Here is a 111,185-nt window from a genome sequence, read left to right on the forward strand (position 1 = left end):
GCCAGTGGCCAGGGTCCCCCAGCCTCTCCCCTTCCTCCTCCGTTCCTCTCTGTCTTGATCTGTGTTTCCAATAAATCAATGTAGCCAACCCTGGGCCTTGTGTTCACCTCTGTTATCCTCGAGGGTTGGGGTTTGGGAGGATCCCAAAAGTCCCATGGAGCAGAAAAGGCCTAGTCTGGGGTCTCCAGTACAATCTTCTGTCCCTGGGCTCACAGCAGTCTGAGATTTAGCCAAGGGTTGAGCTGGGCCCACGCACAGTGCAGTTTTATTCACACAACCTTATAGATTTCATCCACCCCACCTTTTATGATGCATCTTGCAGATGAAGCAGCCAGAGCTCAGAGACGCTCAGTAATTGGGCCCCCTGCTGAGGTCAATGGTACAGCTGGGGTTTGAACCCATGTGCATCTCTGGAGCTCATTTCACCAAACCACAGAAAACATCCCTGTGCACCCCTGTAAGCTGATTCTCCAGTCACTCAAAGCTTAAGGAAAATCACTGTTGTTGTGGTGGGGAAGACTCGGGGCTGAGTAATTTATTAGAATTTTTTAAGGATAAGTACATAATTGAAACTCTCAAAAAGCCTTTGATATGGCGACTTTTTTAAAAATGGAGTCCCTTGAGGTTTGGAGACCTGCCATTGCTGGTAAATTACCTCACAAACAGCACCTAACACGAAGATGATGTGGCAGAGAGGTGAGCACACAAACTCTTGGGCCAGACGGCCTGGGCTCTGTTCCTTCCTCACTGAGTGACCTTGGACAATTTACTTACCCTCCCTGTGCCTCAGTTTCCACATCTCTAGTGAGAGTGATAAAAAGAGCACCTACCTCAGTGCTGATGGGAGGATTGAGGAACTTCATATATAGCACTTAGTGCCTGGCACAAATTTATGACGATGTATGTTTATCTTTAGTATTATTTGCTTTGCCTCTATTTACACTTATATCTGTGATTAGAGATTGAAGTACAGTGAGAATTATTCATGTCTTCCAAAGTCATTGAGCTCCTTCTTCAGGGAAACGTCCCCCCTCTACGCCCCCGCTCTGACACTGATGAGGATCTTGCAAGAGGTGGTGGGAGTTGGGAGATGGCTCCTTGACTTCACTATGGGCCAAGGCGAGCCCTGAACATACATCTATACAGCAGAGCGGATCTAAATTTCCAGGCCCAGGCCCAGGCCCAGAAAACTATAGCAGAGATGCTAACCCCCACCCCTAGTGCTCAGGGCAACAGAAATAATTGTGAATATGTATTGATAGACCAGGAGCCAAAGGCTCTTTTAAGGTAATTCCGAGCAGGGCAGAGCCCTGGGAGAGTTCCAGAGCGTGTAATTGTTCTAACCAGCCCTCTGAGCTTTAACACCTGTCAGGAGTCCAGACCTAAGGCTCAAAGAGAGACACTAATACAGCTAAGCTGCACCCAACATATTTGAGTGCAATTAAGTGTGAGACAGGCATCAGCAGCCAACAGAGGGCTGACACCTTGAGGTCCCCAAAGCGATGACTGCGCTGGTGACAACCCTCCTCCCTTCAGAAGTCATCCCAACTCATAAAGCTCAAAAATGGGAAGATGAATGACTCCCCATAAATGTACCAGGTAGTTCTCCCCCACCCCAGCCTGGAATGTGGTCCACGGTCAGGGGAGCCACTCTGAGAATCAGTCCCCAAGCTGCAAACACTGCTGTGGCCCACGTGGCCCTGGCTCAGCAAGAGATTCCAGCCTTCCAAGCTCCTGGAATCTCTTGGACTGACGTCAGGCTTGGGATTTAGAAAGGAAAAATGCAGGCAGCAGCCAGTCCTCTGTGGTACAGGCTGCAGTAGGCTCATCAGAAATCCTGCCTGCAACTCCTGGGCAAAATGCCCAACCAAAAACTCTTGCAGAAGGGCAAGATCTGCTTTCAGGAGCTGATTCACACTGGGAGTGTCAGTAAGAACATTTTTATCATTGGTATTAGTCAGTATGGATCAAATGGGGCTGATGCAGGAGTCCGGTGGGGCCATGTCCCCTACCCTTCAAGAGCTGGTAGCCTGCCAGCCATGTTTCCATCCCATTCCTCTGGCATGAGATTCCTGTTTACCCAGGAAGGGAGCCTGTTAGATACCTTTGGGCAGGGACCCAGGAAAACACAGCAGACACCCTAGCACTAGTATTACCTTAAAAGGTAAAGCCAGAGCCTCAGGCCAATGACGCACCTTAGCCCTACTCAAGGACTTAGAAAGCAAAACCTTTGTTTCCCAGACGCACTGATGATGTAAACCTTTGTGCAATAGACAAGAATGTGAGCTCAATAGATAGGGACATCTCTCAGGCTGTGTGCCAAGGCAAGAGCTCAGAAATCCAGCCCTCCACTGGCCACCCAACCCTCCAAACTGGCCTGTCTTCTGCCCCCTAAAGTCCAGTTAGTTACCTTGTGAAAACTCAAACCACACTACACCACAGACCTGGAGTAGAAGCAGAGCTGGAACCTCAGTCTGATCCCAAAGGCTTTCCTCCACCGTCATACGTTGTTCCCAGCCCGCCCTCAGGTCACTTGTGAAACTAGAACTCAGGCCTGAGCCTCCCAGTTGTGCTCAGATCCCCAGCCCCAATCTGCGAGGGCATCTTCCCTGGGCCTGTCCTCAAGAGCCCCTGCCTGGGCCTCATCCCTAGCTCACTCCATTCTCTTTCTGGTCTGCTTTCATGTTTAGGGGCCCCCTCCCCACCAGAATGTCATCTCCAGGGAGCCAGGACTAGCCTGTCATCTTGCACACCAAGCACTATGCCTGACCCCCAGAGGCCACTCCGTGATTGTAGCCAATGAGTGGATGAATGGATGCAGTTCTCAGCTCCTCTGCCAGGAAGAGCTGACAATGGACCCCAAGCTAGGGTGGTTGCTTCTGGGTAGGGTCCAGACCCCAAATCTGGCCAGCTTTGTCTTTGTTCTGAGGAATCCACGTGCGAACAGCCTGTGGCTCAGTCCACTGCAGAACATTTTTATTGCAAAGGAAGAGTCCCAGGAAAAGAAGGGTGCAGGTGGTTCAAAGGGCAAGACTGAGACTTTATGGTCCAGGGTGAGGGACATGAGGGAGAAATGAGGCGAGGGCCAGATCCATGGGAGGGGCATCTGAGACAGAGGACCAAGTCTTTGGGGCAAAGGCTAGGGTTCTTGGAGCAGGAGAGGAGGTGTTCAAAGTCCTGAGAAGTCTCTGCAGCTGAATTCCTTGACACGGCCTGGGGAGCCGCAGAGTGAGCCGCTGCAGCCAGGAGTGCTCGTCTCCAGGGCGTCGGAGCCCGCTCCTGCTCCTGAAGGTAGCAGGCGGTCGGGGCCCCGGGCAAAGCCGGGCGGGCAGGTGAGATCACTGTCCAGGGCTGAGCAGAGAGTGGCTGTTGGAGGGAGGAAACCCCCTTCCCGCCCACCACCCCAGGAGACAGGCATACCAACAACTCCTCCAGGAAGCAATGCACAGACCCTCCTCCCTACTAGGAGTCAAACAGGCAAACTCCCCAAAGTAACAGATACACAGACCCCCAGTTCCTCGTGTTGTGACCCAACCATAAAATTATTTTCGTTGCTACTTCATAACTGTAATGTTGCTACTGTTATGAATCGTAATGTAAATATCTGATATGCAGGATGGTCTTAGGCGACCCCTGTGAAAGGGTCGTTCGACCGCCAAAGGGATCGCGACCCACAGGTTGAGAACCACTGCAATAGAACCTCCCTGCAAAGAACAGACCCCAGGACCCTCCCTCCACCCTACACACAAACACAAAGACTCACTCCCAAGAGAGAAACCACCCCTGGCAAAGGGAGACACACAGAGGATGCAGACCCCTTCTCCCTTCCCAAGAGGATGCACAACAAAGGAGGGCAGATAAGATTTGGCCCCTCCAACCGGTTATACCTATTATTTACTTACTGCAGCTCTCTGCTCCCCGTCTCAGGCCAAGCCTGCAGGGAGGAGGGGGACAGAGGTAAGCGGACCTAGCTCCTGGGTGTAACAGTCCCCATTCTCCTCTCTACAAAAGTCATTCATCCTGCAAGCTCCTTGGTTCTCTCAGATCCCCACGGCCTTTTGAGTGAAGGCTCCTTTGCACATTTAAATTCAATCCTTCCTGCCATAAATTTAAATAACTCACTTTTATTGATGACTTCTCGGGAGAGGGAGAAGGCAAAAGATCTATACTTTGGGGGGCCTAAACATCTTGAAAAGGGAGACTGTGGGTGGGGGTGCATTTTAAAGGAGACCACAGAGAAGACAGCTCAATTATCTGAAGAATATGGTTCAAGCCTCACTTAATCCCTTTCTACTTGTACATCCTTGAGGTGGTCCTTTTGCCCTCCCTGAGGCTCCATTTTCTCATCTGATAAAGCATCCCTCCCATGGGGTTGCGGGTTTAAAAGAGATAATAAATGTAGCATGGTTGCATAGTGGATTCCCTCTCCCTCCCCTTAGCCTGGTGTCCCCAGCTGGGTGGAGCTGGCAGTCTTTGAGTCCCTACTGCTGTCTAAGAGTAAAAGCCAGGCCCTCCTGGTTCCCACAAACCCTGCCTTACCCAGGTCCCAGGAAGATGGGCAGGACTGAGAAGAAGGCACTCCGGACTGGGACCTTACTCCCCTAGCTGGGCCTTGCAGCTGTCATGAGGGACAAACTAGCCCTGCTCTCTGGTCCTGGGGCTGAATGACTTTATGAGTTGCCCTAACCTAGGTGCCACGGTGCTCATTAGCTGGGGCTTTCCGTCTAAAGGGCTATTGAATAGTGGGAACAAACTGCCTCCAGGAAAACAAGTCTCTGGATACTCGGGTCACCTTTCCCCACCCCATTCCCAGCTGCTGAGGCCCCAGGTGGTGACCCCCACACCCCCTGTGCTATATCTGAAGCACTGCCCAGCCCTTACCTTCTCTCCTCGCCCTCCAGCAGCTTGCGGTAGGTGGCGATCTCAAAGTCGAGGCCCAGCTTGACGACCATGAGCTCCTGGTACTCCCGCAGCTGCCGGGCCATGTCCTGCCTGGACTGTTGCAGGGCAGCCTCCAGCCAGGCCAGCTTGCCCTTGTCACTGCCTGAGGCACCCTCCTGCAGAGCTCCCTCTAGGTCGCCGGGCTGGGGGTGAAGGGGAGACCACGAACAGAAGGACATCCTTGGTTCCCACCTCTATCTCCTCAAGGATCTATTCTAGACCTTTCTCAGAGGCTGGGGAGCCAATAAGGATTACAGATTGTTGTGTGGAGTGAGCATGCCTGTTCTGAAACCTGTGTGTGTGTGTGTGTGTGTGTGTGTGTGTGTGTGTACGCGCGCCCTATTACCAGGATGGAGATTTGGGGCCAGCCATTTGGGACGGCTGAGAGAAAGCCCTTGACATCAGTGTGGTGACACTTCTAATATGAGTTCAGATGGGAGAAGCAGCAAGTGATCCTTAGCACATAATGCTGAGATTGTTGTTTTACCAGGGAAACTAACAAGATGGCTATTCTGTCCTCACAGAAGACTAGAATGTGAAGTCTTCAGGGGGAAATAATAATAACTGCTTGCCTTGGTAAGGTGCTTGTTGCTTAGGAAACCGGCTGTGGGGAGGGGAGGCAGGATCAGAGCTGTGACTGGTGGGGGACTGAACCCCAACATGCCCACCCTCTCATTCTGCCCCCTCAGCGTCATCAGTTCCTGGAGAAGGGTGAACCTCCCTCAGAGCCTGAGACACTAGTCTCTGCAGAAAGCAAGAAAAGACCAAAGCAGAACCCCTTCCCCCCGGTGTGGAGCGTGATTGGAAGGCTTGACAAAGAGTGGGCTGGGAGAAAAGAGGAGGTTGCCAGGGAGAGAAGTAGGGGAAAGGGAGCGCTCATGTGGAACCTGTCCTTCCTAAGGCCTAAGCCTGAGTCGCAAACACAAATGCCAACAGAGGCCTGGCTGAGGCCAAACATTAACTATGTACAACGGGATCCAGTTCCACAGAGAAATGTGCATGCTCTCGATGTCCTGAAATTACCAGCACCTCTTTCATGTTTCCAGCCTTTCATGTCTCTACTTTTAAAAATATGTCTTTATTGGTTTTGGGGGTTTTGGTGTGTGTGTGTGTGTTTGTTTTGTTTTGTTTTGTTGTTTTTTGTTGTTTTTTTAGAGAGAGAGAGAGAGGAAGGGAGAAGGATAGAGAGATAAAACATCAATGATGAAAATCATCACTGATCAGCTGCCTCTTGCACGCCCCCTACTGGGGATCAAGCCTGTAACCCAGGCATGTGCCCCTACTGGGAATCGAACCACCCCCCTCTTGGTTCATGGGTCAATGCTCAACAACTGAGCCACTGGCAGGACAAAAATTATTTTTTTGTTAATCCTCACCGAAGGCTATTTTTCCATTGATTTTTAGAGAGAATGGAAGGGAGGGGGGACAGAAAGAGAAACATCAATGTGAGAGAGACACTTTTGTGTGAGAGAGACACATTGATTGGTTGCCTCCCGCACATGCACAAGCCAGGGCAGGGATTGAGCCTGCAACCAAGGCACGTGTCCTTGACCGGAAACTAACCTGCGACCCTTCAGTCGCAGGCCCACACTCTATCCACTGAGCTAAACCAGTTAGGACTCATTTCTCCACTTCAGATAGAGACACGGCCTCAGCACCTTTTTTCTCCACAGGGTTGATAACAGTGCCAGCCTAGGTGATGGTCAGTGGCAAAGAACCCTCTGCCTCGATGTCAAATGAGGCAATCTGGAGTGGTGGGGGCTGTGGCACACAAAGTAACATATTCCCAAGCCAAATGCTGCCATGTGGGACATCTACACTAATAAAAGACAAAGATGCTAATTGACCATACCTTCACTATGCCCTAAGCCATGCCCACCAGTCAATCAGAGTGACTATATGCAAATTAACCCAACCAAGATGGCGGCCGGCAGCCACGGAGCTGGAGCAAGCAGGAGGCTTGGTTGCCTGGGCGATAGAGGAAGCCAAGCTTCCCACCGGCCCTGAGCCGGCTGTGGCCTCCGCTCATGACAACAAAGTTTCAATTATAGAAGACAAATAAATCCCAGATACCTGCTTCCAGCCAGCCTCCACTGGGAGCTTGGGTGGCTGGGGGCCATGGCCAGCCTTCAAACAGCCATCAGCCCCTCACCCAGGCTGGCCAGGCACCCCAGGGGGGACCCCCACCCTGAAGGGACTGTGGCCAGCCTTCAAACAGCCATCAGCCCCTCACCCAGGCTGGCCAGGCACTCCTATATAATAAAAGGGTAATATGGAAATTGACCCTAACAGCAGAACGACTGGGAAAGACTGGTCACTATGACACACACTGACCACCAGGGGGCAGATGCTCAATGCAGGAGCTGCCCCCTGGTGGTCAGTGCACTCCCACAGGGGGAGCTCTGCTCAGCCACAAGCCAGGCTGATGGCTGCCAGTACAGCAGTGGTGGTGGGAGCCTCTCCCACCTCCTCAGCAGTGCTGAGGATGTCTGACTGCAGCTTAGGCCCAATACCCCAGGGAGCGGGCCTAAGCCAGCAGGTGGTCATCTCCTGAGGGGTCCCAGACTGCAAGAGGGCACAAGCCGGGCTGAGGGACCCCCCAAGTGCACAAATTTTTGTGCACCGGGCTTCTAGTAGTTTAATATTAACAGATCCACATATTTTTAAACAGAAACCAGAAAACTGGATTTCTAGGTAAAATCTTGCAAATTCTAAAGATGAACTCAAATTTAATGCTATAAAGGGCAAACAAAACACATAGACATAAAAATGTACATACAGATAAAAACGATATACAAACAAGCATATATATTACCTACACGTTGAATCACTTACCCATATGAACTACAGAGAATCATAGGCAAATGTAAGCATGATATACACATATAGCCACACTCCTATTTGTTCAGACAGTCACAAAGAGAAACTCAATCTATTTCAAAGGATGAGGGGAGGGGAATGTATTCTAGTTGTCATAAATAACAGACACACATCCCTACCATCACCACTCTGCCACTCCCACTCCTACCCCTCACCTGACTCTCAGCTCTGTCCACATCCACAGTCAGCCGCTGGATGGCCTGGTTAAGCCTGTTCAGCTCTTCCTTGCTGTACCCCAGGCTCTGCGAGTGTCTCTGCATGGTCATCTTTATCTCCTCACACTATGGGGTGGGGGCAGCAGCGTAAGAGGGAGGAGCAGGGGACGAGGAGAGTAAATAAGGGCACTTGACCGATATTACCATGATGAGCCAAACTGTGGTCTCCTCCAAGCCTCCCGTGAGCACTAAGCCAAGCTACAGCCCAAGGAACTCCCACAATCCTCACCTCTGAAGACAAGGCCTCTCCTACCTGGGGGCTTTATGACCTCACCTTGTGACAATTGCAGAGTTCTGACCTGGAGTAGAGGGGCAGTTCTGGGAGCTCAGATGGGAAAGTGGAGGTTCTTGGGCTGGAATGGGCCTTGCAGGAAGGTGCTCGAGCCGACCAGCCACATTGCTACCAGACAGGCGATTTAGGCAGGCCTATCTGTTAGCAGTGGGGAAGACAGACACGAGGGAGGGACACTGGGACTGGGGATTCCAGTTCCCAAGACCTGATAGGAAATCTGGGGTAATGACTCTAAACTGAAGAAGGAACCAGGGGACTAGAGAGTATGAGCCTCTGTTGGCATTTCCTTTTGTTTATAAATTTCTCATACATGCCAAAGGGTATATATAACATACATTTAATAAAACAGATCCTTATGTACCCACCAGGGCCTTCAAATCTCCCTGGGGGACCCTTCCTTATCATAGCTTCCTTCATCCCTAATCCCATCCAATCTCCAAAGTAATCACTTTCCTGGGTTTTTGTGTTAACTGTTTTCTTGCTTTTCTTTATTATTTTATCATGTGTGAATAAACCGCCAAGCAATCATTTAGTTTTGCCTGCTTTTATGCTTTATATAGAGAGAGATATATATAGATATATGACATATCTATATATAGAATTACCCTGTTTATATGCTTCTATAATTTTATTTTTCCTCCTCAACATCCTATTTTTGTGATTCATCCATTTACTTCTTTTTCAGTGCTGTATAGTATTCCAATGTATGAATAATTCTCCATTCTCCTATAGGTATGCATGTGTATATTTTTCTTTTTGTTATAACAAACAATGTTGCTATGAACTTTTTGGTACATATCTACTGGTATACTCAGAAAGAGGATCTTTAAGGTCCTGACTATCAAACTTTTTTTAACCACAACTCAAAGTAAGAAATATATTTTATGTCATGAATCAGTATCTACATACACATTAAAACACACACAAAATTATTTCCCAAAGTCATTATAGTAATTTATTCTTTGACCAGCAATATATAAAACATTTATATTCTCTCCAACACATCTCAATTTGCAACAATTCCAATGATGTATGCAATGATGTATATTTTGACCTATGGGAAATTGGAAACCTTAGAGATGAAGTCATTAATTCTTTTAACATTGCTCAGTGCCTGCTCTGAGCCAACTCTGTGCCAGACACTTCCTAGCACTTGAGAATTACCTCAAGGATCACTGAGACATCAGAGCACCCCTCCTCAATGTCCCCAGCCCTAAGCACACCAATGCATAAATAGCTGGCAAAACCCTAGCAGCCCCGCCACCTTGAATGCCCTCCTGGAAATGCCACCCAACCCTCCAGGCCTGAAATAATGGACAAGAGATTGACAAGCATGACAGGAATATGTGACTTTATTTTAAGCACAGACAGCAAGGAGGAAGTGGAGATTTGAGAAAGGAAGGGAAGAACAAGAGTGCAAGGGAAGGGGAAGGTTGGGAGATGGGGGCTGAGGGGCTGTCCTCTTCATGGGTCCAGGCAGCCCGGAATGCACAGAAGAAATCCACATGTCACTCCTCCCAGCAGCCTTTCTTGGCCTGGGGGAGGCAGAAGACAAGGAGTGGGGTTCTCACACAACAAGAAATGAGAAGTGGCCCCAGACAGTTTGGTTCAGTGGATAGAGCGTTAGCCCATTGGCCAAAGGGTCCTGGGTTCCATTCCAGTCAAGGATATGTACCTCGGTTGCAGGCGTGATCCCCAGCCCTGGTTGGGGTGCATGTGGGAGACCATCAATCACTGTGTCTCTCTCACATCAATGTTCCTCTCTCTGTCTCTCCCCCTCCCTTCCACACATTCTAAAAATTAATGCAAAAATATATTTGGGTGAGGATTAACAATAAATAAATAAATAATAAAATGGAAAACATGATACTTAAAAAAAAAAAAAAGAAAGAAATGAGAAGTGGGCAGCAGAGAAAATAGGTCAGGGTGAGATCAACCAGTATACCTGCCACTGGGTTGCACCTGGGTGGGTTGGGCATAAGGGCCAGCTGGGACCCTCTCGGTAGCGGGGAGAGGGCTGGAGGCTCAGTGTTTCTTCAAGCCCTGCCAACTTAACCCTTCTTACAGCTGCTGCTACAGGCTCCCATCCCACTGTATCTGGTGCCACAGGTACAGGCGGCAGAGAGGTCCCCAGAAACAACACTGTCCCAGGAGCTGTTCACACCTGCAAAGGGACAATAAGGATAACTCAGAACCTTTTTGGGGAGCTGGTCCCAAACAGCACCCAGACCTGGAGGAGGAGGCTGGCATGGGGGAGGGGCTGGGGTGGTCACCAGAGCAGGTATCCTCAATAGAGGAGAAATAACAACAACAACAATAATAATAGCAGTTAGAATTTATTGACCACCTACTATGTACCAGGCATTCTACGAATGTTTTACATACACACCTCACTTTATCCTCACCCCATCCCTGAGCAAGTTTTATATCTTCATTCTAGACACAAAACAAACTGAGGCTCAGAGAGGTTATGTAATTGTTCACCCAGATGGTAAGTGGCGGAGCTCAGGCTTGAACCTAGTTGTATTTGATTCCAGAAATACTCTTGATCACTACACCACAGAGAAGGGGGGGAAAAGTGTTTCTTAAATGGGCACATTGATATTTAAGATGTTTCATAATGATGCCTTGGGTTACCAAAACTAGACATACACACACACGTTCACACACACAAGTTCACACACATACACTCCATATAGTATCCCCCATCCCTTTGGCTCGCTCACCTCTGATCGTGGCGCTCTCCAGGTCAAGCACCTCCAGTGCTCAGCTTGACATTCTAAGCCCACCCCATCCAGCCACCATATCCACCATCTAGCCCCAGCCTGCTGCCTTTCCCCCTGCCCTCTCCAGCTCCTATTTTTCAGCTAACGTGGACTGCCAGCTATTCCTGTCACACCGATAGCCTCAGTTACTTTGTGTCGTTGCCTACATCTTTCCCCCTCTCTCACTCATCTCAGCACACTGAGTTCTTCACCATTCTTCAGGTCCAATCAAACTGTGTTCTTCTCCAAGGACCCTGCCTGACCTCTGGCCCCAAGCCCGAGAACAGAGGCTCACTCTTCCTCCAAGTCCCGCTGGCATGGTGTTCCTCCATTAGAGCCAGACACCCTGCAGCTGTGTATCAGGGCCCTCTGTGCCTGCCTGCCCTGCCAGGGGACTGCCATCTCCTCCTTCATGCCCTGAGCCAGTTCCTCCTGAGTGCTCAGCAGGTGTTTGCACCTGCATTGAATTGGCTCCTGGGGCCTCCTGGGAGGAGATGGGGGTTAAGAAGAAACCTGACAACCAAGACGAAGCATTTGCTTTTCATCAGTAGACTGATGGACTGGTGATAAAGGGGTTAGAAAATGATTTCTAGAAGAGCTGGCCAAGAATAGAACAGCCCTCCTCTTCCCCAAGGAAGCAGAACTACCAACCCTCTCTGTAGGGAAATCTCTTCTTGGTGTGTCTGAATGCTCATGCTAAAGCCCATCTCCTGTGCATGGGTTCCAGAATAATAAAGAGAGAGCAGGGCGCGTGTGTCCCTGAGGCTCGGTCAGAGACTGGTACTGACACTTTGGGGAACCACTGTGTTCCAGCTGTCAGACCTTCAATTCCCTCCCCTTCAGCTTGTGTTCTGAGTGGGCACACATCAACCCGCAGCCCTCTGGTCTCTCTGGATGTTAATGCACTTAATTATCTGTGTGGACAAAGGCTGATTACGAATCTCATCGATTGTGATAGCACAGAAAGTCCTACCCATCGACCCACCAAAACCCAGAAAGAGGTCCAAGCAAGAATAACATACGTACCTCCATAGGCCTAATTTAAGGCCTCCATGCTTCGGGGCAAGTCCATTTCCTCTCAGGACGGGACACCAAAGGAAGATGTCACCAATACCACCATTCCCTGGAGAAATTTGGAGTAGGAATACATTATCCTCAAGTCGTGAGTCACACAGCTGTTGACTCCAGCTGCAGCTGGAAGTAGGAGCACAAGACACAGGGGAGCTGGGCTCCACCTTCTACAGAGGACAGAACTAAGGTTGGGCTGAAACTCCCACTAAGCCAAGGCTGAACCAAAGGGCTTGGGGCTCTCAAGGGTGTTGGAAAGGGGACAATGGGGCACTCCCTGGAAATGGAATGCCAGGGAGCCAGAGGCAGGCACTGCAGCCATGGTGACCTCTGAATTCCAGGATTTAATTACCCTTTGCACAATAATAACTCATATTTAAAAACAAAGGAAGCTAAGAATAATTTACATGTTTCTTTTTAATATTGGCTGCTGAGTTCACACTTTGGTTTCCTCTGCCCATAACTGGACACATAATCAACTTCCATTATGATAGGTTTGGCCTTCTAGAGTTGGTGGCCATGACCAAGCACCAGCTGAAGGAAAGGCGTTAGATGAGGCCGATTTCTCTAAAAGCCCAAAGCCTAGCAGCCCTGGCCCCTGCCTCCTAGAGGACCACAACCCTCCTCAACACCCAAAGACTCAGACCCTGGGAGGGGCCGGTGTGGGGGAGCACCCAGTGTGGGGAAGCGCTGGGAGCCACCTTTCAAGCTGACCCTCCCTCTCTATGGAGCCTTCTATGCATGACCTTAAACAAGTCACCGGGCCACTCTGAGTTCACCTTCCTAATCAGGTAAACCTCAGGAGGATGAAATAATGCATTTTAAAGCCCGTACACACTGTAGGCACTCTATAAATGCAACTCCCTCCCCTCCACCCAGCAGAATGGAGAGGGGGACAGGAAACAGTTTCTGGGAGGGAAAGGGAAAGGGGTGGTGCTATACTCACAGGGAGAGGAGCCATAAGCTGAGTTCTGAGAAGAAGAAGGAGAAGAAGAAGAAGAAGAAGAAGAAGAAGAAGAAGAAGAAGAAGAAGAAGAAGAAGAAGAAGAAGAAAAGAAGGAGAAGGAGAAGGAGAAGGAGAAGGAGAAGGAGAAGGAGAAGGAGAAGGAGAAGGAGAAGGAGAAGGAGAAAAGGAGAAGGAGAAGGAGAAGGAGAAGGAGAAGGAGAAGGAGAAGGAGAAGGAGAAGGAGAAGGAGAAGGAGAAGGAGAAGGAGAAGGAGAAGGAGAAGGAGAAGGAGAAGGAGAAGGAGAAGAAGAAGAAGAAGAAGAAGAAGAAGAAGAAGAAGAAGAAGAAGAAGAGAAGGAGAAGGAGAAGGAGAGGGAGAAGGAGAAGGAGAAGGAGAAGGAGAAGGAGAAGGAGAAGGAGAAGGAGAAGGAGAAGGAGAAGGAGAAGGAGAAGGAGAAGGAGAAGGAGAAGGAGAAGGAGAAGGAGAAGGAGAAGGAGAAGGAGAAGGAGAAGGAGAAGGGGAAGGGGAAGGGGAAGAAGAAGAAGAAGAAGAAGAAGAAGAAGAAGAAGAAGAAGAAGAAGAAGAAGAAGAAGAAGAAGAAGAAGAAGAAGGAGAAGAAGAAGAAGAAGAAGAAGAAGAAGAAGAAGAAGAAGAAGAAGAAGAAGAAGAAGAAGAAGAAGAAGAAGAAGAAGAAGAAGTTTTTGCCCAAAGGGGGAGGGGGCAGGATGAATGGCAAAGCAATAATAGTAGAATAAACAGAACAAACAAACAAACATTTACGGGGCGTTCATTAAGCGCGAGGTAGAGCCCTAACTGCTTTCCTGTCCATTATCTCATTAGGTCCTCCCAACAACTCTCAGATGGGCACCATTACTATCCCTATTTTGCACATGAGGAAACTAGATTCAGAAAGGTTATTCACCTTCCAGGTCATGACAAGAAAATGTTCCTCAGAGACCCCTTCCCTTCAACACACACACACACACACACACACACACACACGCCCGCACACACCATATGGAAATGCACAAAAAACTAAGACCAAGGCTTCCCAGCCTGAAGGGTGGTTTCGCAGGGCTGGGACCCAGAGAGGGGCCAGGTGCGCCCAGCTGCCCAGCCTGGGGATGGAGCCAAAGATCCAGCGCTACCCAGGCCGAGTCTGGCAGAGGGGTGTTGGCCCGCCCTGAGCCCTGGGCACAGGGCGGGCGGAGCTGACCGGGCACTTCTGGGCCCCATAAAGCCGGGCGAGGGGGCGAACGCTGTTTTATGGAGGCAGCCAGGCGGCCGGCCCGCTTTGATTCCCAGCGGGACTGGGCACCAGGGCCGACCTCCAAGCTCATAAATGCGCTGGCTTGCGCGCTCCCTCCCCGGGCCAGCGGGCAGCGATATAAGACTCCACGCCGCCGACTTCGGGGTTCAGTGCCCTTCACTGCCGCCGCCGCCGCCGCACCATGTCCTGCTTCTCCACCCGCCTTGGCGGCCCCTGCGGGGTCCGCGCCTTCAGCTGCGCCTCCGCCTGCGGGCCACGGCCCGGCCGCTGCTGCATCACCGCCGCCCCCTACCGCGGGGTCTCCTGCTACCGCGGCCTCACAGGGGGCTTTGGCAGCCAGAGTGTCTGCGGTGCCTTCCGCTCTGGCTCCTGTGGACGCAGCTTCGGATACCGCTCAGGCGGCGTGTGCGGACCCAGCCCGCCCTGCATCACCACCGTGTCCGTCAATGAGAGCCTCCTCACGCCCCTCAACCTGGAGATCGACCCCAACGCGCAGTGCGTGAAGCATGAGGAGAAGGAGCAGATCAAGTGTCTCAACAGCAGGTTCGCTGCCTTCATCGACAAGGTGGGTGTCCCTGACCAACCCTTCCCTGAACCCTCCGTTGCTGGGCTGGGCGCTGGAGAGGAGTCAGGGGCAGGAGGGATGTGGTCCAGGTGAGCTCCCAGTCTGACGGAGGAGATGGACCACACCTGATGGAGATGGACCACATTGACAGAGAGCTGTGTATTGGGCAGGGGCTCCTGATTTGATAGCAATGTTATTGCAGACAACCTCTGTCCAGGCAGGCAGGGTGCCCACAGAGAAGGTTTGGGTGTTCCTGAGCACACCCTTCCTGAGCCTGGAACTCCTGGGAGGACCTGGGATTCCCAAGCTGCCTCTTTAGAAATGGGTGATATATCTATCCAATGAGAGAGAGAGAGAGAGAGAGAGAGAGAGAGAGAAGCAACATTGATCAGTTGCCTCCTATACATGCCCGGATGGGGATGGAACCTGAAACCTAGGTATGTGCCCTGATGGAATCAAACCCAGAACCTTTATGGTGTACTGGATGACGCTCCAACCAACTGAGCCACCCAACCAGGGCAGGAGTGCTGATATTTTATGTGATACTTTTAGTTAATACATTAAAGCATTAAATAGCACCTGATGAGAAAATTCATCTCCTTTCACGAGTTTTTCAGTCCTTTAGGTTAAATGGAGAAAATCTTCATTGGGTGCTAATACTAGTGTGTCTTTAGCATCCCTCCAATACTTGCTACTCTCCCACTTTGATAAAGAGAGCAAGCCTCGAGGTTCAGAACTTTCTGGGGCAACAGTTTCAGCTACAATTTATGTTTTATGGTTTCCTTTTATGAATGCATAGTGATAATGGTTTTACAACTATGGTGGTAATATAAAGTTACTCCTTTAATCTCATTTAAGTGTAAATGTTAAGAAAATTAATTTATAGATACATCATGAATGAAATCACACAAGGGGATGGCAACATTTCGAAGTCAGCCAGCGAAGGGCTCATATTTGAGAATTGCTGCCACTCCTAGTCCAGCCCTTTGAGTGCAAACAGAATACAAAGGAGACAGGGATATAGGGCAAGGGGCCTGCCCAAGGGCCCACCGAGAGTGGGTGGCAGAGCAGGACCCCAAGCCCAGCCTCTCTCCAGCTCCCAGGTGAGAGTCTGCCCTTCTGACCTCCCCAGCTAGGAAGGCCTCCCCACCTTGACCATCCATTCAAACAACTGCTCATCCAGCCCCAGGCTGCCACTAAGGACATAGCTAAAGGAGCCATAGGCCCTGCCCTGGAGGAGCTTGGAGTGAAAGGCTTTCGTCCTCGTGTATCCCTCCAACCCCTGCTCTACATCCTTTCCTCCAGGAAGCCTTCCCTACCTGTCACTACCCTCCACCCCTCCCTGTCCCCCCAGCCCAACTGTAATCCTGCACAGCACATATGCCCTCAGCTTCTCACTCATCCCATCCAGGGCCACCTAGACAGACCCTCGCTCAGGCCTGAACAAGCAATTGTGAAACGAGGACTCTGGTGCATCCTCACCCAGGAGAGCCCAGCAGGGTCCATGGCGGCCACCTCTTGCCTCTGCACAACGCGGGCGCTGCCAGTTCTGTCTGACTCAGCCTGCTTTCTGAGGAGGGCTGGGGATATCGGCTCCTCCCACTGACTTTCCTCCCACCCCAAATGGCAGGTGCGCTTCCTGGAGCAGCAGAACAAGCTGCTGGAGACCAAGTGGCAGTACTACCAGAACCGCAAGTGCTGCGAGAGCAACCTGGAGCCGCTGTTTGAGGGCTACATCGAGACACTGAGGCGCGAGGCCGAGTGTGTGGAGGCCGACAGCGGGAGGCTGGCCTCAGAGCTCAACCACGTGCAGGAGGTGATGGAGGGCTACAAAAAGAAGTGAGTGTTTCAGGGAGGAAGTTTTGGAGAAAGGAACTGGATTAAGTCAGAGCAGGGTAGATCTGGGTTAGACCACAAGAAGAACTTTCCACAAGGAAGAAGACAGTGACAGGAAGTTTGTGGGGCTTTTTTTTTTCTGGGATGGGAATTGAAACATTGGAGAGACTGAGCTGCTCCAGTTACCTCATTATTACATGCTTACTTCATTAATTCATCAAGCATTTGTTGAACATCTACTCTATGTTCCAGGTGTTGTGTTGGGCCCTGAGGTGAGGGAGGGGTAAGAAAGTAAGGAAGAGCAGTAAGGGGGATACCAGATGAGGACAGGGTTCCTGCCCCCTTTGGAGTTGCAATCCAGAAGCAGAGAGAAGGCCTAGGAAGATGTGCATGGCACCCACCCTGGTCCACATCATGAGTGAGAATTCCTGAATCAGTAAGAGCATTGGGTGACAGGGGTTGGTTTGAGTACCAAGAGGAAAGGGATGGACAAGGTCCTTTCTAGTCCAACACTTTGATTCTATGATCACCTCCAAATGACCCAGTTCCTGGAGTCTATTTGTGTAGGCCCTAATTCGATTTCTTTCCTCTTCAAATCCCAGCCTATTGACCTTTTAGACACTGAACCTATGCTCTTTGTCCCAGGTATGAAGAGGAGGTGGCACTGAGGGCCACTGCTGAGAATGAATTTGTAGTCCTAAAGAAGGTGAGTGACCCCAGAATGCTCTTCCCACAACTCAGAACCAAGGACAGAGGCAGGAGGGAGCTTTCTGTAATTCAGAGAGGCTGAGCGACACCCCCAGAATCACATAGCCCAACCTCTCCTCTATTCTTTTCCCCAAATGCCCTAATGCTCCCTGGGTGGCTCTGGACACCAGGGCACTCCGCCTGCTTCAGACAGGGCAATCTCCTCTATCTGTGGTAACTCCCACCTGGCCAATGGCTCCCCACCTCCTTCTGCCCTGTGCCTGGCAGAGAGCAGGCACTCAATAAACATTTGTGAATGAAAAAGCACACTAAGGCTAGAGTAAATCCCCAGACCAGCCACGGTTAGGGAAGGTGTAAACAGTGCTGCTGTGCCTCAGCTCTTAGACTTGACTCAGCACAAGTGCCATTGTGTAGACTCTCACCAGGTCCTTCCAACCACCTCCATATGAGGAAGGCAAGGGTCACTGTGAGGAAACTGAGGCACAGAAGTCCGGGGTCTTGCCCTGAGTCACACTGGCTTGAAAGAGGCAGAATTGATCCCTGAGACCTCTTCTTTGACCAGAGATCTATATTTCTTTCCATGAGATTCCAGAGCAGAGATGGGTAGGGCATCGATAGAATTGACCCATTTTACACTAGATCCTAAGTTTTAGTGATGGTACAAGATGTGGATCCTGGAGGCATCATTCCAGTGGGTACCAGAGGAAGTGCCTGGAAACCTCAGGGTCTCCCTCTCTTACCCAAACCTGCTCCTGACCCCTTTACCTGCATAAAGGGCATCACCAAGGCCATGATACCAGGCACTGGGCTGAGCAGCTGAGGAGGGTCTGCAGGGAGGGTGCCCTCCCTGGTGGGAAGAGCTCTGTGTGGTCTTCCCAGTGAGACTCCTGTGCCACTCGCTGCCCTTTAGGACGTGGACTGTGCCTACCTGCGCAAATCAGACCTGGAGGCCAACTCGGAGGCCCTGACCCAGGAGATTGACTTCCTGCGGCGACTGTATGAGGAGGTGAGAGGGAGCGCAGAACAGCAGAGCAGTAAGGCTCCTCTCAGCCACGGATTCTGGGTCTGAGGTGCATTTAGAGGCCCCAGGTTGAGGGGGCATCTTGGAGACTGGGCCTTCAGACAGTGAGTCTTGGAGGAAGCAGAGGAAGGGAACGGGGAAGGACCATGAGGGGGACACTGCGAGCGCAGGGCTCTGGTCAAAGAAGCTCTTCCCACTCCCCTGCCCCACAGGAGATCCGTGTCCTCCACGCCCACATCTCAGACACCTCGGTCGTCGTCAAGATGGACAACAGCCGGGACCTGAACATGGACTGCGTCATTGCCGAGATCAAGGCTCAGTATGACGACATCGCCAGCCGCAGCCGGGCCGAGGCCGAGTCCTGGTACCGCAGCAAGGTGAGTGCCCAGTGCCCCCTTCCCAGCACCCTAGCAGGAGGGATGCTAAAAGGGCAAGGGAAGGGCAGGCAGCTGGGGTGGCCGATGCGCAAGCTGTGGGGCTCAGTGGAATGACATATCCATGTCTCAGGAGCATCTCTGCTTCCCCCCAGTGCGAGGAGATGAAGGCCACAGTGATCCGTCACGGGGAGACCCTGCGCCGCACCAAGGAGGAGATCAATGAGCTGAACCGCATGGTCCAGAGGCTGACCGCCGAGGTCGAGAACGCCAAGTGCCAGGTACGGGAGCCTGGCCTACCCCTCGGTGTAGCAAGAGAAGGGGTTAAGCCTGCAGCAGGGGCACTCAGGGTTGACACCTTGCCAAAGTGTGGGAAAAGGAGCAAACAGCACACATTAGATGAGTCTCTTCCATGGAAAATGCTCTCCATTCCACTGAATGGAGATGAGAGGGGACAGTATAAGGGGAGCAGTTTGGAGGAGAATGGAATGACCAGGATTCTCTTGGTCTTAAGGACATAAAGGGGCAGAAGAAATAGCACTGGTCTGAGGGGCAGGTAACTGGGGCTCTCAAACCAGCCCTGCCTCTAATTACCACATGATTTGGGGTAAACCATTTCACCTCTGTGGCCCATTGTTCTAGGTCAGCGATCACACACTCAGATGTCCCAGAGGTTAGTAAATGCGTGGAGTAGGCTGTGCTGAAAGCACTAGAGTGTGGTAAACTAGAAAGCACTAAGGATAGAGCTAATCAGATCCAACTGAGGCAGGCCTCGTGGAAATGCAGGGCCAATGGGCCCAGAGCCTTAGATATTTTTCAAGAGAAGCCAGGAATTTGGATTTTTGTGTTAAATTTCCAAAATTAAAGACACTGGGCCAACCTTCCTGGCAGCATTAATTTGCAACCCCTAAGCTCCCAAATGGGTGAGGCCCCTTCTTCTTCTGACAGTCAATGGTCATTGGATGCCTGGCCTCTGACCCCAAATCCAGAACAGGAGCCTTAGTAAACCCCCCACCCCCAACCCACCCCGTGCCTCCCAGAACACCAAGCTGGAGGTCGCAGTGAAGCAGTCAGAGGAGCAGGGCGAGACAGCCGTCAGCGATGCCCGCTGCAAGCTGGCCGAGCTGGAGGCCGCCCTGCAGAAGGCCAAGCAGGACATGGCCTGCCTGCTCAAGGAGTACCAGGAGGTGATGAACTCCAAGCTGGGCCTGGACATCGAGATCGCCACCTACAGGCGCCTGCTGGAGGGCGAGGAGCAGAGGTGAGAATCACACCTGTGGGAAGGATGTCTCTTCAATCTCCCCAAACTGTGCTTAGAGCCAGGAACATGTTTGCTTGTTGTTTTCATCGAATTTGCATCAAGATTACTTGAGAAGGGAATTTGCAAGCTTTGCTCTCCCCAATTAGTTTTTGTCTCTTTGCTCTCCCCACAGGTTGTGTGAAGGGATTGGCGCTATAAATGTCTGTAAGTAATCTATACTGTGGGTTCCAATATAAGGACTTGGGGTTCCTGCAGGGCAGACTTTTTCTTAAAGGGCCACATAGTAAATATTTTAGACGGAGGGCCATGCAGTTTCTGTCTCAACTACTCAAACCTGTCATTATAATGTGAAAGTAACCACAGCCATAAGCAATACTTAATAAATAGGTCTGGCTGCGTTCCAATAAAACTTTGTTTACAAATATACAACCGCAATTTGAAGACCCTGGAAGGAAGGAGAGGAATGTGGCAGTGAATGATTGAGATCACTTTAGTAGCTATTTCTGCCGACAGAGGGGCCTGGGCTAACAGTTTATCAAGGATCCATCCTTGAGGTTAAACTGCAGGAGTGCCCAGGTGTGAGGCGGAAGCAGGGGGTGGGGGGGGCCTCTGAACAAGAGAAGTGGGCTCTGGTCAGCAAGCAGGACCGCTGGCCACTATCTGGCACAGGGACTAAGCCCTGTCCTCCACCCGCAGGTGTCAGCAGCTCCCGGGGTGGCGTTGTCTGCGGGGACCTCTGCGTGTCGGGCTCCAGGCCCATGACCGGCAGCGCCTGCAGCGCCCCCTGCAGCGGGAACCTAGCGGTGAACACTGGAATGTGCGCGCCCTGCGGGCAGAGCTGTGGCAGTGGCCGCCTGGTGCGGTTTGCCTAGTGCCTCAGTCTTTGTACACACACCGCTCTGCAAGCGAGCCGGCCCAACTCCAGCCGCCGGCCCCAGCCCGGTGCTCTGGAAGAGCCTGGACTTGAGCTGGAAGGGCTTCGGGAAGCGTCCCTGCCCTGCCCACACTGCTGCCTTAATTTCTCGCACCTCCTTCCCCCCACTGCTTGTCTCTTCATTTCTTCCATGGAGGTCAGCTCTCCGTGCTGGTGTGTCTTGGTAATTCTCCCCATCCCCAAAAGTCTGAATGACTGGTTTTCTCGAAACCCTGGGCAAAGGTCCAATCCCGACTGGCTGCCCTGGGAACTTGGACTCCTGTGGCTTCTAAGGGGTGGGTTGGCCCTGGGGCGGGTCTGGTGTGAAAGTGCTGCTGGTGCTGTGTCTCCCCTGCCCTCTAAACCTGTGCACAATGGCTGAGGTGCACCTCCCAGGGAACAGCTTTCTTCGGCTGCCTGGGCCCTCGCTCCCTTTCCCTCATGCTTGGTCTCCATGTTTCCAATAAAGCTCAGGGGTCATAAGTAATGGCTGGAGACTCCCTGCGCATCTGTGCTTCCACATGTGGGCTTCCCACCCGGTTTTCACCCCACAATGGAGGCAACAGGGGAGCTATTCTCAGCCAGAGAGGCAGGGTGGGCTGTCTCTGGGGCACCCTACCCAGGGTGCCACACTCCTACATCCTGAAGGGTGCAGGGGCATCGGCTGGCAGCCCCAAAACCCAGGCACACAGAGGAGCTGGAAGGGAAGTGAGAAGGGCAACAGGGAGGAGCTTCAGCAAGGATGGGGGTGCTGGCTCCCATGACACCTTGCGTGGGGACCCCATGCTGCTGAGACACCCGTAGTCTACTCCCCCACGACGCCCCCACCTCAACATGGTAAAGTTCCTGACCATGGGATCGGATATACAGACTTCCCCTTCCCTCATAAACCAATGCTCCCTGGGTAGACCCCGTCCCACACACATACCACCACCACCACTCCCAGAGGGTCTCAGAGAGACCTCCCACCTCCTCCCCACTACTCATCGATGTGCTGCTGTCCATCCTGGATGGATGTCCCAAGCACAGGCCACAAAGACACCCCACACTCACAGTCACACAGACCCCGAGTCAGAGACCTGACACACAGATGCCCCATCAAGCACAGACTTAACACAGATGCACCCTCGGGGGTTCAATACACAGACCATCCCTCACCCCACTGATTGGGCACAGAGCCACTACCAGGTCCCCAGACTCTGTTGGCCTCCTCACCTTACCCCCCCACCCCACCCACACACACACCCACACTAAGACTTCCCCCATTGCCAACCCCCCCCCCTCACCTGCCCCCCACAGAATCCTAGACCCAAACACACACAGTCCAGGGCCTGGCAGACAAAGCACCAGGAAGGGCTGAGGGCAGCCAGTCTGAGAGTTGGCTGTTCCAGCCAGAAACAGCCTGAGGAATGTCCTCTGGCCACAAGTGCCGGGGGGGAGGGGCACACAGCCCCGCCCTCAGCAGTGGAGGACTTGGCTGCCCCCTTCCTGGCAGAGCCAGAACTTCCCTGAGGTGTCTGGGCTTCTTCAAGAGAAGAGTTGGAACTGGCCCAGCCCTGGGAGAGGAACAAGGCCTCACACTCCATAAGAGCCAAGTTCCTTAGAACAGCGCCCCCATTCTCCTGCACGAGAGGCTTCCAGTTACCAGAGTAGACCCGCTCGAGGGCTCCTCCCTCCTCACCCCCTTCTCTGCCAGCCAAATGCAGCCAGGATACCAGGTGCTGGCCATGGGCTCACCCAGGCTCAGAAAGAGACTGTTTATTGGAAGCTGTTCTCACATCATTCTTTAGACGGCTTTGCAGTCTTGGGGCCAGGGATGGGACCAGGGTGGGAATCTCTTATGACTCTGGGGGGAAGGGATACGGGTGTCCCCACACCTGGGGCTCAGTTGAGGACACTCCTGCGAGTGCCAGATGTGGTCCTCATGGAATAGGCCTTTTGGGTTCCACTTGAGAATCTCAGGGCATTGCTGCCCATGGTGCCCCCAAAGGCCAGCCCGCTACCACCAATAGTTCCCCCAAAGGCCAGTCCGCTGCCACCACTGGTTCCCCTGTAGGTCAGCCCGCTGCCGCCACCACCGGTGGTATTCATCACAGCTGGGAGAAAAGAGGGAGGACTCAGTCAGCATGAGCCCACCACCCAGAGCCCATCTCTTCACTCCACCCACCCTCCTGCTGGGCTGCCCCTTCTCCCCCCCACCGTCACCTCCCTTTCCCACCCTACACACCATGGGCCAACCCAGAAGGAGCTTCGGACAGTGCGGGGTGGGGTGCCCCCTGCAAGGCTTCCCTGGGCTGCTGAGGCAGCTCTAGGGCACCTGCTTGAAGCTACTGAAGGGAAGGAGGCAGGCTCCAGATCCCCACAAGCCCCGGCCCTCAGACCCACATGCCATCCTATAGGCCCCACCCAGTCTGGAGAGCACAAGGGGTGGGCTGAAGCGAAGGACTTACAGATATTTAGGGCTCCCACTCCATCTCCGGTCAACCTGGGGGCAGAGGAGAGACCTGTGAGAGCAGCCCTTCCCTCAGCCCTGGAGGAGGCACTCCCAGGCCCCTCCGTCTAGTCCCCACACAGGACTGGTATTCTGTCCTCTGCCCCACATTTCCAGCCTTCCTTCAACCTTGCTGCAAAATGAGCAAGGAGGAGTGGGGGCCAGCGTTCACTTAGGCCCTCGTACCTACTGGCTACATGACCTTGGGAATGTCTTAGGGCCTCCATTTCCTCATCTACAAATAGGGCCTCACTCAGTACCAACCTCACAGGGTGGTTTGCCAGAGTTCCATGACACAATGTACCTAAAGCTCTGGGCACACAGGATTAGGTAAATGGTAGTCCCTCTTATTATTACATAGACAGCTGCCTCCCCTAACCAGACCATAAAATCCTCAAAGTGGGCTGTAGCTGACTGATTACTGTGTCTCCAGCCCCTGCATGAGGTCTGGCAGGTAGTCATTACTATGTGTTAAAATAATTAGCGTATTGTTGACTGAGTGAATGCAGCTCCAACAGGGACTGAGGAGGGAATGGGGAGGTAGGTGGGGTGACTTTAAGCAGCCAGTGGAGCTGAAGCACCGTCCTGCACTGGAAATTAAAAATCCGCCCAAGACAGCTGGGTGTGTTTGCTCTGTGACACACAAGCCCTTGGCCTTGGGAATGAGTGTACTCTGTGGGGAGGAGGGGACACCTCGCCTTTGCGGAGGGAGTGAGGGAGCCACCTGGCCTCAGCAGCCCCAAGTGCAGGGGGCAGAGCAAAGGCCAAGGGCAAGAGATAGGTATGCTAGGAAGCTTCCAGGCCCCTTGTTAAAATGGCCCCTGCAAGTGCTGGGCGTTACTGGCAGTTGGGGAGTGAGGGGGAAGCGTGGTTGAAATCAGGCAACAATTCCATATAAGAATTCAATTCCTAAAGAACTCAAAGGGGAACCTAAATATCTCGGGCTCTAGTGATCTGCGCGATTTTTCTTTTCCTCACCCTGTCACCCTTTTTGATCCTAAATAAATATTTGTTTTGTGCCTAATTTTATATTTGTAACTTTGTATTCTTAACTAAAGGCCTCCCCAAACTGAGGTGAGTGGATGAGTTTCTAACCCTAGACCTGCCCCTGGGAAGGGCTGAGGGATTAAGATGGGGTGGGGAACGGTGGCTCACGGGCCATATAAGGCCTGTGAAATCATTTGGTCTGGCCCTGTCAAGGCATTGGGGTGAGTTAATTAAATGTTTGACCGATTATAGCAGACTAATTTTTAAGTTCATAATTTTGCTGGCCCAGGAATGATGTTATAAACATCCAAATGGCCCTTGGCAGAAAAAAAGGTTCCCCACCCTGGATTAAGGGATAAAAATAAGGTGTCTATCTCCACGTCCCCAAGAGGTGGAGAGAGGACAGCCACCTCACCTCCTTCCTCTCCACTCCATTCATTCCCCATCTTCTCTCCCCAGCCCTCCGGAATAACGCTCAGAAAAGGAAAGGTCCTTTGTAAACAGCATTTTACAGGTCCAAGTTACTAGTCTCTGAGTGCTTCCTTTGCAGGAGTTTTGTCCCCTCTACCCCTCTGCAAGTTCCCCGGAGGCAGAAACACGTCTTACATATTACCTACCTCTGTAGGCCGAGCCACGATGAGTTCTACTTCCAGGGCTTTGCTTACACTGCTCCCTCTCACCCTCTTCAAATCCTGACCTTCCCCCAAGACATACTCTAAAGCCTATCTAGTGACTGAGTGAATCAACCAACCCATCAAGGTGAGAAGGAAGGCCCAACTTCATGGCCATATATTCCATGTCTTTCATGAAGAATTCCCTGTAAGACTAACCCATGCCAGCCCAGCTGGCATGGCTCAGTGGTTGAGAATCGACCTATGAACCAGGAGGTCACGGTTCCATTCCCAGTCAGGGCACATGCCTGGGTTGGGGGCTTGATTCCCAGTGTGGGGCATGCAGGAGGCAGCCAACCAATGATTCTCTCTCTTCCTCTCCCTTCCTCTCTGGAATCAATAAAAATAAAAATAAATAAATAAACAGACCAACCCCTCCCAGCCCCCTCTCAGGCTGCAGGTAAGTATGCAAATATCTCTGGGGACAGGGAGAAATTAACTCCTCCAGCACATTCAGTCAATACCACATGACTTAGCACTTTACATAGTGAGAAGCAGCCTGGGGTTATAGAAGATGCTTAAACCAGGAATCAGCAGAGCTTGACTGCACACCAACCCTGTCCCCTCAGTTAATAAAACTGAACCACAGCTTCTCTCTGTATTAACAACACCTGACCTGTTTACCTGAATGTGTTCTAAGGATCAAATAAGATGGCCCTGCTAATGGTCACTCACATGAAGTCATGACTTCAACTTTTCCAATGAGCTTTACACCACATGGTCTTTCCTTCTAGGTCATCTCAGGGGCAAAGAAGTGGGCCTCAGCTGTACCCCCTGCACTCCCACCTCCAGTGCCCTGCATAAGAGGGTGCATAGGACATGCTTGTCGATGGATAAATGTCAAGCCCCAGGCCCTACTGAGCCCCAGAAGGATCCCTTTCTCAGCTTCTGTGACCTCACCGGCCCTCCTCGCCCTCCAGCAGCTTGCGGTAGGTGGCAATCTCGATGTCCAAGGCCAGCTTGATGTTCATGAGCTCCTGGTACTCCCGGAGCTGCCGGGCCATGTCCTGCCTGGCTCGCTGCAGGGCAGCCTCCAGTTCCTCCTGCTTGGCACGTGCATCCTTGAGTGCCATCTCCCCACGGTCCTCAGCCTCAGCGATGGCAGCCTCCAACTTGGCACGCTGTGGGCAATAGAGGAGCTGTGAGGTGGGGACAGGTCTCACCAGTCACTGGCTTCCTGCCTCCCCATCCTGAGGTGAGCACCTGGGCAACTTGCTGACAGGGCTTCACTGGCACCAGCCTACTCCCCAAGCACCAGAGGATCCCAGGGGTTAAAAACATGGGTTCTGACACCCAATACCTAGGTTCTAATTCTGTCTCTGCCACTTACGAGCTTTGTGATCTTGGATGAACCAACCTTTCTAAGCCAAAGTCTCCTCATCTCTAAAATAGCAATAATCCTGGTGTCTACCTCATAAGGACATTGTGAGCATTAAATGAAGTAATATACAAATTGGGTGGTGTCCAGCAGAGAGCAAGCACTTAATAAATGCTATTAGGATTATTATTAATAAATCCTATTATGATTCGCAGCTCCCCGTGGCTGGAGGACCTCCAAAGCTATGGGATCCTACTTAAATTCCCAAATGTCAGGCGGCGGATAGAACCAAAACCACCTTCAAAACTGGAAGCAGTTTGGAATAGGCCCCGAGCAGGACTTGGAGCAGACACACTGCTTGGAGCCCCCAGGTTCGGGAGGGGTGATCAGATTCATGATGGACCTGAGCAATAACCGCCACTTCCTGCCCAGCTGTGGCGTTCCCTCTGCTTGTGGAGGAGTCTATCTAGTGCCGGGTGAGAGGGCCACCATCCCAGGCCCTAACCAGTGCTCCTTCTCTTTCCTTCTCACCCACCATTGTCTGTCCCCAAATCCCCTCTCCTTAGCTCATGCACTCTGCCCTCTGCCCAGCCCCCCAATCCTCCCAGGGGAGGCCCTCTGAGACTCTCTGCCCCTCACTCACCTGTCAGTGCCCTTCCCTGTCACACGGGTGCCCCCTTGGCGAGGCCCACCCCACTACCTCTGGGCCCCTTGATGGTGGCAGACACCCCAACTCTGGGGCCTGGTTCTGCCCTACAGTGTGAGAGGAGACCCGGATGCAGCGCAAGCTGCAGTGTTTGGGCAGCCGCCATTCGTTCTGCTGTGCCTCCTCACTGGCCTGGAGGCTGGCCCACTTCACCGGTGACTCACGGCCCTGCATCTGTGCCAGAGGCCTCCGCCCTCATGTCAACAGGCCTGCAGGGCTCCGAGGGAAAGACACTTCTGGGCAAACCACCCCCACATCCCATCCTCCCAGCTCCTCTGGAAGTTAGCTCCCTGAAGCTGCTGCACTGGTCACCTTCCCTCCCTCCCCACTGCAGACACCTGCTCAGGCTTAGCTGCCCCTCCCACCTCTGTGGCTGTGCCAGGTGCTGGGAAGGGAGGAGCAGTGAACCAGACAGATGGGGCCCCTGCTCTAAGGCAGCATTTTTTATATTCCAGTGGATGTGGGGGACAGTCAATATATAATTAATGAGACAGAACATTTCAGAGAGTGATAGGTGCTTCATTCGGACAGACTGCTCATAGGTAGTTGAAAAAGCCATCCCTGAGATCTCTTGTTCTAAACCCCAGGGGTAGGAAAGGGGCAGCCATGTATGGAGCTGGGAGAACCACATTCCAGGTAGAGGCAACACCAAGTGCAAAGGCCCTGAAGCATGAAGATGCCTGGCAAATAAATGCAAGGTACAGGAAGCAGGCTAGTGTGGCCGGAGCATAGCCAGCGAGGGAGTGGTGGAAAGTGAGGTCAGGATTGAGACGGAGCCTTGTGAGCCACAGTAAGGACTTCTCCTGGCCACTGTCCTCCATCCCCCACCCTCCACCACTGGGAGCTCCCAGGCACAGCATACTGCATCCAGAGCTGGGTGCAAGGAGAGTGCTCAGTACCAAGATGGTAACAAGTGGTGGTTCCTCTCTGGCCGGCCAGCCCAAGGCTTCTTCCACAGGCTCTATGCCCAGCTAGGCTCCTCTTCTCCCTTTGGCCCGAGCCTAAAGCTGGCCAAGAATATTCCGTCCTGGAGCTCTCACAAGTGGGTCTGAGCTGCACCAGCCTCAGCCAGGCCCAGGTTGGGCAGTGGGTGGGAGGCAGGGGCAGGCTGACACTGCCCCCCCCCCCCCCCCACTCGCTCCGCCAGCCTCCTGCTCCTCACTGTCAGCTGGTTGCCCTGCACACACCCTAAGAAATAGGGAGGAGCAAGGAGGAGGGTTTGTGCCCACCTGGTTCTTGATGTTGTCGATCTCAGCCTGCAGCCTCTGCATGGCCCGGTTCATCTCCGCAATCTCATTCCGGGTGTTCCGGAGGTCCGCCCCATGCTTTCCGGCCTGGGCCTGCAGGGTCTCTAACTGGAACAGCCACACAGAGAAGTATGACAAGGCGTGAGCGATGATTACAGGCAACTCGTCCCTCTCCCCACCCAAGGAAGGCCCAAGATTCTGAATGGCAAACCTTCTCAGCTTATCTTCCCAAGGAGGGAAAGTCTGACTCCCAGCAATCTTCACCCAATGCCAAGAGGCCAGACATAGGCAGTGGGTGGCTCAGAGGCTCAGTTTCCTCCCAGATGAGACAGAGAGGACCAGGATGGCTCCCAGGGCCCACCCCCACTGATACTGAGGCTCTGCCCATCCGCACCACATCATAGTGCTGGAGGAGCCCTGGAAGTCTGAGGTTCTCACCTATCAAGCACCCCCTCCTCAGCGCCATCCATTTCACAGATGAGGAGAGTGAATCCCAGAGAATGAAGGCACCGCTCAAGGATCACACAGCAAATCTGAGCCCAGGCCTACTTGTGGGCGTACCTGTATTTTCACCTGTGCACCACGGATGACCCCCTATCCCTGCAGAGACAGCCCTCTATGCTGCTTTAAACCCTGCCTCAGGCTCCCTCCCCTGGAACCCCAATCCATTTCCTCAGCACCTTCACAGTCAGCTGTACTGCCTCCATACAGCACCTGGTCTGCAGCCTAGGGCCCTGCTTTTCCATCTGTCAGCTGTGTGGAGTTAGGCAAATTACTGCACCTTTCTGTGCTTCAGTTTCTCATCTGTAAAATGGGGATAATACAGTGCCTACCTAATAGGGCTGTTCTGGGGTTTAAATGAGTCAATACAGGTTAAAACATCTGAAACACTGCCTAACACTATGAATACTTGCCACATTTTACCTATTAAAAGTATTAAACCATGTCCACTTCCTCTGCCCTGCTCCTGCATCAGGGCAGGGCCCTGTCCTTTCCAAGTCTCTTTTTCCCAGGACACTGGCGAGCACCACAGACTTACACGGAGTCCTGCCAGAAGAGTAGGACCAGGCCCTAAAGGCTTGAAACCGAGTGAGTAAGGAAAACTGCCACCAAGGACCCTGCAGGAGGAGGAAATGTGTCCCCAGTGGCTGCACACCTTGGTCTGGTACGCGGTCTCGGCCTCGGCCCGGCTGCGGTTGGCCATCTCCTCGTACTGGGTCTTGACCTCCGCGATGATGCTGTCCAGGTCCAGGGAGCGGCTGTTGTCCATGGACAGCACCACGGACGTGTCAGAGATCTGGGACCGCAGCTCTGACAGCTCCTGTAGGCACCAGACAGAACATCGGGACCTGGGGCATGACACACCCATGCCCATCCTGGGAGTCCCCACACACCAGGGAAAGAAAAAGGGAGAAGAGGCAGGGAGAGGGTACAGGCCAGCATCTGCCAAATAGTTCCACCGACCCTGGCTCCCTGAAGAGCTCCTTAGCAACTTCTCAACTAAGCGTCTGACAGGGTGTGGGGGGCTGTGACAGCTCCTGCCATGAGGCGCTGCCGGGCGTGAGCTCTACTTGGGAGGAGTACTAGGAGGTGAGTAAAATAAATCATGGTCTATAACAAAGCACTCTGCAGCTTCTGAATCTGATGACATGGCTGTGTTTACAAACAGGGAAATGTACCCGTGACATACTGTTATATGGAAAAAGTGTGGTTCTGTTTTTATTAAAATATATATTTCTATATCTCTATGTGTATATATGCACAAAAAATGTCTGGAAAGGTAGATACCAAGATGATAAGAGCAGGTATAGGTGACCTGTTTTCAATTTTATGCTTTACTTAATTTTCTGGATTTTTTGCAATGAGTACCTATTTCATAATGAGAAGAACATAATTATATATATATATATATATATATATATATACATCATGTGACAGATATATGAATACCTGCACTAAGATTAAAAATGCCTAAAGAAAGCCTCAAGGATCCAGCCCCTGAAATTAACACATGGAAATTCACCCTAAGGGGCTAATGGAGGCTAAATATTCAGACACAGACTAGACTGAAATGAGAAATGAGAACTGTATGTAGGTTAACATGAAATTATGTCCCAGACCAGTCCTGCCAGAAGACTGGCCACCCTAGCCTCTGCCTAAGGCCAGAGCCTCACACAGATGGCAGTGAAAAGGATTTTAGGTCCCATGAGGGAAAGAGCTGGAAGCCCAGCGCAGGGCAAGAGTAAGTAGGAAAGAATGAGGTGGGAGGGTGAACAGAGTGGCCAGTTGGTGGGCAGCCTCACCCAGTCCCTCTGGGTGGAAACTCTCAGGTATTCATCTCTCCTGATTTCAGCTCCCTGGCCTGCCCCACCCAGCCCACCACTGAACTCCATCACAGCCTGGGATCCCTTGACTTCCTCCTGGCTCCTTTAGTCCTCCCTATCCCACTTCCAGAAAAATGGTCATACCATGTATCTCTGAAAGGCCAATCCTGATGGACCCTACCAATCTGCTCTGATAAGGCCAGCTCCTCCCGAACTCCCCATCCATTGAGATTCCTAAGTCCAAAAAGGATAAAGGTACCCCCACACGGTCAACTCACACCCAGACTAGCCCAGAGGTTGGGGTGGACCAGATGGCCCCCTGGTTAGGACATGTAGGACATGACATGTCTCCCACTCCTGAGGTTCTCACCGTCTCATAGAAGGTCCTGAGGAAGTCGATGTCCTCATTCAGGGCATTCACCTTGGCTTCCAACTCCACTTTGCTCATGTAGGCAACATCCACATCCTGGGAGAAGTGGTGAGAAGTACACAGACCATTTAGCAGGGGTGGGAGTCAGCTAGCACTGTCCAACCTACAGGCCAACACCACTGCCCTACCAAGAAGCATACAGTTTCTCCAGCTACCTGACATGCCCACAGATGAAGTTTCCTCTACTCAATTCTCCCAGGCTGCATGATTGACATCTCCATGAAGCCCCAGGACCGGAGGTACTTTCTCTGTTCTGGCAGCCCAGAGCAGTCTAAAGCCCCAAACCCAACACTTATCCTGTTCCTGAAGGCTTTGGTGGTTTAGACACTCAGGGGAAATCCTTTCCACCTACTAACTATGAGCCTCAACTTCTGATCAGTCAAATAAGAGAGCATAAAACCATTCAGACTCCAGGGCACCACTCTCAGACACGGAACATCTCCAGCCTGAGTGTTTAACTAGCAGCATGGGTGGTCTGGCACAGGTGGGCCACAGATAGCACCGCAGGTCCAAATGATGTCTGATCCCTTCTAGCCACACTTTCCCATGGTTAAACTCCTATGGATAGTGCATCCCTGAATCTTCAAGGGCCCAGCACTGGGGTGGGGGGGCAGGGGGGCGGGGTAGCTGCATTTATGTGGATGGTCCTGGAAAACTCAGCTGCTCAGTGAATGTGCATTGAATCAGAACCTTAAATCAAACCCCTGTACGACATTTCTAAGACCTTCCAAGTTCGGCTTGCACATCTCCAGGGATGAGGAACTTACTCTGCCTCGAGGCAGCCCATTCCATTCATTCAGCAGGTATTTCCAGCTTGCCATGTGCCACCCTTGTCTGTACTGAAATGTTCTGACTGTGCTAGAACACTTCCTTATTTGGTGTTGGAATCTCCCCTTCTAACTTTCATCCTTTGCTATTAATTCTAACCCCTCCAGAAACAAGTCTAGTGACTAATCAGACACACACAAATAAATACACACACACACATATAAACACACATTCACACACACACACACACACACACACACACAAGTGTATGTGCGCACACAAACACAAGACAGGCTATGCTATAGCGGCCTGACTTCCAGATCTCTCCTTCTCCAAGCCCATCATTCCCTTTTTTAGTCCCTAGAGCAGACCTTGGTCACAGGTCTCTATTGGCTGCTCAGGTGAGAGGGCCATGTGGTCCCCCATCCCCTGTGTTCAGACAACATCCCCCATCCTTCCTATCTGCCCCCCTCACCTTTTTCAGCACCACAAACTCATTCTCAGCAGCCGTGCGCCGGTTAATTTCCTCTTCATACCTGCAGTAGAAGAGGAGGGCATGGTGTTGGTGCGGGTTTGTCTCCACCTCCCTCAGAGGCAGGTGTGAAAATCTACCCTGCGTCACCCCCACCCTCTCCTTAATGACCCCCTGAAAAAACAGGTGTCAGCCAATGCCCCCAACTTTTCCATATGGTGGTTCCTAAGGCTTTGAGTCTTGGCATGGGATAGGTGAGGGGGCGGGGGGGCGGCAGGACGGTGCAGGGAACATGTGAACTAAAGGACAGAGGCTGCATATGCTGGGAGAAAGCAAAGAATAAAAGCCATGCTTACAGACCGCTTCATATGGAGCCTACACTGTTATATGCTAGCTATGCATTAGCTCATTTAATCCTCACAACAAACTTTTTTAAATCTTCACCCAAGGAGATTTTATTAATGAGGGGGGGGGAGGGGAGGGGAGGGGAGGGGAGGGAAGGGAAGGGGAGGGGAGGGGAGGGGAGGGAAAACATCCATGGGCTGAAGATCAAACCCGCAACCTAGATTTGTGCCCTGACAGGGAACCAAGCCCCAACCTTGTTGGTGTACGGGACAATGCTCAACCTATTTACCACCCAGCTGGGCAATCCCCACACCAATCTTACAACAATGGTACGAGATTAGCAGGGCAGGGAACAGAGGCACAGACAGGCAGAGTGATCTGTCCAGTCACTAAGCTGTCAAGTGGCAAAGCCCAGATTTGAAACCTGGCAGTCTGACTCCAGGCCCATGCCTTAACCACTACCTGACCCTACCCCCTGTGGAGGGGCCTGAAAGGGAGGAACCTTGGGGAATCAGAAAGGGGCTGCATACATTCCTGGGATAACCAGGCCCCAACTAGGTAGCCTAGTCCCCCTCCGCCCTCCCATCCCTCTTTGTCCCAAAGAGCCAGCCCCACCCATAGGAGGACCTGAGCAAAGCAGGGCGCAGAGCAGGAGAGCAGGTGGGCTTACCCGAGTATTTATTGGGAAACGTAAATAAAAAGGGACAGAAACAGGAACAACTGTGGTGGGGAGCAGGATGTTTGGGCAGGCAGGCAGCCTCCAGGAACCCGACTCTCATGGTCCCGCTCCCTCAGGCCCTATGAGTAGTTACGGAAACATCCCTGAGGCTCTCTGCCCACCCCTGCCTGGGCAAAGCAAAGTGCTGCTGGGCCTGAGAGTGTGCAGATGGGAGCTTCTAGGCAGCTGCACCCAGGGCCCTCCTTGTGCCTCCTTCAGCCCCAGCCCGGAGCTCACCTGACTCCACAGGAAAGCTCTGTGGGCTTTGGGGTGAGGGCAAGTATGTGTGCCCACAAATTCAAATGCACATAACAAAGGGGTTCAGTAAAAATAAGACAAAAGGGGCTCGCTGGTTGCCCCCAGGCCTTCCCTGCCTTGCACCTGCCTGTTCCACCTGCTGTGGGGTTTATCCTGTTGACTGTTGCCTTAGGGAAATAGGGGGTGAGCACTCTCCTCAGAGGCCTTTGTTTGTTCTACTTCCAGTCAGTGCCAGTGTCCCTGCTCTGGCTTTGTCATGCACCTCCAGGCAGGCACAGAGCTCACTCACTACCCCAATGCAGGCATGCCAGGGTGGGGCAGCCCAAGCCTCAAGCTTTGGCTTCTATTCAATGGGAAAACTTAGTGGACACCTCAAAGGCCTGTCCCTAAATCCCCAGCCTTCCTGGACCCTGGACTCCCTGCCGCTTCTCACAGCCCCCTTTCTGGTTCCTGCCCTGATCACACCCACCCCTCAGCCTCTGCAACCTCTCTCCTGGCTCACAACGATGATTCTCTCTCCTTGCTTCTTTCCAGACCAAGTTGGTTCCATGTCTCCTCCAGGGAACCAGAGGCCCAAAATTCCAGTCCCAGCTCTCCAGTGATCTGCTATATGATCTTGATCGAGTCCCTGAAGTCTCTTGTCTCTAATTCCTCACCTGAACGAAATGATGGTTGTGCAAATTTGAAGCACGTCTGTCATACCTTCTGCCCTACCCTCTCTTGGGGTCTTGGTCAGGCACCGAGAAGGAAAGGGCAGGGCAGGACAGGGCTGGGCAGAGATATTTTCCTGGGAGTAATTCAGGATAAAAAGACCAGAAGGACTTGAAAACAGCCCTCAGGGACAAAGAAGGACGAGGCTAGGCAGGGAATGCGTTAGTCAAAACCATTCAGGGTTATTGTACTGTGCAGCTTCACCCTCTGACCCCTAACCCAGAGGGGACTTGCAGAGGGCCAGCTGATTGGGTGCACATCCGAACCCTCATACCCCACAGTTCACACTGGGAGCCAATACTTATTCTTGAAGTCTTCCACCACGTCCTGTGTGCTCCGAAGCTCCATCTCCAAGCGACTCCCATCCATCTGCAGGGCCTCAAGCTGCTTCCGCAGGCCAGCAATATAGGCTTCAAAGATGCCTGGGACGCAGCTGCTCTTGACCGACTTCTGCTCCTGCAGTAGAGCCCACTTGGTCTCCAACAGCTTGTTCTGCTGCTCCAGAAACCGCACCTAGAATGGAAATGGGGGAGGAAACTGATGAGGGGCAGACCGTGCTGCCCACAGTGGGACTGGGAGGGTCCCCAGCCACCCAGCAGAACCCATACTCCCACTGGCTGTTCCCCCAGCCTGGGCCCCCAGCCCTTGGCTCTCTCCTCTGGGAAAATAACCCTGAACAAGCCTCTTCTCCAGGACTCTCAATCTCGAGTGTCTTAGACTGTGACCCAGGGGTCAAGTGTACCTGGTTTACCAGGGTGTCTGGGTACTGTGCTAAAGTTAAGGTCTCCTCCCTCCTGTGCACCCCACTGAATTATGGGTACTCTCCACCTCCCTCTCTGAAGGGGTTCTCCTTCCTATCAGTGTCCTGGGCCTCATGGCCTCCTCCCTTCAGGTTGGGACCTGCCTGTCCTCCCTGAGTATCCTCTCTCCCCTTCCCCTTTCCTCCAACAAGGCCTCAGGACAGAGTGCTACAGCCATCACTGTAAAATGAGCACCTATTATGTGCTCAGCCCTGGGGCCCAAAAGGGCCGTAAGGAGCACCCAGTATGACTGGGAGTAGAAAACAAGCCTTCTCAGAACCAGCAACTTGGGGCAGCAGGACCTGGGGGTTGTGGACAGTGAGACAGAGCAGCTCAACAGCAGGGAAGGAACCTGGGCCTGAAGGACATGCACGGTCTGAATGGTGAAGGAGAAGAGGGCACTGGAGGCTGGGGAGGTGGAGAAGTAGGAGAGGGAAGGCCTGGTCTACACCTGAGGGAGGAGACCCTGGCCAGTGGGCCCAGCTGGCTTAGCCCTTAGTTCTTGGGTCCAGCCCCACTTTGCCCAGCATCTAGACCCACCAGTCAAGCCTGCCCCCCTCCCTTCCATCCCCCACTCTCACTTCCCACCCCAACCCCACCCCTCTGGAAAAACACCTCCCAAATGTTCCTTCCCCCTCCCTGTCCCCAAATGGGCTGTCTCCAAAGGCAGTTCCAGCCTCACTCACTTCCTACCACCGAAGGAAAGCTAGAGGACCAGGTAGGGCGTGGTGGGCGTGGTGGGTGTAGCGGGAGCCTCCCTACCTCCCTCCAGCCCTTTATTTTCAGCATCTGCCTTAGAGTAGTGGGGCTAAGGGGGGGCTCCCCAGCTGGGAATGGCATTTCACCCCTACCCCACTTCTGACTCCACACAGCCCCCTCGCAGAGAAAGGGGCCCAAAAAGAGAGCCACCCCTGTCCCCGGCCTGGGGCTCCCGATATTGGGGAAAAGAAAGGCTAGTTGTCCCAGCGCCAACCCACGCGCAGTCAGGGCTGAGTGGCCGCGGCGGCCTGGAGCGTGGCGTACTCGGCAGGTTGCAGCGGCTCACCTTGTCGATGAAGGACGCGAACTTGTTGTTGAGGATCTTGATCTGCTCACGCTCCTCCTGGCGCACCTGCTGGATGGAGGGGTCAATGTCCACCTGCATCGGGGCCAGCAGGCTCTGATTGATGGTGACCTGGTGGATGCCGGCGCCCACGGGCCCCCCGTAGGCGGAGTGCATGGCCGCGCGCGGCCGCGGGGCTCCCAGGCCGTAGAGGCTGCTGCTGCGGGAGCCGCCGGTGTGCGCCGAGCTCAGGCGCACCTGCGCCCCGCGCCCCGGGAAGGTGGCGGAGCGCGAGCTGAAGACCTGGGAGCTGAAGTGGGTGGACATGCTGGCGGCACCGGGCTGGACTTAGCAGTGGGCGAGAGGGAGCCGAACTCGCTGACCTTCGGGCAAACCTGGCCGCTTTTATCCGCTAGGCGCCGGCCCAGCCGCTTACACAGGTAGGGGCGGGGCTGGCCGCGGGCCACCTTTCTCTGCGCACCCGCGCCCCCCCCACCCCGCCCCCATCCCGGGCCGCGCTTCCGCCCTCGCCCTCCGCACCGCCCACCCGGCAGAGGCCAGGCTTTCAGTCCGAACCAGAACCGTCTGGAGTGAGGAGGGCGGTAGTCCCCGAGAGAGCCGTGGGAAACAGCGGTCCGAGCCGGACCCAGCCAGGGAAGGCTTCTTGAAGGGGCTAAGGGAGTGAGTGAAGAAGATCCGCTCCTGTGCCCCGAGCAGGGCCATCAAGCCGTAAAAGATTGGCGGAAGAGGTGGACAGAAAAGCTCTAGTCCAGGAGTCAGCCCCCACCCAGCGCACCCCCGACCCCCAATACGACTGAAAACCAGAAAAGCGCTCCCTAACAGCCCCCTCCAGGCGCTGCTCCTCCGTGACAGATCAGCTCCGTTCTTGAGGTATCTGAGCCCAGGGTGGGCCTGGCCTAGCTGGTTTCCCTGGCCACATGCCACCACACCTCATTTCCGTGGAGAAACTAGGCTAAGTGGGGCATGACCGTCCTTCTCCCCCCTCTCCTCCTCACTCCAGTAGGCATGTGAGGCCCAGAGGGGTGGGGGTGGGGGGTGGGGGGAATGGTTACCCTGGGCCTGAGTTCCCCCACCCCCACCCCTAAATCACAGTCCTGTCCACTTATTTGTCTCTGATGAGGAAGGGGACGCCTGTGTGTATTTGGGACACTTTGTGGATGTCTGTTCACTTCCATGGGGCTTCTCTGCATGCACACTCTAGAGTCTAGACATATGCTTTGTGCATGTCTGACATTCTTATACACGTGGGAGTCTAGGTCCAGGGGGAAGGAGTGTCTGGGGCAGCACTTTTGTATCTACGTCTGTGGGTGTGCTTGTATCTGCACTCAGACTCCTCCCCATCCCCCTACCCTGCCATCTTTCTGTTTAAAGCAGCGGTTCTCAACCTGTGGGTCGCGACCCCTTTGGGGGTCGAACAACCCTTTCACAGGGGACGCCTGAGACCATCGGAAAACACATATATAATTACGTACTGTTTCTGTGATTAATCACCATGCTTTAATTATGTTCAATTTGTAACAATGAAATTGGGGGTCACCACAACATGAGGAACTGTATTAAAGGGTCGCGGCGTTAGGAAGGTTGAGAACCACTAGTTTAAAGGTTCCCAGGAGTTTCAAACATTGGGTTAGAACAGGGAACAAAGGACACAGAGACAGCTAAGCACCCGCCTCCCTTCCCAGTAGCCTCCTGCCACACAGGCCACACCTCTCCACTGCCCTTTTCTCCAGACCCAGCTTGCTTTCTTTCTCTCTTTCTTCCTTTCTTTCTTTCTTTCTCTCCTTGGGTGAAGTTTTAAAAAAGCTGGTGGCTTCTAGGCCCATCACAGAGTCCAATTTTCTTTGGAAAAGACCACTGAGAGCCTGCTGTCACCTCTAGCCCCTCCCAATGAGCTGGCCAGGTTTTCACCCCAGACCAAGGCCTCTCCTGGCCCAGGCTCAGCCTCCCCTAGAGCAGCACTTCCCCATTCCAGGGCCTGCCCCGTGTCCGCCCTCCATCCCCTCCCTGAAGCATTCCTGGTGCTCCAGGCTTTGCCTTCCTCCTCCTGTCTGTATGCTCACGGGCTGGCCAGCATCGTGAGCCCACACAGTGCCAGGCTGCACATATAAACACCCTCTGGAGGGCTTCACAAGCAGCTATTAACTCAGAGACCGAGGACAGATTCCTGCTCCGCAAGAGTGCGCAGCCCAATGGTTCATCTAGACTCAAGCTCCCACCGGCCTCACAGAGACCAGCTTGGAGATTCCCGGCAGAATCCAGAGCCCAGTTAATCCCACAAAGCCTTTGGCCTTCCCCAAAGACTCACTCCCACCTCTGTAATGTTCTTTCACTCACACACACCAAGCACACACTCACTTCCTTCCCAGCTGGCTTTCCCAGAACCCCCTGGACCCAGCTATGAACAAACAAGCAACCCCCAGGTCCTCAGCCCTGCTTGGCTTCTCTAAACCTGCCTGGACCTGGGGTCCCACAGTCCTCACAGGTGGAACTGGCTGCTGTTCTCTGGAGAGGAGGGAAGACATTCTTTTTGGCTCCCTCCTGCATGTTCAGAACTATTGCTCATTGTCCATCCCCTAATATACAGCCTCTGGTTTCTAAAGAAAAAAAAAAGGCATGATTTGTTTTTATTATCTTGGAATTCAAATACTTGTAATCATAACAAAAACCTGAGGAGAAGAAGGAAGAAATAAAATGGAGTTGCTATGGTCAAGCTGCTAAATTATTAAAATTGAATAGGTTTAGGCATGAAGAAATTATTCTAATCTTGCTTTAACTAGCGTGAAACTTAAAACTTTTGACTTTTCAGTGGTGTGCCAGTGCCTGGATATACCTAAATTTTATAGATAAACCTCTGAAGAACCTCAAGAATGTCCATGTGCTGTAGATACATACATCTCTTATAGATAACCACGTGTCATGTTAAAGAAAGAATATTTCATTATCCAGACCACCTGGCACCCATTATGCAGACCACCAGACATCTGGAAGATGGCCATCATTAGTCAACCCATAGGCTTATGATGCAGGATTGACTTTTTTTTCAAATATGTGCTATTTATTATACAAACTCTCACATTTTTCTTTCTCCTTTGGAAAATTTTGGGAATTGCCTAATTGTGTTTACAATTTTCAAACCTTAAGACCTTGGAATAAATCTTTGTCATTTATTTCTAGCCAAAGTCTGTGACTCTTTTGAGCTTGTTTGACAAGAGTCATTCAACATTTCTTCATGGAATGTAATACTTTTTTTTAAAAAGTCAAATAATGAAAGACAAGGAAGCAACATATATGTCAGCCAACAAGCTACTTTCCTAAATAGATGAATCCATAAGAAAAAGACAATCCTATATAATAAAAGGCTAATATGCAAATGGTTGTCACGCCCTCATGTGTAATGACCAATTAGCAGGAGGCTGCGTGCGCAGCGAGGCATGTGCAGGTGGGCGGGGCTGTATGTGTGACCGATCACCAGGAAATGCACGGAGCGCCTCTCGGTCCCTCCCCCAACCCTGCGGCTCCTGCGGGTGGCAGTGGTGGCTCCCTCCGGCCTCCAATGGAAGCGGCACTCCCACCAGCTCCCTCAGGCGCGCTGCGACTCCCGCCGGCTCCTGCAGAAGCGGCAGACAGCCTATTCACGTGATTTCGTGCCCTGGGCCATCTCCTCCTCCCAACAGGCCCAGACCCGATCCGCCTATTGGGGCCAGGCTGGCTAGACCCCACCCATGCATGGATTTGTGCACTAGGTCTCTAGTATTGTAATAACTATGTATGGTGCCAACTGGGTACTGGAAATATTGGGGGAACACTTTGTAAAGTATATGATTGTCTAACCACTATGATACACACTTGAAACTAATATAAAATAATGTTGAATGTAAACTGTAGTTGAAAATAAGATTTAAATTTTTAAAAAAGAATATGAGCTACTGGTTACATAGTGCTTACTTTACATGTGTTTGGCAGTGTTTTAAGCACTTTGCATCTCTTCACCCATTTAATTCTCACACTAACTCTATGGCATAGAACCCATGGGATAGACACTATTTATTCCCCATTTTACAGAAAAAGAAACTGAGTCCCACAGAGGTTAGAATGTGGGTGACAGGGAGTTTTGTCCTTTGTCCATGGGGTCATCGACTGGCTCATCCTCTGTCAAAATTGAAGACATTTGTTCTTATCTAAACAAAATGGATACACTTGTGTGGTGTTTTGTTTTGTTTTGTTTTGTTTTGTTTTGTTTTGTTTAGAAAGAGGACAGGAGAGAAAGAGAAACATGCACCCTTGACTGGGGATCAAACCCACCACCTTTTAGTGTTCAGATGACACTCCAACCAACTGAGCCACACCAGCCAGGGCGAATACACTTGTCCTTAACCAAGTATTTCCTATGGGGATCCCTGTTCGTGGCGGTAGATATGGTGGGAATGGCGTTCTCTCTTCTTGTGACCAGCGCAGAGAAAGAGAACGCGGGAGTTGATTAAATCTTGAATAGAACTCGACAAGGTTTTAAGGAAAAAATGAATAAAACAAGACTGAGGCCCTAGGCAGTTTGGCTCATTGGATAGAGCGTCGGCTTGGGGACTGACGGGCCCCAGGTTCGATTCCTGACTAGGGCATGTACCTTGGTTGCAGGCACATACCCAGTGGGAGGTGTGCAGGAGGCAGCTGATCGATGTTTCTCTCTCATCGATGTTTCTAACTCTCTATCCCTCTCCCTTCCTCTCTGTAAAAAATCAATAAAATATAGATTTTTTAAAAAAAAAAAAGACTGAGACAGAAATAGAGGGAAGCTGGGACCTGGTGTGGCGTCTGCTCTCTGATAGATGAACAGGGCCCAGAGCCATCGCAGCAACTTTTATTTATAGCCAAATACCGGGAAGTCTTACTAAGGGTAAATAGAAGGGGGAATGTGTGCGTTCTTGTGGCTTCCTCATAAATAGTCACCTCCGGGTGGGTCCGAATCGCATTCCTTCCTGGTGCTTGACTAGAATTAGACAAGAACCCATTTCCCAGCACCTGGCTTTGAAGGTCAACTGAGGCATTCCCACCTCTTGGTTAGATATGCCCCCAAGATAAGGCTCTGTCTTCATCATGGGTTCAGTTGACATGAATTTAAAAGAAAGCTAGCGCCTTCCCTGGCAGGGGGCCTTCCACATTTCCACTGCCAGGGACTTATCCTATAGATGTTCTCATCAAAAGTGCACACATACATGTGGTCTCTGCTGCCATTATTTTATATCAGTGAGAAACAGAAACAACATAATTACCCTTCTATGGGAAGTGATTAAATCTATTGAGCTGCATACATTCAGAGGAATGCTATTCATTGAAAAGAATAAAATCCTTTACATAGTGATAGTGTTTTTACCTTTATATATTGATTGCATAAGTCACTGTAATTTTTTTAAAGTCCTACAAAGTTCATGCCATCCACTTATCCCACGTCTACCTCCTCTTCTGAAGCTGGTCCCTGCTGAGCTCACAGTCACTTCCTGACCTCCTGCCACTCTCTCACCCTCAGCAGGGATGCTGGCGCCTGGTTCCTGCTGCTCCTCCCCAACCGGTACCCTCATCCTCCATGTGGATGACCTCCCAGCATCTTAGCCTGATCGTTCCTTAGCTCTGCAATTCCACTGACTTTCACTTCCATCCTTTTCTCTTGTCTCTGCCCATTACCACACTCTAGACCAGGGGTCCTCAAACTACGGCCCACGGGCCACATGCAAATACAAATATTGTATTTGTTCCCGTTTTGTTTTTTTACTTCAAAATAAGATATGTGCAGTGTGCATAGGAATTTGTTCAGATTTTTAAAAAACTATAGTCCGGCCCTCCAACTGTCTGAGGGACAGTGAACTGGCCCCCTGTTTAAAAAGTTTGAGGACCCCTGCTCTAAACCAGCGGTTCTCAACCTGTGGGTCGAGACCCCTTTGGGGGTCGAACAACCCTTTCACAGGGGTCGCCTAAGACCATCGGAAAACACCTTTATATAATTACATATTGTTTTGTGATTAATCACTATGCTTTAATTATGTTCAATTTGTAACAATGAAATTGGGGGTCACCACAACATGAGGAACTGTACTAAAGGGTCACGGCATTAGGAAGGTTGAGAACCACTGCTCTAGACCCTACACTGCTTTACTCTGAAGTCTTTCACACACAGGGCTGTTCGTAGCTCTCAGTCTCAGCAAACGTGTTCCTCAGCCACACAGCAGCCTCAGTCCTTATCCCGACTGTGACATTTCTCCCCGCCTACCACCTTCCTTCAGACTTTCTTCCCAGCTTGGACCCTCCCTCTCTGACCCCGTAGCCTTCAGTCTCCTCCAGGAGGAAAAACCCCCAGGCCTATTCAGCCTAAACACTGAATTTCTCTGTGAGCTCTAACCGGCAGAGCATGGGCAAAGAAAACCGTCTCCTGTAGATCTGGTGCTACCACCAAATCAGATCCTCAGGCTCCGCTGCACCCTCTTTGCTACTGGGCACTTCCCTCTGCCTTTGCTCAGCAACCTCTCCCAGCTGTCCTGGTTGCTACTGTAAAGCTTCTCTACTCTCTATCCCACCCTATACCCTGCACCTGCACTCTCAAAAATTATCAGAGCAAAAAATAAATAAACTAAAAAAAATTAAAGTATCAGGGCATTCTTTCTCACTGAGAAAATCAAGGCCATCTGGCAAAAACTCCCTTACTTTCCTTCCCCCACCCAACCTTACCTCCCTCCCTCTCCTTCTCCCTCCCTCGGGGCTCTGAGGATTGGCTCTCTCCACCTGTGTCCTGGACACCAGCCTCTCTGGGCTCCTCAGGTGCAGCATTCCATTCCGTTCATTGGTCACCACTTTCTAGTCCTCTGTCACCCTGTCTTGCTCCCCTTCCTCTGGCCGCTTTCTCATTTGTCTGCATGCACTTTCATTGGAGCTGTGGGGGTAAAAGCCAGTCATCAGCAGGCTGAGGTTTGAATGGGGTGAGGACATGGAAACACGGAGTGCCAACTACAATTTCTCATGAAGTTTGACAGTAAAGGAAAATGAGATGAGAAGTTAACTTGAATGGAAAGCAAGCTAAAGGAAAAAGTTATTGTAGCATAAATAGATTTGAACATGCAGCTTGGCAGTGGAAAAGGGGCTAGACCATAGGGAGAGATGTTAAATATGAGCGGGGAGCTAATTTATGGGGCAGGGAGGGGGGTTGGAGGGTGAGTTTAAGAGTCCAGGTGAGGCCAGCTTGTTGCAGAGGAGAAACGCCTCTACGTTGATGGCAAGAAGGAACCAAGGATGGACATGGATATTCAAAGGTGGGCAAGAAGGCTAGTTAGCCAGAGAAGGTTCTACAGACTCCATTAGAATGGCTATTTCTCATAGATAAAGACATGTTGTGGGGTGGTTCTGACCTGTCCCTACACCCTGCATGCATGATAGTAACTCTCCCTAACAGACCAGCCATCCCCGAGACACCCTGCAGCACCTGGATGAAGGTGTGGACTCTGATTCTACTTAGATTGCCGCTTCCCCACTGCGCAATCTTGTAGCTAACCTCTGTGGGACTCAGTTTCTCCTTCTGTAAAACGGGGAATTAATAGTGTCGATCCCATGGGTTCCTTTAAGTATTGAAGAAGATAATGTTATAAAATATACTTAGAGGCTCAGTAAATGGGAGCTGTTTCTGGTGTTGACGTTATTGTTGTGGCAGATGACTGCTGGAACATGCTCACGGCGTCCTGTCTTCTCCTTGCTGGTAAGAGCCCAAGGAGACTGGAAGTCAAGCTCTCACTTCCCCCACCTCATCCCTCACCTGATGACTGCACTACAGAATCGTACATTACCACCCGCATCCCTCTCCTAGTCCCCCATCCCTGTGTTCTGGGCTCTATTTCCTGCACACTGGCAGGCCTCACCCACCTTCTCTTTCTGGCCATCCGCATCCTGGCATTCCCCTTGTACTTGCTGAACTTTCTGGGCTTGTGGAATGGGATATGCAAACAAATACTTTCCCTACTTCTTGGTGAGGTTCATCTCAATGTACCACAAGCAGATGGCGAGCCACAAGCGGGAGCTCTTCAGCAGCCTGCAGGAGCACGCGAGCCCCTCGGGGGAGCTCTCCCTGCTGGAGGTGGGCTGTGGCACCGGGGCCAACTTCAAGTTCTATCCGCCCGGATGCAGGGTGACCTGTGTAGACCCCAACCCCAACTTTGAGAAGTTCTTGATCAAGAGCATCGCTGAGAACAGACACGGGCAGTTTGAGCGCTTCGTGGTGGCCGCCGGGGAGAACACGCACCCGGTGGCCGATGGCTCCATGGACGTGGTGGTCTGCACCCTGGTCCTGTGCTCCATGGAGAACCAGGAGCGCATCCTCCAGGAGGTGCGCAGAGTGCTGAGGGGTGGGGGGAAGGGAGGTAGGAGGGACCCATCTTCACTGTGTGTTAAGCTAGATACTTGTAGGCTTCCACTAAGGGTCACCTCAGACAAGTTACTTCATTCATTTATTTATTCACTATCCATAAAATAAACATTTAGGGAATGTTGATTAAGTGCAGGATCACAGTATTTCTGTGGTGAGAAGTCAGCTTCAGAGAGGTTAGATGACTTGCACAAAAGCATGTAGCCCAGCGATTCTCAACCTGTGGGTCGCAACCCCTTTGGGGGTCGAACAACCCTTTCACAGGGGTCGCCTAAGACCATTGGAAAACACATATATAATTACATATTGTTTTTGTGATTAAGCACTATGCTTTCATTATATTCAATTTGTAACAATGAAAATACACCCTGCATATCAGATATTTACATTACGATTCATAACAGTAGCAAAATTACAGTTATGAAGTAGCAACGAAAATAATTTTATGGTTGGGGGGTCACCACAACATGAGGAACTGTATTAAGGATTGTGGCATTAGGAAGGTTGAGAACCACTGATGTAGCCCATACAAATGGCAGGGACAAAACTAAAATGAGGGTGCCTTAACTCCTAGGTTAAGAAGATCTACTAGGCCATGCCACTGTGCTGGTGGCTTCTAGTTGAGAACAGTGCATCCCCCATAGGGCATGTCAGAACACCTCTTCTCAATAAATGGGAACTTGTAAGTACACAGATAGACATCTTTATTTATGGCATAATTCTTTAGCTTTTACTTTGAACATAAAAGTCGTGTCAGAAGTTAGCCACATACTTTTCTCCAGTAATAATCATTACTCATTATTGGGGGGGCGGGGGGCGTGGAGGGTGTGTTCAGGGAAAGAAAGGAGTTTCTCCAAAGACATTGCAAATGGCATCACCTTTGCAACTTTGAATAGTGTTGACTTTTCAGTGTTTCTTACTTTATTGTCTATAATTATAAGGCAATGAATCAATGCATCCTAATTGTTTAAAAGAATTCAAAAATTAGAGAAGAACAAAGAAGGGGGAAAAATGAAAGTTCTCCCTTCACTTCTCTAAATCCCACCTTCCTTACCTGACCCCATAGGTCTCTACTATTATGGGTATCCTTCCAGTTTTTTTCTGTTTTAAATTAAATGTTTCCCTTCCTGGTATTTGGAAGTTTTTCTATCCATCTCAAGTTCACTAATATTTACTAAATTTAAAACTCATTAGAGGAAGTGAAAAGTAGAATAAATACTGCTGGATGATAGAGATATTGAAATTCATATTTCTGTTTATAATTAAATTCATATTCTATTTCTATTTGATAATTCGCTATCAACATACCAAAATTATATAGTTATATGACCCCCTTTAACTCAGCACAATCCTATAGCACTTTTTATTTCCTCATGCTCATCACCTCTTTCCTCTCAACCACATCAGCCTCTCCATCCCATATCCTAGTTTGATTGAAATAATCTGTAATTTTAATTTCAACCGATTACTAAGGATTTTCCCCCTTGCTTTCTATTTCAAAAATCCTTTCTAATGTATAACATAGTGTAAAAATTAGTTTATCATCATCCATTTATTTACTATAAATTTTACTAGATCTATTGCTCTCCACTGTTTCATATGCTCTTTGTCTTCCCCTATCTTGGGATGTGTGGTTTTTTTCAAATTTAATTTTTATTTATCTAAAACTAACTCTTGAATAGTTTACTGAAAAATGGTACATAGATCCTTAGAGATCTGAAAATTTCTGTCTTCTACTCTTACACTTAATAACATTTTGGCCAAGATTCTTGGATCTGAGTTCTTTCCCCTGGAAGCTGTTGGGATCATTTAATGATCATAGGTCTTTCCACATTGCAAATGAGACCTCCAGTGCCAGTCTGATTCTCTTTCCCTTTCAGGTAAACTGTTTTGTTGTTGATTGTTTTATGTCTGGAAGTTTTTAGGATTTTTACTTTTTTTTTTTTTTTTTTTTTTTTGAAGTTCTAAAATTTCACCAAGAGATGACTAGGTGTGTATCTTGTTTTTAATATTAATCTTGCTAGGTATTTGAAGAACCCTTTTTATGTTAATGCTCAAGTCTTTCTTTAGCTCAGAAAAGTTTTCTTCTATTGTTTCTTTCTTTATTGGTTCTCCTCTATTTGTTCTTTTCTCCTGCCTTCTGAAACAAATATCATTCAGATATAAGATCTCCTAGCTTTAGCATCCTCTTATCTTCTCACTCATAATTTCCACTTCTTTGTCATTTGTTCCATGTTGCAAGATAGTTCCTCCATCTGATCTCCTGAATGACTTTCTCTATCATCCAGTAGTATTTATTCTACTTTTCACTTCCTCTATTGAGTTTTAAATTCAGTACTTTTTAATTGCCAAAACCTCTTTTCTTATTCCAAGACTAAGGGCCCAGTGCACAAATTCGTGCACCTTGAAAGGAACTGTGGGCACCAAGGATGCGGTGGGCACTCGGCCCATCCTCCACACCCCCGCCGAGCCCCTCCTGCTGCGGGCCCTGGTCCCGTCTGCAACCAGCCCCACTCACAGACGGCACCAGCCCCTGCTTGCACCCACTAACAGTGCAGAGCAATTGGGGCCAGCACCAGCAGCGGCTCCAGTGCTGGCTGCGGGTGAGAGTGGGGCCATCGCCGGCAGTGGGTGTGAGAGGCGGCTGCCAGGCCCTGATCACCACTCAGGAGCAGGGGGAGGTGGAGAAGCCCTGAGGGGCGATTGGGGCTGGCAGCCACCGCTCGTACCCACTGACGGCACTGAGCGATCGGGCCAGTGCTGGGCCCGGGCAGCATATGCAAACGCCTGGGGGGATCGCAGCAAGCAGGAGCAAAGAATTTTCAGTAACCACCAGAGGCTCACCCCATGACAGCGACCGGTGCCCCCACTTGGTCTGGCGCCCCCACTCACCTGCTCCACCATTCCACTGCAGCCGATGCCTGCCATGTTCTGTGCTCTGTCTCCTGCTGCCGATGCCTGCCATGTTCTGCGTGCACGCCCTGGTGGTCAGCACACATCATAGCAACTGGTTGTTGGTTGTTCAGTTGTTCCATCATTCGGTCTACTTGCGTATTAGGGTTTTATATATATAGATCATTCCTTAGCAATAAATTGTTGAATCGCCATAGAAGTATTTTTGTTGTACATTATTTTTAATTTCTATCTCATTTGTTCCATTAAATTTTCCTCAGTAAGAGGCACTTGTTCTGATTGTTCAAATTGGTGTTCTCCCTTCAGGCTGGCAGCAAATGGGCTGGTATACAGGACTCTTGTCTGAAGAATGGGGAGAGCTTTGGGCTCTTTGGCTGCTCCAGGTATGAACCCACCTCAGGTAAACAGGCTGGGTTCCCTGTAGGGCAGCTACTGTCAGTAAGTTTAGGGAACTTCTCTCCAGACCTCACAGAGATCCAAGGCTGAGTCCTTTCCTTGTCCTGAGGGAGTGGCTCTACCCCCTCAGGTGTCTCAGGGAGCCTTGACTTTCCTAGACAAACAAGCTTTCCCCAGGCCTTTGATCCCAGGTTTCTAAGAACTCAAAGCTTCTGATATGCCTACTCTAGGCTCCAGCAAACACCAGACTTTCACATCTACCCTCATTAGCTGATTAGCTTTTTATCCTATTGGTTGAGTATATCAACAGAACAAAGGGGGAAAGAGTCAGCCTTCTCCACTTCAGCCACCATTTTCACAATGGTCCCCAAATATAGATGGATGGATGGATAGATAGATAGATAGATAGATAGATAGACAGATAGATTTTTATCAGTTATTCATACACATAGTTTAAAGAGACAAACCACAAGCTTATGATGAAAAATAGCAGCTCTCAGGCATACACAATTTCTACTCCAAAAAGGCTGTCATTCAAGTTTTAAACTTTTATTTTTTAAATGTATATACATATCTCTAAATAGTATATTTATACTACTCTTTCTTGTCTTTTCAGGTTTAGGTGTTAATATTAACTTCCCACTCTGGAAAGTGATAATTTACCTCTTTCACAACCACCCCACGGCCACCACATTTCTCATCTCCCTTCTTCCTGATAGAACTATGTCTTTAATTGGTATTCACAACTGAGCCATGCAGTATACTTCACTCATTCTTTGAACCATGCAATATACTTTCTTATTTTTTGTTTTTCCAGAGTTAATAATGATCATTATCACATATATGGATATGGATATAGATATGGATATGGATATGGATAGAGATAGAGATAGAGATAGAGATAGAGATAGAGATAGAGATAGATCCCTAAATCATCCCAGACCCTCCTTCACTTGCCTAAACCTCTCACTATGGTCAAACATGTCAAATATTTCTATCAATTTCATCACCTGGGGCCATTTTTCCCAGGCTCTCTCCCAGTTTCCCACCTGGACTGGGTGCTCTCTAGACCTGCTGCATTGCTTTCATCTTGGGATCTCCCTTTACCCTCTTCCAAGGAACCCCTTTCTTTTCTCTTTTGCACTGTACTCCCTGTTTCCTGCATTCTATCTCTTCCTCTTTCTTAGTTTACTAGTTTTGGTAGAGCATAGCCTGCAGCAGCCTTCTGAGAAAGGTGATACAAATATATTGAGAAAACGCATGTCTGAATAGTCTTTATTCTCAAAACAATCGGTAGTTTGCACAGCTGTAGAATTCTGAGTTGGAAAATGTTTCCCCTCTAAATTTTGAAGGTATGCACTGTCTTCTAGCTGCCAATATTACTGCTGAGAAGCCTGAGTCCATTCTGACTTTAGATCCTTTATATGAAACCTTTTTTCTCCTCTCTAGAAGTTCATGTAATCTTCTCTATTCCCAGTGGAATGAATTAATGGTATCTGTTGGGGATTTAGTGGGCCATTTCCAAGTACAAATTCATGTCCTTCAAGTCTGGAAATTTTTCTGGAATTATTTCTTTGAAATATCTTCTCTTTGAAAATATTAATAAAAGAGAGGTTTTTTTTCTTTTACTAGTTTAATCTCTCTAGTTAGTCTTTGCTTCCTCCAGATTCTTTTGTTGTTGTTATTGTCTGAGCTCCAGTTTTCATGTTGGAAGTTCTTGGCTAACTACTCACATTTCCAGAGGTAACACTAAAACTGGGTTGGGAGTTCAGAGCATAGATGAGGCATGTCAATGCTGGACTCACTGTAGCATGAGACAGCTGAACTGTTCGCCTAAAGAAATCCCACTGTCAGCCTTTTGGGTCTTTTCTTTGCAGCTGGGTCTATCTCTGGATCCTGCCATTCCATTGATCTATATGTTTATCCTTTACCAATATTACACACTCCTGATTACTGTAGCTTTATATTAAGTCTTGGGATTTGGTAGCATAGTCCTCCAATATTAAGCTCTGGTGAGGCGAGTCTAGAGTAGTCTTTACTCTGGACTAATTTAGCCCATTCACTAGGGCATTACCCTTCTGGGGTCTCTGCTGAATTCCCCAGGTGCTCACTGGGGACTCCCCTCTCTCACTGGTAGTAACTTGAATGAGCTCTGAAAATTGTTCAGCTTACAACTCCCAGTCGTTCTTTCCCCAGTGTCACTCTACACACCCGAGACTCATTATTCAACAATGTACTCAGGAGAACCTGTGCAGATTGCTGAAGCTCTCTCTGTGTGGCTCCCTTCTTTCTCATAGCTGGCTTAATAGTCAACTTTCTTAGGTCTAAGTTAGTGTGTTAAAAATCCACAGTTATCTTTCTGCATGTCTCCTTTACTACTCTACTCACACAGAATACTAAATTCTGACATTTCTGGTTTTTCTCCACCAAGCAATTCCGTGACACCAGCTAGGCATCCTATCCTACCTGGATATAACCTCAGATCCCACAGGTTAAGGGCTCAGTTCCTGTGCTTCTGAGCAGTTAGTCATAAATCTGAGGTCTCCACAACCCCCTCCTTGGGTTCTATTAATTGGCTAGAGCAACTCATAGAATTCAGGAAACACGTTTATCAGTTTATCAAAGGATATGATAAAGGATACAGATGAACAGCCAGATGGAGAGATACATAGGGTGAAGTTGGGAAGGTCCCCAGTGCAGGAGCTTCTGTCCCTGTGGAGCTGGAGTACATCACCCTCCCACTGTGGATGTGTTCACCAACCTGGAAGCTCTCTGAACCCCATACTATTGGGATTTTGTGAAGGCTTCGTCACAGCGGTATGATCAATTATTAAGTCCATTTCCAGCCCCTCTCCCCTCTCTAGAGGTTGGGGGGTGGGGCTAAAAATGTCAAGTTTCTAATCATGACTTGGTCTTTCTGGTAACCAGCCCCCATCCTTGAACACAGCCAGAGTCGCCTCAATAGAACAAAAGATGATTCTAGTGCTCCTATTGCTTAGGAATTTACAAGGGTTTTAGGGGTTCTCTGTCAGACACGGGGACAAAGACAAATATTAGGACAAGAAATGTTCCTAGCACTCTTACCACTTAGGAATTTACAAGGGTTTTAAGAGCCCTGTGCCAGGAGCGAAGGGCAGAGACCAATATATGTGTTTTCTATTATTTCACAGTTAGTTACAATTTGTCCTACTTTCTAGCTTCAGAAGCATTCTGCAGTCACCTCCCTTGCTGTTTTCTTTGTCTTAGGCTTAGTCAGTTCTTCTATAACATATGCATTCCTGAAAATCACCATACTATGCAACAAAACCACAAGGCTTATGGCGGGGGAGGGGATGGGGTTAGGGACACAACACTCAAAACTTCATCAGTGACACATTAAAAAAGATAGGAACCTAATAAAAACAGTAGCACAGTTTTACACATATTACATGGTTAAGAAATACGTAACAAAAATGTCTAAACACTGTTGTACTCCTGGAACTAATATAATATTGTATGTCAACTGTAATTGAGATTTTTTAAAAAATTTTTTAAATAAATTTTATTGATTTTTTTCAGAGAGGAAGGGAGAGGGATAGAGAGTTAGAAACATCGATGAGAGAGAAACATCAATCAGCTGCCTCCTGCACACCTCCTACTGGGTAGTGCCTGCAACCAAGGTACATGCCCTTGACCAGAATCAAACCTGGGACCTTTCCGTCCACAGCCCGACGCTCTATCCACCGAGCCAAACCGGTTAGGGCAATTTTTTTTTTTTAATTTTTAAAAAAGGAAAGAAATACATAATGACTGCAGTAAATAAGGCATTTTACTTGGGGGGGAAAAAGACGTAAAGTTTGCTTGTGGACATGGGCATTAGAAGGATTGCAACTTGTGAGTTACTGTGGCCTGGCGGAAAGGGAGGGTTACCTGAGAGTCCACAAAAAGTTGTAACACCGGATGTGGCTGGGTGTGGGTGATGAACTGAGGCCGCTGGGGAGGTTTGAGTTGCGCATTTTGCATATCCCTACGTGGCTCCGTCAGAAGGGGTGCAGTTTTCTGCGTTCACCCGTGTTCTGACCCTCATAGGTGCTCACTAACGCTTGTTGAATAGAGTTGAAATGAAAGTTGTTCTGTGGCCCTGTAATGCCTCAAATGGACAAAATATTTATGTGGATTTATGAAGACCAACTATTTTGAACAGATTCCCATCTCCAGGAGATCCCTTGACTTCCTGGAACATGCAGCTGCCAGGCATCTAGCTGGAATTTCTCCAGTCAACAAGCCCTCAGCCCAGCTAGACACTTCCTACTCAACACCTGGCAAGAGGGAGCCAGAACGCTCTGGGAAAGGCTGCGTTCTCTCAGCCAGCTCTGCAGCTCCCACGGGCCCACTGGCCAGGTTCCAATAAGGACACAATAGTCTCACCAGGTATTTGAACAGAGAGGATTCAATGTAAAGAATTGTGAACTAGGCATAGAGTTGTTAACTGGGACGTTGAAAGAGTAAAAAGAAAACCCTGGGATGTCATGGGACGGGCGGAAGCAGCTGCCATAACTAGGGCTGAGGGAACAAAGGGAAGAGGTTGGAACTGTTAACACTTGGACACTGAGAGGAGGAGATCTGACGCACAGACCTCTGAGGAGGGAGCCGGGGCTGGCTGGCACGCGGGAGGACCTCGGATTAGAAGGGCACAGTGAAGCTGATACTCAGAGTGTTGGGAAAACTGCCAAATGGATTCAGCTGCTGCTACAGGAAGGCTCTGTTGGCAGGGAGAAGACCCATTGCCAGGCAGAGCTCACCAGGACAGCGAGCAGAAAGGAAGCCCACTGGACAGCAAAGGCCTTGCAGGCTCCCTCTGGCACCCCCTATTGGCAGATCCTAACAGAACCAGTTGGCAAAGCCAACTCTACACCACAAAGCAGAATATGTAAGTGAGGGTTTGGCGCTAAGACACAACTTAACTGTCACACCCAACACCTGGGAACCCCATCTACCCCACATCACATCTTTCCTGAGCTGACTGAGCCAACCCATTGTCTTGGCATTTGCCCCCACATCACCCCCCGCGTTTCAATCAAGGCCTCACTGGCACAGCCCTTAAAACAGTCATCTTCGTGTTGGATTTCTGAAGACTTATACAATAAAAATAACTTTGTATCTTCCATTCCTGCCATCATTCCTGGTATACAGCAGGTAACCCTAAAGTGTTTCTTAAATAAGACAGAACTTCTATTCAAATATATGCTAATTAAATCAAAATACTTTTTGTATCAGTTATTTTTTAAATAATAGTATGCCAACGCTGTTTGAGTGTAGCACTCAAATTAAGTCAACCCTTGCCCTGGCTGGGTGGTTCAGTTGGTTGGAGTGTCATCTTGTACACCAAAAGGTTGTGGGTTCAATTCCTGGTCAGGGCACATACCTCATTTGCAGGTTCCATCCCCAGTCGGGCCCATATGAGAGGCAATGGATCAATGTTTCTCCTACATCAATGTCTCTCTTCCTCTCTCTCAAAATCAATAAAAACATACTCTTGGGTGAGGATTAAAAAATAAAACCAAATTAGGCCAACCCTTTGGAAAACAATTCATGGAAAAACATATCCATGAAGATGTTCATCATGCATTCTTTATAGAGCGAGAGGAAGCAGCCCACATAGCCGACAACAGGGGCATAGTTGAAATAGTGCCAGTAAGTTATGAAACATTCTGTTCTTGGCTTTAGAGTCAGAAAATCACTGACAGCATTTCAAAATCCCTGAGCATACCTTGATTTCTACATGCCATTCTCCACTACGAGAAACTAAGTTTCCTTAGAGAAATGGTTAATTCCAGGGCTGGGACAGAGAAATCACACGATGAGCCAGGAGCATCTTGTTCCAGAAAGTTAGGAAGTGCTTAAAGAGTGGAGAGAGTGTATCAAACTCAGAAGCTAGCTTGAAAGGACTTCCAGGGCCAATCCGCCTGCATTTAAAATCAGAGTTATGGAGACAGTGTTGTATTGTGGGAGACTTGGTTATACTTATCTTCAGGGAGGTCAGATAGTGAACCAGACTTGGGAGTCAGAGATACTTGGGTCCCCGCACTAGCTCTACCGCTTACTAGAAGTGCCATTTTGGATAGCTTCCTGAGCTTCCATTTCTTTAGCTCTAATGTCAGGAAAATACCTACTTTGCAATATTATGTTAAGGTTTAAATGAGAAAGAGAAAACAACCTATGCAGAGCTGGGCACATACGAGGTATTTCATAAGCAGTGAATGTGTTTATTGTTTCCTCAAGCAAATGGGCAGGTTGGAAAGGTGTAGCAACATTACGGCTCTAATTATATTTCAAAGGAAACAGATGCACTGGGGAGAGGGGACTAAAAGGAGATGCACTAAAACACTAAACAAAGGCTGTATTCAAATTATGGATAACTTTTCCCTTCCTGTGTTTTCAAATATAATTCACGTAGTCTGGTATTTCAATAATAGCAAAGCATATATCATTTTTTAAGGGCAAGTTTTGAGCAAAACCTTCCAAAGATCAGAAAATTATTTATTGGTCGTTAAAATGTCCAAAATGTTACCTGCCTACCTGCCTGCCTTCCTCCCTACATAATTCAGTCCCAAATATATTATAGGGCCAAGGAAAGTAGGCACCCAAGTCCGGGCACAGTGTGCAGTAGGGTGACTTGTCCATCACAGAAGAGGACATCTGAGCTGGGGCAGTGGCTACAGGGGAGATTGGTTTTACACACAGGAATGATGGAAGGGGAACTAGAATGAACTGTGTGGTATGGGTTTGGTATTGAAGGTAAGTGTGAACTCACGGTCTTCAAGATAGGCAGACAGAGAGATAAAATACACATGTTTAAATTATGTGTGTATAGATTACACATATACATATACACATATATGTATATCCCCTCTTTCCACATCCATATAGATTGGATGTCTTAGATTCTAGAAAATTTCATGTTTACTCAATAAAGATATTATATATTTCCACTAAAATCTCATTTTCTTCATGTTGTCCTCCACCTGAACAGGTTTTAGAATCACTGGTCTAGAATCTTAAAGCTTAAAGGCAACATTCTGTTCCTGGCTTACCAGTCAGAAAAATCACTGACATTTCGAAAGCTATGAACATACCTATTGCTGAGATCTTGGTTTCTAAATACCATTCTCCACTAAAAGGAACTAAGTTGCCTTGGAGAAATGACTAATTCCATGGCAGAGGCAGAGAAATCACAAGATGAGTGAGTCATGACCCTCTTGTTCAGAAAAGTCAGGAAGTCTTAAAGAATGGAGGGAATGTATCAAATACAGAAGCCAGCTTGAAGGGACTCCCACGGGCCAAAGTTGGGACAATCTGAGCATCAAAATAAATCCTATATAATAAAAGCCTAATATGCAAATTGTCTCTCTCTCTTCCTTCCCCTCTTCCTCCCTTCCTCCCTCTCCATCTTTCTCCCCCTTCCTTTCTCTGGTTCTTTTCTATGCCTTTGAAGAAATGCACAGTGATTTGCAGTTACTTGAGTGTGATGTTTAATAATAGAGGTGTGTCCCAAGGAGATATTTTTTAAGCAAGAAAAAAGATATTAAAAACTTATACAGGATTGTGAACTCTGGCTAATAATGCTGCTTGTGTCATTCCTATTTCCAAAAAATTGTCACATATAAAGAATTTTGTATATTTATTATTGTGTTCTGGAAAGAGAATCCTATGCATATTAGGACAATTTGCAGTCATTCGACCATGAGTTCAAACAGGAGACCAGGAGTTCAACTGCTCAATATGACATGCACTGACCACCAGGGGGCAGCACAGAACATGGCGGGCATCAGCAACTGCAGTGCTGGCAGCAGGCGGCAGTGGAGGTGCTGCCGGCCCCGATGGGTCCTGATGAGAGCGGGACTGCAGCAAGATGGTGGAGCAGGTAAGTGGGTGGTGCCAGGCCAAGGCGGGTGTGAGCGGGGGCCTAATCGCCCCGCCAACTGCCCCACAAATGGTAACCAGCAGCAGCGGTGGGGGCCTGGCCCGGATCAATCGCCCCACAGGCGTGATAGTGGAGTAGGTGAGGGGGTGGTGCCAGGCCAAGGCAGGGCTGCAGGGCTGGGAGGATGGGGGCACGAGCTGGAGCTGCGAGTCTTGGGGTGTGAGCTGGGGCCCAATCCATGCAGGCCACCCTGAGGAACCCAACCTGTGCACGAATTCATGCACCGGGCCTCTAGTAATAAATAAAATAGGAGGAATCTCTGAGTCTATATAATCTGATATAATAAAGAGCTAATATGCAAATGGTTGTCATGCCCTTGTGCCCTTGCACCCTCATGCCCTCGTGCCCTTGTGTCAGGGCCGGGGGACCTGAGACTGCACCCTGCCCCGCCCGGCAGGACTTGAGAGGGTACCTGAGGCTGCGTCCCCCAGCCAGCGCCGGGTTGGGGGACCTGAGGCTGCACCCCCTGCCCTGCAGGGCTTGACGGGGGTGGGCCTGGCTGGGTCTGAGTCTCGCACGATTTTGAGGTGCATGCAGGTGGGTGGAGACTTGACTCTGGGTCCCACGGAGCATCCCAGACTCTGACAGGAGGAAGATTTTCATATACATTTCATATACATTTTACTAATTTTATTTCATCTCTGACACTTCTATTATAAAGAAAGGGCAAATAGCAATATTAAAATATTTCCTCTAATTAATTCCCTTTTAATGTGCACAAATTTCATGCACCGGGCCACTAGTATAATATGAATAAATAAATCTATCTATATAAAAACCTAAGCAACTAACGACCAGTCGCTATTACACACACTGGCCACTAGGGGGCAAACATTCAATGCAAGAATTGCCCCCTGATGGTCAGTATGTTCCCACAGCCAATCTCCTGCAGCTGGCCAACCACCCCCAGTCCCTTCCCCCAACCAGCAGGCCCCAACTGGCCTTGATCCAGACTGGGTAAGATGGCCCAAATGGACCTCAATCACTGGCCAGGCCGAGGGACCCCACCCATGCACGATTTCATGTACCAGGCCTCTAGTGAATAAATAAACGTGAAGATGATAAAGGGGGGGGGTTCCCAAACAGAAGATACCAAGTAATAAATGTAGAGGTAATAATGTATTTGGCAACCATAGCAATAATTAAGCCAAGATACATCAGCGAAGATAGAACTAGTGGAAAAAATCTGATATTTCCATGGTCTTAAAGTATCTCTCCACAAAACGCATTTTCATTACAAAGAGGAAAAAAGTAACTCACAGGGGAGAAACCTGGCAGACATCATCTCAAGTCACCAAAGTTAACATCACCAGTGATGGAACAAATTGAAATTGTGCCCTGCCTGACAGGATACACTAGGAAAAGCACAGCACCACTTCCGTGGTCTTCCTGCCAGAAATGTATAACCTGAATGTAATCATGAGGAAACATCAGATAAGCTCAAAGTGAGGGACATACTGTAAGACAACTGGCTTATCGTCCTCAAGTGTCCAGGTCACAAAACTCAAGACTGAGGCACGGTTACAGACTAAAGGAGACTAAGAAGGCACGACCACCAAAGGCGATAGATAGCACAGGATTCTGAACTGATGCTTTGGCTGTGAAGGGCATTATTGAGACAACCGGCAAAACTTGAATGGGGTCTGAGGGTTAGATGGCAGTCACATGTCAATGTTAATCTCCTGATTTTGATGACTGTAATGTGGTTGAGAGAGAACGTGTCCTTGTTTGTAGGGAATACACATTAAAGTATGAGGGTGGGGGACATCAAATGGTTCCCCAAAAAGTTCTTTGTACTCTTTTTGCCACTTTTCCATAAGTTAAAAATGATTCAAGAGAAAATAAAGCCCAAGAGGTTTATTTCAGCTGTGGCCAAAGCTCTGCCTCTTTATCTCACTGAAAACAAAGGCTGCTGCCAGTTTGGTCAGCCAAACCTGTTCGTCCTGACAGTCAGGGACAGACTGCCAGGTGTGGGCTGGGCAAACAGCTCTGTCCAGGGGATCAGAGGCCGGGCCGGAGGGCTGGAGTGCAGGCTGAGGGCCACGGCTTCCACCTCAGCACTGAGCACTTAGGAGGAGTTGAAAGCTTGTGACCCCTGGGGCCTGGGACAGGAAGAAAAGCAACCCAGGACTCTTCCCACACCCCGGGAGCTCCAAGAGAACCAGGAGAGGGCTTCCCTGGAAGCCAGGGTCCCAGGGGCGGGTCCCTGAGGGCTTATGAGGTTTGGTTTCCTTCTCTCCCGGCCAAGCTGCTGCTTCATTTTCTGCATATTTTAACAGGTTTCATGTTTTCCCTGAGGGAGTTCTGCAAATTTCAAGCCTGGAAAGGAATCAATGTTTGTTGACACCTATGTCCTCTGCGCAGCTGTGAACTGCTACAAGGCAAGAGCCGTGCGGTGAACCTCGTGTCACAGTCTCACCCACTCCTCCCAGTGCCTAATAAGGGCTGGTCGCAGCAGGTGACTTCTGTGTGTGTCTGACTTTTCTGCATGTCTGGGCAGCAAAGATAAGCCCCCATCACCCCACCATTTCCCTCCACTTTCCTACCTGCAAAGGCCCACTGAGGCACCTCATCCTAAATCACGTCGCCCATATGAATATCCAGAATGGTGTGTTTAGTTATCTGTCCTAAGAAGCCAATAAGTTCCTGGCTTCCAAGAAGACAAGGCTCCTAGAAATAAGAAGTCAGGCTTTGGAGATACGTGTGCTGTGGCTAAAATTTTGACCATTGCAAGGCACAGAGACCCTCATCCCCACTTTGGCCTACCCCAGGCATGAGTGCTGTCCATTGTGCTGAATAGTCACAATTTACAGCAGTGGGAAAGGACAGACCCCTGCCCAGAGTCAGGGTGTGGGAGAGTTCAGAGCAGGCATTTCCATGTCTCAGATGTTCACCAGAGCCTGGAAAAGCTCATCTGAGTCCTCACTGGAGACTGCTGGGATCTAGATGAATGAGAGGTTCTCAGGAACCAGACAGGTACCTGGGCCTGGCAAGCTGGCTTCAGGAGCTCTAACGAAGATGAAGGAGTCCCCAAGTTGGGCCCAGGCCCAGGGCTAGAGGTCCTGCCCCAGCAGCAGCAGCAGCAGCAAGGCTTTCTAGGTCATCCCTGGGCCCTTTCAGGCTATTCTATCTGAAAAGCATCTAGATATCACAGAGCCTGTGTCAACAACGCTGCACCCCACAGGCCTGGGGGTGCTCAGTTCCGCACAGAGGCTCCCCTTCCCACCTCCTGAGATCCAGCTACTGGAACAGGGTAGCGTGATACAGTGACAACCAGGCATGTGTCTGCTCTTACCTGGGTCCAGCATCTGACCCCAGTGTGAACACCCCCGTCCTGACCTGGGTCTGACTCATGCTTCTAGAATGGACCCTGAGGATCCCTGGTGCCCTGCAGTAGCTGACTCACAGCTGGTCCAGGGGTAGCTGCAGAAAGGGCTCCAAGCATCCCTTAGGGAGGAGTTATCTGTGGTTCCAAGAACTCAGCACGTGTATCAGGCACGCCACCACATTTCATTGGTATCATGAGCCTGTGTGAGATTTCTGCTCTTTTCTAGAAAGAAGGAAGGGGAAGTTCAGATAGAATCATGCAGAGGTGAATTCAAAGGCCAATCTCCCAGCACTAAGCACAGTACCACTTACTCTCAGGGAACCCCCTGGGCCAGACAGCACCACTCCTGGGAACCGGCCTTTGTTCGCTTATTCCTCCAGGCAGCATTTATCGAGGGCTTCCTGCACTCTGCTTTGTGCCTGCTTAGTCCTGGAAGGCAGCCTGCAGGAGGCCCACTCAGCTCTCCTGAAGAAGCCAGGCTTAGCTGGGAAAGGGGGCACCCAGGCCCACCAAGGCAGAGACAGCTTCTCCATGCCTGCTGGCATGTTGCCTCGGTGGCTGGGGAGGGGTCTGTGGCTGGACGGGGGCATCCGTTGGGCAGTGTGCCCCTGCACCCAGCAGGTGCTTCAGGGCAAGAGGTGTGCATGCTCGCCACTGGCCTCGGACTAAGGTGGGTGGGCAGGTGAGGGAGGCAGCCTCCTCTCCTTGCTGTGGTTTCAGGTGTCTGGCTGATGTCAGACCTGAGGAATGCATGGGACTCACTGTGTCTGGGGCCCAACTGGGGGCTGAGGCATTTCTTTAAAAGCTTATAAATCACCAACTACTTCCACTTTCAGCCCCGCCCCACCCCTGGCCTAGAAGGACTCCGTCTCCACACGTACACAAAAACAGCTTCCCCCAGGCCCTCTGTGCTACTCACATGTGACCATGGCATTGCAGATCCAAATGGTCACCCTCCTGGGGGTCTCCTACCCCCCACACTACAGTGAAAGCATGTGTACACATGAGCCTGTCACGGCAGGGAGAGCGCCATGCACACACTCACAGCCCTTCACCCCTTCGCACACACAGCCAGCTGTCTTCATGCTATTCCCTGCTCACTGGTGTCCCCAGGTACAGATAAGCTCCTACTTAGCAGAGCCCTCAGGCTCCTCCAGGTACCCCAGGAAGCATGTGCCTTTCCACTATCACATGCGCTCTCATGTGTACACACTCACAGGTGCACAAAGGATTTACACACAGGCAAAAGCCTGCAGGGCCCACATGCTATTCGCACACTCGTGTGTGCACTCTACACCCACACAGACACAGACATGGATACCGGCAGGATGTACACACTCAAATCACACACCCACATGTGCGCATGCATGACATACTATGCCCTAGTGTCCACACACCATTCACACACTCATGCAACTAGGTGGGACCTGCAGGGTGCCTGGGCTGAGAATATGAGGAGGGAGGCAGGAACTGACAGGGAGCTGCAATCCCCAGCCTCACCTCCAGGGGCTGCTGCCAAGCCCACAGTCTCAACCTGGGCTCTGAAGGGCAGTCCTTGGGCACAGTCCTCCCACCACCTGAGGCAGTAGGTGGCACCATGAGGCCTCTGGCTGGGCCCCTGCCAGTCTTCAGGAAGAGACTCCCTTCAGTGGGTGGGATGACCTCCTGCTCCACGAGGGAAGAATGGGCAGCTCTGAGTGGGGGCCAGTGAGTGAAAGAGAACCGGAGGGAAGATGAGGAGGTACTGGGGGGAAAACAGAGGGGATGGGAAGGAATGGGGGGAAGGAGAAGAAAGAAATGGGGGGAGATGGAAAAGATAGTGCCAGAGATGGAAGGGAAACTTTAGAACGAAGAAGGATGGGAGGGAGGGAGTGAGAGAGAGGAGGCAGAAGAGCAAGGGAGAGAGGATGCACGGAGGCAGTATGAGCCCCAGTAAGCACCTTTTCCAGTCACAGGAACCCATAGGGGTTGGCAGGGGCGTGAGGGGGTAGCCCTTTCCCTCTCTCTCCTGGGCTGTCTGAACCACCCTCCACCCTGCCCCCACTGGCAGCAATCCCCTGAGGGATGTCCTCGACCTCAGCACCCTGGCCAGCCCCAACCTGACACCCACATGAGGACAACTTCCAACAGGACCCAGGTGGCAGGTGCCGGGAAGAGGAGGCCACTGGGACCTGAGCATCTCTCTTCCCGCTCACTCAGCTCCTGGGCCTATTGCTCCTGTCCAGGGCTCAGTGGAATTGGAAGATGAGCTGTGGAAGGCAAAGATGTAGAGACTCTCAGAGTATGGTGAGTCCAGGGTTCTCACCCCTTTGTGCCTAAGCCATCACCCACCTTCCCTTCCTTCCAGCCCTGGGGCCTGGTCCCATTCTCATAGCACTGGGACAGGATTGGATGGTAAGCCTGGTGAGCTGAAATGTTCTAAGAGCAGGTTACAGAGGAGATGAGGGGGCCTTGGGCCCAGGACCTTGTCCAGCGGCTCTTCACCCTGGACACACCCCCCAAACCCCGGCCCTCCAGCCCCTCCCAGAGCCATCCCAGAGCTCAGTCATCATGCCCGCAGCCCTCTCGGGCCATTCTGCGGCCAGTGGGGGCCTGTTGGGCCACAGGCTCTGCCTCTCCTGGTTTCCGTGTCCCAGACCTAGGCCCGGATGGGGAAACAGTGAGTGTCCCTTAATGGATCACTGAGGGCCTATCCTGTCTGGGGGCCTGTGGAGCTGACCAGACTTTGAGGCCTAAAGGGAGGAGTTGGCAGAGCCAAGGCCACAGTCAAGCCCCTGGCCTGCTCTTCCTTCAGCACCGCCCTGTGCCTCGCCTCCCCCTGCAGCTGAGCGCTGACTCAGGCCTGCCCTGTATCCCACCTACACACCCACCTGGGCTCCAAACCGCCTCCCAGCGGAGTCCCAGCCCTCTCACCCGGCAGGACCCCTCCGCCTTCAGCTCCAGAATCACACACCCACTCCTCAGGCATCCCACCCCCTCTCCATCCCCAGAGGCATGCCAGCCCCCTCATCACGCCCTCCTCCACGAAACCGGAGTCAGACACGTCCTTCTTCATCCCCACAGCACTGCAGCCCCTGCATCTGACCGCGTCTCTCCGCTGCTTAAAACCCTTCAATGGTCCCACCGCCCCTGGAGACAGTGCGCACTCCTCACTATGGCATTCAAGACCCCTGTGTACTTTTCTGGCCTCATCTTCTCCCAACACTCCCAAAGCCATCCATCCAGTGCCTGCTCTCCAGCACACAACTGCTTTCAGTTCCTTCAGGTCCCCACATGGGGTCGAGCACAGCCCTCAGAGCTCCCATCATTCCCTGTGCGCCCCCCTCAACCCCTGTGCGTCCCCCTCAACCCCTCCAAATGCCTGTCTGAACCCCCTCCATGGAGACAGGACCAGTCAATCTTTGCCAATTGATTACCCTCATCACCTGACAACTGCTGAGCTCCTAGTAGGTGTTTTATAAACATCATCTAATAATTATTAGATTCTAACTCCTTTTTTAACCCTCCCCAGAGGATATGTTTTATTTTCATTGATTTTTTAGAAAGGGGTGGGGGGAGAGAGAGAGAAACGTCGATTTGAGAGAAACATCCATCAGTTGCCTCCCATACACATCCCAACTGGGAACTGAACCCACAGCCTTTTGTTTATGGGATGATACTCCAACCAACTCAGGCACCTGACCAGAATTAGACTCTAACTCTTTCATTGATAGGGTGTCTGGCCCCCTCTCCACCAGTGCTGGCCAAGGAGACCCTCAGTGGGTGGCTGGAGCTCGGCTCCCCCTCAGCCCTCATTCTCTTGCTCCTTCCCTGCCCCTCTTCACGGGGTTCACAAGCAGCAGCAGGGTCACCGCAGCACCTGAGGCCCCAAGTCTCTCCCTGGGAGAGTTGGCTTGGCAGCCCAGCTAGAAGAGTGGGGGCACACTTTGTTGACACAGAGCTCCCTGCATGCCTAATCCCCTCGGACAACGTAAGGCCAATGGTCAGTCAAGAAGGCCTGGCCACCCTAACCAGTTTGGCTCAGTGGCTAGAGCGTTGGCCTGCGGACTGAAAGGTCCCAGGTTTGATTCCGGTCAAGGGCATGTACCTTGGTTGCAGGCAAATCACCAGTAGGGGGTGTGCAGGAGGCAGCTGATCTATGTTTCTCTCTCACGGATGTTTCTAACTCCCTATCCCTCTCTCTTCCTCTCTGTAAAAATCAATAAAATATATTTTTTTAAAAAAGAAGAAGAAGAAAGCCTGGACCACCACCCCCCCTCCCCCACTCCCACCGCCTACCTGCAGGTCTCTGGGAGCTTCTGAAGAGCCGCCCAGCTACCCAAAGCATGACATTACTCTCTTCTCAACAGCTTTCCCAACTCCTTCACTTCCTGGCACAGCTAGAGCAGGGGAATGAGGCATGTGGGCCCTGCCCTTGGAAAGTGAGGCATGAGCCTGTCACTCAGGGCCCAGACAAACCCAGGGACAGAGACAGGCAGGTGGATGTTCTTGGATGATAGGAGTGACCCGGTAATAAGGGCTACCCCTCATTAAGCACTTACTAAGTACAAGACTCCAAGCTAAGCTATTTATAGACGCTTTCTCAGTTCATCCTTCCCATAAGTCCATGGGGGTAGATATCATCTTTATTTTACAAATTGAAAAAGGAAGCTCAGAGAGCTGTAGCAAGCTGTGCGGCATCACACTGCTAACCAGTGATGGAGCTGAAATGCAAGTCCAGATCTGCCGGCTCCAGAACCCATACCCTTCCCACCCCATCTCCTGACCACTCCAAACTCTGGGTGAGGGCTTATTACTTGCATTCCAAAAATGCCTTGAGGGATCCCCATTGCCAATAGCACAACCTCTCCCATCTGAGGCCCCCCACCATCTGGCCCCTGCCTGCCTTTTAGCTGTCACCCCCATCCACACCACCACGCCTCAAATTTCAATCTCACCACTTTCCAAGTCGAGCCCTCTGAGCTCAGCTTCTGCTGTTCACTTAGTCTCAAATGACGGCCCCATTTTACAGATGAGAAACACAGAGGATTAAGAATGCTAAGTAGGTAGCCCAAGGTCATACAGCAATTGAGCCTGGTTAGAACCCAGGTCATTAGAGCATCAAGTAATAAAGCATTAATTTGTGTTACAGACAATTAGGGAATGGGAATTAGCAGAACATGCTGTTAATGGTGCAGAAGAAGGTAGAGGAGAGGAATCAGGTAGGTTCTGGTGTGGAGGAGGGCCCGGCTAGGCCCTGAGGAATAGCAAGGCCTGGATTGGTGAACTTGAGAGGGGGAAGCATGAGAAATGTACAGAAACAAGAAAAAAAAAGTGAGGGAGAGAGAGGCTTGTCAATATGTTACGATGGAAAGGGCTGTGGAACAGGGGTCAAGAGATTCACAGTGTCCCCAAAATATTGAGTGATCTTGGGAATGCCTCTCCTCTCAGTGGGGCGCCTTGTCTTTAAATGAAAGGTCTGAGCCTTGATGGTCTCGGGAGTTCCCTACAGCCCTGACATCCCAGGATTCCACATGTGTTGCCACCGCATCTTGAAACACGGGATCTGACCCCAGACCCACTGACATGGGCAGTGGCTTGCACGCCCAGATCGGACAGGAGCCAGCAGTCAGCGTGGCACCTGACAGGTCACACCCAAGGGCTGGCCCCGGTTACATGCCAGGAGTCACCACGCATCCCTCGTCTCCACGCATTCTTGCTATAAGCATGCGGCGACTTGCTGCAGTGGGTCCAGTCCTGCAGAAGCTGGGACACAGGGGTGAGTGAGTCAAGGGGGGAGTGTGGGCTCACAGACCAGGAATGGCATATGCCCACCATGAGCTAAAATCCTAGACCCAGTTCATCCTCAGAAACGGGGAAGGGAATGGGGGTCCTTGGATAAATGGCAGAGGAAATGTCCTGTGAGTGAAAGTGGGGATATCAGGACTAGATCAGTGGTCTGTCTGCCAAATTAGAGGACATTTGGGGAATAAGAAGGGTCCCCCCAATCAAGACAGCATTGCACCCACATAGAGAGTACCTTCCAGGCCATCAGTAAGGGAGCCCGTGGGTGCCTATGGTATAACAACACAGGTGCAGCTGAAGGGCTCAGAGCCAGCTGGGGGCAGAAAGTGCATCTCGAGAGCCTGGACACACATATGTGTGCACCTGCGCGCGCGCGCGCGCGCGCACACACACACACACACACACACACACCTGCACGAAGACCCCCAAATCAGGTGGTCCACCTCCCCACCTCCAGCCTGAGCCCTTCAACTGCTCTCCCTCTCAAGGAACATGCCCTTCCTGTGACCATGACACACAGCGGGAAGCCGCAGGTCTTGCTGCCGCGCCTTGCTGCTCGCGTTGCCGTTCTGATGTGCTTGCTTCCTTCCTGACTCAGGATGTATCAAACAGAAGCAAGCCCACCCACCCTGCGTGACGGACTCCCACCCCCGGAACAGGAACTCACCTCTTATCGTTTCTTCCTGTTTAACCCCCAACTCTTGCCCTCAAGCACCCGATCTTGTTCACCCCTGAACCCTAAATGAAGGTGTGAGGAAGCACCCCAGGGGCCCAACCTCCCTGGACTTGAAGATTGATGCCAAGCTGGAGGCTCAGTTGCAGGTACCAGCTTCCCTGCTTTCCGGCTGCCAAGGCTTCGCCTGAATTCCATGCTCTGCAAGGTCATGGTGAAGATTACAAGGAAGCTGCCTACAGAGCCCTTCGCACAGAACGGGACACAGAGGAAGCCCTCCGTGAGGGGAGCTGCAGTTATCACTGACATGTGTCCTTAATTTCAGCTCCCCTCCCCTTACCCCACCATCCCATCTCTTGAGTAGGAAATCCTTCTCGTCGTCTAATCTCAGCCTTCCTTCCATGACACTCGGCGGTGTCCCACCTTTGTTGAACTCTGGGGACTGAGGTGGCTGAGACCACACTGGCTGGTTGGAGAAGCTGCCTCGCTGGAAGCGGCCAGGAGGGAGATTACAGAGGCGCCAGGCCCGGGCTCTGCCATGCACCTGCCACGGCTCCAGTGGAGATGGGGGGCCGGCCAACTTACCCCGCCCCATGATCTCATGGCTGCGTTTGCCAGGTGCTGGCTCAGGGAGCAGGTGCTGACAGCGAGGCCTGGGCACGGAGCCCAAGAACGAGATGTGAGGGCCAACAACACAGTTGTCCCCACAGGGCTCTGACCTCCACGTATGGTCTCTGGCTAGGATCTAGGTTCCTGCACCCAGGCCCCTTCATGCTACCCAATAGCCCCCTCCCCACCACCCCCCGCTGTGTACCGCTTCCCCAAAGGACAATGAATGAGGGGAGGAGGGGCTCCCTCTTCTTCTCCAAGGATCAGTCTCTGCCTTCCCATCCCTTCCAGTGTCTCTCTCATCCAAACTGCTGGCCCTGAAGGATGCTGTTGTGGCGAGTTTGCCAGACGGGAGATGAATGGCCAAATGCTGTCATTCCTGAGGCTACTGCAGACACGCATCTAAGTGTCAGTTGTAAAATGACTCTGAGTCTCAAAGAGACACCTCTGTCCCAGTTTCGGGGCGTCCCTAGAGGTGAGGACAGGCCAGGAGTCAACCCCAGCCCCGAAGTTCTCCTGTGTGCTGGTCCTTAACCCCTCCCCACCTCACTCTCCCCATCACATAAACTCTGTCCTCCCCTCCTGACTCCCAGCCCCCAAGTCCCTGCCTGAAGGAAGCAGGGCGCTCTGAGCACCCAAGGTTTCTCTCCGCTGCTCAACCCCGGGCCCAGCCCTGTAGCAGCCAAGCACAGGACAGGCCGACTGTGGGCCCCCCCATCCTCCCTATAGGCATCCTGACCCCCTTCCAGGGAGGCACTCAGCCTTACTAGCATTCCACCCCCATTTCTCCCAATCTCCAACTGCCCCCAGCCGCCCCCCACACTCCTCCCTGATCTCTTTCCCCAGACAACCCACAGAGAAGACCCCTGGATGGACCACGTGCCAAACTGGGCCAAACTCCCTGGAGAGGAAAACCTGTCCCAAGGCTGCACCACATTTCCATGTCATCACCAAGGGGCACCAAGGGGTTAGGCAGATGTGCGGCGGGACAGCCCCCGCCCAGGAGGCAGGGCACATTCCCAGGGTGCCAGGTCACTGAGCCAGGGACCAGGAATGCTTCCGCCGGGATGTAGGTGCCTGCTGCTCCCCTCCTGCCCCCACCCCACTGAAACCTGTCCCTCCCCATCCTGCTCCACACCCCCTGCTCTGGGAAGCCTTCCCCAGCCAACCCCACCCAGTTCTTCCCACCGCTTGCCCCGCTTCCCCTCGGCGCTTGGATCCAGCGTTTCTCCCGTATTCCTGTGCCCTTGTTTATATGTTGTTTCGCACATGTTCTCATAAAGCCACATCTCCCATGGTCATCGCAGGTCGTGAGTCCCCAGTGTTAATGAGACCCATTTTGCTAGAGGATTAGTCCCTGCCCTTAAGGAGTGCCAAGAAGGCTCTGGAATCTAAGTCACATCTCTCTTCCTGCATTTTTTTTTTCCTCTTGATAATCAAGCAACTGAAGAAACTCCCAACAGTAAGCAAGCATCTCATGTTCTAGTTCCCGCCTGGCTGCCAAGGAGGCCCCAGATAAGGACGTATCAGGGCAGGAGTCTCTGGGGAGTGCCTGGACGAGGCAAGCTTCTCTTCGAGGGAAGCTTCTCCCTTTGGAGCACTGGAAACCCTTTTGAGACCAGGTGCCCTCTTCCCAGCCTCTGCAACCAGGGGCAATGCCGTGTCCCCACCAGCACGCTCGGCCTTTCCCTCAGACGCTGCAGCCGGATGCGGGGAGAGATGGGCCTGGGGTTGAACCTCAGCTCTCACACTTCCTAACTGTGCGGGCACAGTTAAGTGCTCTGGACCTTGATTCCCTATCTGTGAAATGGGCACAATAAGAAAACCACTTGAAGAGAGTGGGAAGGGCTGGAGTTGGTGTCTGTAAATCAGCCTGAAGCAGGCACTGCTGCATCCCCATTCTGCAGAACGGGACAGGGCAAGTCACTTCAAGGTCACACAGCTAGTTCCAAGGGCACATTCCTTAACCCAGAAAGCCTTCCGTGAGTCCCTGCTGAACCAGGTGGATACCAGGCTTATCTGCTTACCTAGATAAGCTTATGGGAGGAGGAGGCAGGCCTGTGAGTGGGAAACAACAGTAGGACAGAGTAGGTTCAAAGCTACGAGAGGCTGAACAAATTGCTTCGGACTCATAGGAAGGGGCCAGCAGCCCCTCCCCAGCTCCTCCCTTCCTAGTCGAGAAGACAAGACGGATTTAACTTCATTTCAATAATAAAAGACATGTTTGTGGTGTCCACGAAAGAGGCCTCAGTGGTGGGACTCCATACAAGGTGGCTTGTCCTGGACTCTGTGAAATCCTGGGCTGCCCAGATGCCCTCAGCTCCAGACCAGAGCAGCCCAGGCACAGCTGCCCAGCTGCAGGGAGACGGAAGCAGGGCCCAGACCCCGGGCTCCCGCCCAGGAAGGCCACCAGCCAGCTGAAATTCCCAGCCCACCCGGAGGGCTGTGGGGGAGGGTGGGATTTATGGGTCTCCTCACCCGCACCGGGAAATGTGTTGAGCTCAACAACATCTCTCTGGCCACAGGCCGCAGTGCTCCTGTGGCTCTAAATGATGGGGCAGAAGCCGGGTCATTAGTCAAGAGAGACTGTCATTAGTGGAGGTGATGCCACCGCTGACAGACAATGGCAAACAGTCATTAGCGGCTGTGTCACAGGGTGAGGCAATGCTGGCGGGCGCAGGGATCCGGCTCACCCCCCTCAGGCTGGCGGAGCACACGCTCGCACTCACATGCTTACATACACAGATGAGAAAGCACACGCTCTCCCACACTCACCTGTCTTCACACTCACACACAGAAGTGGAAGTAGACATACATTCACACACTCACACACACACACACACTCACACACACACTCACACACACAGAGGCTGAACGGACACACTGCCCAAAGACACCCATACAGCAGGGGAGCAGGGCCCCTGGGTCCTTCCACAACCAGGTACCCAGACACTCAGACATCCCCCCTGCCCTGAAAGAGACACGCAGACCCTCGAGGGCCTCAGAACAAAAAGACTCTCAGACGCCCCCTCCCATCCCACTCACTCTCTTTTCAAAGGTCCAGCACCAGGAGAAAGATACCACGCTAAGTGCAGGAGCAGGAAGGCTGTGCCTGCCCTGAAAGAGGGACAACGTTGGTTTTAACACTTTAGCCCCCTCCGCACCCCCAGCCCTAATGGCTGGCACATGCCCTGCCTCCCTTGACACCTTGCCCCCCAAGAAACGGGCTGCTGGAGGCATGTTTCTAAGGACTCTTGAGCCCCAGAAAGGAGGCTGAGCTCAGAGGAGGAGAGTACCTGAAATGTAGCCTCTGCTCCAGTTTTGAATCTTCCCTCCCACCCTCGACTTCCAGTTCAGAAAATGTGGGCAGGGCACAGGAAGAGAGGCAGCCTGGAGTGTTGAGCAGAGCATAGTCGTCAGGCAGGTAAGGACGAAGGGAACGGAATAAAGGCTGAGTGCTCAGCTCCAGTCCTACTTCTGCCATGAGCTGGGTGTATTAGTTCCCTGTTGCTGCTATAACAAATCACCATGAACTTAGTGGTTTAGAATAAGAGTTGCATTATCTTACAGCTTGGAGGTCAGAAGTCCAAAGGCATCTCAATGAGCTAAAATCAAGGTGCCTGCAGGGGTGTGCTCCTTCTGCAGGTACTAGCAGAAGATCATTTCCCCACCTTTTCCAGCTTCTAGAAGCCACCCACCTTCCTAGGACCCCTTCCACATTCAAGGCCAGTGATGGCCAGTGGAGACTTCGCACGTCGCATCACTCTTCTGCCTCCCTCTCCCAGATGTGAAGGACCCTTGTGATCACACTGGGCCCACCCAGATAATTCAGGATAATCTCTCCATCGCAAGATCTTTAACTCCATCACATCAGCAAAGTCCCTTTTGCCGTGTCGGGTAACAGTCACAGGTTCTGAGGATTAGGACATGGACATTTTGGGGGATCCATTGTTCTGCTTACCACACTAGGTGAACTTGGACAAGTCATTTAACCTCCCAGAGACTCAGCATCCTCAACTGTAACCTAAAAATAACACCCACCACATGAGTGGTCACATGGATTTAGGAAGCCCCCTGAACACGGAGCACCGTGCCTCACACTTGGAGGTGGAGTGGGTGTCCTGGATCAAGGGTACTGCCTTCCCCTTGAGGAAGGTGGGTGAGGGGCGGCAGAGGTGGTCTCTATGGGCTTGGGCAGGGCTGGCAGTTGAGGTCAGTAAGGACCGGGAGAGGGTGTGGGTGTCTGTAAGGATCCCTGGATCTGGGCAGCAGCGAGGCCCTGGCCTGCGGAGTGCCATCCGCTTGGCTGTGGGCACACACACCCGCAGTGACCTGAGATAAGGAAGCAGGTGGGGCCAGGGCATGCTGCTCCTGCTTCTCCCTGACTTCCTCTCCCTCATCTGCTGCCATCTGTTTGCAGGCCCCGGGGCCAGAAGGTGGGCAGAAGCCCCAGACCAGGCTGCTATTACCCTGCTAAGTGCAGACTGCGGAACGATGACCCGGGGAGATAAACCGCACATAGAGGAATCGCCCTCTGGAAAACACTCATTAGCCCCCAATCTCGCCCGGCACTGTTTGCCCCCTTGGGAGGCAACAGTGGCACCTCCGAGAGGAGCTGAGGTAGTCAGATTCCCACTGGCCGGTCTGCTCCATGCAGTGCCCAGGCCAGCGGCCCAGCCCTGAGCCCTGCTCCCCTGCTCCTTGCCCATCCGCTGTGGCTTCCTGTCCCTGGCCCATCCCCACTCCAACTCTTCTCTCATCTCCCAGCCCCGAGCTCCTCCCAGCTTCTCCCAAAACCTTGACTGTGGGCTGAGACTCTAATCCACATGAGGAAGCCTGGGCTGGAGGTAGAAGATCAGGTGCAAATCCCACACATCTTGAAAAATGGAGGTGCAGGGTACCCGGCCCATTGAGCAGCATTGGGGAGATGAAATCGGGTCCCTGTTTGAGAACTTTGTGTGAGCCTGGGTACTAATTTGGGTAATGGGGACACATGCAAGGACTTCCTTCTCCTTTTGTCCCTGACACAGCGAGCAGGCCTGGCCCGGGATCCGCCTTCCGTGGCCTCTTCGGAGACTGCCCACATCTCGCTGCATCAGGAGACCCCCAACAGGTGCTGGAGGAGAGAGCTAGAGAGATGGGGAGAGAGTGGATCCAGCTACTGCATATGTAGGTCCCGATAATGGTGCTGAGTGCATGAAGTTCCGCCCCTGAGCTCCTCCTGTATGCCAGGCACCAGGCTCCGTACTAGGGATACAAAGATGAATGAACCATAAGCCACCGTAGCTCATGTTTTAGTTCCGGAGATCTGTCCTGAGAGCCGCCTGCATGCCCTGTATGGGCACTGAGGACCCCTGGGGGATGGGACGTCCTTGCGTGCGGGGTGGTCTGCAGGCTGGTGGCTACCCACCTGGCTGAGGCTTCCCAGGGCTGGCTGCCCCATGTCAGCGGGCACAATGCCCAGCACCACCCTGGGCTGCTGCCATCCTGGCAGACTCGCAGAGGCCGGGCACTGATTATTCAACAGGGAGCAGAATATGGTTTCGGTCTATTATCAGGGCAGATAAAGGCAGTGGCTAAAGCTTGGGGAGCGGTTTGGGCTTATAAATAAGAATCTCCAAAAGCCCTACCACTCCCCTGCCCTGCCTTTGTCTGCCACCCTGCCTTCCAGTCCCTCCTTGTTCCTCTCTGCAAGCAGCCCCAGGGAGGGCTCAGCTCCTTAAGAGCCGTTTGCAGTGCCAGGATTGGAAGGCTGAGGACACTGGGACCAGGGGTGGCTGGCCTGGAGGCAGAGGCTGGATGGGAAGAGATCCCAGAGTTCAGAAAGCGCTGCACTGGGAGGCAGAGGGAGCCCGGAATGCGGGGAGAACACCAGTCACCTTGCCTCATTTATCCTTGTATTTGCCCCACAGCCCAGTCCCCAGGATCAGGCACCCAGGAGAGATGCAGAAAGCATTTCCTGAATGAAGGCACAAATGCCAGGGTAGGCAAGGTTGGCCCGTTTCTCCAGTGGCCAGGATTCCAGGCCTGGGGGCGCCAGGAGGAGGGGAAACAGGGTCCCCAGCCCTGTCTAGTGGGGAGGGTGGTAGAGGAAAGAGACCTTGACCAAGGGAGTCACAGAAACAAGTGCTAAATAATAGCGGGCACACGACGCCTGAATTCAACAACTATTTCCTGCCTACCTACTATGTGCCAGTGGCGATAGAGCAGTGAGCAAAACAAAGCCCCCCCTGTCATCCTGGGTGCTGCTTTTAAGAGCTCTCCTGCTCAAAGGACACGTGCGGGCTATTTGGGGAAACTTCCTGCAGGGAGGGGCAGGCGGAGCAGGCTGAGTGGCCCACGGGAAGGCTCAGAGGCAGACAGGAGGTGGTGCCTGTGGGCGGAAGGGGAGACCCCGAGTGTTTGTCTCCGGGCTGAGAAATGAGGGTTGTTGGAAGAAGCCTTCCTTATGGGTTGAGCAGCCAGGCACAGCGAGTGGGATGGGAAGTGGCAGGAGGCCACTGAGAGCCCTATGACTGGGACCTGGAATTTCCTATGGAGGAAGGAAGCAGATGGGAAGGTCCGGAGTGTCCCAGGAGCAAGGGGCTTGTGCTACCCCCTAGTCCCACCTAGGAGGCGGTGAGCCACCAGAGGAAGTGGGGCCCTGTTTTGAGTTTCCCTTTGTGCAATTCTTCTTCCTGCTCTCTCCACCCAGAAGCAGGCCTGGCAACCATGCCAAATGCCACTGACATGAGCCCAGCACCCACCTAGCCAGCCATGGGCTGGGGTTCCCCCAGTCGGCTGGGCCTACCCTACACCTGGATCAGGGAGACCAACCCCCATGTGCTTCATCCACAGGCGGGACATCTAAGGAGAGGGGCTGGGGGCTTATGGGTGGGTCCCTGCCCTGCCCTAAATCCATGCCTGGCCAAACCCTATGCCTAAGGGCCTTCAGCAGCGTAAGGAGCCTTCCTCTGCCTGTTTCTTTTTCAGGGAGGACCATCAGTCTTCTCGCCCACCTACGGCATTTGGCCAGGGAAGGAGGTTGTCAGAGCTCCCACCCAAAGCTGAGCGGGAACTGATGCCAGGCCTCTGGGAGTCGACCGGTGGGTGGTGGTGTGTGTGACACCCTGGGCAGAGGACCCAATGTCGGCCACAGGCCCATCCTCGTCAACCCAGCGCAGCCTGGCAGGGAAGCAGCCAGGTCCTGGGGGGCAGGCTCCAGAGCCCCCTCCAAAGGTGCCGGGGACACCCCATCCTGACCTTCCTCCAGCCCACCTGGGATCTGTCCACCGACACCATCCGAAGCTCTTTTAAAATATATGTATTTTAATTGATTTCAGAGAGGAAGGGAGAGAGAGAGATAGAAACATCAATGATGAGAGAGAATGATTGATCGGCTGCCTCCTGCACGCCCCACACTGGGCATGTGCCCTGACCGGGAATTGAACTGTGACCTCCTGGTTCATAAGTCGACACTCAACCACTGAGCCAAACCGGCCAGGCCATGCGAAGCTCTTGATGTCTCCTGTCACCGCACAGAGAACAAGTGGCCTGTGTGAAAGGGTGGCCTCTTCCTCGTTCCAGAAAGAAATGGTCAGAAGCACCTAACGTGCATCAGGAACTGTGCCGGGCGCTGGGACACGGGGGCAGCAAAGCACCACGTGGGCCTTGTGCCCACAGAGCTGCAAAGGGGAGGCAGGACAAGCACACAACCAACAACAAATGACTACAAATTGGGCTCCGTGCTCTGAAGGCAGGAAAGTGCAATTAGCCTCTGCTCACCTCCCTGCTCCCGCTCCTGCCCTCATCACAGAATGCCCACACCGGCCCAGCCTCCCTGCACGCTGCTGGCCCAGGAACCGGGTTCGCCTGGCATAGCAAGGGGGTTGGCAACAGTGTGAGAAACACTGATGAGCTGAACTGGAAAACAAAATTTAAATTAAAATAAAAACAACAACAATTATCCAGGTGGCTCTTACAATCTAATTTTACAAACCGCGGAGGCCCAGAGAGGCCAAGCATTTGGCCCCAGACCACACAGCTGGTGAGTGGCAGAGCCCAGACCTGAACCCAGGTCTCCTGTCCAGAGCTCTGCCATGACCCCGTGCTGCCCCACTAGTCCCTCCTGAGCACTTCCCAGCCTGCAGGAACCTGCCGCCTCCTGGCCCGTCTCCGATCCTGCCTCGTGGAGGGACCAGCACTGTCAACAGAACTGCCTGCGACGATGGCAGTGTTCCATGTCTGCGCTGTCCAACACGGGCACGTGGCGTCACTCAGCGGGTTCAGAGAGACCGGGTCAGTTTGGTGGGGGTGGAAACCGGCAGGGGATGTGGAAGGAAGGCGGATATCGAGGAGCTGAAACCCAGAGAGAAAGAAGGGCAACAGGTGCAAAGGATCTTGTTTGATGTTCCAAGAAATCTTCTAGAGTAGAGTCGGCAAACTGCAGCTCGCAAGCCACATGCGGCTCTTTGGCCCCTTTAGTGTGGCTCTTCCACAAAATACCACGTGCGGGCGCACACGTACAGTGTGATTGAAACTTCATGACCCATGCGCAGAAGTCGGTATTTTGTGGAAGAGCCACACTCAAGGGGCCAAAGAGCCGCATGTGGCTCGCGAGCCGAGGTTTGCCGAACCACAGTTTGCCGACCACTAATCTAGACTTTATCCCAAAGTCCTCAGGGAGCCGCTGAAGGACTTTGTGTGAAGTAATGAAATGCTTTGATTGTATCCTCCCTGGGCCCGGAGCAGTCCCAGCAACTCTGACACTCCAGTGACACGGGCTGTCGTAATCGTCACCATCCCACACAAACAGCTTCTCGCCCTCACAAGTATCTTCGCCCCCACAAGTATCTCCGCCTGAAACGCACTTCTGCCTCCTGGTCAGCTCTCCCTCTTCCTTCAAGCCTTTGCTCACTGGCCCCACTGGAAGGCATCACAGACACCCTCACGGGGTCGGTGCCTCTCTGTATCTCCATAGCCTTGTCTGGCATGTGGAGGAGGCTTAATAGACACTGTCTTAACTTCTCTATTCTCGCCGTGAGTTCCCCTTTCTTAGCCCTCTCCCATCCCAAATCTACTTTCAGCTCCCCTGCCCCCAGCTCTGAGGCCCTCAGAAGTGTTTTCCACGCAGCCATAGGTGGCTCAAGACCCTCAGCCCCGGGCCTAGGCCACCCCATCCCCAGAACTTATCCACTGGGCAGGGCCTCCCTCCTGCGGCCTCAGGACAGGCCTTCTCAAAGGGACAGTCCAGAGAAAGGAGGCCAAATTGTCCAGCCTCGTCACATCAGGGAGCAGGCCCTGACCCAGAGAGCCTAGACGTGGAGGTGCATTTAGAAGAGAGGAGGGGAGATGGACAGGAACCTGAGCAGGCTCATCTGGGAAGGCTTCCTGAAGGAGTGGCCTGGCCTTGCCATCATGCCCTGAGTCTAGGATTCCTCCCTGCCAGAGTCCCTGCCTGTCTCTCCCAGTGCCCTCTCCTGCGCCAGGGCCCCAGCCAGGCTGGGATGTGCTCACTGAGACATTCATCCAACAACTATGCATCCTGCCCTGCATTGTCCCAGGATCCAGGCCAAAGGGAGCAAGGCACCGAGGAGGTGCTGAAACTGTGACACGGGGATGCCGTGCCTAGAATGCCATCCACCCGGCAGCAGGGGCTGCCCAGACGCCTCCCGCCCCAGGGCTGAGACAGAGGCGCCCCAGGCCAGGGCTCTGAGTGGGCAGGACACTGAGAGGGACAGGTAGACAGGGAGGCAAGAGAGAAGAGGTGGGTGAGAATGAGAGGGAGAAGATCAGAGGTGTGGGAAGGAGAGAGGAAGCAGAGCAAATGGGAAAACCCCCTTCCTTCTTTGAGGACCAACTTCAGGAGGCTCCCAGCAGCCCAGCCCGAGCCTCGCCCACTCCTTACCTCTGGCCAGCACTGCCACTCCTGCCTTTTCTCTGCCTCCTGAGAGATCAGGATCGCATCCTGTCACCAGCTGAGGGGACCAGAGGCAAAGCGGGGAGTCTCGAGGAGGAAGAGGAGGAGGAGGAGGAGGAGGAGGAGGAGGAGGAGGAGGAGGGAGCGGACGCTGTGGTTTCTGTCCCTGGACTATGTAAGCACCAACCAGGACAGGCCTCCAGGGTCCCAGAGGGGCTCCCTCACTGATGCTGCTCTGCCCCTGGGGTCACCCAAGCTCATGCCCCACAGGCAGGCTCAGATTTGTGTGGGAGTACTCTCAGGGGGAGTTTGGAGACTGCCCGGGTATCTCAACATCCCCAAAGAGAATGAAAATGTTACCCACTCTCCATCTTCCCTCCCCCATCTTTGCCAGGGGTCCTGCTCCCTGAACCCCCTAGGTGTTCCAGGCTCCATATCAAGGCAGGAGAGGGTCCTGTCAGGTCTTCCATGGGGGTGGGAAGGCAGGGGCCTGGACACTTCACCTGGGACAATGACGGTGGGAGGGGGGGAGGCTGGGGGAGGAATGGGGAGGAAAGGGGAGGGCTAGGTGTTTCCACGGAGCTGTGTTTGTTTGGGGCCTTTTGACTGCTCTTCCTGTTTGGCAGCCACAGCTGTGACAGCCAAGACAGCTCTCTGACTGCTCCCAGGAGAGACGGCCTGGCCAGGGAGGAAGCAGCAGTGGGATCCACGTCCCAGCCTGTCCCAACCCATCCCAGCCCAGGGCCAGAGCCCCAGGGAGCATGCCTTCCATGCCTTCAAAAGGCCAGGCCACCCTCAAGAGGGCCGCCCAGTGCTCAGGCCCGAGGGACCGCCCTGCAATGCCAGCCTCGAAGCCAGGGACTCAGCAATTAACTGTGACCTATCTAAACTCAGGGGCTGACAGAGGCACTTTGAAGAATTGGGTCTCCAACTTAAAGAAAATTAGAAGGGCCCTGGCCAGGTGGCTCAGTTGGTTGGAGCATCATCCTATGCACCAAAAGGTTTTGGGCTCAATTCCCGGTCGGGGCAAATACATCTGTTGTGGGCTCAATCCCTAGTGGGGGTGCTTACAGGAGGCACCAATCAATGTTTCTCTCTTACATTGATGTTTCTCTCTCTGTCCTTTCCTCTCTCTCTAAAAATCAATTTTAAAAAATATCACCCAGCTGGTGTGGCTCAGTGGATGAGCATTCACCTATGAACTAGAAGGTCATAGTTCGATTCCTGGTCAGGACACATGCTCAGGTTTCGGGCTCGATCCCCAGTGTGGGGCATACAGGAGGTAGCTTATCATTGATACTCTCTCATCACTGATGTTTCTTTCTCTCTCTCCCTCTCCCTTCCTCTCTGAAATCAATAAAAATATATTTTTAAAAAAAAACAAACATATCTTCAGGTGAGGATCAAAGAATTTAAAAAGAAGATTAGAAAGTAGAGCTGAGTCCCACACAGTAAGAAGAGAGCTTCCCTTTTTATCCACTGCCCCTTCCAGAGGTCATTGGGCTCAGAGGCTGAGATGAGAGGAAGGGCCTGTAGCTCCAGCTGTCTGGGCTCAAATCCAGCACCAGGACCTTAGACGGTCACTTAACTCCTCTGAGACGCAGTCTCCGCCTCTGTGAACCCGGCTGGTGAGAAGGAAAGCATCTACCTCAAATGAGGATTAAGGCAGCTAATCCATGCAACGCATTTGGGACATATCTGACCTGCCAGCTGTCACCCAATGCCATTGCCTGCCCTCCCCTTCCCGACAGGATACAGGGACAGCTGGGTGGGGAGGGCAGGGTGCTGAGTCTGACCACATGCCATTCAGATACCAGGTCAGGGACACTGGGCTGGGCCCTGCAGGTGTGTGCCAAACGTGGCAGTGGTGTCAGAAGTGGAAACAGACACAGTGCAGTGACCCCGTCACTCACCCCCAGCATTAGAGCCTGGGATGCAGCCTCGGGATAGGCTCCTGCCCTTGGTAGGGATTCCTGCGCCTTAGTGAGCCAGAAATGCCCCCCGTGTGGGAAGGAGGTCTGGCCCAGGCGGCAGGAGGCCTGGAATGGGCAATGTGCCTCTCTTCCTCCAGTTCCAGAGGGGCTGAGAGCCCTTCTACCCCTGACTCTCTCTCAGACACACTCTCTCCGCGGTGACCCCTCCACCCAGGGTGGTGTGCCTGGTCCAAGGAGGGCACACGGAGCCAGCCAGCCAGGGAGAGAGCATCCAGGGACCTCAGGCCAGGGAGGAAGGAAGAGGCAGGCCCGGGAGGGGAAGAGTGGAGGGGGAAGAGTGGGCCTCTGGAACTTCAGGAAGGTGGGAGGGAGTGCGGGGGGGGGGGGGGGGGGTGGCGGAGGCTGAGCCTTCTCCTGCCCCATCAGAGGCTCTGTAGGAGAAAATTGCTGCCTTTCTATTTTTACTTCATATTTAAAATGAAACAGAGGAAGGAGATGCAGAAGTAAGAACGGAGGAATGGGAACGGGGGAGGGAGGCAGGGGCACATTCTCATGGCCCTTGAGGCAGGGCAACATTGGGCCATAACTGTCTCCCCCACCAGACTCAGCTCCCCGAAGGCAGGCACTGGTCTTAGCCACCGTTTCCTGGGGCTTTGCGCCAGCCTCCACTAAGTTCTCTGCATACACCACCTCCTGTGGGATTGGTAGTTCCATACCCATCTCAGACCCGAGGACAGAAATCAGGTAACCTGCCTGAGGTCACACCAGCGATGAGCAGCCAAGCTGAGTCTTAAACCCTCGTCTCATGTGTCTAAAGCCAAAGGCTCTTGGCCTGGCCCATCTATTTTTCTCTCCAGCCTCTGACACAGTGGGATGCACAGAGTAGGTGCTTAATAAATGGGAGATCAAAGGAAGGAAGGGGGCGGGGAGGGAGGAAGAATGGCAGAGGAGAAGATAAGCCAGGGAGACTCTCCGGCAGCTGGAAAATAAATAATAAAGGTGTTGTTTTCCAAGGCTAGGCTGGCACGGCGCCCAGCATGGCAGCCCTACACTCAGGGAGATGCCCTGTACTCGGGAGGGAGCCCAGGGCCTGCGCTTGCCTCATCCTTTCCAGAAGTATGTGGGCCTGGATACGTCAGCCTTCAGGTATGCAGTGAGGTCTGCGGTGAGAGGCAGGCGCACACTCTCTCTCTCCTCTCCTTCCTTGCTGAATCGCCCCTTCCTCTTGCCGCCTCCCGCCCCTACCCAGCCAGCTCAGACTTGCCCCCCTCCCTGGAGCCAGGCCCTGCTGGGTTGGGGGCTGTGACCTGCCCCCTCAGCAAGGCAGATCCGGGGCCTGGAGGAGTGGTGCGGGGGGAGGGGCCGGAGCACCACATCATGTAACCATCTAACAGGTTGGTCAGGCTGGGAGGTGCCCGCCCTCCTGCAGCTAATGAGCACTGTACGACAGGTGTTTGCTCCTCAGTCCCCAGCCTGCCGGGCCTGCGACGGGAGCCAGCTGCCAACGCCACCCCACAGAGGTTCCCTCGCTCATCCCTGCACCCGCCCCGCTCCAGGCCCGGGGGCCGCGATGGCCTGCCGCTCCTGCGTCGTTGGCTTCAGCAGCCTGAGCAGCTGTGAGGTGACTCCAGCGGGCGGCCCCCGGCCTGGGACCTCGGAATGGGGCGGCTGCGAAGCCCCCAGGCCGGGCTTCAGCTCTCGCAGCCTCACTGGCTGCTGGTCAGCTGGCACCATCCCCAAGGTGACGGTCAACCCCAGCCTGCTGGTGCCCCTGGACTTCAAGGTGGACCCAGCCATCCAGCAGCAGAAGAACCAAGAAAAGGAGGAGATGAAGGTTCTCAATGATAAATTTGCCTCCCTGATTGGCAAGGTAAGTGAACGTGGGAAGAGGGTCCAGAGAGGTAAGGACTGGCAGGTGGCTGAATTCTTTATTCCTCGAGCATCATGCCCCACCCCTGCCCCCAGCCAATGGGGAGCCGGCGTTGCTAGCTCCGCAAGCTCTGAGCAGAGATGTGGAGGGAAGTCCCCGAGGCATCCTGGAATGGAGGGAGAAAGAGACCCCAGGAGGGCCTCTGAGAGAGGTCTGGGGAATAATGTGCTGTGTGGCCTGGGGTCACCTTCCCCCCAGGCAGGGGCTAGGGAGGAGCTCTGAGCAGAGATGTGGAGGGAAGTCCCCGAGGCATCCTGGAATGGAGGGAGAAAGAGACCCCAGGAGGGCCTCTGAGAGAGGTCTGGGGAATAATGTGCTGTGTGGCCTGGGGTCACCTTCCCCCCAGGCAGGGGCTAGGGAGGAGCTCTGACTATGGCCAAGAAAATGCCCGCTCATGGGAATAGATGAAGGCATGGTCTGCGGTCCTACTCCAGAGCAGAGGGACAGTGGAGATGACCTCCCAAGGGTCCAGCCTCCTGCCCAGCCCTCGGGCTCTGCTCAGCTTCCTGGAGTCAGGAGCACCCTGGAGCCTAGGAGGCGTGTGGGGTTCCGGAAGGAAGGAGGCCGCTGAGTGGGGTGCAGCAGAGGAGTCAAGAGATAGGAATGCAGGGGATGGATGCTCGAGTCAGAGACTGGCAGCCAGCCAGGCACCCACCTGAGCAGACGGACTGAGTCCCCGGAACCCTGACTTCCTAGAGCCGATGCCATGGCAGCATGCTGGTCTGGGCGCTCCTGTCACCTCTGCCCCCAGGCAAGGGCTTCAGGAGCTCTGAGGAAGCCCTGTCCACTTCCCAAACCTGCTCCTCCCTCGCCTCCTTCCAGAAACCTCTCCTGACCAGCCCTCAGCTCTGCTCCCTCCGGCCCTGCCCAAGAGTAATAGTCACAACAGTAAGAGCTGCTGTTGCTTAATTGCTTATTACGTGCCAGGCACTGTGCTGCGCGCTTCCATGTTTATCTCTCTTTCCTTCAACAACCTTAGGGAAGAAGTCATTTTATGCCCATTTTACCGATGAGGAAAACTCCACCTTCTTGCCGCCCCCACCAGGAGACCAGAGCCACCCCTCTGCCCTGACTCATTCTTGCCTGCTCCTTGCTCTCCCTGCCTCTGGGCTCCTCTGCTGTTGCTCGTGTCCCCAGGAGGCGGGTGCTCCCAGAGAGGGGCCCAGGGAAGAGAGCAGCGCGTTTAGAGCATCGCTTGTGCCTGGCTCTCTGTGGGAACTTAGCAGATGCGTGTCGTTTAGCCCACACACAACACCCCAGGGCTAGTTCCCTCGCTGTGCACACGAGGAAACTGCCCGTCCTGAGCCTGCGTGCCTTGCCCAAGTCACACAAAAACAGCAAATCTACAGGCTGGATTTGAACTCGGGTCTGTGAGACACAAAGCCAGTAGCCTTTGAGATGGGAACCATTTCTTTCTCCCGTTCACGTGCCCAGACCAGCATTCCTGCATCAATACCTGGAGTGCCTGGGTCGGGGGTGAGGAGCCCTGGCTGGCTGCAGCGCCCTGCACTGAGGGCTGTTGGCCTAGGAGCAGACTAGCCTGCTGCCCTGGGGAGGCAGGTCCCTGCAGAGCCACCTCCTCTCCTAACCCAGATTAATCCCTTAAAAGGAATGCTTCATGAGCTATGTAATTTGGCTCAGATGGGCGGCTTGTTCCCTGAACTCCAGAGCTGATATTACTCTGTGCCTCTGTTGGGGGAGTGGGGGTGATGGGCGGGGGACAAGAGGGTGAGCAGGTACAGGGAGGGGCCCCAAGGGTCGGGGTCCTGTGCCCCGGAGCCAAGGCAATGCCCTCGAAGGTCTTTAGCAGGACTGGAGCCTCCCGACCCTCAAGCTTGGACCTTGAGACAGGTGCTCCTCAGGGTGGATGCAGGGAGCCCTGGGTGCCGGCCTCCGGGGGCCTGGTTGCTGGGGCTCTGCCTGAAGAGTCTCGGCTGACCCACCCGTTCTGAGGAGATCTGTTAGCCCAAGTCCCTCTCTATCTCCTTGTAAAGGCCACGAGGGCCTGACTGGACGCAGGTAGCAGTTAAGCGTGTGCAATCTGGAGCCAAATTACTGGGTTTGAATCCCGGCTCCACCTCTGACCAGGAAAATTCTTTAACCTCCCTGTGCCTCAGTACACATCAGTGTAATGGGCTTGTCATAATCAAATGGGATCATTTTTGAAAAAAATGCATAAAGCACTTACCATGCCCCAGGTGTGCTGTTTGTTCTATTAGAAACACCATCATGGGCCCCGCCCATTAGCCCCTTCCAGGCAGGAGCCTGAGAAGAGGGGGTGGGTAGGAGTGCAGCATGGGGCTTGAAAGGGATGTGTGGGCTGGGGGCGAGATGCCATAACCAGTGTAGGGGTGGGGGCTCTAGGCAAAGAGAAGGGACAGGCGAGGGCCCTCTGGCTTCACATCCCCTCTGACCCTCTGCGGCACGGAGAGAAATCAGGGAGCCTGTGAGGAGGTTCTGGCCTCTGAGGGATGTCTGGGAATAACGTGCTGTGTGGGCTGGGGTCACACACACACACACACACACACACACGCACACATACACACACATACACATATACACACACACACACACACACACCCCGCATGGGCTAGGGAGGCGCTCTGAGTATGGCCAAGAGGATGCCCCCTCATAGGAATGGCTGGTGAAGGCATGGCCTGCAGTCCTACTCCGAAGTAGAGTAGTGGGGATGATCTCCCAAGAGTTCCACCTTCCTGTCCAGCCCTCTGTCCAGCCCTCTGGCCCCGACTCACAATCCCATGGGAAAGATCTGTCAGCTCAAGTCCCTCTCTATCTCCTGTAAAGGCCACGAGGACCTTGCTCGTGGAGAAGGAGAAGAGGGGGGTGAAGGCGGGGTATTGGGGAAGACCACCAGGAGTTGGCAAGAGGCCCTGGAGCAGTGTTGGTTCCTCCACTCACAGGCTGTGCCTCCTGGGCAAGCCACTTGCCCCCTCTGTAGTTCACGTGCCCTCCTGCTCTGAGGGAGGCCCTGAGAGCACGCCAGTGGGAAGGCTGGTCCAGCGGCAGCCATGGGAGGAGAGCGTGAGCAGGAGCAGCAGCAGGAGAGGAGGCTGAGGGAGGCAGGGAGGGCCATGTCACCACCCCGCAGAGGCCGCTGGTGGGCCCGCTCACCTTCACATGCAGACCACAGAGGGGAGGGAGATGGGGCAGGAGAAAGGGGCCAGCAGTCAGCCTGAGTGGGGAACTAAGAGGGGTGGTGACATGCCTGGAGACAGGGGGTGGCACCATGTCTTCCCCTAGGCCTGTGTGACCTCTGCAAGTCCCCGGAGCCGTGCTCTGCCTGCACACAGGAAGGCACATACCAGCCCTTCCTGACCAAGAGGCCCACGGGCTCCCTGGGCAAAGCCAACCTCTGGCTGAAGGCAGGGGATCTGACAAACCCCTCACCTGAGGAATAGGACCTGCATGCCCAAGGACACCGCCCTGTCGGCTCACCTGCCTGGAGCCCATGGGCTGGGGACCTGGGCTGCTCAGTTTCCTCATCTGCACAATGGGAGGCAGGTTTGCTCTCTGAGGTCCCTCCTAGAACTGCCACCCTGTGATCTAAGAGCAGGGGGGTCAGCCAGATGGGGAGGAAGGGGAAGGAGAGGTGAGTGCTCAGCAGCCTGGGAGGATGGTGACAATTAACCTGGCACCTCCCTAGGCCTTTGTGCGGAGAGGGAGGAGCCTGTCTGTGGGAAGGTACTGGGAGGGGGTTCCGTTCCATCCCCAACCACTGAGACAACAGGCAGTTCTCCCAGGGGCAGCAGGGCTGGGGGCTGCTCCCGTCCCCCATTCCCCACAGCCAAAATGCCCTCTGGCTGCACTGGCTGGCCAAACGCATCCCCTCTCCAGAGGCTAGTGCTGCACATAGGGCGTTGGGGTCAGACTACGGGAAGGACTGCCTGGCGTGAAGGGTTTTCTGCTGCTCATGGGTGGAGGAAGGAGCTCACTTCTCTCCTCGCACCCCACCCTCAGTGTAAACACGGCTCCTGCTTGTCAAAACGGAGCAAAGGTGGGGCGAGCCGATACCTCCCCTCCGACAACCCTCTCACACACACACAAGTACGACAGAAACCCTCTTGACTTCCATCCCCACGGAACCTGTTTGGCTGTGACTACCACAGACGCAGACGGTAGGCTTAGGTCAGCTTCAAGTAGGATGTCCCAGTGCAGGTGGGACTGAGCGGGGATCATCCCACTATTCCTGCCGGCGCTGTCACTGGAATGCCAAGGGGGACTTCCCAAGGGCATCAGACTGTCTGGGATGTGAGCAGGGCAAAGAAAGAGAGAGGAGGCCCACCCGGCACCAAATTCAGGAGGAACAGGGAACCCCTGACGGTCCAGAGTAGGCAGCCACCATCAGACGGGCCTGTCTGGGAAGCTGGGCCACCAAGTTGCTGTGTGACACTGGACAAGTCACCTGACTGCCCTGGGCCCCTGTCTCCTCCTCTGTAAGTGAAGGGTATGGACCAAGGCTCCTGGCTGTGATTCTGGGAGCTGGTGCCAGCAGTGGGCAGCAAGGGGCCCAGCTACTCGCCTGCGGTCACAGGGAACACCATGGGGCTGTCATCACAACATCCTCATGACCACGGCAGCCCACACTGTCCAGAAGCCAGGCCCAGCCACCCCTCCTGCCTCCGTGGCCTATCCCTGTCCCAGCACCAAGGGGTTAGGGACCCCAAGAAGGGAGCAGATGGCTGTCAGTCTGACGGGAGGGTGGTTGGTCCAGACAAGTGAGGAGCAGATAAACTGAGGGCCTCGTACTGAGGGAATGGGGTGGGGGGGCAGGGGGGCGGTGGCAGGTGGGGAGGTGGGGGCACATCTGGGCTGGGGAGGGACTGGAGTGGTGGGAAGGGTAGACCCCAAGAAGGCTGGAGCCTGGAGAGGACAGGCAGGGTGGGGAAGAGGCAGGGGAGCCCAGGCTGGCTGGCCTGGACTGGTTGAGGGAAGGAGAGGACTCAGGAGGGACCCTGGCGGCCTGCTGGTGGCTGAGGAGTAAGCTGAGGCTGCCCGTGTAGCAGTCTGAGCAGGAGAGTGTGAAGGAGGCGGAGGTTGAGAGGAGCAGCTGAGCCCAGAGCCCCCAGCCTCTGTCCTCAAGGCGCACCTGGCCTAGCTAGAGGCAGAAGCCAGCGCAGAAGGGCAGGTGGGCACAGGGCCCACGGTGACCCAGCAGCAGACAGGAGGCATAGGTTGCAGTGGTTAAAAGATCCTAAACCCAAACTCACTGGAGCCCACACCTGCTCCACCACCTGCTAGTCCTGTGACCCTGGGCAAGTTCACTTCTCTGTGCTGCCTTTCCTCACGGGCAGGTGCAACTCATAACAATACCCCTTTAGATTGTGGCGGGGATTGAATGAGTTAAGCATGTGAAGCATTAGAACAGGCCTGATGCCCAGAAGGAGCCACAGAAGCATTTGCTCTTGTTTCTATTTCAAAGTACATCCCAGGCTCTCCTCCCAACAGCCCACAGAGGTGGGCAGGGCAGGTGACATTATCCCCAACTTCCAGCTGGGGAAACTGAGGCTTGGCAAGCCCATGGTTGCTGGGAGGATTAGCACTTAAGTAGTAACCAGGCCCTACCCTGCTGGGTTTCCAAGGCAAGATGAGACCAGGCTTGTCGAGGGGGGTGGCAGATGGGCCTCTGACACCTCAGGTTCCCTGGGGTCTCCCACCCAAGCCCCAGGCGGGCGGGCACGAAGAGCCCTCACACTCACACCCTGGCCCCTTCCTTCATTTAGCTGGCCCCACGCCTCCCCTAGGAAACCTTTGCTAATTGGCTCCACCTCTCTCGGATCCCTCCTTATCTCACCATCTTCAGTTGGAACAATCAGCCGTTGGAGGTGCCATCTGAGTGCTGAGTGAGGGCCCCAGAGAGGCGCAGGGAGCCGATGAGCTGCCACTTCCCAGGGGAGCCCCAGAGGGGGTGCGATGGCGGTCCTGGGGCCTCTGGGCCTGACCCTGGCCCTGTCACCGAAGCCTTCCTGCTCTCCCAGGTGCAGGCCCTGGAGCAGCGAAACCAGCTGCTGGAGACGCGCTGGAGCTTCCTGCAGAGCCAGGGCTCCACTGCCTTTGACCTTGGGCACCTCTACCAGAAGTACGAGGGCCGGCTGCAGGAGGAGCTGCGCACAGTGAGCCAGGAGCGGGGGCAGCTGGAGGCCAACCTGCTGCAGATGCTGGAGAAGGTCGAGGAGTCTCGGATCAGGTAGCGTGCGCCCTCGGGGGCGGTGGGCAGGGACTGTGGGTGGGGACCAACCTGCACTCAGGAACAAGGTCCAGGGCACTCAAGCCAGAAAAAGAGGAAGCTTCTTTAAGAAACATTTCTTTACTCCAGACATACTTACGGAGGACCTACTATGTGCCGGGCAGTATTCTAGGTTTCAAGAGAATATAGCAGTGAACCCACAGTTCCCCACCCCCAAATAGTGACTCTTACACTAGGTCAGGCTTGTGATTGACAGCTAACCCCTGGGCACCATTGCAGCCATTGTCCCCTGTCCCCTCCCCTTGTGTCCATAAACACTCTTGCTCTCCGCTCACGTCCCACTGGTAGTGGGACGTCCCGATGGGCTTGGATGGGCTGGCAGGGAAGGGAGCGGGTGCAGGCAGAAGACGGAAGCAGTGGGTTTTGTTGGGATAGGGAAGCAATCATCTATAGGTGGTGTGTGCCGACCTCAGTGGGGTCCAGTGAGATGGGGGAGACACAGCCCCAGCCTGCACTATGCTTTTAGGACTTTGGGGGACAAGCTGGCCGGCAGGAAAGCTCAGTGGTTAAAGACCTAGTCTAGGTATAGACTGAAAGGGACTTACTCCCTGCCCCCTCCCACCCTAGCTTTGTGACCTCTGTCCAGTTGTTTAACAGGAGAACCTCAGTTTCCTCCTGTGTGGGTTAATACCAACTGGTGCTGGTGTGAGGAGCAAGTCGAGAGTTCAGTGTGGCGATGAGTGGCTACCCTCCTACCCGCTAGAAGGCTGAAGTGCCCGCACACAGGGCCGTCCCTGATGCAGGCTTGCTGGGCTGAACTGGCCAGTCTAGAAAGGCAGACCACGCACATGGGTGGCTCAGAGGAGAGAGGACCCTCTCTGATCAGACAGTGGCCAGGGCTTCATGGACACAGAGGCTGGGCAGGGCAGAGAGGCCCTGCCCCTGCACCCCCCTTCACCCCCTTTTCAGGTCTGGTTTCCAGCCAGGGCGATGGGGTAGACAGGCTGAGGCTCAACCCCCTCTCCACCTCCAGTGTTTGGGTCCTGCCCCAAGCCCCGCTGACCTGAGCAGACAGGGCTGGAGGGTGTGGGCAGCCTGTTCAGGGACCTGGGCTGGGGCTTCGCTTGCCCGTCGCCTCTCCGCATCACCTCCTCTGTTCAGGCCACAGTCAGAGGGCATGGTCACCAGGACGCGCCCCCCACTCTGGGGCCTCGGTTTCCTCACCTGTGAGTCTGCCGGGAACTTTCCAGCCAACAGGCGTGATCTGCAGCCCTGGCCAGGACTGGTCCTTATGGCTGGGCCCCTCCCTGGCCTGGAGGTCACCTCTACTCCAGCCCTGCTCTCCCAGGTCCTAGATAAACACATACGGAATCTGATTGCCCATTCTGACCGTAATGGGGGAAGTTATGACTCATTTCACTGGTATCTAGTAGGTCTTTGGCCCTCAAAGGATCAGAGAATGGCAGAGCTGGTGGGAGGACATGGGTTACATGCGGAAGGAATCACAGGCCCAGAGAGGACAGGGGCTGGTCCGCAGTCACAGAGCCATGCAAGCTAAAACCCATCCCAGCTAAAACCCATCCCAGCCCATGTCATCCAGGGTGAGAGGCTGCGCCCATGAGCCCAGCCAGATCGCATCTGCGGAGATACTTTGTAACTGGAAGTTCTGTACAAACACTACTTGTTCTAATCTGGCTCAGCCCCCTCATTTGGCCCGCCGCCTGGTTTCTATCTGCCGCCTGATTTTACATTTAGGCTCAGGGCTGCCCATCCTCTCTCCAGGTAGGGAACCCACCTGAGTTGGGGGAAGTGAGGCCAGAGGGCTTCCGGGTCTGCAGGCCAGAGCCCGGGAAGCTGCTGCCTGGCCTTGCAAAGCCTGGGGCCCCCAGGAGCCGGGAGACGCCAGCCCAAGCCCTGACAGGGAGGGGTGTGCCCTGCCTCCTCAAGGCCGATGAGATCAGCTTCTCTCCTAGATATAAACAAGCTGGGCAGAGAGGGGGGTGTGGGTGTGACGAGCTGAGAGGGCTGAGAACGGGTTTGGGAGCTGGTGACTGGCAGAGATTGGAGGTGAAACGGGGGGCATGGCATACCTCAGCCTCTGTAGAGATGGAGACTCCCCAAAGCTTGGATGTAGCGGGGACCCCAGGGACCAGCTAGCCAACCCGTCTACTTACTAAAAGTGAAGCAGAGGCCCCGCTAGAGGCACAGCCTGCTCAAGGCCACAGCGAGCGCCTCAGGTCCACGGAAGACAGCTGTGCGGTCTGTTCCCTTCACAAGAGCATCCGGCTGAGGGGTGACCTGGGGCCCAAACCCAGCGGAGCCCATGAGGAGGGAGGAGGAAGGCTGCACAGAGGATGGGAAAGGCAGGGAGTGGCAAAGAGGAGTTTGGCACCACAGAGGCCCCAGCTGGACAGCCCTCCCAGGCAGGCAGAGCTCCCCTATCCAGAGGGGAGGGGAGAAGGGGAGAGGTTTGACCCCCAGGCTTGCGTGGGGAGGGCCAGGCCATAAGGGGCTGCTCAGATCTGGGCTCCCCCCAATTCCAGAGGGAGGCCTGTTCAAGTCAGCCTGGCCCGGAGGGTTTGTAAAGGCCGTGCAGAGAGAACCTCCTGTGCTCTCTCTCTGCCATGAGGCCTCCTCCATTTCTCTCCGAAAATGCTGGAGGCCGAGGCAGAGCGGCTGAGGGCCTGGCTGGCGTTGGAGAGAACGGAGCTTAGGTGGTCGTAGTAGCAGTAGGTTTAGCGGGCGCCACGCACTGCGGTGAGCACGTCGTGTTTTTGCTTATTTCATCCTCACGACATCACCGTTGTCAGGAGTGAGGCACACACACAAGTAGCTTCTGCAAGGTCACCCGGCTGGTGAGCAAGGAAGCAAGACTGGAGCCCACCTAGCCTGGCTCTGGGGCCCGTGCTTGACATGCGCCTCCGGGCCCTTCTCTGGGCCTCCATTTCCCCATCTGTGAAATGGGACCAGCAGCCTGCCTGGCTGAGGACTCTGAGGTAAAGCTTCTTGGGCATTTCATCCACCCTGGCAAGTCCCTGACCCGCCCTCCGCCTGCCACCATGACCTGCACCCGAGGAGCCCCTTGCAGACGCTGGAAGCCAAGGCAGTGACCAGGCAGCACACTGAGTTTCAGACCCAGTGCCCTGCGGGCTCTCACCCCTGGGTCTGCCCCCTCTGCTCCTAGCTCCTCGGAAAGGCGGGCGGGAGAGAAGGCCTGAGGGCGACGGGTCCAGCAGCTGATGTGGGCGAGGGGTGACGCTGCCCGGCTGGGAGGTCAGGGGCTGGGCAGGCGGCTGTAATTAGAGCCCCGGTGATTCAGGTATTCCCTGGGGAGGAGGGAAGCACACAGGAAGCCACAGAACCCCCACATCCCAGGGCTGGGGGGGGTCGGCGGGGGGCGGGGAGGCTGGCCGACACCCCCCCTGGGGAGCCAAGACAGACGTGTGGACTAGAGGAAGAGGGTAAGGTCAGGCATGCAGGGACCCATCTCCCCTCCCAACAGTGTCCTTGTTCCAAACACAAGGTGGACTTGAGCAAAGGAGGCAAAGCTGAGAAGAGAGGGGGCCCCTCTTAGCTGAGTACTGACTGTGCATGTCTGTCATTGTGTCAGGAGGGGACTTCATCGGCCGCGCGCACGCACACACACACACACACACACACATGCACGCACACATGCACACGTGCACACAGGCACACCCCTGGTAGAACAGGGATTCAAGGAAGGAAGATGGAGTTTCCTGCCCAAAACCACACTGAGGGTTCATCTGACTGTAGAGTCCACATTCTTCCTGCCCTCCCTCTGGATAGGGGAGCTCTGCCCTACCATCCAGCAGAAGGGAGGAGGGAGGGGCTGCAGGGAAGGGGAGAGGTGGGAGAGGGCGAGGGGTAAGCAGGATGCTCGGTTCAGGCCTGGCCAAGGGCACAGCTTTTTGAAACTGAGACTCCTAGGGGAGGAACTAGGGAAAAGATGAGGGAATAAAGTGTCAGGGTGAAAGGGCTACCAATCAGGAGAGGCTTCCTGGAGGAGGCGAATGTGGAGCACAGCCAGCAAGGGGGCAGACGCCAGCAGCAGAGGACTGGTGAGAGTGAGGAAGGAGAACAGGTTGGCCTGCCTCCCCGGAGCCAACACTAGGGTGTCACAGGGGAGGAGGGCTGTGTCATGGAAGAAGAGGGGCTCCATCCACCTGAAGGAAGGACTACTTTTTGCTCATTGTCACAAGGCAGCAAAAGCCCTAAGCCCCGCCCAGGGAGGGCTAACCAAACCCCAAGCTCCCACCACATCCAGCTGAGCCACCTCTCTCTCTCTCTCTGTCTCTCTCTCCCACCCTCCTCGCCTCCCAGGTACGAAGACGAGATCTCCAAGCGCACAGACATGGAGTTCACCTTCGTCCAGCTGAAGAAGGTAGCCTGCCCGGGCTCCTTCCTCGGGGACCCTCTGCCCGCTTTCCCTCCGGATCCCCCAGCAAAGCCCTCAGAGGCTTGAGTCCCAAGACCACAGAGATACCTGCCCCACCTGCCCCTCCTCCAGGCTCTGAATCAGTTCTCCCCTGGGACTCGCCCCCCTCTGACCCAGGAAGCAAAGGCCCCCACCCCACTCCCGCCCTGGGACCCCCAACTCCATCTCCCATCACTCACCACAGCTCCCACCCCCAGGACCTGGACACAGAGTGTCTTCGACGGACCGAACTGGAGACCAAGTTGAAAAGCCTGCAGAGCTTCGTGGACCTGATGAAAACCGTCTACGAGCAGGTGAGGAGACAGGGCGGTGTCCTGCCGAGCCACAAGCTGACTGGTCCACGGCTAGGGCTGCAGGGGAGGGAAGGACGTCCAGGGCGGCGTGGAACCTTCACAGTCACTCGCTGTTTCTGGCCACAGCTGTAACGGTTTCCTAGCCCCTTCTTGCATGGCTGTCAATCATCCAACCTGTCCCTCATCACGTACTTCATGGAGCAGGGGCAGGTAGGGTCCCCCAAGGCCTCTCTCAGGGAGCACCCGTGCCTTCCTTGTGCTGAGGGCACACGGGGACCAGGTGCATCTGGACAAGGATCAGGAGGCAGCCTCAGAGCGGGGAGCCAGGGGGCCTGGAGCAGCCACTCCTACTGGACGATCTCCCTCTGTCCCGGCAGCCTGATTGCAGGTCCCCCGCTTCCAGCTCTGATAGCCACGCGCTTCACCCTTCCCTGTTCCGAGCCAAGGCAGGGAAGGCCTGGAGTCAGGTTCTCTGGTTCCAAGACAATACCAGCTTCTACCAAACAAAAATGACCCAGTAAATGCAGACAGAGCAGCCTCCAGACACACTGTCGTTTGTCCCTAAGTCCTCAGCTGAGCCTTGGGGGACAATGGCCCAGCAAGGCCTAGCGCAGAGCCAGTGCAGTCAGCAGACGGGCCCTGCTGCTGGCTTCCGGGCGCTGCCCCTCCTCGCCACTCTGCCTCCTGGCATCCTCTGGGATATGTGTTCTCCTCTCCACACCTCCTGTTTCGGGGGTGAGAAGTTGCAGGGGTGATGCTTCCATTCAGCTATGAGCAGGCAGCACCACTGCTGGGGATGACAGGACGTGGCAGCCTGCATACTGCCAACAGCTGGTGCCAAGCTATGGCAATGCAGCCAAGGCCAGAGCAGGGATCAAAGGCACCACAGTCAGAAAGTTCTGCTAAAATGGTCCTAGGGCAGGGGTGGGCAAACTTTTTGACTCGAGGGCCACAGTGGGTTCTTAAACAGGACCGGAGGGCCGGAACAAAAGCATGGATGGAGTGTTTGTGTGAACTAATATAAATTCAAAGTAAACATCATTACATAAAAGGGTACGGTCTTTTTTTTTTTTTTAGTTTTATTCATTTCAAACGGGCCGGATCCGGCCCGCGGGCCGTAGTTTGTCCACGGCTGTCCTAGGGGCTGCTGAGCACAACTTCACGGCCTCCTCCTGTGGGAGGGAGGAGGTATCAGAGCTACACAGTTCTCAGCCCAAATTCACTGTGGGTGCAGCCGAGGCAGACATCAGCAGGGCCAGTGTTTCCGAATCTGACCTCCATGCTGCTCACCCCAGAGCCCAAACTCAGAGCCAGGCCAGAGGTCCTACAAGTATGGAGCTATGGCTGGAGGAAGGCCAGGCATAACCAGACGTATATCTGAGCGGAGCATTGCAGAACTGCTTGGCTCCTGTTTCGTTTAGACGTTGCAGCCCTTGGACCCCAAGCCTGACTCTTGCTCTTTACCATTTCTATGACTTTGGACAAGGTATTTCTTCGCTCTGTGCCTCGGTTTCCTCGCCTGTAAAGTGGGGAAAGTAACAGTAGCGGGCTCGTAGGCTTGTGATGAGGACTAAAGCCAATTCATCCATCTAACACATGTGTACTCGGGACCTGCCGATGCCAGACACTGCCACCACAGCAAGCGAGCAAGACGGCCAGAGTGCCTGCTCTCAGCGGTGCAGCTCAGCTAAGAGGGGACAGTAATAAGCAACTAAACAAACATCTGAAGGAAGATCCTTTTGGAGAGAGAGAAGTGCTGGGCTGCAAAGAAGCCAGTGATGCAATCGTGCTGGAGGGAGGGGAAAGCTTTAGACCCCAAGGTCAAGGGGCATCTCCGGGGAGGTGCAAGCGAGAGGAGGCCAAACCCAGGAAAATCCAGCCTAGGGGAGACTCGAGGAGGCTTCGGGCAGAAGGAAGAGCTGTGCAAAGCACAAGAGCAGAAGTGAGTTTGGTGGTGAAAGCAAAGAAAGAACCAGGGCAGAGCGGGCAGGGCCAGATCATGCAGGGCTTGGACCCAGAGCCGGGCTCTGGACCTTATTCTAAGTGTGCTGGGTGGCCTTGGGGGGTGGGGTACCTGGGGAGGGTGCTGCAGAGCGGGGGAGGGCTCGGCTGTGCTGTGAGAGCCGCAGGGGCTCAGCTCAGAGCCGGCAATGGCACTTTGGGAGGCAGCGAGGTGAAGGTGTTAGGAAGCGAGGTCTGCGCTGCAGGCTGAGGAGGCAAGACTGACTCTTCGCTAAAAAGATCCCCCACACAGTGAGCCTCTACACCAGCACTAACAGAAACACAGTGAGCTACATGTGTCATGTGTACATAATTCTATACGTACTAGTAATTATGTAATTTAATATGTAATTTTAAGTTTTCTAGTAGCCACATCATTTTAATAAAAGGAACAGAAAAAAATAATTTTAATGATACATTTTATTTAGCCCAATATATCCAAAATATGATTATTCAACATGTGATCAATATAAAAAAAATTAACGGGCTATTTTTGTTCCTCATATTAAGTCTTCAAGATCCTATGTGTAGGTTACACTTACAGCCCACCTCAATTCTGACTACATTTAGCTAGCGGCCACCGCATCCGATAGAGCAGGTCTAAGGAAAGGCAGGGCAGCCATGGCCACCTCGGGGGGAAGAAAAACATGGCAGACGTGAGACGCCCCAAGAGGGCTGGACATGCTGCTTTCAACTCTGGAGCAGATACCAGATCAGCAAAGCATGGGCTACTTGTGTAGGCCCACCTCTGTGTCCCCAAAAACAGCCCTCTCCTCTCCCCAAAACACATACACACACACACACACCACACACACACCACACACACACCACACACACACCACACACACCACACACACACACACACCACACACATACACACACACCACACACACACCACACACACACACACACACACCACACCACACACACACACCACACACATACACACACACCCCACACACCCCCCACACACACCCCACACCACACACCCCACACCACACACACACACACCACACACATACACACACACCACACACACATCACACACACACACACACACCACACACACACACACACCCCACACCCCACACACATACACACATACCACACACACCACACACCCCACACCACACACACACAGACCACACACATACACACACACCACACACACACACACACACACACCCCACACCACACACACATACACACACACACACCACACACACACCACACGCACACCCCACACCACACACACACACACCACACACACATACACACACACACGGATAGGCCTGCAGGAGCCAAAGGCCAGGCACTGCTTGGGGCCCCATGTACACACTGCATCCTTCTGGGCAGTCCCCCTGCCCCTCACCTCCAGGCACAGGCTGGTGAGAGAAGCCTAGGCTGACAGAGGCTCGCATTCCCCCTCAGCTACCAAAGTGCATTCCAGAGCCTGAGCGTACGTGGGCCTGGTTGCAGCCAGCCAGAACGCCGCCTGCCCCACCCATAAACTCGGGTTCCAGGGAGATTAGCTACATCTGAGGACACCCCCCTGCAGCCAGGCACACCTCCTGGGATGCAGATTGCTGCAAAGGGAACCTGCTGAGTCTAAGCCGCTTTGGCGCCTGCCCTGGTGGTGCCTGCCCTGGTGGTGCCTCGGGGAGTCGGCTGCTCTGCCCTGGACACTTCCCCTGGCTCCGTCGCCTTCACAAGTTACGAAAATATCGCCGGCTACTGTTTACTGAGGGCCTTCTGTATCCCCGCACCGTGTACGCACCTTCCAGGCATAATCTCACTTAATCCTCACAACTCTATGAGGGAGGGATAATGATTAACGTCAGAGCAGCTTGGAATTGAATCCTGGCTCAGTAATTATGTGAACTCAGCAGGTTCTTTTATGGCTCCATGCCTCAGTTTCCCCATCTGCAAAATAGGAGAATAATAGCACCTACCTCATGGGCCTGCTGTGAAGATTTATTTTGTTACTATATCCCAAAACCCTTAGAACAGTGTCTGGCACATGGGAAGTATTTGTAAACATTAGCTGTTTTCAGTTCTAATATTATGCCCATTTTACAGATGAAAAAACCAAGGCTCAGAGAGGTTTAAAAACTGGCCAGGGTTACCCAGCTTATAAGAGGTGGTGGCATTCAGACCCCAGTGCCCTTACTACATTTTACTGAGCACCACTAAGTGAGCCCTCAGACCTGGGGGCCACAAGGAGCGTGGTCACCCAATCCCCGTGGCAGCTCCTCAGCCTCTGGCTCCCTAGAGAAGCTCTAAACTGTACTTGGGCTTAATTCTTGCCAACGTGGAGGTGACATCCTCCTAGGGCCCAGCCCAGGGTGGCACTGCCACACCACACAAGGCAGCATTGTTCTACCCTGTGCAGCCCCGTGGGCTGGCGTGTCTGAACAGGCCTGCAGATGTCCTAAACCCTCCATTTCCTGCTTCTGTTTACCAAGCTCCTGCATACCCTGCTCCATCAGCAGTTTTGCCAGTCCTTTGCCCTGGTGGGGGAGCCCTCCTACTGTGTGTTTTGACAGTGCCGTAGCCCAGTGATGGCGAACCTTTTGAGCTCGGCATGTCAGCATTTTGAAAAACCCTAACTTAACTCTGGTGCCATGTCACATATAGAAATTTTTTGATATTTGCAACCATAGTAAAACAAAGATTTATATTTTTGATATTTGTTTTATATATTTAAATGCCATTTAACAAAGAAAAATCAACCAAAAAAATGAGTTCGCGTGTCATAGGTTCGCCATCACTGCCCTAGGCTGTTCCTGAACCGAAACAAATGCCAACCTAGGCCGGGGCTAGCAGTGCTAATAGAGGGCCTTATGCAGAACCCGCTGACCCCCACCACCTGGTGACCGAAGACCCCAAAGCTGCATCTCTGAAACTGTCCCCAGCCGAGCAGGCCTGGCCGGGATGTTGGTTCCATGTGGGAAATGTCAGTCTCCGCTGGTAACCGGGGCAGCAGAGGTGGGTGTGAGTCTGTGGGCACCATTAACCTTATTCTGGCACAGGGTTGGCCCTTCCTTGCCTTTGACCCATGATCTCTGTTCATGTGAAGGTCAACCAAAACCCCTTGTCAGGAGACCCCCTAAAGGGCAGCTGGCCACTGGGCTCAGGGTCCTGCAGCTTTGAGGCCAAGACAGGATGTTCCCCGAGAGGCTGCAGGATGCCTGCCCTGCCCAAGCTCCCTTTTCCGGAGCCCATCCTTGTCACCAGGGATGCTAGTGGGCGGAGCTGGACGGCGAGCAGAGGGGAGGGGTGGCACTAGCTGACCCACCCGGGCCCTGCATTCTATGGCTACAGGGGTATGAGCTGCAGGTCAGAGGCACCTGCCTCTAACTCCAGAGGCTCAAACACAACCTCTCTGAGCATAGAGACAGATGGAGGGTCAAGGAGGGAGCCCAAAGTCAGGAGACAGGGTCAGAATGCGGTCATGAGCCAAAACCGAACCTGGATCGGAGCAGACCTCCAGTTCCAATGCCAGTTTTTAGAAACGCAGGGGGCAGAGGTGCGTGCTAAACACCAGCACACAGAGCAATCCGTAAAATGCCGACTGTGGGGGCGCTTCCAGGCAAGCAACCCAGTACTCTCAATTTTAAAAAATAGTAAGAAAAAACAAAACAGAGAGAGATGGCAGGGGTATCTGCATCTACGGTAAGAGAGACTTAGGGACATATGGCCCAGTCGCAGTATATGCACTTTGTTTGGATCCTGATTCAAACAAACAAGTAAAAATATAAATATATCAGAAAAATGACATCACTGAACAAATCTGATGCCTGAAGGAGAGGTCAAGGATGGACTGTGCGTGCCAGTAGGAGTAACAACGTCTGCACCCCACACCCTCCCTCCTCCGGGAGAGCTTCGCCCCCAGTGCGTGGCCCCCCTCCTGGCCTCTAGGAGCCTTGGCCACCTGACTCTGTGCAATGCTGGCCTCCTCCTCCTTCCCACTGGGCCCCCTGCAACCCCCACCCCCCGCAACAGATGCCAGCAGTTCTTCAGCACCTCCAGGGAAAGCAGCCCAGGGCCAGAGAGGTGACACCTTGCAGCCCCTTAGGAAGACCCCTGTCCCCACCTACACACCCCTGAGCATTCAGGCCAGGACTGTCAGGTGTGACAGCAAGAGCCAGTCTGGGGCTAGAAGGACAGTGGCTTCCCCTCCTGTCTCTGCCCCTCTAAGGGAGCTTAGCAAGAGCTGCAAAGTGCGTTCCCAGTGTCCCCGTTACCTCTGTGCTGGGCTTCTTTCCTGTCTGTGATCTGGGCTCACACTCCTGCAGGCGGGTGAGGATGGGATGCGAGGCTGCCCAGAGGGCACTCAGCACACGGCCGGGCCTGGGTGAGCCCCCGGGAAAATGGGAGGCTTTACCACTTTGGTTCTCTGAGGACGGAGGCGGGCATTTCCTGAGCAGAGAGGAGGAACAGAGAGGATCCTACAGGACAGGGAGAAGAGGGAACTATTGAGGTTGAATCCCATTGTCAATGTTGCCGGGCAAGCTCCTCAGCTGGATGGGGAGGGGCCAGCCCATTTCAGGTGACCCTGATGTCACCTGGCCTCAGGTGGGGAGTATAGGCTTGTCAGTCTCTAGGCCCACTCCTGCCCTCATCATTCTAGGGTTTCTATTCCAACATTTATCGACAAACTGAGATGCTCCCTTACCAGATGTGGAGAGCCTGGAGCTGAAATGGTTCTGCCAGGCCCTCAGGGAGCTCCCCATCTAGCGGGGAGGGGACGCGGGGGCGGGGGAGAGCTAAGCTGCACACCATTGAGCCACAATGGTGCAACACGAGCAGAGCGAACAGCTCCCCCAGGCCCAAATGTCCTGGGCTGCTTCCCCATCGGCCAGGAGGAAGGTGTGCACCCTGGGGTGGGCCACAGTGCAGAGAGCAGGGAAAGTGAAGGAGAATAAGGCTGTAGGGTAGGCCTGGAGCCAGGAGTCCTCCCTGTGCCCCTCTCCTCTGCGAAGCGAGGAAGGCCCAAGGGTGGGCAAGTGGGGTGCGAGCTGCTTTCCCAGAGTGCAAGCTGGGAGGCAGTCATGCTTCGATTGTCTCTCCAGGAAGACAGATAGCCTCCCCTCCCCTCACCTTGGAGATAAAGGGACTATGGGGTGTCCCCCACCAGCCCTGAACCCCCACGTCTGTGCTGCCAGGAGCTGAAGGACCTGACAGCCCAAGTGAAGGACCTGTCAGTGACCGTGGGCATGGACAGACGCTGCCACATCGACCTGAGCGGCATCGTGGAGGAGGTGAAGGCCCAGTACGACGCCATCGCGGCTCGCAGCCAGGAGGAGGCTGAGGCGTACTCCCGGAGGCAGGTTCGTGGCGGACCGCAGGGTGGGAGAGGCCGCCGGGGCAGCAGGGGCTGCACTAGTGATGGCTGAGGCTCCTTCAGGTGTGTGCTGAGATCCTGGGGGTGGTGGAGGGGGGATGGGGATGCACAGGGGCAGAGGCCACAGCAGCCAGGTCCCAGGCAGGCATGGAGAATTAGAGAGCTCGGCGTTGTGCTGGGCCCTGAGGGTGATGTGGGCCAAGAGAGCCCACAGTCTGTTTCCTCCAGAAGCTCAGGGTGGTGCTGCCACCCAGCAATGCCAGGCCAGGTGTGGGCACAGCTTGTGCGGCTCAGTCTAGGGCAGCCAGCAGGAGGACGTGGTAAGCAGGACAGGGCGTAGGAGCGAGGAGGCTGGGGTGAGAGGAAAAGGAGCAGCAAGGAGTGAGAAGCAGGGTGCTGTGGGGGGGCCCCACAGTGAGCAGATCTTGCCCACCACCCCCTCTCCGCCCTCCAGCTGGAGGAGCGAGCTGCCTGCTCAGCCGAGTTTGGGAACAGCCTCCAGAGCAGCCGCAGCGAGATTGCTGACCTCAATGTGCGCATCCAGAAGCTCCGATCCCAGATCCTCTCCGTCAAGAGCCACGTGAGTCTGGAGGACCCCCTGGGGGTAGGAGCAGGGAGGAACACAGGGACACATGTTCTCTCCCTCCCTCTCTTTCTCTTCCTCTTTCTCCCATCCCCCCCCCCCCCGCCCCTTGCTCACACACATACACACACAGACGCTCACTCATGCATGCTGAGTACATGCAAGAGGAAGTGGCCTAGGTGGCCTGCAGGTCACTTAGCGCCTCTGCGCCTCCGTTCCCTCATCTGCTCTACGAGATGGCTGTGAGGATCACATGATCTCTGCCTGGGAGAGGGCTCTGTGGACTGGCCAGGGCTGCTGGACTGTTAGAGAGCCCCCGCCACACACGCCCGGAGCCTGCCACCTCCCGCCAGCCACGCAGAGAAGGGAGTGGTGGGCCTTCAAACAAGGGTGGCTGGGACAGGTGGGCTCTTTGGTGGCCTCCGGACAGTGTCTCCTTAGGTCTCTCTGAGCTCCCTGATGCTGCAGTGCAACCCATTACCACACCGGGAACGGACTGCTTAGCCCTCCCTCCCCACAGGCACCCGTGAGGTGGGCTCCTGGCCCCAGCCCACTCTCTCCCTCTCAGCCCTGCTCGCTGACCCCTTCCCTCTGTCCTCCCGGCTACAGTGCCTGAAACTGGAGGAGAACATCAAGGAGGCCGAGGAGCAGGGTGAGCTGGCCTTCCAGGATGCCAAGGCCAAGCTGGCCCAGCTGGAGGAGGCCCTGCAGCAGGCCAAGAAGGACATGGCGCGGCAGCTACGAGAGTACCAGGAGCTCATGAACACGAAGCTGGCCCTGGACATTGAGATCGCCACCTACCGCAAGCTGGTAGAGGGCGAGGAGAGCAGGTGAGGGGTGGGGACAGTGGGGTGGGGCTGAGGGAGAGAGAGAACTAGAGAACCAGCGCCTCACAAAGCCAGCCTCCCCCTCCAGTGTGATCCTGTGAGCCTGGCAGGCCTTGGTTCATGTCCTGGCTCAGCCACTTACAAATTGAGACGTTGGCCCGGCTTCTTAAAGTCTCAGTTTTCCCATCTGGCAAATGGGCTGATCATAAACATGCTCCACCTGTGGTGAGGAGGATTGGTGATTCTGCATGCAAATGCCCGTCACAAATAAGCACTCAGTAGAAGTTAGCCATTTATACAAGGGAGAGGGGACAGAGGCCCAGAGAGGACATGCTGGTGAGCCAGGGTCACACAGCAGGGCAGCCCAGGGCTGGGGATGACAACCAAGAATTGCCCTCTACCTGCCAGTCCCCAGGCCCCAATCCCAGAGGGACATAAGCCACAGGCCCTTCACATCCCTCCCTCCCCCTCCTTCCCAGGATGGACTCGGCTCCGGCCGCTGTGGTCAGCACTGTGCAATCCAGACCCAGGACTGGTGAGTCTATTTGCCCCACAGAGGAGAGGGGGACAGGGTGTGGGGGTCATGACCCCGAAGGCATCATTTTAAGTGGCCCCCACACCTCCAGCCCCTTCCCTCCCCCACCCCTTCTGTTCCCTGTAGCTGCCTCCAAGTCCCACCTGGCCAGAGCCCCCTTCCGGAAGAAGAAGAACAGCAGAGGCCCCGTGATCAAAATCACCGAGATGTCAGAGAAGTTCCTCCTGCAGGAGTCGGAGGCCTCCGAGTGAGGCCGCTGGACACCAGGAGCCCAGGTCACCCTGCAGCAGGAGAGACTGGAGCCAGACTCAAGGAAGCTCTTCAGAGCCTCTAGGTTGCAAGGGGAGGCAAACCTGATTCTGAACTGAGAAGAGCTCAAACAATGAGTGTTGGGACTGTCCACCAGCTTTTCAAAGTCACTCCACTCGGCATCAGCATCTCATAACCCACCCTTCCAACCTCTGGCCAGCGGCTTCCTGACGGGGGTAAACGGGAAGTGGGGTCAGTTTTATCTCCACCTCCTCGCTCCTCTGAGACTCCTCCCCAACAGAGGGCTCTGAGCAGGTCCCTTTGACCCTTTTGCCCAACCCTTGCCCTAAACTCACATCTCAAGCCTCGCCTCGCCTCGCCTCAATCTCTGTGCAAGGCTGGTGCCCTCATTCACCCAGACCCAGCCATGGACCAGGGACAGTGAGGATTGCTTATCCCCCTCCCAGTATCTGGAGTTTGGGCGGGGGGGGGGGGGGGGGGGGGGCTGGGTGCCCTGGCTTTCCTGCACCACCTGGGCTCCCCAGGGATCTGACAGTATTAGGGAGTGAGGGAAGGAGGCTCCCTGGGCGTTTGGGACCTGAGCCTGGACCTCTGAGATCAGCCCAGACACCTGTGCCCTCCCTCCTCCTGCGGGATCCTCCCAGCAGGTCACACAGAAATGGACAGGCTGCCCAAGCAGCTCCCGGCACCTTCTCCAGAAGCTATTCTTGCCATGATGAACTCCCTGGTGGGGGAGGCTGGACGGCAGCCTGGGCCCAGGCGGCAGAATCCGATCCTCCCTTCCCCTCCCTGCATCCTGGGGTTCGCCACCCTGCCTGGGACCTCAGCTCTCCACCCCTCCCTGGCCTCCCCACCCTGCATAGGTGTTTCCCAGCCTGAAACCTGGCTTTGGTGTACCAGCTCCTAGCCCCACCCCTGCCATGAAACCCTAGGTCCATTTCCCATGGATCCCTTCTCAGAGTCTCTGTTCTCCCCATCAAGCCAAACAGCCTGGCCCTGCCCTCCTCTGCACTCATTGAGGAGCCCAGGGGCACCCCATCCCTGTGGGGTCAGAGCTCCTCCTTTTCTTCCCCCTCTGCCCTCCGCCCTCCATGTCCGTTCCCCTGACTCCGGCAGGGCCATGACGAAGGCACAGTCCAGGAAGGTCTGGGACCTTCTGAGCTCCTGTGGTCAGTCAGTCGGGCTGGGGAGCCCCAGTGACAACCAAAGAGAAATTCTGCGTCCAACAAGATGTGGGGCCCCTCTTTCTTCCTCTTGGCTTTTATCTTTGTAGATTGCAAGGGATCTTGGCAGCTTTAGCCTCCCCTCCTCTCTCTCTCCCTCCCTTCTCCCTACCTGCCCTTGCCTCCCCTCCTCTTCTAGCCCCGCTCTTTGATTCATTCATCTCCTTTTCCAGGAGGCCTTGGCTCCTCTGAGGGCTCAGGTCTTCCAGGCCTGTCGGGGGCGCTGAAGGGCTACTGACTCAGGCTGGAGGGAACTCGGACACACCCATCCTGAGATCCCAATGGGTGCTGATTGCTGCTTTTTCTCTGCCTATTTATTGGTTTCCAAGGGAGCAAATCCTCAGTAGGGATACAAGATACATAAAATATATATATATTATTTTTTCATAACTTATGTGGCTGTTAACTTATTGCTTCCCTTCCTTTTCTGCATAATCAGTGCTATATACCATTTGAATAGATAACATATCCTAGCCACCCTACCCGACTGGCTGGCCACCTAGGGGCAAAGCCCCCTTCTCCCTGCCAAGGGATGAATAAAGTACTGAGATTTGTTCACGGCTAAAGCTATGTGTCTATTTGTATCTCCCCTCTTGGGATTGGTCAGCCACTGGTCACACAAGTTGCCCACAGGACTCTGGGAATTCTCCAGTTATGGGGAAAGTGCGTCAGGTACCTAGTTACACCTTCCGGCCAATGCGACTTGGACACGGAAGGCCTCCCGCCCCACCATCCTACAAGGAGGCTGCACCAGTGTTGACCTACATTCCCAGTGCCTCCTGACAGGTCCAGGCACCATGTGGCTGCCTTAGCAAGCACAGAAGTGAGGGATTCTTCCAAGTGGTATCGGGTTCCCTCTCCAGCACGACTCTGAGGGTTGGCCAGAATCTGTTCTGATGGGTACAGGCCTAATCCTGCCAAGTCAAATTCTAGATCCACAGACAAGAACTGAGGATCTTCTCCAAGCCCAGCCCTGCGCTAGGATACCTACAATTGTTCTCCACCCCTCCACCTCAGGGAGCTCACGGTCAACCGAGAGAGAACTTCTCTACTCAAGACAGCCATTCTGGACTTCCTGGCCAAGTGAAGAAGGTCAAAGAAGAGTGGGGCTTGTGCAGGGAACCCAGGAATCAGAGCAGGCTTCTTGGAGGAAGTGGGGCTGTCAGTGAGTGTGAAGGAGCTAGATAGACTGAAGGAAGAACCTGTGTCTCAAAGACAAGAATCTTGGGGGCAAAGTAGGGACTTTGAAGTACTGAGATCTCAGAAAAATGAGCCTCAGTTTCCTCATCTGTAAAATGGAGCATACACCTTCCCTACTTATCTAGTAGGGCATTTGAGGATCTGACAGTTGTTATGTACATTCCTATCAGCAATAACACACCTCTTGTTTCCAGCACTCTGAACAGCTCTGCAAATGTGAAGGATTATTAGTGATGTTGTCATTGTTATTACAGCAGATATTATGGATTAAAGACAACCCACTGGTTGGTAGACCAAATACAGGCAAGAAAGCCTAGAGCTGGCTCTCCCGAGACTCAGGAGAGCCGGGTGAATAAACCACATTCCTATCCAGGAGGGGCCTAGAGCCAGATTAGCTTTCTACTTATTTTATCTTTGTTTTGTATTCTATTTTCTATTCTAATTTCTGAATTATGAATTTATAAATACTAAATTGAATTTCTGAATTTCATAGTCAAAAATACATAACACATTGCCCTGGCTGGGTGGCTCAGTTGGTTGGAGCATCGTCCAGCACAACAAAAGGTTGTGGGTTCGATTCCTGGTTAGAACATATACCTAGGTTTCAGGTTCATCCCCAATAGGGGCATGTATGGGAAGCAACCAACTGATGTTTCTTTCTCTCTCTCTCTTTCCCTTTTTCTCTCTCTAAAATCAGTAACCATATCCTCAGGTGAGGATTGTTATTTCCTTCCTTCTCCTTTCTTTGAAATTATATTTTTTAAACATATTTTTATTGATTTCAGAGAGGGAGAGGGAGAGAGATACAGAAACATCAATGATAAGAGAGAATCATTTCATTGATTGGCTGCCTCCTGCACACCCCACGCTGGGGATCAAGCCTGCTACCTGGGCATGTGCCCTGACTAGGAATCAAACTGTGACCTCCTGGTTCATAGGCTGCCTCTCAATCACTGAGCCACGCCAGCCGGCTGAAATTATTCTTTTTATCATTGTTCAACTTCTTGAGTTGAATGATTTAATTTTCCATCTTTCTTCTTTTTTAATATGATACTCTGAAGACCATGAATTTCCTTCTAAGTACCCTTCTGACTGCTTCCTATCATTTTCAAATGTAGCATTTTTATTAGCATTTAGTTAAAATGATTTTATTCTTTGACTCATAAGTTATTTAGAAATTTTCCAAACATGGGTCATTCGTGTCACAAGCATTTATGAGCACATACTTAGTCTGTGCCTGACTCTGCTCTAGATGCTTAGGGAGACATTACATTGTCCAGCGTTTATTTCTGTATCTTGGATTCCCTAATCCTCGATGTTAGCCATGTTTCAGTTGTCTATTTTTGTGCCTTTTCACCCCTAAGACTCTAAACTCCTTGGGGGCAGGATTGGATCCCATTACGTCCCCAGGGCCTTGCATAGTGCCTAGTAGGTTTTCAGTAAATGTATAATGAATGCCTGGCCAGTGTGGCTCAGTTGGTTGGGGGTCATCCCATGCACCAAAAGGGCGCCAGTTCAATTCTCCATAAGGAACATGCCCAGGTTTCGGGCTTGATCCCCAGTAGGGAGCATGCAGGAGGTAACCAATGGATATTTCTGTCTAGAATTGATGTCTCTCTCTCTCTCTCTCTCTCTCTCTCTCTATCTCTCTCTCTCTCCCTCCCTTCCTCCCTTTCTCTCTCTCTAAAAAGTCAATAAAAGCATATTTTTTAATAAATGTAAAATGAATGAATGAATAATGTACCTCCCCAACTGAGGTGTCCTAGCCTAAATGTCCCATGAAAGTAATTAATGCAATGCCTGACACATTGAAGGAACACATGCAAGAAGGAAGGAAGGAAGGAAGGAAGGAAGGAAGGAAGGAAGGAAGGAAGGAAGGAAGGAAGGAAGGGGGAGAAGGGCAGGAAAGGGAAATGGGAAGGGAAGGGAAGGGAAGGGAAGGGAAGGGAAGGGAAGGGAAGGGAAGGGAAGGGAAATGGGAAGAGAAATGGGAAGGGAAGGGAAGGGAAGGGAAGAGAAGGGAAGGGAAGGGAAAGGAAGGGTAATGGGAAGGGAAGGGAAATGGGAAGGGAAGGGAAGGGAGGGAAGGGAAGGGAAGGGAAATGGGAAGGGAAGAGAAGGGAAGGGAAGGGAAAGGAAGGGTAATGGGAAGGGAAGGGAAATGGGAAGGGAAGGGAAATGGGAAGGGAAGGGAGGGAAGGGAAGGGAAGGGAAGGGAAATGGGAAGGGAAGGGAAGGGAAATGGGAAGGAAAGGGAAGGGAAGGGAAGGGAAGGGAAGGGAAGGGAAGGGAAGGGAAGGGAAGGGAAGGGAAGGGAAGGGAAGGGGAGGATTCCACCACAACGTTCCTACTAAAGAAGGACACTCTCCTGCCCCTCTCTGCTGGCAGATCTGAGTAGATCTCTGGAAAGCTGAGTCTGATTCCCGCTCCTTGTGCCAGCTCCCTCCTCCTCCTTCCCACTCCTGCCCCCTGGAGCAATCCAGTGACCACCTGGCCAAGGTGCCACCCCTGCTCTGAGCACAACAAAAGTAAGGCCCTTCCTGGGTTTGGGTTGTTGTCCTCGATCTCTGGTCCTGCTCACCACCTGTGAGACGGGCAGAACTGGTGTCATTAGCTGAGGCCCAGAGGGGCCAAGCCCTGTAACTTTGGTCACCCAGCAAGTAAGAGGAAGCATTTTGATTCCACGGAACAATTTTTTACCTGCAGACTGCCTGCCATAGGGCAGTAAAAATGACCAAACCTGGCAGTAGGGGAAGTGGAGACTGGAGGCCCCACCTGCAAACACAAAGGACGGTGGGGTTGAGCAGGTAGGTACCCCAAAACTCAGCCCAGCCTGTGTCCCCCAGCTCAGCATGGACGATCAGAGCTCAGAGGTCTTGGGCAGGACTGGCAAGTCGGTACCCCAGTAACTCCAGAGAAAGCCTCCTCTAAGGGGGTCCAGGGCCAGAGCCAGAGGCAGGCCCTGTGTGCTGGGGGTTGATTGCACGGGTCCCCTCCTGTCCCTGCTCCTGGTTTCTTTAGGCCTGAGGAAAACAGCTAGAAGGGAAGTGGTCCCTGCGTTTGGACAGCTCTAGAAGCCAAGGGAGCGGGGGAGCTAAGAGAAGACCCACAGAAATAGAGAGACAGGTAGAACCAGAGCTACCTGGGCAAAGCTCAAGACCTAAGCACTGGGACCTGCAGATCAGCTGGGGGGGGGGGGGTAGTCAAGAGGACTTCCTGGAGGAGGGGAGGGAGTTGGCTTGGAAAGAGGGGGCCTTAGGGCTGGCAAAGAAGAAGGGAGTGGAAATGGCCTGGGGGAGGAGATTTGCTCAGCCTCCAGAGAGCAGAGAGCAGGCTATATGTCACCAAGCACAAGCTGACTGAGGAAGCCTGAGTTGAGAAGGAGGAAAACTATGGGAGCGCGTGTTATAATGTGTGATAACCCCTAAGCCCCCACCAAGAGATAAACCATCAGTGTGCAGGGACTGTGTCTCATTCAACTGTGCACCCTGTGCACAGGGGCCATGCATGCAGTCGGTGCTTACTAAATGCTGGATCGATGAATGAAGGCATGAATGGCAGGTGCTTGCAGCTGCTGAGGGATGAAAGCTTCCCCCATCATGAGGACGTTCGGGGGCACCGGCTCTGTGCTGCACCCTGTGCTAGGCACAGCGGGGGAGGGAGGAGGAAATAAAGGGTAGAGTGGGGTCCTTGCCTTCCAGGGGCTAAGCCTTAGCCACTAAGGGCTTCACGGTCCCTGCTGAACCCAAGTCCCCTCTGTTGTGGTCAGCAGCCGAATGCTCCTAGGGGGCCTTGGGGAAGGTGTGCCCCCTCTCTGCTTCTTCACCTGTAAATACAGAGGTGAGATGGGTGCTTCTGCCGATCCCTGCTCTCCCCTCCCTGCTCGCCTCAATCCACTGGGTAACAAGCCTGCTGCCTCTCGCTGTGTGGTCTTGGACAACCTCCAGGAGGTAAAGGACCCGCCTCATAGATGGTTGGGAAGCTTTAAAGAGATGACGCACATTAAAGGACTTCAGCACAGTGCCCCGGAAGGACCACCTGCCCAGGCTCACCTACATCTCGCCCCGCCCCGTCCAGGAGAGGCGGGGCTCGGAGACTCAGAGGCCTAGAAAGGTACGCAGGTGGCCCAACCCTCCCTTCCCCGCGGAAGCTGACCGCCCACATGCCATTAGGGAAAGATCAGTGCCCGCCAGGCCGGCTGCACCAGGGCAGCCACTGCCCTCTGCCAGCCTTGCGAGCCCGGCGCTTCTTAGGAGCCTGAGCCGCGCCGGCTTCCCTGCCCCAACGGAGAAGAAGGGGCTGTGTGTCCAAGCGCTAAACCCATAACTCAGGCCCCCACACTCTTGGCTCGGACATGGGGACTAGGCGCTCAGAGGCGCCCGGAGCTGATTGAGCCATCTCTCCACCCCCCTCCCACAGGGGCAGGCTCAGCACCTTCCTCTGAGGGGGCAGCCACAGCCCACAGGCCTCAGAGACCCTGACCCCACCTGGAATGCTCACCCGCCCCCAGCTCTGGCTCCTCATTTGTCAGCTCAGATGTCATCTCCTCTGAGAGATCTGCCCATCTGCCATAGCCCCTACGACCTCCACGCGACTTTTACTTCCTACTTTATTCTTACTGGGCTGTGATCCTCCTAGCGTGCAGCACAGCCCGCTCTGTCTCGTTGGTTTTTCCTTCTCTCGTGTACCAGCTGGGATCCAGTCAGGAAGAGAGAAGCCGAGCTGGGTGTTTCAAACAGGGGATTCATGTGAGGAACGGCAGTGTGGGTGCTGAAAGCATAAAGAAAGGGAGGAGGTATTCTAGAGGCTAGTGAGCAGGGAGGGCAACCAGCCTAGAGCTGAGGGGCCTTACCCAAGCCCAGGAGTTGGGGCCAGGGCCCCAGGGGGCTGGTTCCACAGTGGGGAAGGGGGGTTGGATGGAGAAAGATGCTTTCCCTCTACTGTACTGGGAAGAGTTGGGACGCAAAGGCCTGGAGATTGTTCTGAGGCAGCGGCGGAGGCCCAGGTGGACGGCCTCTTGTGCCCCAGGTGGAGTGTGGGTAACACCTGCCAATCCCCTCCTGGGACCCGTTTTCAGAAACAACAAACATCCTCCCAAAAATAAACAAGCGAGACTGCATCAAACTAAAAAGCATTTGCTGCAACAAAATGAAAAGCAACCTACTAAATCAGCGGTTCTCAACCTGTGGGTCGCCTAAGACCATCGGAAAACACATATATAATTACATACTGTTTTTGTGATGAATCACTATGCTTTAATTATGTTCAATTTGTAACAATGAAATTGGGGGTCACCACAACATGAGGAACTGTATTAAAGGGTCGCGGCATTAGGAAGGTTGAGAACCACTGTACTAAATGGAAGAAAATATTTGTGAATCTTATATCTGATAAGGGGATAACATCCAAATTATATAAAGAACTCATACAACTCAATACCAAAAACAAACAAAATCCAATTTAAACAATGGGCAGAGGAACTGAATAGACATTTTCCCAAAGAGATTCAGAGATGGCTAACGGGTACATGAAAAGGTGCTCAACATCATGAATTAGTAAGGAAATGCAAATCAAAACCACACACCTGTGAGAATGCTATTCTCAAAAAGATAAGAAAGAATTGTTGGTGAGGATGTGAAGAAAAGGGCACCTTTGTATATTGTTGGTGGGAATGTAAATGGGTGCAGCCACTATGGAAAACAGTATGGAGGTTCCTCAAAAAAATTTAAAGTAGAATTACCATATGATCTGGCAATTCCACTTCTGGGTAGTTATCTCAAGGAAACAAAATCACCATCTCTAAGAGATAACTCCAGTGTAAATTGCAGCATTATTTACGAGTAGCCAAGACATGGAAATAACTATGTATGGATGCATGGTTTAAAAAATTGTGGAATATATGCCCTGACCGGTTTGGCTCAGTGGATAGAGCGTCGGCCTGTGGACTCAAGGGTCCCGGGTTCGATTCCGGTTAGGGGCATGTACCTTGGTTGCGGGCACATCCCCAGTGGGGGAGGGGAGGGTGTGCAGGAGGCAGCTGATTGGTGTTTCTCTCTCATCGATGTTTCTAACTATTCCTCTCCCTTCCTCTCTGTAAAAAATCAATAAAATATATATTTTTTTAAAAATTGTGGAATATAGAGGCAGCCAGTTGATGTTTCTCTCTCATCATTGATGTTTCTATCTCTCTCTCTCCCTCTCCCTTCCTCTCTCTGAAAACAATTAAAAACATGACTTTTTTTTTTAAGTTGTGGAATAGCCTTAACTGATTTGGCTCAGTGAATAGAGCGTCAGCCTGTGGACTGTGGGTCCTGGGTTCGATTCCAGTCAAGGGCATATGCCCAGGTTGTAGACTTGATCCCCAGTAGGGGGCATGCAGGAGGCAGCTGATCAATGATTCTCTCATCATTGATATTTCTATCTCTTTCTCCCTCTTCCTTCCTCTCTGAAATGAATAAAAATATTCTTTTTAAAGTTGCGGAATATATATACAATGGCGTACTATTCAGCCATAAGAAGGAAATCCTGCGATTTGCAACATCATGGATGGACCTTGAGGGTATTACATTAAGTGAAATAAATCAGAGAAAGACAAACACTGTATGATCTCATTTATATGTGGAAATTCAAAAAAAAAAAAGCAAACTCAGAAGCAGAGAACAGTTGTCAGAGATGGGGGTGATGGTGTAGGAAAAGAAAGAAAGAAAGAAAGAGAGAGAGAGAGAGAGAGAGAGAGAGAGAGAGAGAGAGAGAGAGAGAAAGAAAGAAAGAAAGAAAGAGAAGGAAGGAAGAAAGAAAGGAAGAAAGAAAGAAAGAGAAGGAAGGAAGAAAGAAAGGAAGAAAGAAAGAAAGAGAAGGAAGGAAGAAAGAAAGGAAGAAAGAAAGAAAGAAAGAAAGAAAGAAAGAAAGAAAGAAAGAAAGGAAGGAAGGAAGGAAGAAAGAGAAGGAAGGAAGAAAGAAAGGGAAGGAGGGAAGAACAAGCAGAGGACGGGAGGGAGGAAGACCATGCCCCCCTCCTTTGATTGCTAGTTTTTAATTTTTTTCAAGGGGAGAATCATGCCTCTCCTTGTCCCAACTAAGGCATGAATTTGGTGGCTGTTACCATGGCCACTCATATTCCGTCCCAAAGAGAGCAAGAAAGAACCAGAATCCTCCTGCCTCCTCCTCCTCCTCCTCCTCACCCCCCATCCTCCCACCCCGCCAGGTTGGTGCCAGTTGTGGCTCAGCTGCAGCCTCCTCCCGGCCACCAGCCCCACCCCAAGATACCTGCCCCTGAGAGCCAGCACTCAGCATCCGCTCCACAAATACGTAGCAATGCCTACTGTGCGCCAGGCATGCTTCAGACTCTGGGGACACCACGTGAACAGATCTGCCCAAACCCCCGATTACATGGAGTTCAGCCTTTTGGGGAGACGGACAAGAAAGAAATGCATTGAACAAGATAGAGTCGGCCGATGGCAATCATCAAAGCTATGGAGAAAAATAAAGGAGGCGCGTGCAGGGGGGTGTTGGGAAGGTCAGGGAAAGTCTCACTGAGAAGCGGACATTTCATCAAAACCCAGGAGGAGGTGAAGGAGCAGGCCACGTGGGTGCCTGGGGACGAGCATTCAAGCAGAGGGAATAGCAAAGGCAAAAGCCCTGCCGGCGGCCAGTGTGGCTGCCACAGAGGGAAGACGGGATAGCGGAGGAGGAGACTGGTCAGAGGTGGGGCCAGACTGTGCTGCATCGTGGGTCCGTGTTGGACTTCAGCTTTGACTGAGAAGGAGGGTTTGGGGTGGAGAGTTGTGGGATCTGACTTCTGTGATGAGAAGCAGAGGCCCGAGCAGAACAGCAAGACCTGAATTTTCCCAGCCCAGCCTTGGACAAGAAATAAAAGAGAGAAAGGCCTTTTCTGCCCATCTCTTTTACCCCATAATTTCCATCTCAAAGAATCAAAGGGGGGGGTAGTTTTCATTTCGACAAGCCCTTGGACACCTCCTCCCTCGTTAGAATGCCAGCTCCTTAAGACAGATGCCACCTTGTGTGACCGGCTCATCACTGTCTCCCCAGTACCTCAC

General features: G+C 53.0%; 3 protein-coding genes and 1 pseudogene across 5 annotated transcripts; 3 read left to right on the plus strand and 1 right to left on the minus strand.

The window, feature by feature from the left end:
* The first annotated feature begins 14,559 nt into the window (after positions 1–14,559).
* Positions 14,560–21,506, plus strand: LOC139005522 (keratin, type II cuticular Hb1-like). Its single transcript, XM_070407758.1, has 9 exons — positions 14,560–14,943; positions 16,574–16,782; positions 17,425–17,485; positions 18,398–18,493; positions 18,721–18,885; positions 19,038–19,163; positions 19,923–20,143; positions 20,316–20,347; positions 20,840–21,506. Exons 1-9 carry the CDS (start codon positions 14,560–14,562, stop codon positions 21,013–21,015), a joined length of 1,470 nt encoding a protein of 489 aa, XP_070263859.1. The 3' UTR covers positions 21,016–21,506.
* A 1,262-nt stretch (positions 21,507–22,768) lies between these two features.
* Positions 22,769–36,765, minus strand: KRT7 (keratin 7). The gene is made up of 9 exons (XM_070410185.1): positions 36,348–36,765; positions 34,804–35,015; positions 32,474–32,534; positions 31,171–31,266; positions 29,633–29,797; positions 28,459–28,584; positions 26,106–26,326; positions 23,507–23,541; positions 22,769–23,152 (listed from the first exon to the last, which is right to left on the minus strand). Exons 1-9 carry the CDS (start codon positions 36,669–36,671, stop codon positions 22,941–22,943), a joined length of 1,452 nt encoding a protein of 483 aa, XP_070266286.1. The 5' UTR covers positions 36,672–36,765; the 3' UTR covers positions 22,769–22,940.
* Positions 36,766–44,394: 7,629 nt separating this feature from the next.
* Positions 44,395–76,982, plus strand: LOC139006427 (thiol S-methyltransferase TMT1A pseudogene; annotated as a pseudogene).
* A 2,524-nt stretch (positions 76,983–79,506) lies between these two features.
* On the plus strand, positions 79,507–101,166 carry KRT80 (keratin 80). Of its 3 annotated transcripts, XM_070407761.1 has the most exons (10): positions 79,507–79,652; positions 79,724–80,128; positions 86,185–86,393; positions 90,735–90,795; positions 91,047–91,142; positions 98,312–98,476; positions 98,945–99,070; positions 99,683–99,903; positions 100,380–100,435; positions 100,562–101,166. In XM_070407761.1, exons 2-10 carry the CDS (start codon positions 79,829–79,831, stop codon positions 100,684–100,686), a joined length of 1,359 nt encoding a protein of 452 aa, XP_070263862.1. In that variant the 5' UTR covers positions 79,507–79,652; positions 79,724–79,828; the 3' UTR covers positions 100,687–101,166. The 3 variants fall into 3 exon arrangements, with proteins under 3 accessions (XP_070263862.1, XP_070263860.1, XP_070263861.1); XM_070407759.1 differs by having other exon boundaries at positions 79,507–80,128; XM_070407760.1 differs by having other exon boundaries at positions 79,507–80,128; positions 100,527–100,654.
* Positions 101,167–111,185: the final 10,019 nt, after the last annotated feature.

The sequence above is a fragment of the Myotis yumanensis genome, unplaced genomic scaffold, assembly GCF_028538775.1.
Source record: "Myotis yumanensis isolate MYYU_CA2020_CCGP unplaced genomic scaffold, mMyoYum1.0.hap1 SCAF_3, whole genome shotgun sequence".
NCBI lineage: Eukaryota > Metazoa > Chordata > Mammalia > Chiroptera > Vespertilionidae > Myotis > Myotis yumanensis.

Coding starts and splice junctions, on each gene's coding strand:
- LOC139005522 (XM_070407758.1), top strand. CDS start 14,560: ATGTCCTGCTTCTCCACCCGCCTTGGCGGCCCCTGCGGGGTCCGCGCC. Junction 16,783..17,424: donor ATGGAGGGCTACAAAAAGAA/GTGAGTGTTTCA, acceptor TCTTTGTCCCAG/GTATGAAGAGGAGGTGGCAC. Junction 17,486..18,397: donor AATTTGTAGTCCTAAAGAAG/GTGAGTGACCCC, acceptor GCTGCCCTTTAG/GACGTGGACTGTGCCTACCT.
- KRT7 (XM_070410185.1), bottom strand. CDS start 36,671: ATGTCCACCCACTTCAGCTCCCAGGTCTTCAGCTCGCGCTCCGCCACC. Junction 35,016..36,347: donor TCGCGTCCTTCATCGACAAG/GTGAGCCGCTGC, acceptor TTTCCATTCTAG/GTGCGGTTTCTGGAGCAGCA. Junction 23,542..26,105: donor CTGGAGGGCGAGGAGGGCCG/GTGAGGTCACAG, acceptor CTCTGCCCCCAG/GTTGACCGGAGATGGAGTGG.
- KRT80 (XM_070407759.1), top strand. CDS start 79,691: ATGAGCACTGTACGACAGGTGTTTGCTCCTCAGTCCCCAGCCTGCCGG. Junction 99,071..99,682: donor TCCTCTCCGTCAAGAGCCAC/GTGAGTCTGGAG, acceptor TCCCGGCTACAG/TGCCTGAAACTGGAGGAGAA. Junction 99,904..100,379: donor GTAGAGGGCGAGGAGAGCAG/GTGAGGGGTGGG, acceptor CCTCCTTCCCAG/GATGGACTCGGCTCCGGCCG.